A 144,179-nucleotide genomic window follows, 5' to 3' on the forward strand; every position below is an offset into this window, starting at 1 on the left:
ATGGGCTGGGTGAGGGGAATATGAAAATATTATTTCAATTTCATCTCATTTTATTTATTTATTTATGTACTTATTGATTTATTTTTGAGACAGAGTCTCCCTCTGTCCCTCAGGCTGGATTACAGTGTCCTGAGCTCAGCTCACTGCAGCCTCCGCATCCTGGGCCCAAGGCATTCTCCTGCCTCAGCCTCCAGAGTAGCTGGGACTAAATGAGTACGCCACCACGCCAGGCAAATTTTTGTCTTTTTTATAAAGTGTAGAGGAGGTTTCACCATTTGGGCCAGGGTGGTCTTCAACTGCCAACTTCAGATGATCTGCCCCAACTTGCCTTCCAAAGTGAAGGGACTATAGGCGTGAGCCACTGCGCCCAGACTATGATAGTTTCACACTGAGGCCTGAAGCTGCTCTGCCTTAGGATTTTTCCTGAGTTTTACGTTCTTGTCATGATGAGTTGCTAGTTCATATTTTCCGTTGGATCTTTTCGAAAGGGATTACTGATGAGATTATGGCTTTCTCACAAAGAATACCACTTTGGTGAAACTATACTGAAATCAGGAGTACCTTATGTTTCCGATACTTATCAAGCACAATATTTGAACACGGCGTGGTAGGTGAAAGTGTAGGAAGCAGAATTTGGCAAACCCCACTTTTTTTCAATTTCGACGGTTTCAGGTTTTTGGTTTCAGCCAAACTGAAGAATGTCCTAATGAGCTGTCAATTCACAGGCCATTACAGACAATTTTTGAAACTACATCACACTGTAATTTAAGGAGTACGATTCTAAAGAAATTTGAACAATCTGGTGGTATTGCTAACACCAAACAAGGTTGTTCAGCTCTTTCATCTTTAAAAACAAACAAACAAAAACATGATGTGGAATTCTCTCATTTTACCAAACAGCCGTACGCTCCCTTGAATATGTGACTATGAAACCCAAGTAATTGGAAGAAAAAAAATAAAGGAAACACCTCATCAGTCTCATTAATAGTTTTGTTGAGAATAGTTTATTTTTCAAAAACTGCTGGCTATGTCTTGATATTTTTAGACACGGCTAAAGTTGAAATTGCATGAATCCTCTCTCTAACATTCATGCTACTTAAGAATCTTTTACCAAGATTTGACTGCATTCATTTCATAAAAGCCCTGTCCTCTTCTCCCCTATATATCTATATTAGCACTCTGCCTTCTACCCTCTTCCATAGGAAACACAAATCCGTCAATTGATCACTTAAGCCTTTCCAGTATGGGTACAACATTTTCTGTAGTTGTACTCCTGAGATTTGTGCTTTATACTTCTAAAGACTAGACCCTAGATAATACATGCTTGGGAATAGTGGAGCTAGCTTGCTTAAACTTTATTTAGGCGTATGCTAATTACTTGTGGGGGGCAAAGGCAGGCAGTGAGGATGTTAAGCTTATCCCAAAATAGTCAATTTTGGAAAAGACACAAGTACAGGCCGCGAGCGGTGGCTCAGACCTGAATTCCCAGCACCTTGGGAGGTCTTCTCGCAGAAGGCCAGAGCGAGACCCCGGGGAAAAGATGCATCCCAGGCGTGATGGCCTGACGATGGCTTCCTGTGTCCCGCAACATGGGGAGTCTGCAGTGTGGCCGGTTTGGAAACTGGCAAGGAGAGCGAAGAGACAACATGCTGGTCTTCCACCCTTCCCTGGATGCCCGTGGGTGCGCGCAGAGCTCCGGAAGCAAACAGTCAACATGCTCAGCCTTTCGGGGGCCGGAGAGACGTGAGCAACATGCCCCCTTGCAGAGGGCACAGCAGCGTGGAATCCCAAATCACGCTTCAGTCATCCTGAGGGTGGCTCCTCTGTGGTCGGGGCTGTCGGCCTGGCGCTCCGTTGCGAGGCTCAGCCTGGGGATGTGCGGTCTGTGAACCACGCGGTTGAAAACCCGAAGGCAACACGGGTCCCGGTCTTTTGTCTCTGAGGAAGCCGCCCGTTCCTTGGGCCACGGAATCGGGGCCAATGGGTGCCCCGCCGGCCCGACGCGGCGGCCGTGGGCCCAGCCCTCAGCCCGCGCCGGGCGCTTACCCTTTTCCCGGAGCGCGGGGGTCCCGTTGCTCCCGGAGGCCAAAGACCGTTTATTCTCTCTGCCTTCCTCCCTCTGTCCCTGGCTCCCTCCCGCCCGCCCTCTGTCCCTGCGTCGCTCTGTCTATCCCTCCGTTCCTAACTGCCTCCCTCTCTCTCCCTCCCTCCCTCCCTCCCAACTTCCCTCCGCCCATCCTTCGGCCCCTCTGGGTCTCCCGTTCGTCTCTCCATCTCTGCCCGCCTTCCCTCCCGCCTGGAACGGTCGGCATCGCCGGCGTGCGCGGGGCCTGGGGTCTGCGTTCAGCCGCCAGGCGCTCCACGGTGGCAGCTGGGAGGCTGCAGGGACACGGGCGGGCGGGCGGGCGGCCGGGCGACGGTGGAGCGGAGGCGCAGAGGAGGCGAGCCGCCGCCGGAGGGATGGCGGGCCCGGACGCTGCGCGGGCCCGGTGTTTCGCGGGAAGGGGGTCTCCACCCAGCCCAGGGGAAGACTCATTTTCCGGGGGTAGGGATTGGGGGGTGGGGGTGGCGAGGGGTCGGTCAGGCCGTGGCGGAAAGGCATGAGAGCTCTGCCCGGGCTGCTCCCAGAGCCTAGGCGGCTGCCCGCGAACCCGCGCGTGCGCAGCAGACGGCCCACCTGCTGGTACCTGGGCCGGCGCTGGGATCCCCGGGATGCCCAGGAAAGAATGGCATCTCTCCGCTCTGTGGAGTGTCTCACCGGGCCTAGACCTGGAAGGCAGGAATCGCAGGCGGGTCGGCCCGGAGGGAAGACACGCCCATCCACGCCGACCCAGGTGTTCCCCGCGAAAGAGAGGCCACCGGCCACCGCCCTGCACCGACCCCGTCCCAGCCCCGCGTCCTTTTAAAGCTCCTCCAGCAGAGCCCGATATTCTTCCTCGCTGAGGGGTGGTTCCAGCGAGGCGGCCTCTTCCGTGGCCTCCAGCTCCCCAGGGGCCTCCGTTTCTAGGAAAGGCTGCGCCCGCTGCAGAAACTCCGGGCTCGCCAGGAGCTCATCCAGCAGGCGTAGGGGAGTGCAGACGAGCGCTCCGGCTCCTGGAGGAGCCGCGCCTGGGGGGGCGCCCGGATGGCTTGCACCTGCCACTGCCGCGCGGAGGCCTCCGGGGGCGCGGGCTGGGGAGGTGGGGCTTCCCCGGCTTGGGGTTCCCACGCAGCCCCGGCGACCTGGGGACCCTGGCCCCAGCCCCAACACGGACTCCCCTGGGACGCCAGGGGAGGGAAATGCAGGGGGTATTTCAGAATTCAGTCTTCCTCACAGAATCGCAAAGTTCACGTTTCACAACCATAAAGAAACTATTTACGCTAAAAATGAGACTTTTTATGAAGTTGCACTTAGAAAACTTCAATGTCTGAGAAAAAAATATCTCTAACGCACAGGGAAACTGGTGGTTTATCCAATACTCTGAAAATAAAATGGGCTGGGTGAGGGGAATATGAAAATATTATTTCCATTTCATCTCATTTTATTTATTTATGTACTTATTGATTTATTTTTGAGACAGAGTGTCCCTCTGTCCCTCAGGCTGGATTACAGTGTCCTGAGCTCAGCTCACTGCAGCCTCCGCATCCTGGGCTCAAGGCATTCTCCTGCCTCAGCCTCCAGAGTAGCTGGGACTAAATGAGCACGCCACCACGCCAGGCAAATTTTTGTCTTTTTTTTTTAAAGTGTAGTGGAGGTTTCACCATTTGGGCCAGGGTGGTCTTCAACTGCCGACTTCAGGTGATCGGCCCCAACTTGCCTTCCCAAAGTGAAGGGACTATAGGCATGAGCCACTGCGCCCAGACTATGGTAGTTTCACACTGAAGCCTGAAGCTGCTCTGCCTTAGGATTTTTCCTGAGTTTTACTTTCTTGTCATGATGAGTTGCTAGTTCATGTTTTCCCTTGTTTCTTTTCGAAAGGCATTACTGATGAGATTATGGCTTTCTCACAGAGAATACCACTTTGGTGAAACTATATTGAAATCAGGAGTACCTTATGTTTCCGATACTTATCAAGCACAATATTTGAACACGGCGTGGTAGGTGAAAGTGTAGGAAGCAGAATTTGGCAATCCCCATATTTTTTCAATTTCGACGGTTTCAGGTTTTTGGTTTCAGCCAAACTGAAGAATGTCCTTATGAGCTGTCAATTCACAGGCCGTTACAGACAATATTTGAAACTACATCACGGTGTAATTTAAGGAGTACGATTCTAAAGAAATTTGAACAATCTGGTGGTATTGCTAACACCAAACAAGGTTGTTCAGCTCTTTCATCTTTAAAAACAAACAAACAAAAACATGATGTGGAATTCTCTCATTTTACCAAACAGCCGTACGCTCCCTTGAATATGTGACTATGAAACCCAAGTAATTGGAAGAAGAAAAATAAAGGAAACACCTCATCAGTCTCATTAATAGTTTTGTTGAGAATAGTTTATTTTTGAAAAACTGCTGGCTATGTCTTGATATTTTTAGACACGGCTAAAGCTGAAATTGCATGAATCCTCTCTCTAACATTCATGCTACTAAAGAAACTTTTCCCAAGATTTGACTGCATTCATTTCATAAAAGCCCTGTCCTCTTCTCCCCTATATATCTATATTAGCACTCTGCTTTCTACCCTCTTCCATAGGAAACACAAATCCGTCAATTGATCACTTAAGCCTTTCCAGTTTGGGTACAACATTTTCTGTAGTTGTACTCCTGAGATTTGTCCTTTATACTTCTAAAGACTAGACCCTAGATAATACATGCTTGGGAATAGTGGAGCTAGCTTGCTTAAACTTTATTTAGGCGTATGCTAATTACTTGTGGGGGGCAAAGGCAGGCAGTGAGGATGTTAAGCTTATCCCAAAATAGTCAATTTTGGAAAAGACACAAGTACAGGCCGGGCGTGGTGGCTCAGACCTGTAATCCCGGCACCTTGGGAGGCCGAGGCGGCCGGTCACGAGGTCAGGAGATCGACACCATCCTGGCTAACACGGTGAAACCCCGTCTCTGCTAAACATACACAAATTAGCCGGGCGTGGTGGCAGGCGCTTGTAGTCTCAGCTACTCGGGAGGCTGAGGCAGGAGAAGAGCACGAACCCGGGAGGCGGAGCTGGCAGTGAGCCGAGATTGCGCCACTGCACTCCGGACTGGGCGGCAGAGTGGGATTCTGCCTCAAAAAAGAAAGAAAAAAAACATCTTCATATATATGAATGTGTGTGTGTGTGTGTGTGTCTGTGTGTGTGTGTGTACTCAGGTACACTCACTTTACTTCTGAGTTATCTCGTCACCACTTAGCCAGCACCAATCAGAGACCACATTTTTCTAGGCAGTCTCCAAATGTACATTACAAATAGTAACGTACTTTAAGGATAGTAATGAAGCTCCGGGAAAAATTGCTTGTCTCCACCTCAGCAGACCAACCTGCCTGGGCCAGCTTCTCTCTTCCTCTACTCTTCAGAAAGTGCTAGACCTGCAACATCTGACAGAATACAGCTTCCATGACTCCTCAGTGCCATGGAAATGGAACGAGCTGAGAGCAATCTAAAGACTGGGAGATATTAGGTCTCTTGGATCTTACTTCTTTTGGTTGCTCGAGCACTTTAATTCCCGAGAGAGCCCTCCCATCTCCATCAGTTCTTCCAGGAACCTGTACCCTCCTTGTGTCTCGAAGATACGCTGGTCTAACTTGTTACATGCCTTTACAAGAAAGTTGGTAAAAATAAAAGGAAAGCTGAACAACGTCACAATATGGAGGTATGAAACAGAATTTCCCCATACTTGGTAAAGTTTAGAAATTTGTGTAATACCCGAAGGCAGATTCCATGTACAATAAGTCCTAGTTTAAGAACAAGAGCTGAGGGTATGAGGAAATAAAACTATATTTTCCGGGAGTATCTCTGGCTTCAGGAAGAAAGAGCACATGTTACTCTCCATTCAATATTAGGGCTGAACTATGGGGTCTTTTCGATCCTTTTTGCTTACCCTCTGCGATTCAGGGGGCACATGGCAAAGGTAAACAGACTGAAACAGCACCGTGGATAGCTGTGAGCTGTGCTGGGAAGATTCACGGTGATTCCATAATAAATCTCAGGTCTTTCTTCTGTAACAAAAAATTCCTCTTTTCCATCATCAAGGTAAAGCCGAGTATGTACAAGTAGAGTATGCGATAACTTTGTCACTCGTGACGAACCTAGTCGGTCCGATACTTTAACAACTTCTCCAATGTCTCTGCACTCAGGTTGGATATTCTGAGTGGGTCATCGGTAGAATGAATGAAATCAAGAATACTCTAAAGCAATGTTTGGAAGTCAATTTCAGTGTCTCCGGAAGCACTGGGAAAATCACCATGTGTAACGAACGTGAAGTATCCACAGGCTCTCTCTGTGTCTTTGAAACTGCCCATGTGTTCATTAGAAACGGCGGCTTGAGGAAAGGTGGTTTTGGAATTGGTTTCCCTCTAGTCTTACGTGATGCATCTCTACTATATTGCATTATAATAAAGCAAAGGGTCACTTGCTGACATAAAGCACAGGAGGCAGGAATGGAAGAGTCAACTTAGAGAAAAAAAGTGCTTTTCGGTTTTATTTTCATTTCTGCAGTTTGGAAAACAGTTTAACAGTTTAACTGATTTTGTGGCGGCTCACAAAAATACATATGAGCGTTGAAAATGTACAGAAGAACAACAATTGGGAGACATTTCCGGAAGCTTCAGTTTCTGAAACCCAGACATGAGCCTACAAGCTAAGACACGGCTACACCAGGCTTCAGCGTGAAACCATACAACTCCTGGGAAGGGCTTCCCTCTCTGAACGCAGCTACCTGTCCACAGGATGCTCTAGGCCCAGGCACCTTTATTCTTCCAACTAGAGAGACATAGAAAGATGCCTCCATATCCCATGAAGATGCCCAAGCATTTGGCCAAGGCTCCTATGAAACAGTCTGCTGTCTTCATCCAGGTAAGGGCAACTTCACATTTTCAGACACTAAGGTCGTGGGCAAATCCAGGGTGGACTGAGAGGCGGAAGCTCCAGCAAACAGAGTCCTGTGGCTGGAAGATGAATGCAGTACTTATTCCTGCACCAACAGACCCTTGCCTCTGGCCTTGGGCCTAGAGCATGATTTTTTGGTAGTTGCTGTTGGGGAAGAGGCCCTTGGGCTTTAACCTGCGGACAGCCTCCCTTAAATGCTTGGGCTGCAGCGGGGGCGTTTCTCCCCACATCTCACACACGTCCAGGGCCTCTTCCACCACCTCTCCAACAAAGACCTTGGCGATTCCAGCCATGGCAATGGCGGCGTTCTCAGACACCGAACTGCCGGTGATAGACTTCATCAGACCTGCAATGCGTGCTTTTGGGAAAGCTGACCGGCGACACACTTCGTAGCGGGCCAGCTGCTCCTCAGACATGGCAGACAGCAGGGCTGTCATCCTCTGAGCCTCCTCTGCATCCACGGTGGGCTTCCTCTCCTTCTTTCCTTTGGTATGTCTTTTCCGTCTTTTGGCGGCAGCAGGAGCTGAGGCTGAGGCCTCCTTGTCCCCTTCTGTGAGGTCCGTGACATCCTCACTCCTGAGCTCACCTCCCTGATCCCTGGGTTCTTCCAAGTTCCCACCTAGGTCCTCAGGGATTCCATCCTTCTTGCTGCCCTTCAGACCTCGGGGCATGGCGAACATCTCAGCAGACACACCTGTTTGCCTGCCCGTCTCCACGGGTGAGATTCAAGTCTGCCCCGTGACAGCAGCTGTAGAGGCAGAAGTTCTGGCTGGGGTGGTTTGATTACGGATCTGCAGCGAGAACCTTTCGAAGATTTTAGCTGCCGTGTTTCTGCTGAGCCACTTTAGCCATAACTGGACACAGCTCCCTGCCTCCCCTTCCCACACACAAACACACACGCTGAATTTTCTCACTTCCACAATGTGAAGAAACTTGTGGATGGAGAGTATATTAGTTTTACATCAATGCAGAATAAATTCTCACAAATTTTGGACACTTAAAACAAACCCCAGCTCAGAGGTCAGAAGTTCTACCAGTCCAAGTGACTGCCACCTGCTCAGAGCCACACGAGGGACCTCCGGGATGGGTCTGGCTGTGTGGTCGCTGCCTTCACCTGAGAAGGGTCTGGCTTCGATCTGACTCGAGGTGGTGGCAGAATTCAATGCCTTCGGGTTGTGAGCCCCAGGCCCACTTGTCTGTTCTGCCTGCTGCCGTGAGGACGCTCTCGGCTCCTGCAAGTGTTGCCCAGGTCTGGGCTGTGAGGCTCCCTGGGTCTGCACGGCCAGTGCCGGGGAATCTCCCACAGGGCAATGTCATCTCAGGGAGCTCCAGTCCTCCCTTATAAAGAGCTCGGATGATTGAACTAGACCCAGCCCTTAGCAGCTATTGGCTCAGGATATCCCTAAGGAAATCAGGGATTTGGGCGGGCTCATCAATTCACGCTTCCGCCCACCCCCAAGGGAGGGGCAGACACAGGGCGAGTCTCCGAGGGGCGGGAAATGCAGGGGGTATTTCAGAATTCAGTCTTCCTCACAGAATCGCAAAGTTCACGTTTCACAACCATAAAGAAACTATTTACGCTAAAAATGAGACTTTTTAAGAAGTTGCACTTAGAAAACTTCAATGTCTGAGAAAAAAATATCCCTAACGCACAGGGAAACAGGTGGCTTATCCAATACTCTGGAAATAAAATGGGCTGGGTGAGGGGAATATGAAAATATTATTTCAATTTCATCTCATTTTATTTATTTATTTATGTACTTATTGATTTATTTTTGAGACAGAGTCTCCCTCTGTCCCTCAGGCTGGATTACAGTGTCCTGAGCTCAGCTCACTGCAGCCTCCGCATCCTGGGCCCAAGGCATTCTCCTGCCTCAGCCTCCAGAGTAGCTGGGACTAAATGAGTACGCCACCACGCCAGGCAAATTTTTGTCTTTTATATAAAGTGTAGAGGAGGTTTCACCATTTGGGCCAGGGTGGTCTTCAACTGCCAACTTCAGATGATCTGCCCCAACTTGCCTTCCAAAGTGAAGGGACTATAGGCGTGAGCCACTGCGCCCAGACTATGATAGTTTCACACTGAGGCCTGAAGCTGCTCTGCCTTAGGATTTTTCCTGAGTTTTACGTTCTTGTCATGATGAGTTGCTAGTTCATATTTTCCGTTGGATCTTTTCGAAAGGGATTACTGATGAGATTATGGCTTTCTCACAAAGAATACCACTTTGGTGAAACTATACTGAAATCAGGAGTACCTTATGTTTCCGATACTTATCAAGCACAATATTTGAACACGGCGTGGTAGGTGAAAGTGTAGGAAGCAGAATTTGGCAAACCCCATTTTTTTTCAATTTCGACGGTTTCAGGTTTTTGGTTTCAGCCAAACTGAAGAATGTCCTAATGAGCTGTCAATTCACAGGCCATTACAGACAATTTTTGAAACTACATCACACTGTAATTTAAGGAGTACGATTCTAAAGAAATTTGAACAATCTGGTGGTATTGCTAACACCAAACAAGGTTGTTCAGCTCTTTCATCTTTAAAAACAAACAAACAAAAACATGATGTGGAATTCTCTCATTTTACCAAACAGCCGTACGCTCCCTTGAATATGTGACTATGAAACCCAAGTAATTGGAAGAAAAAAAATAAAGGAAACACCTCATCAGTCTCATTAATAGTTTTGTTGAGAATAGTTTATTTTTCAAAAACTGCTGGCTATGTCTTGATATTTTTAGACACGGCTAAAGTTGAAATTGCATGAATCCTCTCTCTAACATTCATGCTACTTAAGAATCTTTTCCCAAGATTTGACTGCATTCATTTCATAAAAGCCCTGTCCTCTTCTCCCCTATATATCTATATTAGCACTCTGCCTTCTACCCTCTTCCATAGGAAACACAAATCCGTCAATTGATCACTTAAGCCTTTCCAGTTTGGGTACAACATTTTCTGTAGTTGTACTCCTGAGATTTGTCCTTTATACTTCTAAAGACTAGACCCTAGATAATACATGCTTGGGAATAGTGGAGCTAGCTTGCTTAAACTTTATTTAGGCGTATGCTAATTACTTGTGGGGGGCAAAGGCAGGCAGTGAGGATGTTAAGCTTATCCCAAAATAGTCAATTTTGGAAAAGACACAAGTACAGGCCGCGAGCGGTGGCTCAGACCTGAATTCCCAGCACCTTGGGAGGTCTTCTCGCAGAAGGCCAGAGCGAGACCCCGGGGAAAAGATTCATCCCAGGCGTGATGGCCTGACGATGGCTTCCTGTGTCCCGCAACATGGGGAGTCTGCAGTGTGGCCGGTTTGGAAACTGGCAAGGAGAGCGAAGAGACAACATGCTGGTCTTCCACCCTTCCCTGGATGCCCGTGGGTGCGCGCAGAGCTCCGGAAGCAAACAGTCAACATGCTCAGCCTTTCGGGGGCCGGAGAGACGTGAGCAACATGCCCCCTTGCAGAGGGCACAGCAGCGTGGAATCCCAAATCACGCTTCAGTCATCCTGAGGGTGGCTCCTCTGTGGTCGGGGCTGTCGGCCTGGCGCTCCGTTGCGAGGCTCAGCCTGGGGATGTGCGGTCTGTGAACCACGCGGTTGAAAACCCGAAGGCAACACGGGTCCCGGTCTTTTGTCTCTGAGGAAGCCGCCCGTTCCTTGGGCCACGGAATCGGGGCCAATGGGTGCCCCGCCGGCCCGACGCGGCGGCCGTGGGCCCAGCCCTCAGCCCGCGCCGGGCGCTTACCCTTTTCCCGGAGCGCGGGGGTCCCGTTGCTCCCGGAGGCCAAAGACCGTTTATTCTCTCTGCCTTCCTCCCTCTGTCCCTGGCTCCCTCCCGCCCGCCCTCTGTCCCTGCGTCGCTCTGTCTATCCCTCCGTTCCTAACTGCCTCCCTCTCTCTCCCTCCCTCCCTCCCTCCCAACTTCCCTCCGCCCATCCTTCGGCCCCTCTGGGTCTCCCGTTCGTCTCTCCATCTCTGCCCGCCTTCCCTCCCGCCTGGAACGGTCGGCATCGCCGGCGTGCGCGGGGCCTGGGGTCTGCGTTCAGCCGCCAGGCGCTCCACGGTGGCAGCTGGGAGGCTGCAGGGACACGGGCGGGCGGGCGGGCGGCCGGGCGACGGTGGAGCGGAGGCGCAGAGGAGGCGAGCCGCCGCCGGAGGGATGGCGGGCCCGGACGCTGCGCGGGCCCGGTGTTTCGCGGGAAGGGGGTCTCCACCCAGCCCAGGGGAAGACTCATTTTCCGGGGGTAGGGATTGGGGGGTGGGGGTGGCGAGGGGTCGGTCAGGCCGTGGCGGAAAGCCATGAGAGCTCTGCCCGGGCTGCTCCCAGAGCCTAGGCGGCTGCCCGCGAACCCGCGCGTGCGCAGCAGACGGCCCACCTGCTGGTACCTGGGCCGGCGCTGGGATCCCCGGGATGCCCAGGAAAGAATGGCATCTCTCCGCTCTGTGGAGTGTCTCACCGGGCCTAGACCTGGAAGGCAGGAATCGCAGGCGGGTCGGCCCGGAGGGAAGACACGCCCATCCACGCCGACCCAGGTGTTCCCCGCGAAAGAGAGGCCACCGGCCACCGCCCTGCACCGACCCCGTCCCAGCCCCGCGTCCTTTTAAAGCTCCTCCAGCAGAGCCCGATATTCTTCCTCGCTGAGGGGTGGTTCCAGCGAGGCGGCCTCTTCCGTGGCCTCCAGCTCCCCAGGGGCCTCCGTTTCTAGGAAAGGCTGCGCCCGCTGCAGAAACTCCGGGCTCGCCAGGAGCTCATCCAGCAGGCGTAGGGGAGTGCAGACGAGCGCTCCGGCTCCTGGAGGAGCCGCGCCTGGGGGGGCGCCCGGATGGCTTGCACCTGCCACTGCCGCGCGGAGGCCTCCGGGGGCGCGGGCTGGGGAGGTGGGGCTTCCCCGGCTTGGGGTTCCCACGCAGCCCCGGCGACCTGGGGACCCTGGCCCCAGCCCCAACACGGACTCCCCTGGGACGCCAGGGGAGGGAAATGCAGGGGGTATTTCAGAATTCAGTCTTCCTCACAGAATCGCAAAGTTCACGTTTCACAACCATAAAGAAACTATTTACGCTAAAAATGAGACTTTTTATGAAGTTGCACTTAGAAAACTTCAATGTCTGAGAAAAAAATATCTCTAACGCACAGGGAAACTGGTGGTTTATCCAATACTCTGAAAATAAAATGGGCTGGGTGAGGGGAATATGAAAATATTATTTCCATTTCATCTCATTTTATTTATTTATGTACTTATTGATTTATTTTTGAGACAGAGTGTCCCTCTGTCCCTCAGGCTGGATTACAGTGTCCTGAGCTCAGCTCACTGCAGCCTCCGCATCCTGGGCTCAAGGCATTCTCCTGCCTCAGCCTCCAGAGTAGCTGGGACTAAATGAGCACGCCACCACGCCAGGCAAATTTTTGTCTTTTTTTTTTAAAGTGTAGTGGAGGTTTCACCATTTGGGCCAGGGTGGTCTTCAACTGCCGACTTCAGGTGATCGGCCCCAACTTGCCTTCCCAAAGTGAAGGGACTATAGGCATGAGCCACTGCGCCCAGACTATGGTAGTTTCACACTGAAGCCTGAAGCTGCTCTGCCTTAGGATTTTTCCTGAGTTTTACTTTCTTGTCATGATGAGTTGCTAGTTCATGTTTTCCCTTGTTTCTTTTCGAAAGGCATTACTGATGAGATTATGGCTTTCTCACAGAGAATACCACTTTGGTGAAACTATATTGAAATCAGGAGTACCTTATGTTTCCGATACTTATCAAGCACAATATTTGAACACGGCGTGGTAGGTGAAAGTGTAGGAAGCAGAATTTGGCAATCCCCATATTTTTTCAATTTCGACGGTTTCAGGTTTTTGGTTTCAGCCAAACTGAAGAATGTCCTTATGAGCTGTCAATTCACAGGCCGTTACAGACAATATTTGAAACTACATCACGGTGTAATTTAAGGAGTACGATTCTAAAGAAATTTGAACAATCTGGTGGTATTGCTAACACCAAACAAGGTTGTTCAGCTCTTTCATCTTTAAAAACAAACAAACAAAAACATGATGTGGAATTCTCTCATTTTACCAAACAGCCGTACGCTCCCTTGAATATGTGACTATGAAACCCAAGTAATTGGAAGAAGAAAAATAAAGGAAACACCTCATCAGTCTCATTAATAGTTTTGTTGAGAATAGTTTATTTTTGAAAAACTGCTGGCTATGTCTTGATATTTTTAGACACGGCTAAAGCTGAAATTGCATGAATCCTCTCTCTAACATTCATGCTACTAAAGAAACTTTTCCCAAGATTTGACTGCATTCATTTCATAAAAGCCCTGTCCTCTTCTCCCCTATATATCTATATTAGCACTCTGCCTTCTACCCTCTTCCATAGGAAACACAAATCCGTCAATTGATCACTTAAGCCTTTCCAGTTTGGGTACAACATTTTCTGTAGTTGTACTCCTGAGATTTGTCCTTTATACTTCTAAAGACTAGACCCTAGATAATACATGCTTGGGAATAGTGGAGCTAGCTTGCTTAAACTTTATTTAGGCGTATGCTAATTACTTGTGGGGGGCAAAGGCAGGCAGTGAGGATGTTAAGCTTATCCCAAAATAGTCAATTTTGGAAAAGACACAAGTACAGGCCGGGCGTGGTGGCTCAGACCTGTAATCCCAGCACCTTGGGAGGCCGAGGCGGCCGGTCACGAGGTCAGGAGATCGACACCATCCTGGCTAACACGGTGAAACCCCGTCTCTGCTAAACATACACAAATTAGCCGGGCGTGGTGGCAGGCGCTTGTAGTCTCAGCTACTCGGGAGGCTGAGGCAGGAGAAGAGCACGAACCCGGGAGGCGGAGCTGGCAGTGAGCCGAGATTGCGCCACTGCACTCCGGCCTGGGCGGCAGAGTGGGATTCTGCCTCAAAAAAGAAAGAAAAAAAACATCTTCATATATATGAATGTGTGTGTGTGTGTGTGTGTGTGTGTGTGTGTGTACTCAGGTACACTCACTTTACTTCTGAGTTATCTCGTCACCACTTAACCAGCACCAATCAGAGACCACATTTTTCTAGGCAGTCTCCAAATGTACATTACAAATAGTAACGTACTTTAAGGATAGTAATGAAGCTCCGGGAAAAATTGCTTGTCTCCACCTCAGCAGACCAACCTGCCTGGGCCAGCTTCTCTCTTCCTCTACTCTTCAGAAAGTGCTAGACCTGCAACATCTGACAGAATACAGCTTCCATGACTCCTCAGTGCCATGGAAATGGAACGAGCTGAGAGCAATCTAAAGACTGGGAGATATTAGGTCTCTTGGATCTTACTTCTTTTGGTTGCTCGAGCACTTTAATTCCCGAGAGAGCCCTCCCATCTCCATCAGTTCTTCCAGGAACCTGTACCCTCCTTGTGTCTCGAAGATACGCTGGTCTAACTTGTTACATGCCTTTACAAGAAAGTTGGTAAAAATAAAAGGAAAGCTGAACAACGTCACAATATGGAGGTATGAAACAGAATTTCCCCATACTTGGTAAAGTTTAGAAATTTGTGTAATACCCGAAGGCAGATTCCATGTACAATAAGTCCTAGTTTAAGAACAAGAGCTGAGGGTATGAGGAAATAAAACTATATTTTCCGGGAGTATCTCTGGCTTCAGGAAGAAAGAGCACATGTTACTCTCCATTCAATATTAGGGCTGAACTATGGGGTCTTTTCGATCCTTTTTGCTTACCCTCTGCGATTCAGGGGGCACATGGCAAAGGTAAACAGACTGAAACAGCACCGTGGATAGCTGTGAGCTGTGCTGGGAAGATTCACGGTGATTCCATAATAAATCTCAGGTCTTTCTTCTGTAACAAAAAATTCCTCTTTTCCATCATCAAGGTAAAGCCGAGTATGTACAAGTAGAGTATGCGATAACTTTGTCACTCGTGACGAACCTAGTCGGTCCGATACTTTAACAACTTCTCCAATGTCTCTGCACTCAGGTTGGATATTCTGAGTGGGTCATCGGTAGAATGAATGAAATCAAGAATACTCTAAAGCAATGTTTGGAAGTCAATTTCAGTGTCTCCGGAAGCACTGGGAAAATCACCATGTGTAACGAACGTGAAGTATCCACAGGCTCTCTCTGTGTCTTTGAAACTGCCCATGTGTTCATTAGAAACGGCGGCTTGAGGAAAGGTGGTTTTGGAATTGGTTTCCCTCTAGTCTTACGTGATGCATCTCTACTATATTGCATTATAATAAAGCAAAGGGTCACTTGCTGACATAAAGCACAGGAGGCAGGAATGGAAGAGTCAACTTAGAGAAAAAAAGTGCTTTTCGGTTTTATTTTCATTTCTGCAGTTTGGAAAACAGTTTAACAGTTTAACTGATTTTGTGGCGGCTCACAAAAATACATATGAGCGTTGAAAATGTACAGAAGAACAACAATTGGGAGACATTTCCGGAAGCTTCAGTTTCTGAAACCCAGACATGAGCCTACAAGCTAAGACACGGCTACACCAGGCTTCAGCGTGAAACCATACAACTCCTGGGAAGGGCTTCCCTCTCTGAACGCAGCTACCTGTCCACAGGATGCTCTAGGCCCAGGCACCTTTATTCTTCCAACTAGAGAGACATAGAAAGATGCCTCCATATCCCATGAAGATGCCCAAGCATTTGGCCAAGGCTCCTATGAAACAGTCTGCTGTCTTCATCCAGGTAAGGGCAACTTCACATTTTCAGACACTAAGGTCGTGGGCAAATCCAGGGTGGACTGAGAGGCGGAAGCTCCAGCAAACACAGTCCTGTGGCTGGAAGATGAATGCAGTACTTATTCCTGCACCAACAGACCCTTGCCTCTGGCCTTGGGCCTAGAGCATGATTTTTTGGTAGTTGCTGTTGGGGAAGAGGCCCTTGGGCTTTAACCTGCGGACAGCCTCCCTTAAATGCTTGGGCTGCAGCGGGGGCGTTTCTCCCCACATCTCACACACGTCCAGGGCCTCTTCCACCACCTCTCCAACAAAGACCTTGGCGATTCCAGCCATGGCAATGGCGGCGTTCTCAGACACCGAACTGCCGGTGATAGACTTCATCAGACCTGCAATGCGTGCTTTTGGGAAAGCTGACCGGCGACACACTTCGTAGCGGGCCAGCTGCTCCTCAGACATGGCAGACAGCAGGGCTGTCATCCTCTGAGCCTCCTCTGCATCCACGGTGGGCTTCCTCTCCTTCTTTCCTTTGGTATGTCTTTTCCGTCTTTTGGCGGCAGGAGGAGCTGAGGCTGAGGCCTCCTTGTCCCCTTCTGTGAGGTCCGTGACATCCTCACTCCTGAGCTCACCTCCCTGATCCCTGGGTTCTTCCAAGTTCCCACCTAGGTCCTCAGGGATTCCATCCTTCTTGCTGCCCTTCAGACCTCGGGGCATGGCGAACATCTCAGCAGACACACCTGTTTGCCTGCCCGTCTCCACGGGTGAGATTCAAGTCTGCCCCGTGACAGCAGCTGTAGAGGCAGAAGTTCTGGCTGGGGTGGTTTGATTACGGATCTGCAGCGAGAACCTTTCGAAGATTTTAGCTGCCGTGTTTCTGCTGAGCCACTTTAGCCATAACTGGACACAGCTCCCTGCCTCCCCTTCCCACACACAAACACACACGCTGAATTTTCTCACTTCCACAATGTGAAGAAACTTGTGGATGGAGAGTATATTAGTTTTACATCAATGCAGAATAAATTCTCACAAATTTTGGACACTTAAAACAAACCCCAGCTCAGAGGTCAGAAGTTCTACCAGTCCAAGTGACTGCCACCTGCTCAGAGCCACACGAGGGACCTCCGGGATGGGTCTGGCTGTGTGGTCGCTGCCTTCACCTGAGAAGGGTCTGGCTTCGATCTGACTCGAGGTGGTGGCAGAATTCAATGCCTTCGGGTTGTGAGCCCCAGGCCCACTTGTCTGTTCTGCCTGCTGCCGTGAGGACGCTCTCGGCTCCTGCAAGTGTTGCCCAGGTCTGGGCTGTGAGGCTCCCTGGGTCTGCACGGCCAGTGCCGGGGAATCTCCCACAGGGCAATGTCATCTCAGGGAGCTCCAGTCCTCCCTTATAAAGAGCTCGGATGATTGAACTAGACCCAGCCCTTAGCAGCTATTGGCTCAGGATATCCCTAAGGAAATCAGGGATTTGGGCGGGCTCATCAATTCACGCTTCTGCCCACCCCCAAGGGAGGGGCAGACACAGGGCGAGTCTCCGAGGGGCGGGAAATGCAGGGGGTATTTCAGAATTCAGTCTTCCTCACAGAATCGCAAAGTTCACGTTTCACAACCATAAAGAAACTATTTACGCTAAAAATGAGACTTTTTAAGAAGTTGCACTTAGAAAACTTCAATGTCTGAGAAAAAAATATCCCTAACGCACAGGGAAACAGGTGGCTTATCCAATACTCTGGAAATAAAATGGGCTGGGTGAGGGGAATATGAAAATATTATTTCAATTTCATCTCATTTTATTTATTTATTTATGTACTTATTGATTTATTTTTGAGACAGAGTCTCCCTCTGTCCCTCAGGCTGGATTACAAGGTCCTGAGCTCAGCTCACTGCAGCCACCGCATCCTGGGCCCAAGGCATTCTCCTGCCTCAGCCTCCAGAGTAGCTGGGACTAAATGAGTACGCCACCACGCCAGGCAAATTTTTGTCTTTTTTATAAAGTGTAGAGGAGGTTTCACCATTTGGGCCAGGGTGGTCTTCAACTGCCAACTTCAGATGATCTGCCCCAACTTGCCTTCCAAAGTGAAGGGACTATAGGCGTGAGCCACTGCGCCCAGACTATGATAGTTTCACACTGAGGCCTGAAGCTGCTCTGCCTTAGGATTTTTCCTGAGTTTTACGTTCTTGTCATGATGAGTTGCTAGTTCATATTTTCCGTTGGATCTTTTCGAAAGGGATTACTGATGAGATTATGGCTTTCTCACAAAGAATACCACTTTGGTGAAACTATACTGAAATCAGGAGTACCTTATGTTTCCGATACTTATCAAGCACAATATTTGAACACGGCGTGGTAGGTGAAAGTGTAGGAAGCAGAATTTGGCAAACCCCATTTTTTTTCAATTTCGACGGTTTCAGGTTTTTGGTTTCAGCCAAACTGAAGAATGTCCTAATGAGCTGTCAATTCACAGGCCATTACAGACAATTTTTGAAACTACATCACACTGTAATTTAAGGAGTACGATTCTAAAGAAATTTGAACAATCTGGTGGTATTGCTAACACCAAACAAGGTTGTTCAGCTCTTTCATCTTTAAAAACAAACAAACAAAAACATGATGTGGAATTCTCTCATTTTACCAAACAGCCGTACGCTCCCTTGAATATGTGACTATGAAACCCAAGTAATTGGAAGAAAAAAAATAAAGGAAACACCTCATCAGTCTCATTAATAGTTTTGTTGAGAATAGTTTATTTTTCAAAAACTGCTGGCTATGTCTTGATATTTTTAGACACGGCTAAAGTTGAAATTGCATGAATCCTCTCTCTAACATTCATGCTACTTAAGAATCTTTTCCCAAGATTTGACTGCATTCATTTCATAAAAGCCCTGTCCTCTTCTCCCCTATATATCTATATTAGCACTCTGCCTTCTACCCTCTTCCATAGGAAACACAAATCCGTCAATTGATCACTTAAGCCTTTCCAGTTTGGGTACAACATTTTCTGTAGTTGTACTCCTGAGATTTGTCCTTTATACTTCTAAAGACTAGACCCTAGATAATACATGCTTGGGAATAGTGGAGCTAGCTTGCTTAAACTTTATTTAGGCGTATGCTAATTACTTGTGGGGGGCAAAGGCAGGCAGTGAGGATGTTAAGCTTATCCCAAAATAGTCAATTTTGGAAAAGACACAAGTACAGGCCGCGAGCGGTGGCTCAGACCTGAATTCCCAGCACCTTGGGAGGTCTTCTCGCAGAAGGCCAGAGCGAGACCCCGGGGAAAAGATGCATCCCAGGCGTGATGGCCTGACGATGGCTTCCTGTGTCCCGCAACATGGGGAGTCTGCAGTGTGGCCGGTTTGGAAACTGGCAAGGAGAGCGAAGAGACAACATGCTGGTCTTCTACCCTTCCCTGGATGCCCGTGGGTGCGCGCAGAGCTCCGGAAGCAAACAGTCAACATGCTCAGCCTTTCGGGGGCCGGAGAGACGTGAGCAACATGCCCCCTTGCAGAGGGCACAGCAGCGTGGAATCCCAAATCACGCTTCAGTCATCCTGAGGGTGGCTCCTCTGTGGTCGGGGCTGTCGGCCTGGCGCTCCGTTGCGAGGCTCAGCCTGGGGATGTGCGGTCTGTGAACCACGCGGTTGAAAACCCGAAGGCAACACGGGTCCCGGTCTTTTGTCTCTGAGGAAGCCGCCCGTTCCTTGGGCCACGGAATCGGGGCCAATGGGTGCCCCGCCGGCCCGACGCGGCGGCCGTGGGCCCAGCCCTCAGCCCGCGCCGGGCGCTTACCCTTTTCCCGGAGCGCGGGGGTCCCGTTGCTCCCGGAGGCCAAAGACCGTTTATTCTCTCTGCCTTCCTCCCTCTGTCCCTGGCTCCCTCCCGCCCGCCCTCTGTCCCTGCGTCGCTCTGTCTATCCCTCCGTTCCTAACTGCCTCCCTCTCTCTCCCTCCCTCCCTCCCTCCCAACTTCCCTCCGCCCATCCTTCGGCCCCTCTGGGTCTCCCGTTCGTCTCTCCATCTCTGCCCGCCTTCCCTCCCGCCTGGAACGGTCGGCATCGCCGGCGTGCGCGGGGCCTGGGGTCTGCGTTCAGCCGCCAGGCGCTCCACGGTGGCAGCTGGGAGGCTGCAGGGACACGGGCGGGCGGGCGGGTGGCCGGGCGACGGTGGAGCGGTGGCGCAGAGGAGGCGAGCCGCCGCCGGAGGGATGGCGGGCCCGGACGCTGCGCGGGCCCGGTGTTTCGCGGGAAGGGGGTCTCCACCCAGCCCAGGGGAAGACTCATTTTCCGGGGGTAGGGATTGGGGGGTGGGGGTGGCGAGGGGTCGGTCAGGCCGTGGCGGAAAGGCATGAGAGCTCTGCCCGGGCTGCTCCCAGAGCCTAGGCGGCTGCCCGCGAACCCGCGCGTGCGCAGCAGACGGCCCACCTGCTGGTACCTGGGCCGGCGCTGGGATCCCCGGGATGCCCAGGAAAGAATGGCATCTCTCCGCTCTGTGGAGTGTCTCACCGGGCCTAGACCTGGAAGGCAGGAATCGCAGGCGGGTCGGCCCGGAGGAAAGACACGCCCATCCACGCCGACCCAGGTGTTCCCCGCGAAAGAGAGGCCACCGGCCACCGCCCTGCACCGACCCCGTCCCAGCCCCGCGTCCTTTTAAAGCTCCTCCAGCAGAGCCCGATATTCTTCCTCGCTGAGGGGTGGTTCCAGCGAGGCGGCCTCTTCCGTGGCCTCCAGCTCCCCAGGGGCCTCCGTTTCTAGGAAAGGCTGCGCCCGCTGCAGAAACTCCGGGCTCGCCAGGAGCTCATCCAGCAGGCGTAGGGGAGTGCAGACGAGCGCTCCGGCTCCTGGAGGAGCCGCGCCTGGGGGGGCGCCCGGATGGCTTGCACCTGCCACTGCCGCGCGGAGGCCTCCGGGGGCGCGGGCTGGGGAGGTGGGGCTTCCCCGGCTTGGGGTTCCCACGCAGCCCCGGCGACCTGGGGACCCTGGCCCCAGCCCCAACACGGACTCCCCTGGGACGCCAGGGGAGGGAAATGCAGGGGGTATTTCAGAATTCAGTCTTCCTCACAGAATCGCAAAGTTCACGTTTCACAACCATAAAGAAACTATTTACGCTAAAAATGAGACTTTTTATGAAGTTGCACTTAGAAAACTTCAATGTCTGAGAAAAAAATATCTCTAACGCACAGGGAAACTGGTGGTTTATCCAATACTCTGAAAATAAAATGGGCTGGGTGAGGGGAATATGAAAATATTATTTCCATTTCATCTCATTTTATTTATTTATGTACTTATTGATTTATTTTTGAGACAGAGTGTCCCTCTGTCCCTCAGGCTGGATTACAGTGTCCTGAGCTCAGCTCACTGCAGCCTCCGCATCCTGGGCTCAAGGCATTCTCCTGCCTCAGCCTCCAGAGTAGCTGGGACTAAATGAGCACGCCACCACGCCAGGCAAATTTTTGTCTTTTTTTTTTAAAGTGTAGTGGAGGTTTCACCATTTGGGCCAGGGTGGTCTTCAACTGCCGACTTCAGGTGATCGGCCCCAACTTGCCTTCCCAAAGTGAAGGGACTATAGGCATGAGCCACTGCGCCCAGACTATGGTAGTTTCACACTGAAGCCTGAAGCTGCTCTGCCTTAGGATTTTTCCTGAGTTTTACTTTCTTGTCATGATGAGTTGCTAGTTCATGTTTTCCCTTGTTTCTTTTCGAAAGGCATTACTGATGAGATTATGGCTTTCTCACAGAGAATACCACTTTGGTGAAACTATATTGAAATCAGGAGTACCTTATGTTTCCGATACTTATCAAGCACAATATTTGAACACGGCGTGGTAGGTGAAAGTGTAGGAAGCAGAATTTGGCAATCCCCATATTTTTTCAATTTCGACGGTTTCAGGTTTTTGGTTTCAGCCAAACTGAAGAATGTCCTTATGAGCTGTCAATTCACAGGCCGTTACAGACAATATTTGAAACTACATCACGGTGTAATTTAAGGAGTACGATTCTAAAGAAATTTGAACAATCTGGTGGTATTGCTAACACCAAACAAGGTTGTTCAGCTCTTTCATCTTTAAAAACAAACAAACAAAAACATGATGTGGAATTCTCTCATTTTACCAAACAGCCGTACGCTCCCTTGAATATGTGACTATGAAACCCAAGTAATTGGAAGAAGAAAAATAAAGGAAACACCTCATCAGTCTCATTAATAGTTTTGTTGAGAATAGTTTATTTTTGAAAAACTGCTGGCTATGTCTTGATATTTTTAGACACGGCTAAAGCTGAAATTGCATGAATCCTCTCTCTAACATTCATGCTACTAAAGAAACTTTTCCCAAGATTTGACTGCATTCATTTCATAAAAGCCCTGTCCTCTTCTCCCCTATATATCTATATTAGCACTCTGCCTTCTACCCTCTTCCATAGGAAACACAAATCCGTCAATTGATCACTTAAGCCTTTCCAGTTTGGGTACAACATTTTCTGTAGTTGTACTCCTGAGATTTGTCCTTTATACTTCTAAAGACTAGACCCTAGATAATACATGCTTGGGAATAGTGGAGCTAGCTTGCTTAAACTTTATTTAGGCGTATGCTAATTACTTGTGGGGGGCAAAGGCAGGCAGTGAGGATGTTAAGCTTATCCCAAAATAGTCAATTTTGGAAAAGACACAAGTACAGGCCGGGCGTGGTGGCTCAGACCTGTAATCCCAGCACCTTGGGAGGCCGAGGCGGCCGGTCACGAGGTCAGGAGATCGACACCATCCTGGCTAACACGGTGAAACCCCGTCTCTGCTAAACATACACAAATTAGCCGGGCGTGGTGGCAGGCGCTTGTAGTCTCAGCTACTCGGGAGGCTGAGGCAGGAGAAGAGCACGAACCCGGGAGGCGGAGCTGGCAGTGAGCCGAGATTGCGCCACTGCACTCCGGCCTGGGCGGCAGAGTGGGATTCTGCCTCAAAAAAGAAAGAAAAAAAACATCTTCATATATATGAATGTGTGTGTGTGTGTGTGTGTGTGTGTGTGTGTGTACTCAGGTACACTCACTTTACTTCTGAGTTATCTCGTCACCACTTAACCAGCACCAATCAGAGACCACATTTTTCTAGGCAGTCTCCAAATGTACATTACAAATAGTAACGTACTTTAAGGATAGTAATGAAGCTCCGGGAAAAATTGCTTGTCTCCACCTCAGCAGACCAACCTGCCTGGGCCAGCTTCTCTCTTCCTCTACTCTTCAGAAAGTGCTAGACCTGCAACATCTGACAGAATACAGCTTCCATGACTCCTCAGTGCCATGGAAATGGAACGAGCTGAGAGCAATCTAAAGACTGGGAGATATTAGGTCTCTTGGATCTTACTTCTTTTGGTTGCTCGAGCACTTTAATTCCCGAGAGAGCCCTCCCATCTCCATCAGTTCTTCCAGGAACCTGTACCCTCCTTGTGTCTCGAAGATACGCTGGTCTAACTTGTTACATGCCTTTACAAGAAAGTTGGTAAAAATAAAAGGAAAGCTGAACAACGTCACAATATGGAGGTATGAAACAGAATTTCCCCATACTTGGTAAAGTTTAGAAATTTGTGTAATACCCGAAGGCAGATTCCATGTACAATAAGTCCTAGTTTAAGAACAAGAGCTGAGGGTATGAGGAAATAAAACTATATTTTCCGGGAGTATCTCTGGCTTCAGGAAGAAAGAGCACATGTTACTCTCCATTCAATATTAGGGCTGAACTATGGGGTCTTTTCGATCCTTTTTGCTTACCCTCTGCGATTCAGGGGGCACATGGCAAAGGTAAACAGACTGAAACAGCACCGTGGATAGCTGTGAGCTGTGCTGGGAAGATTCACGGTGATTCCATAATAAATCTCAGGTCTTTCTTCTGTAACAAAAAATTCCTCTTTTCCATCATCAAGGTAAAGCCGAGTATGTACAAGTAGAGTATGCGATAACTTTGTCACTCGTGACGAACCTAGTCGGTCCGATACTTTAACAACTTCTCCAATGTCTCTGCACTCAGGTTGGATATTCTGAGTGGGTCATCGGTAGAATGAATGAAATCAAGAATACTCTAAAGCAATGTTTGGAAGTCAATTTCAGTGTCTCCGGAAGCACTGGGAAAATCACCATGTGTAACGAACGTGAAGTATCCACAGGCTCTCTCTGTGTCTTTGAAACTGCCCATGTGTTCATTAGAAACGGCGGCTTGAGGAAAGGTGGTTTTGGAATTGGTTTCCCTCTAGTCTTACGTGATGCATCTCTACTATATTGCATTATAATAAAGCAAAGGGTCACTTGCTGACATAAAGCACAGGAGGCAGGAATGGAAGAGTCAACTTAGAGAAAAAAAGTGCTTTTCGGTTTTATTTTCATTTCTGCAGTTTGGAAAACAGTTTAACAGTTTAACTGATTTTGTGGCGGCTCACAAAAATACATATGAGCGTTGAAAATGTACAGAAGAACAACAATTGGGAGACATTTCCGGAAGCTTCAGTTTCTGAAACCCAGACATGAGCCTACAAGCTAAGACACGGCTACACCAGGCTTCAGCGTGAAACCATACAACTCCTGGGAAGGGCTTCCCTCTCTGAACGCAGCTACCTGTCCACAGGATGCTCTAGGCCCAGGCACCTTTATTCTTCCAACTAGAGAGACATAGAAAGATGCCTCCATATCCCATGAAGATGCCCAAGCATTTGGCCAAGGCTCCTATGAAACAGTCTGCTGTCTTCATCCAGGTAAGGGCAACTTCACATTTTCAGACACTAAGGTCGTGGGCAAATCCAGGGTGGACTGAGAGGCGGAAGCTCCAGCAAACACAGTCCTGTGGCTGGAAGATGAATGCAGTACTTATTCCTGCACCAACAGACCCTTGCCTCTGGCCTTGGGCCTAGAGCATGATTTTTTGGTAGTTGCTGTTGGGGAAGAGGCCCTTGGGCTTTAACCTGCGGACAGCCTCCCTTAAATGCTTGGGCTGCAGCGGGGGCGTTTCTCCCCACATCTCACACACGTCCAGGGCCTCTTCCACCACCTCTCCAACAAAGACCTTGGCGATTCCAGCCATGGCAATGGCGGCGTTCTCAGACACCGAACTGCCGGTGATAGACTTCATCAGACCTGCAATGCGTGCTTTTGGGAAAGCTGACCGGCGACACACTTCGTAGCGGGCCAGCTGCTCCTCAGACATGGCAGACAGCAGGGCTGTCATCCTCTGAGCCTCCTCTGCATCCACGGTGGGCTTCCTCTCCTTCTTTCCTTTGGTATGTCTTTTCCGTCTTTTGGCGGCAGGAGGAGCTGAGGCTGAGGCCTCCTTGTCCCCTTCTGTGAGGTCCGTGACATCCTCACTCCTGAGCTCACCTCCCTGATCCCTGGGTTCTTCCAAGTTCCCACCTAGGTCCTCAGGGATTCCATCCTTCTTGCTGCCCTTCAGACCTCGGGGCATGGCGAACATCTCAGCAGACACACCTGTTTGCCTGCCCGTCTCCACGGGTGAGATTCAAGTCTGCCCCGTGACAGCAGCTGTAGAGGCAGAAGTTCTGGCTGGGGTGGTTTGATTACGGATCTGCAGCGAGAACCTTTCGAAGATTTTAGCTGCCGTGTTTCTGCTGAGCCACTTTAGCCATAACTGGACACAGCTCCCTGCCTCCCCTTCCCACACACAAACACACACGCTGAATTTTCTCACTTCCACAATGTGAAGAAACTTGTGGATGGAGAGTATATTAGTTTTACATCAATGCAGAATAAATTCTCACAAATTTTGGACACTTAAAACAAACCCCAGCTCAGAGGTCAGAAGTTCTACCAGTCCAAGTGACTGCCACCTGCTCAGAGCCACACGAGGGACCTCCGGGATGGGTCTGGCTGTGTGGTCGCTGCCTTCACCTGAGAAGGGTCTGGCTTCGATCTGACTCGAGGTGGTGGCAGAATTCAATGCCTTCGGGTTGTGAGCCCCAGGCCCACTTGTCTGTTCTGCCTGCTGCCGTGAGGACGCTCTCGGCTCCTGCAAGTGTTGCCCAGGTCTGGGCTGTGAGGCTCCCTGGGTCTGCACGGCCAGTGCCGGGGAATCTCCCACAGGGCAATGTCATCTCAGGGAGCTCCAGTCCTCCCTTATAAAGAGCTCGGATGATTGAACTAGACCCAGCCCTTAGCAGCTATTGGCTCAGGATATCCCTAAGGAAATCAGGGATTTGGGCGGGCTCATCAATTCACGCTTCCGCCCACCCCCAAGGGAGGGGCAGACACAGGGCGAGTCTCCGAGGGGCGGGAAATGCAGGGGGTATTTCAGAATTCAGTCTTCCTCACAGAATCGCAAAGTTCACGTTTCACAACCATAAAGAAACTATTTACGCTAAAAATGAGACTTTTTAAGAAGTTGCACTTAGAAAACTTCAATGTCTGAGAAAAAAATATCCCTAACGCACAGGGAAACAGGTGGCTTATCCAATACTCTGGAAATAAAATGGGCTGGGTGAGGGGAATATGAAAATATTATTTCAATTTCATCTCATTTTATTTATTTATTTATGTACTTATTGATTTATTTTTGAGACAGAGTCTCCCTCTGTCCCTCAGGCTGGATTACAGTGTCCTGAGCTCAGCTCACTGCAGCCTCCGCATCCTGGGCCCAAGGCATTCTCCTGCCTCAGCCTCCAGAGTAGCTGGGACTAAATGAGTACGCCACCACGCCAGGCAAATTTTTGTCTTTTTTATAAAGTGTAGAGGAGGTTTCACCATTTGGGCCAGGGTGGTCTTCAACTGCCAACTTCAGATGATCTGCCCCAACTTGCCTTCCAAAGTGAAGGGACTATAGGCGTGAGCCACTGCGCCCAGACTATGATAGTTTCACACTGAGGCCTGAAGCTGCTCTGCCTTAGGATTTTTCCTGAGTTTTACGTTCTTGTCATGATGAGTTGCTAGTTCATATTTTCCGTTGGATCTTTTCGAAAGGGATTACTGATGAGATTATGGCTTTCTCACAAAGAATACCACTTTGGTGAAACTATACTGAAATCAGGAGTACCTTATGTTTCCGATACTTATCAAGCACAATATTTGAACACGGCGTGGTAGGTGAAAGTGTAGGAAGCAGAATTTGGCAAACCCCATTTTTTTTCAATTTCGACGGTTTCAGGTTTTTGGTTTCAGCCAAACTGAAGAATGTCCTAATGAGCTGTCAATTCACAGGCCATTACAGACAATTTTTGAAACTACATCACACTGTAATTTAAGGAGTACGATTCTAAAGAAATTTGAACAATCTGGTGGTATTGCTAACACCAAACAAGGTTGTTCAGCTCTTTCATCTTTAAAAACAAACAAACAAAAACATGATGTGGAATTCTCTCATTTTACCAAACAGCCGTACGCTCCCTTGAATATGTGACTATGAAACCCAAGTAATTGGAAGAAAAAAAATAAAGGAAACACCTCATCAGTCTCATTAATAGTTTTGTTGAGAATAGTTTATTTTTCAAAAACTGCTGGCTATGTCTTGATATTTTTAGACACGGCTAAAGTTGAAATTGCATGAATCCTCTCTCTAACATTCATGCTACTTAAGAATCTTTTCCCAAGATTTGACTGCATTCATTTCATAAAAGCCCTGTCCTCTTCTCCCCTATATATCTATATTAGCACTCTGCCTTCTACCCTCTTCCATAGGAAACACAAATCCGTCAATTGATCACTTAAGCCTTTCCAGTATGGGTACAACATTTTCTGTAGTTGTACTCCTGAGATTTGTGCTTTATACTTCTAAAGACTAGACCCTAGATAATACATGCTTGGGAATAGTGGAGCTAGCTTGCTTAAACTTTATTTAGGCGTATGCTAATTACTTGTGGGGGGCAAAGGCAGGCAGTGAGGATGTTAAGCTTATCCCAAAATAGTCAATTTTGGAAAAGACACAAGTACAGGCCGCGAGCGGTGGCTCAGACCTGAATTCCCAGCACCTTGGGAGGTCTTCTCGCAGAAGGCCAGAGCGAGACCCCGGGGAAAAGATGCATCCCAGGCGTGATGGCCTGACGATGGCTTCCTGTGTCCCGCAACATGGGGAGTCTGCAGTGTGGCCGGTTTGGAAACTGGCAAGGAGAGCGAAGAGACAACATGCTTGTCTTCCACCCTTCCCTGGATGCCCGTGGGTGCGCGCAGAGCTCCGGAAGCAAACAGTCAACATGCTCAGCCTTTCGGGGGCCGGAGAGACGTGAGCAACATGCCCCCTTGCAGAGGGCACAGCAGCGTGGAATCCCAAATCACGCTTCAGTCATCCTGAGGGTGGCTCCTCTGTGGTCGGGGCTGTCGGCCTGGCGCTCCGTTGCGAGGCTCAGCCTGGGGATGTGCGGTCTGTGAACCACGCGGTTGAAAACCCGAAGGCAACACGGGTCCCGGTCTTTTGTCTCTGAGGAAGCCGCCCGTTCCTTGGGCCACGGAATCGGGGCCAATGGGTGCCCCGCCGGCCCGACGCGGCGGCCGTGGGCCCAGCCCTCAGCCCGCGCCGGGCGCTTACCCTTTTCCCGGAGCGCGGGGGTCCCGTTGCTCCCGGAGGCCAAAGACCGTTTATTCTCTCTGCCTTCCTCCCTCTGTCCCTGGCTCCCTCCCGCCCGCCCTCTGTCCCTGCGTCGCTCTGTCTATCCCTCCGTTCCTAACTGCCTCCCTCTCTCTCCCTCCCTCCCTCCCTCCCAACTTCCCTCCGCCCATCCTTCGGCCCCTCTGGGTCTCCCGTTCGTCTCTCCATCTCTGCCCGCCTTCCCTCCCGCCTGGAACGGTCGGCATCGCCGGCGTGCGCGGGGCCTGGGGTCTGCGTTCAGCCGCCAGGCGCTCCACGGTGGCAGCTGGGAGGCTGCAGGGACACGGGCGGGCGGGCGGGCGGCCGGGCGACGGTGGAGCGGAGGCGCAGAGGAGGCGAGCCGCCGCCGGAGGGATGGCGGGCCCGGACGCTGCGCGGGCCCGGTGTTTCGCGGGAAGGGGGTCTCCACCCAGCCCAGGGGAAGACTCATTTTCCGGGGGTAGGGATTGGGGGGTGGGGGTGGCGAGGGGTCGGTCAGGCCGTGGCGGAAAGGCATGAGAGCTCTGCCCGGGCTGCTCCCAGAGCCTAGGCGGCTGCCCGCGAACCCGCGCGTGCGCAGCAGACGGCCCACCTGCTGGTACCTGGGCTGGCGCTGGGATCCCCGGGATGCCCAGGAAAGAATGGCATCTCTCCGCTCTGTGGAGTGTCTCACCGGGCCTAGACCTGGAAGGCAGGAATCGCAGGCGGGTCGGCCCGGAGGGAAGACACGCCCATCCACGCCGACCCAGGTGTTCCCCGCGAAAGAGAGGCCACCGGCCACCGCCCTGCACCGACCCCGTCCCAGCCCCGCGTCCTTTTAAAGCTCCTCCAGCAGAGCCCGATATTCTTCCTCGCTGAGGGGTGGTTCCAGCGAGGCGGCCTCTTCCGTGGCCTCCAGCTCCCCAGGGGCCTCCGTTTCTAGGAAAGGCTGCGCCCGCTGCAGAAACTCCGGGCTCGCCAGGAGCTCATCCAGCAGGCGTAGGGGAGTGCAGACGAGCGCTCCGGCTCCTGGAGGAGCCGCGCCTGGGGGGGCGCCCGGATGGCTTGCACCTGCCACTGCCGCGCGGAGGCCTCCGGGGGCGCGGGCTGGGGAGGTGGGGCTTCCCCGGCTTGGGGTTCCCACGCAGCCCCGGCGACCTGGGGACCCTGGCCCCAGCCCCAACACGGACTCCCCTGGGACGCCAGGGGAGGGAAATGCAGGGGGTATTTCAGAATTCAGTCTTCCTCACAGAATCGCAAAGTTCACGTTTCACAACCATAAAGAAACTATTTACGCTAAAAATGAGACTTTTTATGAAGTTGCACTTAGAAAACTTCAATGTCTGAGAAAAAAATATCTCTAACGCACAGGGAAACTGGTGGTTTATCCAATACTCTGAAAATAAAATGGGCTGGGTGAGGGGAATATGAAAATATTATTTCCATTTCATCTCATTTTATTTATTTATGTACTTATTGATTTATTTTTGAGACAGAGTGTCCCTCTGTCCCTCAGGCTGGATTACAGTGTCCTGAGCTCAGCTCACTGCAGCCTCCGCATCCTGGGCTCAAGGCATTCTCCTGCCTCAGCCTCCAGAGTAGCTGGGACTAAATGAGCACGCCACCACGCCAGGCAAATTTTTGTCTTTTTTTTTTAAAGTGTAGTGGAGGTTTCACCATTTGGGCCAGGGTGGTCTTCAACTGCCGACTTCAGGTGATCGGCCCCAACTTGCCTTCCCAAAGTGAAGGGACTATAGGCATGAGCCACTGCGCCCAGACTATGGTAGTTTCACACTGAAGCCTGAAGCTGCTCTGCCTTAGGATTTTTCCTGAGTTTTACTTTCTTGTCATGATGAGTTGCTAGTTCATGTTTTCCCTTGTTTCTTTTCGAAAGGCATTACTGATGAGATTATGGCTTTCTCACAGAGAATACCACTTTGGTGAAACTATATTGAAATCAGGAGTACCTTATGTTTCCGATACTTATCAAGCACAATATTTGAACACGGCGTGGTAGATGAAAGTGTAGGAAGCAGAATTTGGCAATCCCCATATTTTTTCAATTTCGACGGTTTCAGGTTTTTGGTTTCAGCCAAACTGAAGAATGTCCTTATGAGCTGTCAATTCACAGGCCGTTACAGACAATATTTGAAACTACATCACGGTGTAATTTAAGGAGTACGATTCTAAAGAAATTTGAACAATCTGGTGGTATTGCTAACACCAAACAAGGTTGTTCAGCTCTTTCATCTTTAAAAACAAACAAACAAAAACATGATGTGGAATTCTCTCATTTTACCAAACAGCCGTACGCTCCCTTGAATATGTGACTATGAAACCCAAGTAATTGGAAGAAGAAAAATAAAGGAAACACCTCATCAGTCTCATTAATAGTTTTGTTGAGAATAGTTTATTTTTGAAAAACTGCTGGCTATGTCTTGATATTTTTAGACACGGCTAAAGCTGAAATTGCATGAATCCTCTCTCTAACATTCATGCTACTAAAGAAACTTTTCCCAAGATTTGACTGCATTCATTTCATAAAAGCCCTGTCCTCTTCTCCCCTATATATCTATATTAGCACTCTGCCTTCTACCCTCTTCCATAGGAAACACAAATCCGTCAATTGATCACTTAAGCCTTTCCAGTTTGGGTACAACATTTTCTGTAGTTGTACTCCTGAGATTTGTCCTTTATACTTCTAAAGACTAGACCCTAGATAATACATGCTTGGGAATAGTGGAGCTAGCTTGCTTAAACTTTATTTAGGCGTATGCTAATTACTTGTGGGGGGCAAAGGCAGGCAGTGAGGATGTTAAGCTTATCCCAAAATAGTCAATTTTGGAAAAGACACAAGTACAGGCCGGGCGTGGTGGCTCAGACCTGTAATCCCAGCACCTTGGGAGGCCGAGGCGGCCGGTCACGAGGTCAGGAGATCGACACCATCCTGGCTAACACGGTGAAACCCCGTCTCTGCTAAACATACACAAATTAGCCGGGCGTGGTGGCAGGCGCTTGTAGTCTCAGCTACTCGGGAGGCTGAGGCAGGAGAAGAGCACGAACCCGGGAGGCGGAGCTGGCAGTGAGCCGAGATTGCGCCACTGCACTCCGGCCTGGGCGGCAGAGTGGGATTCTGCCTCAAAAAAGAAAGAAAAAAAACATCTTCATATATATGAATGTGTGTGTGTGTGTGTGTGTGTGTGTGTGTGTGTGTGTACTCAGGTACACTCACTTTACTTCTGAGTTATCTCGTCACCACTTAACCAGCACCAATCAGAGACCACATTTTTCTAGGCAGTCTCCAAATGTACATTACAAATAGTAACGTACTTTAAGGATAGTAATGAAGCTCCGGGAAAAATTGCTTGTCTCCACCTCAGCAGACCAACCTGCCTGGGCCAGCTTCTCTCTTCCTCTACTCTTCAGAAAGTGCTAGACCTGCAACATCTGACAGAATACAGCTTCCATGACTCCTCAGTGCCATGGAAATGGAACGAGCTGAGAGCAATCTAAAGACTGGGAGATATTAGGTCTCTTGGATCTTACTTCTTTTGGTTGCTCGAGCACTTTAATTCCCGAGAGAGCCCTCCCATCTCCATCAGTTCTTCCAGGAACCTGTACCCTCCTCGTGTCTCGAAGATACGCTGGTCTAACTTGTTACATGCCTTTACAAGAAAGTTGGTAAAAATAAAAGGAAAGCTGAACAACGTCACAATATGGAGGTATGAAACAGAATTTCCCCATACTTGGTAAAGTTTAGAAATTTGTGTAATACCCGAAGGCAGATTCCATGTACAATAAGTCCTAGTTTAAGAACAAGAGCTGAGGGTATGAGGAAATAAAACTATATTTTCCGGGAGTATCTCTGGCTTCAGGAAGAAAGAGCACATGTTACTCTCCATTCAATATTAGGGCTGAACTATGGGGTCTTTTCGATCCTTTTTGCTTACCCTCTGCGATTCAGGGGGCACATGGCAAAGGTAAACAGACTGAAACAGCACCGTGGATAGCTGTGAGCTGTGCTGGGAAGATTCACGGTGATTCCATAATAAATCTCAGGTCTTTCTTCTGTAACAAAAAATTCCTCTTTTCCATCATCAAGGTAAAGCCGAGTATGTACAAGTAGAGTATGCGATAACTTTGTCACTCGTGACGAACCTAGTCGGTGCGATACTTTAACAACTTCTCCAATGTCTCTGCACTCAGGTTGGATATTCTGAGTGGGTCATCGGTAGAATGAATGAAATCAAGAATACTCTAAAGCAATGTTTGGAAGTCAATTTCAGTGTCTCCGGAAGCACTGGGAAAATCACCATGTGTAACGAACGTGAAGTATCCACAGGCTCTCTCTGTGTCTTTGAAACTGCCCATGTGTTCATTAGAAACGGCGGCTTGAGGAAAGGTGGTTTTGGAATTGTTTTCCCTCTAGTCTTACGTGATGCATCTCTACTATATTGCATTATAATAAAGCAAAGGGTCACTTGCTGACATAAAGCACAGGAGGCAGGAATGGAAGAGTCAACTTAGAGAAAAAAAGTGCTTTTCGGTTTTATTTTCATTTCTGCAGTTTGGAAAACAGTTTAACAGTTTAACTGATTTTGTGGCGGCTCACAAAAATACATATGAGCGTTGAAAATGTACAGAAGAACAACAATTGGGAGACATTTCCGGAAGCTTCAGTTTCTGAAACCCAGACATGAGCCTACAAGCTAAGACACGGCTACACCAGGCTTCAGCGTGAAACCATACAACTCCTGGGAAGGGCTTCCCTCTCTGAACGCAGCTACCTGTCCACAGGATGCTCTAGGCCCAGGCACCTTTATTCTTCCAACTAGAGAGACATAGAAAGATGCCTCCATATCCCATGAAGATGCCCAAGCATTTGGCCAAGGCTCCTATGAAACAGTCTGCTGTCTTCATCCAGGTAAGGGCAACTTCACATTTTCAGACACTAAGGTCGTGGGCAAATCCAGGGTGGACTGAGAGGCGGAAGCTCCAGCAAACACAGTCCTGTGGCTGGAAGATGAATGCAGTACTTATTCCTGCACCAACAGACCCTTGCCTCTGGCCTTGGGCCTAGAGCATGATTTTTTGGTAGTTGCTGTTGGGGAAGAGGCCCTTGGGCTTTAACCTGCGGACAGCCTCCCTTAAATGCTTGGGCTGCAGCGGGGGCGTTTCTCCCCACATCTCACACACGTCCAGGGCCTCTTCCACCACCTCTCCAACAAAGACCTTGGCGATTCCAGCCATGGCAATGGCGGCGTTCTCAGACACCGAACTGCCGGTGATAGACTTCATCAGACCTGCAATGCGTGCTTTTGGGAAAGCTGACCGGCGACACACTTCGTAGCGGGCCAGCTGCTCCTCAGACATGGCAGACAGCAGGGCTGTCATCCTCTGAGCCTCCTCTGCATCCACGGTGGGCTTCCTCTCCTTCTTTCCTTTGGTATGTCTTTTCCGTCTTTTGGCGGCAGGAGGAGCTGAGGCTGAGGCCTCCTTGTCCCCTTCTGTGAGGTCCGTGACATCCTCACTCCTGAGCTCACCTCCCTGATCCCTGGGTTCTTCCAAGTTCCCACCTAGGTCCTCAGGGATTCCATCCTTCTTGCTGCCCTTCAGACCTCGGGGCATGGCGAACATCTCAGCAGACACACCTGTTTGCCTGCCCGTCTCCACGGGTGAGATTCAAGTCTGCCCCGTGACAGCAGCTGTAGAGGCAGAAGTTCTGGCTGGGGTGGTTTGATTACGGATCTGCAGCGAGAACCTTTCGAAGATTTTAGCTGCCGTGTTTCTGCTGAGCCACTTTAGCCATAACTGGACACAGCTCCCTGCCTCCCCTTCCCACACACAAACACACACGCTGAATTTTCTCACTTCCACAATGTGAAGAAACTTGTGGATGGAGAGTATATTAGTTTTACATCAATGCAGAATAAATTCTCACAAATTTTGGACACTTAAAACAAACCCCAGCTCAGAGGTCAGAAGTTCTACCAGTCCAAGTGACTGCCACCTGCTCAGAGCCACACGAGGGACCTCCGGGATGGGTCTGGCTGTGTGGTCGCTGCCTTCACCTGAGAAGGGTCTGGCTTCGATCTGACTCGAGGTGGTGGCAGAATTCAATGCCTTCGGGTTGTGAGCCCCAGGCCCACTTGTCTGTTCTGCCTGCTGCCGTGAGGACGCTCTCGGCTCCTGCAAGTGTTGCCCAGGTCTGGGCTGTGAGGCTCCCTGGGTCTGCACGGCCAGTGCCGGGGAATCTCCCACAGGGCAATGTCATCTCAGGGAGCTCCAGTCCTCCCTTATAAAGAGCTCGGATGATTGAACTAGACCCAGCCCTTAGCAGCTATTGGCTCAGGATATCCCTAAGGAAATCAGGGATTTGGGCGGGCTCATCAATTCACGCTTCCGCCCACCCCCAAGGGAGGGGCAGACACAGGGCGAGTCTCCGAGGGGCGGGAAATGCAGGGGGTATTTCAGAATTCAGTCTTCCTCACAGAATCGCAAAGTTCACGTTTCACAACCATAAAGAAACTATTTACGCTAAAAATGAGACTTTTTAAGAAGTTGCACTTAGAAAACTTCAATGTCTGAGAAAAAAATATCCCTAACGCACAGGGAAACAGGTGGCTTATCCAATACTCTGGAAATAAAATGGGCTGGGTGAGGGGAATATGAAAATATTATTTCAATTTCATCTCATTTTATTTATTTATTTATGTACTTATTGATTTATTTTTGAGACAGAGTCTCCCTCTGTCCCTCAGGCTGGATTACAGTGTCCTGAGCTCAGCTCACTGCAGCCTCCGCATCCTGGGCCCAAGGCATTCTCCTGCCTCAGCCTCCAGAGTAGCTGGGACTAAATGAGTACGCCACCACGCCAGGCAAATTTTTGTCTTTTTTATAAAGTGTAGAGGAGGTTTCACCATTTGGGCCAGGGTGGTCTTCAACTGCCAACTTCAGATGATCTGCCCCAACTTGCCTTCCAAAGTGAAGGGACTATAGGCGTGAGCCACTGCGCCCAGACTATGATAGTTTCACACTGAGGCCTGAAGCTGCTCTGCCTTAGGATTTTTCCTGAGTTTTACGTTCTTGTCATGATGAGTTGCTAGTTCATATTTTCCGTTGGATCTTTTCGAAAGGGATTACTGATGAGATTATGGCTTTCTCACAAAGAATACCACTTTGGTGAAACTATACTGAAATCAGGAGTACCTTATGTTTCCGATACTTATCAAGCACAATATTTGAACACGGCGTGGTAGGTGAAAGTGTAGGAAGCAGAATTTGGCAAACCCCACTTTTTTTCAATTTCGACGGTTTCAGGTTTTTGGTTTCAGCCAAACTGAAGAATGTCCTAATGAGCTGTCAATTCACAGGCCATTACAGACAATTTTTGAAACTACATCACACTGTAATTTAAGGAGTACGATTCTAAAGAAATTTGAACAATCTGGTGGTATTGCTAACACCAAACAAGGTTGTTCAGCTCTTTCATCTTTAAAAACAAACAAACAAAAACATGATGTGGAATTCTCTCATTTTACCAAACAGCCGTACGCTCCCTTGAATATGTGACTATGAAACCCAAGTAATTGGAAGAAAAAAAATAAAGGAAACACCTCATCAGTCTCATTAATAGTTTTGTTGAGAATAGTTTATTTTTCAAAAACTGCTGGCTATGTCTTGATATTTTTAGACACGGCTAAAGTTGAAATTGCATGAATCCTCTCTCTAACATTCATGCTACTTAAGAATCTTTTCCCAAGATTTGACTGCATTCATTTCATAAAAGCCCTGTCCTCTTCTCCCCTATATATCTATATTAGCACTCTGCCTTCTACCCTCTTCCATAGGAAACACAAATCCGTCAATTGATCACTTAAGCCTTTCCAGTTTGGGTACAACATTTTCTGTAGTTGTACTCCTGAGATTTGTGCTTTATACTTCTAAAGACTAGACCCTAGATAATACATGCTTGGGAATAGTGGAGCTAGCTTGCTTAAACTTTATTTAGGCGTATGCTAATTACTTGTGGGGGGCAAAGGCAGGCAGTGAGGATGTTAAGCTTATCCCAAAATAGTCAATTTTGGAAAAGACACAAGTACAGGCCGCGAGCGGTGGCTCAGACCTGAATTCCCAGCACCTTGGGAGGTCTTCTCGCAGAAGGCCAGAGCGAGACCCCGGGGAAAAGATGCATCCCAGGCGTGATGGCCTGACGATGGCTTCCTGTGTCCCGCAACATGGGGAGTCTGCAGTGTGGCCGGTTTGGAAACTGGCAAGGAGAGCGAAGAGACAACATGCTGGTCTTCCACCCTTCCCTGGATGCCCGTGGGTGCGCGCAGAGCTCCGGAAGCAAACAGTCAACATGCTCAGCCTTTCGGGTGCCGGAGAGACGTGAGCAACATGCCCCCTTGCAGAGGGCACAGCAGCGTGGAATCCCAAATCACGCTTCAGTCATCCTGAGGGTGGCTCCTCTGTGGTCGGGGCTGTCGGCCTGGCGCTCCGTTGCGAGGCTCAGCCTGGGGATGTGCGGTCTGTGAACCACGCGGTTGAAAACCCGAAGGCAACACGGGTCCCGGTCTTTTGTCTCTGAGGAAGCCGCCCGTTCCTTGGGCCACGGAATCGGGGCCAATGGGTGCCCCGCCGGCCCGACGCGGCGGCCGTGGGCCCAGCCCTCAGCCCGCGCCGGGCGCTTACCCTTTTCCCGGAGCGCGGGGGTCCCGTTGCTCCCGGAGGCCAAAGACCGTTTATTCTCTCTGCCTTCCTCCCTCTGTCCCTGGCTCCCTCCCGCCCGCCCTCTGTCCCTGCGTCGCTCTGTCTATCCCTCCGTTCCTAACTGCCTCCCTCTCTCTCCCTCCCTCCCTCCCTCCCAACTTCCCTCCGCCCATCCTTCGGCCCCTCTGGGTCTCCCGTTCGTCTCTCCATCTCTGCCCGCCTTCCCTCCCGCCTGGAACGGTCGGCATCGCCGGCGTGCGCGGGGCCTGGGGTCTGCGTTCAGCCGCCAGGCGCTCCACGGTGGCAGCTGGGAGGCTGCAGGGACACGGGCGGGCGGGCGGGCGGCCGGGCGACGGTGGAGCGGAGGCGCAGAGGAGGCGAGCCGCCGCCGGAGGGATGGCGGGCCCGGACGCTGCGCGGGCCCGGTGTTTCGCGGGAAGGGGGTCTCCACCCAGCCCAGGGGAAGACTCATTTTCCGGGGGTAGGGATTGGGGGGTGGGGGTGGCGAGGGGTCGGTCAGGCCGTGGCGGAAAGGCATGAGAGCTCTGCCCGGGCTGCTCCCAGAGCCTAGGCGGCTGCCCGCGAACCCGCGCGTGCGCAGCAGACGGCCCACCTGCTGGTACCTGGGCCGGCGCTGGGATCCCCGGGATGCCCAGGAAAGAATGGCATCTCTCCGCTCTGTGGAGTGTCTCACCGGGCCTAGACCTGGAAGGCAGGAATCGCAGGCGGGTCGGCCCGGAGGGAAGACACGCCCATCCACGCCGACCCAGGTGTTCCCCGCGAAAGAGAGGCCACCGGCCACCGCCCTGCACCGACCCCGTCCCAGCCCCGCGTCCTTTTAAAGCTCCTCCAGCAGAGCCCGATATTCTTCCTCGCTGAGGGGTGGTTCCAGCGAGGCGGCCTCTTCCGTGGCCTCCAGCTCCCCAGGGGCCTCCGTTTCTAGGAAAGGCTGCGCCCGCTGCAGAAACTCCGGGCTCGCCAGGAGCTCATCCAGCAGGCGTAGGGGAGTGCAGACGAGCGCTCCGGCTCCTGGAGGAGCCGCGCCTGGGGGGGCGCCCGGATGGCTTGCACCTGCCACTGCCGCGCGGAGGCCTCCGGGGGCGCGGGCTGGGGAGGTGGGGCTTCCCCGGCTTGGGGTTCCCACGCAGCCCCGGCGACCTGGGGACCCTGGCCCCAGCCCCAACACGGACTCCCCTGGGACGCGAGGGGAGGGAAATGCAGGGGGTATTTCAGAATTCAGTCTTCCTCACAGAATCGCAAAGTTCACGTTTCACAACCATAAAGAAACTATTTACGCTAAAAATGAGACTTTTTATGAAGTTGCACTTAGAAAACTTCAATGTCTGAGAAAAAAATATCTCTAACGCACAGGGAAACTGGTGGTTTATCCAATACTCTGAAAATAAAATGGGCTGGGTGAGGGGAATATGAAAATATTATTTCCATTTCATCTCATTTTATTTATTTATGTACTTATTGATTTATTTTTGAGACAGAGTGTCCCTCTGTCCCTCAGGCTGGATTACAGTGTCCTGAGCTCAGCTCACTGCAGCCTCCGCATCCTGGGCTCAAGGCATTCTCCTGCCTCAGCCTCCAGAGTAGCTGGGACTAAATGAGCACGCCACCACGCCAGGCAAATTTTTGTCTTTTTTTTTTAAAGTGTAGTGGAGGTTTCACCATTTGGGCCAGGGTGGTCTTCAACTGCCGACTTCAGGTGATCGGCCCCAACTTGCCTTCCCAAAGTGAAGGGACTATAGGCATGAGCCACTGCGCCCAGACTATGGTAGTTTCACACTGAAGCCTGAAGCTGCTCTGCCTTAGGATTTTTCCTGAGTTTTACTTTCTTGTCATGATGAGTTGCTAGTTCATGTTTTCCCTTGTTTCTTTTCGAAAGGCATTACTGATGAGATTATGGCTTTCTCACAGAGAATACCACTTTGGTGAAACTATATTGAAATCAGGAGTACCTTATGTTTCCGATACTTATCAAGCACAATATTTGAACACGGCGTGGTAGGTGAAAGTGTAGGAAGCAGAATTTGGCAATCCCCATATTTTTTCAATTTCGACGGTTTCAGGTTTTTGGTTTCAGCCAAACTGAAGAATGTCCTTATGAGCTGTCAATTCACAGGCCGTTACAGACAATATTTGAAACTACATCACGGTGTAATTTAAGGAGTACGATTCTAAAGAAATTTGAACAATCTGGTGGTATTGCTAACACCAAACAAGGTTGTTCAGCTCTTTCATCTTTAAAAACAAACAAACAAAAACATGATGTGGAATTCTCTCATTTTACCAAACAGCCGTACGCTCCCTTGAATATGTGACTATGAAACCCAAGTAATTGGAAGAAGAAAAATAAAGGAAACACCTCATCAGTCTCATTAATAGTTTTGTTGAGAATAGTTTATTTTTGAAAAACTGCTGGCTATGTCTTGATATTTTTAGACACGGCTAAAGCTGAAATTGCATGAATCCTCTCTCTAACATTCATGCTACTAAAGAAACTTTTCCCAAGATTTGACTGCATTCATTTCATAAAAGCCCTGTCCTCTTCTCCCCTATATATCTATATTAGCACTCTGCTTTCTACCCTCTTCCATAGGAAACACAAATCCGTCAATTGATCACTTAAGCCTTTCCAGTTTGGGTACAACATTTTCTGTAGTTGTACTCCTGAGATTTGTCCTTTATACTTCTAAAGACTAGACCCTAGATAATACATGCTTGGGAATAGTGGAGCTAGCTTGCTTAAACTTTATTTAGGCGTATGCTAATTACTTGTGGGGGGCAAAGGCAGGCAGTGAGGATGTTAAGCTTATCCCAAAATAGTCAATTTTGGAAAAGACACAAGTACAGGCCGGGCGTGGTGGCTCAGACCTGTAATCCCGGCACCTTGGGAGGCCGAGGCGGCCGGTCACGAGGTCAGGAGATCGACACCATCCTGGCTAACACGGTGAAACCCCGTCTCTGCTAAACATACACAAATTAGCCGGGCGTGGTGGCAGGCGCTTGTAGTCTCAGCTACTCGGGAGGCTGAGGCAGGAGAAGAGCACGAACCCGGGAGGCGGAGCTGGCAGTGAGCCGAGATTGCGCCACTGCACTCCGGCCTGGGCGGCAGAGTGGGATTCTGCCTCAAAAAAGAAAGAAAAAAAACATCTTCATATATATGAATGTGTGTGTGTGTGTGTGTGTCTGTGTGTGTGTGTGTACTCAGGTACACTCACTTTACTTCTGAGTTATCTCGTCACCACTTAGCCAGCACCAATCAGAGACCACATTTTTCTAGGCAGTCTCCAAATGTACATTACAAATAGTAACGTACTTTAAGGATAGTAATGAAGCTCCGGGAAAAATTGCTTGTCTCCACCTCAGCAGACCAACCTGCCTGGGCCAGCTTCTCTCTTCCTCTACTCTTCAGAAAGTGCTAGACCTGCAACATCTGACAGAATACAGCTTCCATGACTCCTCAGTGCCATGGAAATGGAACGAGCTGAGAGCAATCTAAAGACTGGGAGATATTAGGTCTCTTGGATCTTACTTCTTTTGGTTGCTCGAGCACTTTAATTCCCGAGAGAGCCCTCCCATCTCCATCAGTTCTTCCAGGAACCTGTACCCTCCTTGTGTCTCGAAGATACGCTGGTCTAACTTGTTACATGCCTTTACAAGAAAGTTGGTAAAAATAAAAGGAAAGCTGAACAACGTCACAATATGGAGGTATGAAACAGAATTTCCCCATACTTGGTAAAGTTTAGAAATTTGTGTAATACCCGAAGGCAGATTCCATGTACAATAAGTCCTAGTTTAAGAACAAGAGCTGAGGGTATGAGGAAATAAAACTATATTTTCCGGGAGTATCTCTGGCTTCAGGAAGAAAGAGCACATGTTACTCTCCATTCAATATTAGGGCTGAACTATGGGGTCTTTTCGATCCTTTTTGCTTACCCTCTGCGATTCAGGGGGCACATGGCAAAGGTAAACAGACTGAAACAGCACCGTGGATAGCTGTGAGCTGTGCTGGGAAGATTCACGGTGATTCCATAATAAATCTCAGGTCTTTCTTCTGTAACAAAAAATTCCTCTTTTCCATCATCAAGGTAAAGCCGAGTATGTACAAGTAGAGTATGCGATAACTTTGTCACTCGTGACGAACCTAGTCGGTCCGATACTTTAACAACTTCTCCAATGTCTCTGCACTCAGGTTGGATATTCTGAGTGGGTCATCGGTAGAATGAATGAAATCAAGAATACTCTAAAGCAATGTTTGGAAGTCAATTTCAGTGTCTCCGGAAGCACTGGGAAAATCACCATGTGTAACGAACGTGAAGTATCCACAGGCTCTCTCTGTGTCTTTGAAACTGCCCATGTGTTCATTAGAAACGGCGGCTTGAGGAAAGGTGGTTTTGGAATTGGTTTCCCTCTAGTCTTACGTGATGCATCTCTACTATATTGCATTATAATAAAGCAAAGGGTCACTTGCTGACATAAAGCACAGGAGGCAGGAATGGAAGAGTCAACTTAGAGAAAAAAAGTGCTTTTCGGTTTTATTTTCATTTCTGCAGTTTGGAAAACAGTTTAACAGTTTAACTGATTTTGTGGCGGCTCACAAAAATACATATGAGCGTTGAAAATGTACAGAAGAACAACAATTGGGAGACATTTCCGGAAGCTTCAGTTTCTGAAACCCAGACATGAGCCTACAAGCTAAGACACGGCTACACCAGGCTTCAGCGTGAAACCATACAACTCCTGGGAAGGGCTTCCCTCTCTGAACGCAGCTACCTGTCCACAGGATGCTCTAGGCCCAGGCACCTTTATTCTTCCAACTAGAGAGACATAGAAAGATGCCTCCATATCCCATGAAGATGCCCAAGCATTTGGCCAAGGCTCCTATGAAACAGTCTGCTGTCTTCATCCAGGTAAGGGCAACTTCACATTTTCAGACACTAAGGTCGTGGGCAAATCCAGGGTGGACTGAGAGGCGGAAGCTCCAGCAAACAGAGTCCTGTGGCTGGAAGATGAATGCAGTACTTATTCCTGCACCAACAGACCCTTGCCTCTGGCCTTGGGCCTAGAGCATGATTTTTTGGTAGTTGCTGTTGGGGAAGAGGCCCTTGGGCTTTAACCTGCGGACAGCCTCCCTTAAATGCTTGGGCTGCAGCGGGGGCGTTTCTCCCCACATCTCACACACGTCCAGGGCCTCTTCCACCACCTCTCCAACAAAGACCTTGGCGATTCCAGCCATGGCAATGGCGGCGTTCTCAGACACCGAACTGCCGGTGATAGACTTCATCAGACCTGCAATGCGTGCTTTTGGGAAAGCTGACCGGCGACACACTTCGTAGCGGGCCAGCTGCTCCTCAGACATGGCAGACAGCAGGGCTGTCATCCTCTGAGCCTCCTCTGCATCCACGGTGGGCTTCCTCTCCTTCTTTCCTTTGGTATGTCTTTTCCGTCTTTTGGCGGCAGGAGGAGCTGAGGCTGAGGCCTCCTTGTCCCCTTCTGTGAGGTCCGTGACATCCTCACTCCTGAGCTCACCTCCCTGATCCCTGGGTTCTTCCAAGTTCCCACCTAGGTCCTCAGGGATTCCATCCTTCTTGCTGCCCTTCAGACCTCGGGGCATGGCGAACATCTCAGCAGACACACCTGTTTGCCTGCCCGTCTCCACGGGTGAGATTCAAGTCTGCCCCGTGACAGCAGCTGTAGAGGCAGAAGTTCTGGCTGGGGTGGTTTGATTACGGATCTGCAGCGAGAACCTTTCGAAGATTTTAGCTGCCGTGTTTCTGCTGAGCCACTTTAGCCATAACTGGACACAGCTCCCTGCCTCCCCTTCCCACACACAAACACACACGCTGAATTTTCTCACTTCCACAATGTGAAGAAACTTGTGGATGGAGAGTATATTAGTTTTACATCAATGCAGAATAAATTCTCACAAATTTTGGACACTTAAAACAAACCCCAGCTCAGAGGTCAGAAGTTCTACCAGTCCAAGTGACTGCCACCTGCTCAGAGCCACACGAGGGACCTCCGGGATGGGTCTGGCTGTGTGGTCGCTGCCTTCACCTGAGAAGGGTCTGGCTTCGATCTGACTCGAGGTGGTGGCAGAATTCAATGCCTTCGGGTTGTGAGCCCCAGGCCCACTTGTCTGTTCTGCCTGCTGCCGTGAGGACGCTCTCGGCTCCTGCAAGTGTTGCCCAGGTCTGGGCTGTGAGGCTCCCTGGGTCTGCACGGCCAGTGCCGGGGAATCTCCCACAGGGCAATGTCATCTCAGGGAGCTCCAGTCCTCCCTTATAAAGAGCTCGGATGATTGAACTAGACCCAGCCCTTAGCAGCTATTGGCTCAGGATATCCCTAAGGAAATCAGGGATTTGGGCGGGCTCATCAATTCACGCTTCCGCCCACCCCCAAGGGAGGGGCAGACACAGGGCGAGTCTCCGAGGGGCGGGAAATGCAGGGGGTATTTCAGAATTCAGTCTTCCTCACAGAATCGCAAAGTTCACGTTTCACAACCATAAAGAAACTATTTACGCTAAAAATGAGACTTTTTAAGAAGTTGCACTTAGAAAACTTCAATGTCTGAGAAAAAAATATCCCTAACGCACAGGGAAACAGGTGGCTTATCCAATACTCTGGAAATAAAATGGGCTGGGTGAGGGGAATATGAAAATATTATTTCAATTTCATCTCATTTTATTTATTTATTTATGTACTTATTGATTTATTTTTGAGACAGAGTCTCCCTCTGTCCCTCAGGCTGGATTACAGTGTCCTGAGCTCAGCTCACTGCAGCCTCCGCATCCTGGGCCCAAGGCATTCTCCTGCCTCAGCCTCCAGAGTAGCTGGGACTAAATGAGTACGCCACCACGCCAGGCAAATTTTTGTCTTTTTTATAAAGTGTAGAGGAGGTTTCACCATTTGGGCCAGGGTGGTCTTCAACTGCCAACTTCAGATGATCTGCCCCAACTTGCCTTCCAAAGTGAAGGGACTATAGGCGTGAGCCACTGCGCCCAGACTATGATAGTTTCACACTGAGGCCTGAAGCTGCTCTGCCTTAGGATTTTTCCTGAGTTTTACGTTCTTGTCATGATGAGTTGCTAGTTCATATTTTCCGTTGGATCTTTTCGAAAGGGATTACTGATGAGATTATGGCTTTCTCACAAAGAATACCACTTTGGTGAAACTATACTGAAATCAGGAGTACCTTATGTTTCCGATACTTATCAAGCACAATATTTGAACACGGCGTGGTAGGTGAAAGTGTAGGAAGCAGAATTTGGCAAACCCCATTTTTTTTCAATTTCGACGGTTTCAGGTTTTTGGTTTCAGCCAAACTGAAGAATGTCCTAATGAGCTGTCAATTCACAGGCCATTACAGACAATTTTTGAAACTACATCACACTGTAATTTAAGGAGTACGATTCTAAAGAAATTTGAACAATCTGGTGGTATTGCTAACACCAAACAAGGTTGTTCAGCTCTTTCATCTTTAAAAACAAACAAACAAAAACATGATGTGGAATTCTCTCATTTTACCAAACAGCCGTACGCTCCCTTGAATATGTGACTATGAAACCCAAGTAATTGGAAGAAAAAAAATAAAGGAAACACCTCATCAGTCTCATTAATAGTTTTGTTGAGAATAGTTTATTTTTCAAAAACTGCTGGCTATGTCTTGATATTTTTAGACACGGCTAAAGTTGAAATTGCATGAATCCTCTCTCTAACATTCATGCTACTTAAGAATCTTTTCCCAAGATTTGACTGCATTCATTTCATAAAAGCCCTGTCCTCTTCTCCCCTATATATCTATATTAGCACTCTGCCTTCTACCCTCTTCCATAGGAAACACAAATCCGTCAATTGATCACTTAAGCCTTTCCAGTTTGGGTACAACATTTTCTGTAGTTGTACTCCTGAGATTTGTCCTTTATACTTCTAAAGACTAGACCCTAGATAATACATGCTTGGGAATAGTGGAGCTAGCTTGCTTAAACTTTATTTAGGCGTATGCTAATTACTTGTGGGGGGCAAAGGCAGGCAGTGAGGATGTTAAGCTTATCCCAAAATAGTCAATTTTGGAAAAGACACAAGTACAGGCCGCGAGCGGTGGCTCAGACCTGAATTCCCAGCACCTTGGGAGGTCTTCTCGCAGAAGGCCAGAGCGAGACCCCGGGGAAAAGATGCATCCCAGGCGTGATGGCCTGACGATGGCTTCCTGTGTCCCGCAACATGGGGAGTCTGCAGTGTGGCCGGTTTGGAAACTGGCAAGGAGAGCGAAGAGACAACATGCTGGTCTTCTACCCTTCCCTGGATGCCCGTGGGTGCGCGCAGAGCTCCGGAAGCAAACAGTCAACATGCTCAGCCTTTCGGGTGCCGGAGAGACGTGAGCAACATGCCCCCTTGCAGAGGGCACAGCAGCGTGGAATCCCAAATCACGCTTCAGTCATCCTGAGGGTGGCTCCTCTGTGGTCGGGGCTGTCGGCCTGGCGCTCCGTTGCGAGGCTCAGCCTGGGGATGTGCGGTCTGTGAACCACGCGGTTGAAAACCCGAAGGCAACACGGGTCCCGGTCTTTTGTCTCTGAGGAAGCCGCCCGTTCCTTGGGCCACGGAATCGGGGCCAATGGGTGCCCCGCCGGCCCGACGCGGCGGCCGTGGGCCCAGCCCTCAGCCCGCGCCGGGCGCTTACCCTTTTCCCGGAGCGCGGGGGTCCCGTTGCTCCCGGAGGCCAAAGACCGTTTATTCTCTCTGCCTTCCTCCCTCTGTCCCTGGCTCCCTCCCGCCCGCCCTCTGTCCCTGCGTCGCTCTGTCTATCCCTCCGTTCCTAACTGCCTCCCTCTCTCTCCCTCCCTCCCTCCCTCCCAACTTCCCTCCGCCCATCCTTCGGCCCCTCTGGGTCTCCCGTTCGTCTCTCCATCTCTGCCCGCCTTCCCTCCCGCCTGGAACGGTCGGCATCGCCGGCGTGCGCGGGGCCTGGGGTCTGCGTTCAGCCGCCAGGCGCTCCACGGTGGCAGCTGGGAGGCTGCAGGGACACGGGCGGGCGGGCGGGCGGCCGGGCGACGGTGGAGCGGTGGCGCAGAGGAGGCGAGCCGCCGCCGGAGGGATGGCGGGCCCGGACGCTGCGCGGGCCCGGTGTTTCGCGGGAAGGGGGTCTCCACCCAGCCCAGGGGAAGACTCATTTTCCGGGGGTAGGGATTGGGGGGTGGGGGTGGCGAGGGGTCGGTCAGGCCGTGGCGGAAAGGCATGAGAGCTCTGCCCGGGCTGCTCCCAGAGCCTAGGCGGCTGCCCGCGAACCCGCGCGTGCGCAGCAGACGGCCCACCTGCTGGTACCTGGGCCGGCGCTGGGATCCCCGGGATGCCCAGGAAAGAATGGCATCTCTCCGCTCTGTGGAGTGTCTCACCGGGCCTAGACCTGGAAGGCAGGAATCGCAGGCGGGTCGGCCCGGAGGGAAGACACGCCCATCCACGCCGACCCAGGTGTTCCCCGCGAAAGAGAGGCCACCGGCCACCGCCCTGCACCGACCCCGTCCCAGCCCCGCGTCCTTTTAAAGCTCCTCCAGCAGAGCCCGATATTCTTCCTCGCTGAGGGGTGGTTCCAGCGAGGCGGCCTCTTCCGTGGCCTCCAGCTCCCCAGGGGCCTCCGTTTCTAGGAAAGGCTGCGCCCGCTGCAGAAACTCCGGGCTCGCCAGGAGCTCATCCAGCAGGCGTAGGGGAGTGCAGACGAGCGCTCCGGCTCCTGGAGGAGCCGCGCCTGGGGGGGCGCCCGGATGGCTTGCACCTGCCACTGCCGCGCGGAGGCCTCCGGGGGCGCGGGCTGGGGAGGTGGGGCTTCCCCGGCTTGGGGTTCCCACGCAGCCCCGGCGACCTGGGGACCCTGGCCCCAGCCCCAACACGGACTCCCCTGGGACGCGAGGGGAGGGAAATGCAGGGGGTATTTCAGAATTCAGTCTTCCTCACAGAATCGCAAAGTTCACGTTTCACAACCATAAAGAAACTATTTACGCTAAAAATGAGACTTTTTATGAAGTTGCACTTAGAAAACTTCAATGTCTGAGAAAAAAATATCTCTAACGCACAGGGAAACTGGTGGTTTATCCAATACTCTGAAAATAAAATGGGCTGGGTGAGGGGAATATGAAAATATTATTTCCATTTCATCTCATTTTATTTATTTATGTACTTATTGATTTATTTTTGAGACAGAGTGTCCCTCTGTCCCTCAGGCTGGATTACAGTGTCCTGAGCTCAGCTCACTGCAGCCTCCGCATCCTGGGCTCAAGGCATTCTCCTGCCTCAGCCTCCAGAGTAGCTGGGACTAAATGAGCACGCCACCACGCCAGGCAAATTTTTGTCTTTTTTTTTTAAAGTGTAGTGGAGGTTTCACCATTTGGGCCAGGGTGGTCTTCAACTGCCGACTTCAGGTGATCGGCCCCAACTTGCCTTCCCAAAGTGAAGGGACTATAGGCATGAGCCACTGCGCCCAGACTATGGTAGTTTCACACTGAAGCCTGAAGCTGCTCTGCCTTAGGATTTTTCCTGAGTTTTACTTTCTTGTCATGATGAGTTGCTAGTTCATGTTTTCCCTTGTTTCTTTTCGAAAGGCATTACTGATGAGATTATGGCTTTCTCACAGAGAATACCACTTTGGTGAAACTATATTGAAATCAGGAGTACCTTATGTTTCCGATACTTATCAAGCACAATATTTGAACACGGCGTGGTAGGTGAAAGTGTAGGAAGCAGAATTTGGCAATCCCCATATTTTTTCAATTTCGACGGTTTCAGGTTTTTGGTTTCAGCCAAACTGAAGAATGTCCTTATGAGCTGTCAATTCACAGGCCGTTACAGACAATATTTGAAACTACATCACGGTGTAATTTAAGGAGTACGATTCTAAAGAAATTTGAACAATCTGGTGGTATTGCTAACACCAAACAAGGTTGTTCAGCTCTTTCATCTTTAAAAACAAACAAACAAAAACATGATGTGGAATTCTCTCATTTTACCAAACAGCCGTACGCTCCCTTGAATATGTGACTATGAAACCCAAGTAATTGGAAGAAGAAAAATAAAGGAAACACCTCATCAGTCTCATTAATAGTTTTGTTGAGAATAGTTTATTTTTGAAAAACTGCTGGCTATGTCTTGATATTTTTAGACACGGCTAAAGCTGAAATTGCATGAATCCTCTCTCTAACATTCATGCTACTAAAGAAACTTTTCCCAAGATTTGACTGCATTCATTTCATAAAAGCCCTGTCCTCTTCTCCCCTATATATCTATATTAGCACTCTGCTTTCTACCCTCTTCCATAGGAAACACAAATCCGTCAATTGATCACTTAAGCCTTTCCAGTTTGGGTACAACATTTTCTGTAGTTGTACTCCTGAGATTTGTCCTTTATACTTCTAAAGACTAGACCCTAGATAATACATGCTTGGGAATAGTGGAGCTAGCTTGCTTAAACTTTATTTAGGCGTATGCTAATTACTTGTGGGGGGCAAAGGCAGGCAGTGAGGATGTTAAGCTTATCCCAAAATAGTCAATTTTGGAAAAGACACAAGTACAGGCCGGGCGTGGTGGCTCAGACCTGTAATCCCGGCACCTTGGGAGGCCGAGGCGGCCGGTCACGAGGTCAGGAGATCGACACCATCCTGGCTAACACGGTGAAACCCCGTCTCTGCTAAACATACACAAATTAGCCGGGCGTGGTGGCAGGCGCTTGTAGTCTCAGCTACTCGGGAGGCTGAGGCAGGAGAAGAGCACGAACCCGGGAGGCGGAGCTGGCAGTGAGCCGAGATTGCGCCACTGCACTCCGGCCTGGGCGGCAGAGTGGGATTCTGCCTCAAAAAAGAAAGAAAAAAAACATCTTCATATATATGAATGTGTGTGTGTGTGTGTGTGTGTGTCTGTGTGTGTGTGTGTACTCAGGTACACTCACTTTACTTCTGAGTTATCTCGTCACCACTTAGCCAGCACCAATCAGAGACCACATTTTTCTAGGCAGTCTCCAAATGTACATTACAAATAGTAACGTACTTTAAGGATAGTAATGAAGCTCCGGGAAAAATTGCTTGTCTCCACCTCAGCAGACCAACCTGCCTGGGCCAGCTTCTCTCTTCCTCTACTCTTCAGAAAGTGCTAGACCTGCAACATCTGACAGAATACAGCTTCCATGACTCCTCAGTGCCATGGAAATGGAACGAGCTGAGAGCAATCTAAAGACTGGGAGATATTAGGTCTCTTGGATCTTACTTCTTTTGGTTGCTCGAGCACTTTAATTCCCGAGAGAGCCCTCCCATCTCCATCAGTTCTTCCAGGAACCTGTACCCTCCTTGTGTCTCGAAGATACGCTGGTCTAACTTGTTACATGCCTTTACAAGAAAGTTGGTAAAAATAAAAGGAAAGCTGAACAACGTCACAATATGGAGGTATGAAACAGAATTTCCCCATACTTGGTAAAGTTTAGAAATTTGTGTAATACCCGAAGGCAGATTCCATGTACAATAAGTCCTAGTTTAAGAACAAGAGCTGAGGGTATGAGGAAATAAAACTATATTTTCCGGGAGTATCTCTGGCTTCAGGAAGAAAGAGCACATGTTACTCTCCATTCAATATTAGGGCTGAACTATGGGGTCTTTTCGATCCTTTTTGCTTACCCTCTGCGATTCAGGGGGCACATGGCAAAGGTAAACAGACTGAAACAGCACCGTGGATAGCTGTGAGCTGTGCTGGGAAGATTCACGGTGATTCCATAATAAATCTCAGGTCTTTCTTCTGTAACAAAAAATTCCTCTTTTCCATCATCAAGGTAAAGCCGAGTATGTACAAGTAGAGTATGCGATAACTTTGTCACTCGTGACGAACCTAGTCGGTCCGATACTTTAACAACTTCTCCAATGTCTCTGCACTCAGGTTGGATATTCTGAGTGGGTCATCGGTAGAATGAATGAAATCAAGAATACTCTAAAGCAATGTTTGGAAGTCAATTTCAGTGTCTCCGGAAGCACTGGGAAAATCACCATGTGTAACGAACGTGAAGTATCCACAGGCTCTCTCTGTGTCTTTGAAACTGCCCATGTGTTCATTAGAAACGGCGGCTTGAGGAAAGGTGGTTTTGGAATTGGTTTCCCTCTAGTCTTACGTGATGCATCTCTACTATATTGCATTATAATAAAGCAAAGGGTCACTTGCTGACATAAAGCACAGGAGGCAGGAATGGAAGAGTCAACTTAGAGAAAAAAAGTGCTTTTCGGTTTTATTTTCATTTCTGCAGTTTGGAAAACAGTTTAACAGTTTAACTGATTTTGTGGCGGCTCACAAAAATACATATGAGCGTTGAAAATGTACAGAAGAACAACAATTGGGAGACATTTCCGGAAGCTTCAGTTTCTGAAACCCAGACATGAGCCTACAAGCTAAGACACGGCTACACCAGGCTTCAGCGTGAAACCATACAACTCCTGGGAAGGGCTTCCCTCTCTGAACGCAGCTACCTGTCCACAGGATGCTCTAGGCCCAGGCACCTTTATTCTTCCAACTAGAGAGACATAGAAAGATGCCTCCATATCCCATGAAGATGCCCAAGCATTTGGCCAAGGCTCCTATGAAACAGTCTGCTGTCTTCATCCAGGTAAGGGCAACTTCACATTTTCAGACACTAAGGTCGTGGGCAAATCCAGGGTGGACTGAGAGGCGGAAGCTCCAGCAAACACAGTCCTGTGGCTGGAAGATGAATGCAGTACTTATTCCTGCACCAACAGACCCTTGCCTCTGGCCTTGGGCCTAGAGCATGATTTTTTGGTAGTTGCTGTTGGGGAAGAGGCCCTTGGGCTTTAACCTGCGGACAGCCTCCCTTAAATGCTTGGGCTGCAGCGGGGGCGTTTCTCCCCACATCTCACACACGTCCAGGGCCTCTTCCACCACCTCTCCAACAAAGACCTTGGCGATTCCAGCCATGGCAATGGCGGCGTTCTCAGACACCGAACTGCCGGTGATAGACTTCATCAGACCTGCAATGCGTGCTTTTGGGAAAGCTGACCGGCGACACACTTCGTAGCGGGCCAGCTGCTCCTCAGACATGGCAGACAGCAGGGCTGTCATCCTCTGAGCCTCCTCTGCATCCACGGTGGGCTTCCTCTCCTTCTTTCCTTTGGTATGTCTTTTCCGTCTTTTGGCGGCAGGAGGAGCTGAGGCTGAGGCCTCCTTGTCCCCTTCTGTGAGGTCCGTGACATCCTCACTCCTGAGCTCACCTCCCTGATCCCTGGGTTCTTCCAAGTTCCCACCTAGGTCCTCAGGGATTCCATCCTTCTTGCTGCCCTTCAGACCTCGGGGCATGGCGAACATCTCAGCAGACACACCTGTTTGCCTGCCCGTCTCCACGGGTGAGATTCAAGTCTGCCCCGTGACAGCAGCTGTAGAGGCAGAAGTTCTGGCTGGGGTGGTTTGATTACGGATCTGCAGCGAGAACCTTTCGAAGATTTTAGCTGCCGTGTTTCTGCTGAGCCACTTTAGCCATAACTGGACACAGCTCCCTGCCTCCCCTTCCCACACACAAACACACACGCTGAATTTTCTCACTTCCACAATGTGAAGAAACTTGTGGATGGAGAGTATATTAGTTTTACATCAATGCAGAATAAATTCTCACAAATTTTGGACACTTAAAACAAACCCCAGCTCAGAGGTCAGAAGTTCTACCAGTCCAAGTGACTGCCACCTGCTCAGAGCCACACGAGGGACCTCCGGGATGGGTCTGGCTGTGTGGTCGCTGCCTTCACCTGAGAAGGGTCTGGCTTCGATCTGACTCGAGGTGGTGGCAGAATTCAATGCCTTCGGGTTGTGAGCCCCAGGCCCACTTGTCTGTTCTGCCTGCTGCCGTGAGGACGCTCTCGGCTCCTGCAAGTGTTGCCCAGGTCTGGGCTGTGAGGCTCCCTGGGTCTGCACGGCCAGTGCCGGGGAATCTCCCACAGGGCAATGTCATCTCAGGGAGCTCCAGTCCTCCCTTATAAAGAGCTCGGATGATTGAACTAGACCCAGCCCTTAGCAGCTATTGGCTCAGGATATCCCTAAGGAAATCAGGGATTTGGGCGGGCTCATCAATTCACGCTTCCGCCCACCCCCAAGGGAGGGGCAGACACAGGGCGAGTCTCCGAGGGGCGGGAAATGCAGGGGGTATTTCAGAATTCAGTCTTCCTCACAGAATCGCAAAGTTCACGTTTCACAACCATAAAGAAACTATTTACGCTAAAAATGAGACTTTTTAAGAAGTTGCACTTAGAAAACTTCAATGTCTGAGAAAAAAATATCCCTAACGCACAGGGAAACAGGTGGCTTATCCAATACTCTGGAAATAAAATGGGCTGGGTGAGGGGAATATGAAAATATTATTTCAATTTCATCTCATTTTATTTATTTATTTATGTACTTATTGATTTATTTTTGAGACAGAGTCTCCCTCTGTCCCTCAGGCTGGATTACAGTGTCCTGAGCTCAGCTCACTGCAGCCTCCGCATCCTGGGCCCAAGGCATTCTCCTGCCTCAGCCTCCAGAGTAGCTGGGACTAAATGAGTACGCCACCACGCCAGGCAAATTTTTGTCTTTTTTATAAAGTGTAGAGGAGGTTTCACCATTTGGGCCAGGGTGGTCTTCAACTGCCAACTTCAGATGATCTGCCCCAACTTGCCTTCCAAAGTGAAGGGACTATAGGCGTGAGCCACTGCGCCCAGACTATGATAGTTTCACACTGAGGCCTGAAGCTGCTCTGCCTTAGGATTTTTCCTGAGTTTTACGTTCTTGTCATGATGAGTTGCTAGTTCACATTTTCCGTTGGATCTTTTCGAAAGGGATTACTGATGAGATTATGGCTTTCTCACAAAGAATACCACTTTGGTGAAACTATACTGAAATCAGGAGTACCTTATGTTTCCGATACTTATCAAGCACAATATTTGAACACGGCGTGGTAGGTGAAAGTGTAGGAAGCAGAATTTGGCAAACCCCATTTTTTTTCAATTTCGACGGTTTCAGGTTTTTGGTTTCAGCCAAACTGAAGAATGTCCTAATGAGCTGTCAATTCACAGGCCATTACAGACAATTTTTGAAACTACATCACACTGTAATTTAAGGAGTACGATTCTAAAGAAATTTGAACAATCTGGTGGTATTGCTAACACCAAACAAGGTTGTTCAGCTCTTTCATCTTTAAAAACAAACAAACAAAAACATGATGTGGAATTCTCTCATTTTACCAAACAGCCGTACGCTCCCTTGAATATGTGACTATGAAACCCAAGTAATTGGAAGAAAAAAAATAAAGGAAACACCTCATCAGTCTCATTAATAGTTTTGTTGAGAATAGTTTATTTTTCAAAAACTGCTGGCTATGTCTTGATATTTTTAGACACGGCTAAAGTTGAAATTGCATGAATCCTCTCTCTAACATTCATGCTACTTAAGAATCTTTTCCCAAGATTTGACTGCATTCATTTCATAAAAGCCCTGTCCTCTTCTCCCCTATATATCTATATTAGCACTCTGCCTTCTACCCTCTTCCATAGGAAACACAAATCCGTCAATTGATCACTTAAGCCTTTCCAGTATGGGTACAACATTTTCTGTAGTTGTACTCCTGAGATTTGTGCTTTATACTTCTAAAGACTAGACCCTAGATAATACATGCTTGGGAATAGTGGAGCTAGCTTGCTTAAACTTTATTTAGGCGTATGCTAATTACTTGTGGGGGGCAAAGGCAGGCAGTGAGGATGTTAAGCTTATCCCAAAATAGTCAATTTTGGAAAAGACACAAGTACAGGCCGCGAGCGGTGGCTCAGACCTGAATTCCCAGCACCTTGGGAGGTCTTCTCGCAGAAGGCCAGAGCGAGACCCCGGGGAAAAGATGCATCCCAGGCGTGATGGCCTGACGATGGCTTCCTGTGTCCCGCAACATGGGGAGTCTGCAGTGTGGCCGGTTTGGAAACTGGCAAGGAGAGCGAAGAGACAACATGCTGGTCTTCCACCCTTCCCTGGATGCCCGTGGGTGCGCGCAGAGCTCCGGAAGCAAACAGTCAACATGCTCAGCCTTTCGGGGGCCGGAGAGACGTGAGCAACATGCCCCCTTGCAGAGGGCACAGCAGCGTGGAATCCCAAATCACGCTTCAGTCATCCTGAGGGTGGCTCCTCTGTGGTCGGGGCTGTCGGCCTGGCGCTCCGTTGCGAGGCTCAGCCTGGGGATGTGCGGTCTGTGAACCACGCGGTTGAAAACCCGAAGGCAACACGGGTCCCGGTCTTTTGTCTCTGAGGAAGCCGCCCGTTCCTTGGGCCACGGAATCGGGGCCAATGGGTGTCCCGCCGGCCCGACGCGGCGGCCGTGGGCCCAGCCCTCAGCCCGCGCCGGGCGCTTACCCTTTTCCCGGAGCGCGGGGGTCCCGTTGCTCCCGGAGGCCAAAGACCGTTTATTCTCTCTGCCTTCCTCCCTCTGTCCCTGGCTCCCTCCCGCCCGCCCTCTGTCCCTGCGTCGCTCTGTCTATCCCTCCGTTCCTAACTGCCTCCCTCTCTCTCCCTCCCTCCCTCCCTCCCTCCCAACTTCCCTCCGCCCATCCTTCGGCCCCTCTGGGTCTCCCGTTCGTCTCTCCATCTCTGCCCGCCTTCCCTCCCGCCTGGAACGGTCGGCATCGCCGGCGTGCGCGGGGCCTGGGGTCTGCGTTCAGCCGCCAGGCGCTCCACGGTGGCAGCTGGGAGGCTGCAGGGACACGGGCGGGCGGGCGGGCGGGCGGCCGGGCGACGGTGGAGCGGTGGCGCAGAGGAGGCGAGCCGCCGCCGGAGGGATGGCGGGCCCGGACGCTGCGCGGGCCCGGTGTTTCGCGGGAAGGGGGTCTCCACCCAGCCCAGGGGAAGACTCATTTTCCGGGGGTAGGGATTGGGGGGTGGGGGTGGCGAGGGGTCGGTCAGGCCGTGGCGGAAAGGCATGAGAGCTCTGCCCGGGCTGCTCCCAGAGCCTAGGCGGCTGCCCGCGAACCCGCGCGTGCGCAGCAGACGGCCCACCTGCTGGTACCTGGGCCGGCGCTGGGATCCCCGGGATGCCCAGGAAAGAATGGCATCTCTCCGCTCTGTGGAATGTCTCACCGGGCCTAGACCTGGAAGGCAGGAATCGCAGGCGGGTCGGCCCGGAGGGAAGACACGCCCATCCACGCCGACCCAGGTGTTCCCCGCGAAAGAGAGGCCACCGGCCACCGCCCTGCACCGACCCCGTCCCAGCCCCGCGTCCTTTTAAAGCTCCTCCAGCAGAGCCCGATATTCTTCCTCGCTGAGGGGTGGTTCCAGCGAGGCGGCCTCTTCCGTGGCCTCCAGCTCCCCAGGGGCCTCCGTTTCTAGGAAAGGCTGCGCCCGCTGCAGAAACTCCGGGCTCGCCAGGAGCTCATCCAGCAGGCGTAGGGGAGTGCAGACGAGCGCTCCGGCTCCTGGAGGAGCCGCGCCTGGGGGGGCGCCCGGATGGCTTGCACCTGCCACTGCCGCGCGGAGGCCTCCGGGGGCGCGGGCTGGGGAGGTGGGGCTTCCCCGGCTTGGGGTTCCCACGCAGCCCCGGCGACCTGGGGACCCTGGCCCCAGCCCCAACACGGACTCCCCTGGGACGCGAGGGGAGGGAAATGCAGGGGGTATTTCAGAATTCAGTCTTCCTCACAGAATCGCAAAGTTCACGTTTCACAACCATAAAGAAACTATTTACGCTAAAAATGAGACTTTTTATGAAGTTGCACTTAGAAAACTTCAATGTCTGAGAAAAAAATATCTCTAACGCACAGGGAAACTGGTGGTTTATCCAATACTCTGAAAATAAAATGGGCTGGGTGAGGGGAATATGAAAATATTATTTCAATTTCATCTCATTTTATTTATTTATGTACTTATTGATTTATTTTTGAGACAGAGTGTCCCTCTGTCCCTCAGGCTGGATTACAGTGTCCTGAGCTCAGCTCACTGCAGCCTCCGCATCCTGGGCTCAAGGCATTCTCCTGCCTCAGCCTCCAGAGTAGCTGGGACTAAATGAGCACGCCACCACGCCAGGCAAATTTTTGTCTTTTTTTTTTAAAGTGTAGTGGAGGTTTCACCATTTGGGCCAGGGTGGTCTTCAACTGCCGACTTCAGGTGATCGGCCCCAACTTGCCTTCCCAAAGTGAAGGGACTATAGGCATGAGCCACTGCGCCCAGACTATGGTAGTTTCACACTGAAGCCTGAAGCTGCTCTGCCTTAGGATTTTTCCTGAGTTTTACTTTCTTGTCATGATGAGTTGCTAGTTCATGTTTTCCCTTGTTTCTTTTCGAAAGGCATTACTGATGAGATTATGGCTTTCTCACAGAGAATACCACTTTGGTGAAACTATATTGAAATCAGGAGTACCTTATGCTTCCGATACTTATCAAGCACAATATTTGAACACGGCGTGGTAGGTGAAAGTGTAGGAAGCAGAATTTGGCAATCCCCATATTTTTTCAATTTCGACGGTTTCAGGTTTTTGGTTTCAGCCAAACTGAAGAATGTCCTTATGAGCTGTCAATTCACAGGCCGTTACAGACAATATTTGAAACTACATCACGGTGTAATTTAAGGAGTACGATTCTAAAGAAATTTGAACAATCTGGTGGTATTGCTAACACCAAACAAGGTTGTTCAGCTCTTTCATCTTTAAAAACAAACAAACAAAAACATGATGTGGAATTCTCTCATTTTACCAAACAGCCGTACGCTCCCTTGAATATGTGACTATGAAACCCAAGTAATTGGAAGAAGAAAAATAAAGGAAACACCTCATCAGTCTCATTAATAGTTTTGTTGAGAATAGTTTATTTTTGAAAAACTGCTGTCTATGTCTTGATATTTTTAGACACGGCTAAAGCTGAAATTGCATGAATCCTCTCTCTAACATTCATGCTACTAAAGAAACTTTTCCCAAGATTTGACTGCATTCATTTCATAAAAGCCCTGTCCTCTTCTCCCCTATATATCTATATTAGCACTCTGCCTTCTACCCTCTTCCATAGGAAACACAAATCCGTCAATTGATCACTTAAGCCTTTCCAGTTTGGGTACAACATTTTCTGTAGTTGTACTCCTGAGATTTGTCCTTTATACTTCTAAAGACTAGACCCTAGATAATACATGCTTGGGAATAGTGGAGCTAGCTTGCTTAAACTTTATTTAGGCGTATGCTAATTACTTGTGGGGGGCAAAGGCAGGCAGTGAGGATGTTAAGCTTATCCCAAAATAGTCAATTTTGGAAAAGACACAAGTACAGGCCGGGCGTGGTGGCTCAGACCTGTAATCCCGGCAACTTGGGAGGCCGAGGCGGCCGGTCACGAGGTCAGGAGATCGACACCATCCTGGCTAAAACGGTGAAACCCCGTCTCTGCTAAACATACACAAATTAGCCGGGCGTGGTGGCAGGCGCTTGTAGTCTCAGCTACTCGGGGGGCTGAGGCAGGAGAAGAGCACGAACCCGGGAGGCGGAGCTGGCAGTGAGCCGAGATTGCGCCACTGCACTCCGGCCTGGGCGGCAGAGTGGGATTCTGCCTCAAAAAAGAAAGAAAAAAAACATCTTCATATATATGAATGTGTGTGTGTGTGTGTGTGTGTGTGTGTGTGTGTGTATTCAGGTACACTCACTTTACTTCTGAGTTATCTCGTCACCACTTAACCAGCACCAATCAGAGACCACATTTTTCTAGGCAGTCTCCAAATGTACATTACAAATAGTAACGTACTTTAAGGATAGTAATGAAGCTCCGGGAAAAATTGCTTGTCTCCACCTCAGCAGACCAACCTGCCTGGGCCAGCTTCTCTCTTCCTCTACTCTTCAGAAAGTGCTAGACCTGCAACATCTGACAGAATACAGCTTCCATGACTCCTCAGTGCCATGGAAATGGAACGAGCTGAGAGCAATCTAAAGACTGGGAGATATTAGGTCTCTTGGATCTTACTTCTTTTGGTTGCTCGAGCACTTTAATTCCCGAGAGAGCCCTCCCATCTCCATCAGTTCTTCCAGGAACCTGTACCCTCCTTGTGTCTCGAAGATACGCTGGTCTAACTTGTTACATGCCTTTACAAGAAAGTTGGTAAAAATAAAAGGAAAGCTGAACAACGTCACAATATGGAGGTATGAAACAGAATTTCCCCATACTTGGTAAAGTTTAGAAATTTGTGTAATACCCGAAGGCAGATTCTATGTACAATAAGTCCTAGTTTAAGAACAAGAGCTGAGGGTATGAGGAAATAAAACTATATTTTCCGGGAGTATCTCTGGCTTCAGGAAGAAAGAGCACATGTTACTCTCCATTCAATATTAGGGCTGAACTATGGGGTCTTTTCGATCCTTTTTGCTTACCCTCTGCGATTCAGGGGGCACATGGCAAAGGTAAACAGACTGAAACAGCACCGTGGATAGCTGTGAGCTGTGCTGGGAAGATTCACGGTGATTCCATAATAAATCTCAGGTCTTTCTTCTGTAACAAAAAATTCCTCTTTTCCATCATCAAGGTAAAGCCGAGTATGTACAAGTAGAGTATGCGATAACTTTGTCACTCGTGACGAACCTAGTCGGTCCGATACTTTAACAACTTCTCCAATGTCTCTGCACTCAGGTTGGATATTCTGAGTGGGTCATCGGTAGAATGAATGAAATCAAGAATACTCTAAAGCAGTGTTTGGAAGTCAATTTCAGTGTCTCCGGAAGCACTGGGAAAATCACCATGTGTAACGAACGTGAAGTATCCACAGGCTCTCTCTGTGTCTTTGAAACTGCCCATGTGTTCATTAGAAACGGCGGCTTGAGGAAAGGTGGTTTTGGAATTGGTTTCCCTCTAGTCTTACGTGATGCATCTCTACTATATTGCATTATAATAAAGCAAAGGGTCACTTGCTGACATAAAGCACAGGAGGCAGGAATGGAAGAGTCAACTTAGAGAAAAAAAGTGCTTTTCGGTTTTATTTTCATTTCTGCAGTTTGGAAAACAGTTTAACAGTTTAACAGATTTTGTGGCGGCTCACAAAAATACATATGAGCGTTGAAAATGTACAGAAGAACAACAATTGGGAGACATTTCCGGAAGCTTCAGTTTCTGAAACCCAGACATGAGCCTACAAGCTAAGACACGGCTACACCAGGCTTCAGCGTGAAACCATACAACTCCTGGGAAGGGCTTCCCTCTCTGAACGCAGCTACCTGTCCACAGGATGCTCTAGGCCCAGGCACCTTTATTCTTCCAACTAGAGAGACATAGAAAGATGCCTCCATATCCCATGAAGATGCCCAAGCATTTGGCCAAGGCTCCTATGAAACAGTCTGCTGTCTTCATCCAGGTAAGGGCAACTTCACATTTTCAGACACTAAGGTCGTGGCTAAATCCAGGGTGGACTGAGAGGCGGAAGCTCCAGCAAACACAGTCCTGTGGCTGGAAGATGAATGCAGTACTTATTCCTGCACCAACAGACCCTTGCCTCTGGCCTTGGGCCTAGAGCATGATTTTTTGGTAGTTGCTGTTGGGGAAGAGGCCCTTGGGCTTTAACCTGCGGACAGCCTCCCTTAAATGCTTGGGCTGCAGCGGGGGCGTTTCTCCCCACATCTCACACACGTCCAGGGCCTCTTCCACCACCTCTCCAACAAAGACCTTGGCGATTCCAGCCATGGCAATGGCGGCGTTCTCAGACACCGAACTGCCGGTGATAGACTTCATCAGACCTGCAATGCGTGCTTTTGGGAAAGCTGACCGGCGACACACTTCGTAGCGGGCCAGCTGCTCCTCAGACATGGCAGACAGCAGGGCTGTCATCCTCTGAGCCTCCTCTGCATCCACGGTGGGCTTCCTCTCCTTCTTTCCTTTGGTATGTCTTTTCCGTCTTTTGGCGGCAGGAGGAGCTGAGGCTGAGGCCTCCTTGTCCCCTTCTGTGAGGTCCATGACATCCTCACTCCTGAGCTCACCTCCCTGATCCCTGGGTTCTTCCAAGTTCCCACCTAGGTCCTCAGGGATTCCATCCTTCTTGCTGCCCTTCAGACCTCGGGGCATGGCGAACATCTCAGCAGACACACCTGTTTGCCTGCCCGTCTCCACGGGTGAGATTCAAGTCTGCCCCGTGACAGCAGCTGTAGAGGCAGAAGTTCTGGCTGGGGTGGTTTGATTACGGATCTGCAGCGAGAACCTTTCGAAGATTTTAGCTGCCGTGTTTCTGCTGAGCCACTTTAGCCATAACTGGACACAGCTCCCTGCCTCCCCTTCCCACACACAAACACACACGCTGAATTTTCTCACTTCCACAATGTGAAGAAACTTGTGGATGGAGAGTATATTAGTTTTACATCAATGCAGAATAAATTCTCACAAATTTTGGACTCTTAAAACAAACCCCAGCTCAGAGGTCAGAAGTTCTACCAGTCCAAGTGACTGCCACCTGCTCAGAGCCACACGAGGGACCTCCGGGATGGGTCTGGCTGTGTGGTCGCTGCCTTCACCTGAGAAGGGTCTGGCTTCGATCTGACTCGAGGTGGTGGCAGAATTCAATGCCTTCGGGTTGTGAGCCCCAGGCCCACTTGTCTGTTCTGCCTGCTGCCGTGAGGACGCTCTCGGCTCCTGCAAGTGTTGCCCAGGTCTGGGCTGTGAGGCTCCCTGGGTCTGCACGGCCAGTGCCGGGGAATCTCCCACAGGGCAATGTCATCTCAGGGAGCTCCAGTCCTCCCTTATAAAGAGCTCGGATGATTGAACTAGACCCAGCCCTTAGCAGCTATTGGCTCAGGATATCCCTAAGGAAATCAGGGATTTGGGCGGGCTCATCAATTCACGCTTCCGCCCACCCCCAAGGGAGGGGCAGACACAGGGCGAGTCTCCGAGGGGCGGAAAATGCAGGGGGTATTTCAGAATTCAGTCTTCCTCACAGAATCGCAATGTTCACGTTTCACAACCATAAAGAAACTATTTACGCTAAAAATGAGACTTTTTAAGAAGTTGCACTTAGAAAACTTCAATGTCTGAGAAAAAAATATCCCTAACGCACAGGGAAACAGGTGGCTTATCCAATACTCTGGAAATAAAATGGGCTGGGTGAGGGGAATATGAAAATATTATTTCAATTTCATCTCATTTTATTTATTTATTTATGTACTTATTGATTTATTTTTGAGAAAGAGTCTCCCTCTGTCCCTCAGGCTGGATTACAGTGTCCTGAGCTCAGCTCACTGCAGCCTCCGCATCCTGGGCCCAAGGCATTCTCCTGCCTCAGCCTCCAGAGTAGCTGGGACTAAATGAGTACGCCACCACGCCAGGCAAATTTTTGTCTTTTTTATAAAGTGTAGAGGAGGTTTCACCATTTGGGCCAGGGTGGTCTTCAACTGCCAACTTCAGATGATCTGCCCCAACTTGCCTTCCAAAGTGAAGGGACTATAGGCGTGAGCCACTGAACCCAGACTATGATAGTTTCACACTGAGGCCTGAAGCTGCTCTGCCTTAGGATTTTTCCTGAGTTTTACGTTCTTGTCATGATGAGTTGCTAGTTCATATTTTCCGTTGGATCTTTTCGAAAGGGATTACTGATGAGATTATGGCTTTCTCACAAAGAATACCACTTTGGTGAAACTATACTGAAATCAGGAGTACCTTATGTTTCCGATACTTATCAAGCACAATATTTGAACACGGCGTGGTAGGTGAAAGTGTAGGAAGCAGAATTTGGCAAACCCCATTTTTTTTCAATTTCGACGGTTTCAGGATTTTGGTTTCAGCCAAACTGAAGAATGTCCTAATGAGCTGTCAATTCACAGGCCATTACAGACAATTTTTGAAACTACATCACACTGTAATTTAAGGAGTACGATTCTAAAGAAATTTGAACAATCTGGTGGTATTGCTAACACCAAACAAGGTTGTTCAGCTCTTTCATCTTTAAAAACAAACAAACAAAAACATGATGTGGAATTCTCTCATTTTACCAAACAGCCGTACGCTCCCTTGAATATGTGACTATGAAACCCAAGTAATTGGAAGAAGAAAAATAAAGGAAACACCTCATCAGTCTCATTAATAGTTTTGTGGAGAATAGTTTATTTTTCAAAAACTGCTGTCTATGTCTTGATATTTTTAGACACGGCTAAAGCTGAAATTGCATGAATCCTCTCTCTAACATTCATGCTACTAAAGAAACTTTTCCCAAGATTTGACTGCATTCATTTCATAAAAGCCCTGTCCTCTTCTCCCCTATGTATCTATATTAGCACTCTGCCTTCTACCCTCTTCCATAGGAAACACAAATCCGTCAATTGATCACTTAAGCCTTTCCAGTTTGGGTACAACATTTTCTGTAGTTGTACTCCTGAGATTTGTCCTTTATACTTCTAAAGACTAGACCCTAGATAATACATGCTTGGGAATAGTGGAGCTAGCTTGCTTAAACTTTATTTAGGCGTATGCTAATTACTTGTGGGGGGCAAAGGCAGGCAGTGAGGATGTTAAGCTTATCCCAAAATAGTCAATTTTGGAAAAGACACAAGTACAGGCCGGGCGTGGTGGCTCAGACCTGTAATCCCAGCACCTTGGGAGGCCGAGGCGGCCGGTCACGAGGTCAGGAGATCGACACCATCCTGGCTAACACGGTGAAACCCCGTCTCTGCTAAACATACACAAATTAGCCGGGCGTGGTGGCAGGCGCTTGTAGTCTCAGCTACTCGGGAGGCTGAGGCAGGAGAAGAGCACGAACCCGGGAGGCGGAGCTCTCAGTGAGCCGAGATTGCGCCACTGCACTCCGGCCTGGGCGGCAGAGTGGGATTCTGCCTCAAAAAAGAAAGAAAAAAAACATCTTCATATATATGAATGTGTGTGTGTGTGTGTGTGTGTGTCTGTGTGTGTGTGTGTACTCAGGTACACTCACTTTACTTCTGAGTTATCTCGTCACCACTTAACCAGCACCAATCAGAGACCACATTTTTCTAGGCAGTCTCCAAATGTACATTACAAATAGTAACGTACTTTAAGGATAGTAATGAAGCTCCGGGAAAAATTGCTTGTCTCCACCTCAGCAGACCAACCTGCCTGGGCCAGCTTCTCTCTTCCTCTACTCTTCAGAAAGTGCTAGACCTGCAACATCTGACAGAATACAGCTTCCATGACTCCTCAGTGCCATGGAAATGGAACGAGCTGAGAGCAATCTAAAGACTGGGAGATATTAGGTCTCTTGGATCTTACTTCTTTTGGTTGCTCGAGCACTTTAATTCCCGAGAGAGCCCTCCCATCTCCATCAGTTCTTCCAGGAACCTGTACCCTCCTTGTGTCTCGAAGATACGCTGGTCTAACTTGTTACATGCCTTTACAAGAAAGTTGGTAAAAATAAAAGGAAAGCTGAACAACGTCACAATATGGAGGTATGAAACAGAATTTCCCCATACTTGGTAAAGTTTAGAAATTTGTGTAATACCCGAAGGCAGATTCTATGTACAATAAGTCCTAGTTTAAGAACAAGAGCTGAGGGTATGAGGAAATAAAACTATATTTTCCGGGAGTATCTCTGGCTTCAGGAAGAAAGAGCACATGTTACTCTCCATTCAATATTAGGGCTGAACTATGGGGTCTTTTCGATCCTTTTTGCTTACCCTCTGCGATTCAGGGGGCACATGGCAAAGGTAAACAGACTGAAACAGCACCGTGGATAGCTGTGAGCTGTGCTGGGAAGATTCACGGTGATTCCATAATAAATCTCAGGTCTTTCTTCTGTAACAAAAAATTCCTCTTTTCCATCATCAAGGTAAAGCCGAGTATGTACAAGTAGAGTATGCGATAACTTTGTCACTCGTGACGAACCTAGTCGGTCCGATACTTTAACAACTTCTCCAATGTCTCTGCACTCAGGTTGGATATTCTGAGTGGGTCATCGGTAGAATGAATGAAATCAAGAATACTCTAAAGCAGTGTTTGGAAGTCAATTTCAGTGTCTCCGGAAGCACTGGGAAAATCACCATGTGTAACGAACGTGAAGTATCCACAGGCTCTCTCTGTGTCTTTGAAACTGCCCATGTGTTCATTAGAAACGGCGGCTTGAGGAAAGGTGGTTTTGGAATTGGTTTCCCTCTAGTCTTACGTGATGCATCTCTACTATATTGCATTATAATAAAGCAAAGGGTCACTTGCTGACATAAAGCACAGGAGGCAGGAATGGAAGAGTCAACTTAGAGAAAAAAAGTGCTTTTCGGTTTTATTTTCATTTCTGCAGTTTGGAAAACAGTTTAACAGTTTAACAGATTTTGTGGCGGCTCACAAAAATACATATGAGCATTGAAAATGTACAGAAGAACAACAATTGGGAGACATTTCCGGAAGCTTCAGTTTCTGAAACCCAGACATGAGCCTACAAGCTAAGACACGGCTACACCAGGCTTCAGCGTGAAACCATACAACTCCTGGGAAGGGCTTCCCTCTCTGAACGCAGCTACCTGTCCACAGGATGCTCTAGGCCCAGGCACCTTTATTCTTCCAACTAGAGAGACATAGAAAGATGCCTCCATATCCCATGAAGATGCCCAAGCATTTGGCCAAGGCTCCTATGAAACAGTCTGCTGTCTTCATCCAGGTAAGGGCAACTTCACATTTTCAGACACTAAGGTCGTGGCTAAATCCAGGGTGGACTGAGAGGCGGAAGCTCCAGCAAACACAGTCCTGTGGCTGGAAGATGAATGCAGTACTTATTCCTGCACCAACAGACCCTTGCCTCTGGCCTTGGGCCTAGAGCATGATTTTTTGGTAGTTGCTGTTGGGGAAGAGGCCCTTGGGCTTTAACCTGCGGACAGCCTCCCTTAAATGCTTGGGCTGCAGCGGGGGCGTTTCTCCCCACATCTCACACACGTCCAGGGCCTCTTCCACCACCTCTCCAACAAAGACCTTGGCGATTCCAGCCATGGCAATGGCGGCGTTCTCAGACACCGAACTGCCGGTGATAGACTTCATCAGACCTGCAATGCGTGCTTTTGGGAAAGCTGACCGGCGACACACTTCGTAGCGGGCCAGCTGCTCCTCAGACATGGCAGACAGCAGGGCTGTCATCCTCTGAGCCTCCTCTGCATCCACGGTGGGCTTCCTCTCCTTCTTTCCTTTGGTATGTCTTTTCCGTCTTTTGGCGGCAGGAGGAGCTGAGGCTGAGGCCTCCTTGTCCCCTTCTGTGAGGTCCATGACATCCTCACTCCTGAGCTCACCTCCCTGATCCCTGGGTTCTTCCAAGTTCCCACCTAGGTCCTCAGGGATTCCATCCTTCTTGCTGCCCTTCAGACCTCGGGGCATGGCGAACATCTCAGCAGACACACCTGTTTGCCTGCCCGTCTCCACGGGTGAGATTCAAGTCTGCCCCGTGACAGCAGCTGTAGAGGCAGAAGTTCTGGCTGGGGTGGTTTGATTACGGATCTGCAGCGAGAACCTTTCGAAGATTTTAGCTGCCGTGTTTCTGCTGAGCCACTTTAGCCATAACTGGACACAGCTCCCTGCCTCCCCTTCCCACACACAAACACACACGCTGAATTTTCTCACTTCCACAATGTGAAGAAACTTGTGGATGGAGAGTATATTAGTTTTACATCAATGCAGAATAAATTCTCACAAATTTTGGACTCTTAAAACAAACCCCAGCTCAGAGGTCAGAAGTTCTACCAGTCCAAGTGACTGCCACCTGCTCAGAGCCACACGAGGGACCTCCGGGATGGGTCTGGCTGTGTGGTCGCTGCCTTCACCTGAGAAGGGTCTGGCTTCGATCTGACTCGAGGTGGTGGCAGAATTCAATGCCTTCGGGTTGTGAGCCCCAGGCCCACTTGTCTGTTCTGCCTGCTGCCGTGAGGACGCTCTCGGCTCCTGCAAGTGTTGCCCAGGTCTGGGCTGTGAGGCTCCCTGGGTCTGCACGGCCAGTGCCGGGGAATCTCCCACAGGGCAATGTCATCTCAGGGAGCTCCAGTCCTCCCTTATAAAGAGCTCGGATGATTGAACTAGACCCAGCCCTTAGCAGCTATTGGCTCAGGATATCCCTAAGGAAATCAGGGATTTGGGCGGGCTCATCAATTCACGCTTCCGCCCACCCCCAAGGGAGGGGCAGACACAGGGCGAGTCTCCGAGGGGCGGAAAATGCAGGGGGTATTTCAGAATTCAGTCTTCCTCACAGAATCGCAAAGTTCACGTTTCACAACCATAAAGAAACTATTTACGCTAAAAATGAGACTTTTTAAGAAGTTGCACTTAGAAAACTTCAATGTCTGAGAAAAAAATATCCCTAACGCACAGGGAAACAGGTGGCTTATCCAATACTCTGGAAATAAAATGGGCTGGGTGAGGGGAATATGAAAATATTATTTCAATTTCATCTCATTTTATTTATTTATTTATGTACTTATTGATTTATTTTTGAGACAGAGTCTCCCTCTGTCCCTCAGGCTGGATTACAGTGTCCTGAGCTCAGCTCACTGCAGCCTCCGCATCCTGGGCCCAAGGCATTCTCCTGCCTCAGCCTCCAGAGTAGCTGGGACTAAATGAGTACGCCACCACGCCAGGCAAATTTTTGTCTTTTTTATAAAGTGTAGAGGAGGTTTCACCATTTGGGCCAGGGTGGTCTTCAACTGCCAACTTCAGATGATCTGCCCCAACTTGCCTTCCAAAGTGAAGGGACTATAGGCGTGAGCCACTGAACCCAGACTATGATAGTTTCACACTGAGGCCTGAAGCTGGTCTGCCTTAGGATTTTTCCTGAGTTTTACGTTCTTGTCATGATGAGTTGCTAGTTCATATTTTCCGTTGGATCTTTTCGAAAGGGATTACTGATGAGATTATGGCTTTCTCACAAAGAATACCACTTTGGTGAAACTATACTGAAATCAGGAGTACCTTATGTTTCCGATACTTATCAAGCACAATATTTGAACACGGCGTGGTAGGTGAAAGTGTGGGAAGCAGAATTTGGCAAACCCCATTTTTTTTCAATTTCGACGGTTTCAGGATTTTGGTTTCAGCCAAACTGAAGAATGTCCTAATGAGCTGTCAATTCACAGGCCATTACAGACAATTTTTGAAACTACATCACACTGTAATTTAAGGAGTACGATTCTAAAGAAATTTGAACAATCTGGTGGTATTGCTAACACCAAACAAGGTTGTTCAGCTCTTTCATCTTTAAAAACAAACAAACAAAAACATGATGTGGAATTCTCTCATTTTACCAAACAGCCGTACGCTCCCTTGAATATGTGACTATGAAACCCAAGTAATTGGAAGAAGAAAAATAAAGGAAACACCTCATCAGTCTCATTAATAGTTTTGTGGAGAATAGTTTATTTTTCAAAAACTGCTGTCTATGTCTTGATATTTTTAGACACGGCTAAAGCTGAAATTGCATGAATCCTCTCTCTAACATTCATGCTACTAAAGAAACTTTTCCCAAGATTTGACTGCATTCATTTCATAAAAGCCCTGTCCTCTTCTCCCCTATGTATCTATATTAGCACTCTGCCTTCTACCCTCTTCCATAGGAAACACAAATCCGTCAATTGATCACTTAAGCCTTTCCAGTTTGGGTACAACATTTTCTGTAGTTGTACTCCTGAGATTTGTCCTTTATACTTCTAAAGACTAGACCCTAGATAATACATGCTTGGGAATAGTGGAGCTAGCTTGCTTAAACTTTATTTAGGCGTATGCTAATTACTTGTGGGGGGCAAAGGCAGGCAGTGAGGATGTTAAGCTTATCCCAAAATAGTCAATTTTGGAAAAGACACAAGTACAGGCCGGGCGTGGTGGCTCAGACCTGTAATCCCAGCACCTTGGGAGGCCGAGGCGGCCGGTCACGAGGTCAGGAGATCGACACCATCCTGGCTAACACGGTGAAACCCCGTCTCTGCTAAACATACACAAATTAGCCGGGCGTGGTGGCAGGCGCTTGTAGTCTCAGCTACTCGGGAGGCTGAGGCAGGAGAAGAGCACGAACCCGGGAGGCGGAGCTGGCAGTGAGCCGAGATTGCGCCACTGCACTCCGGCCTGGGCGGCAGAGTGGGATTCTGCCTCAAAAAAGAAAGAAAAAAAACATCTTCATATATATGAATGTGTGTGTGTGTGTGTGTGTGTGTGTGTGTCTGTGTGTGTGTGTGTACTCAGGTACACTCACTTTACTTCTGAGTTATCTCGTCACCACTTAACCAGCACCAATCAGAGACCACATTTTTCTAGGCAGTCTCCAAATGTACATTACAAATAGTAACGTACTTTAAGGATAGTAATGAAGCTCCGGGAAAAATTGCTTGTCTCCACCTCAGCAGACCAACCTGCCTGGGCCAGCTTCTCTCTTCCTCTACTCTTCAGAAAGTGCTAGACCTGCAACATCTGACAGAATACAGCTTCCATGACTCCTCAGTGCCATGGAAATGGAACGAGCTGAGAGCAATCTAAAGACTGGGAGATATTAGGTCTCTTGGATCTTACTTCTTTTGGTTGCTCGAGCACTTTAATTCCCGAGAGAGCCCTCCCATCTCCATCAGTTCTTCCAGGAACCTGTACCCTCCTTGTGTCTCGAAGATACGCTGGTCTAACTTGTTACATGCCTTTACAAGAAAGTTGGTAAAAATAAAAGGAAAGCTGAACAACGTCACAATATGGAGGTATGAAACAGAATTTCCCCATACTTGGTAAAGTTTAGAAATTTGTGTAATACCCGAAGGCAGATTCTATGTACAATAAGTCCTAGTTTAAGAACAAGAGCTGAGGGTATGAGGAAATAAAACTATATTTTCCGGGAGTATCTCTGGCTTCAGGAAGAAAGAGCACATGTTACTCTCCATTCAATATTAGGGCTGAACTATGGGGTCTTTTCGATCCTTTTTGCTTACCCTCTGCGATTCAGGGGGCACATGGCAAAGGTAAACAGACTGAAACAGCACCGTGGATAGCTGTGAGCTGTGCTGGGAAGATTCACGGTGATTCCATAATAAATCTCAGGTCTTTCTTCTGTAACAAAAAATTCCTCTTTTCCATCATCAAGGTAAAGCCGAGTATGTACAAGTAGAGTATGCGATAACTTTGTCACTCGTGACGAACCTAGTCGGTCCGATACTTTAACAACTTCTCCAATGTCTCTGCACTCAGGTTGGATATTCTGAGTGGGTCATCGGTAGAATGAATGAAATCAAGAATACTCTAAAGCAGTGTTTGGAAGTCAATTTCAGTGTCTCCGGAAGCACTGGGAAAATCACCATGTGTAACGAACGTGAAGTATCCACAGGCTCTCTCTGTGTCTTTGAAACTGCCCATGTGTTCATTAGAAACGGCGGCTTGAGGAAAGGTGGTTTTGGAATTGGTTTCCCTCTAGTCTTACGTGATGCATCTCTACTATATTGCATTATAATAAAGCAAAGGGTCACTTGCTGACATAAAGCACAGGAGGCAGGAATGGAAGAGTCAACTTAGAGAAAAAAAGTGCTTTTCGGTTTTATTTTCATTTCTGCAGTTTGGAAAACAGTTTAACAGTTTAACAGATTTTGTGGCGGCTCACAAAAATACATATGAGCGTTGAAAATGTACAGAAGAACAACAATTGGGAGACATTTCCGGAAGCTTCAGTTTCTGAAACCCAGACATGAGCCTACAAGCTAAGACACGGCTACACCAGGCTTCAGCGTGAAACCATACAACTCCTGGGAAGGGCTTCCCTCTCTGAACGCAGCTACCTGTCCACAGGATGCTCTAGGCCCAGGCACCTTTATTCTTCCAACTAGAGAGACATAGAAAGATGCCTCCATATCCCATGAAGATGCCCAAGCATTTGGCCAAGGCTCCTATGAAACAGTCTGCTGTCTTCATCCAGGTAAGGGCAACTTCACATTTTCAGACACTAAGGTCGTGGCTAAATCCAGGGTGGACTGAGAGGCGGAAGCTCCAGCAAACACAGTCCTGTGGCTGGAAGATGAATGCAGTACTTATTCCTGCACCAACAGACCCTTGCCTCTGGCCTTGGGCCTAGAGCATGATTTTTTGGTAGTTGCTGTTGGGGAAGAGGCCCTTGGGCTTTAACCTGCGGACAGCCTCCCTTAAATGCTTGGGCTGCAGCGGGGGCGTTTCTCCCCACATCTCACACACGTCCAGGGCCTCTTCCACCACCTCTCCAACAAAGACCTTGGCGATTCCAGCCATGGCAATGGCGGCGTTCTCAGACACCGAACTGCCGGTGATAGACTTCATCAGACCTGCAATGCGTGCTTTTGGGAAAGCTGACCGGCGACACACTTCGTAGCGGGCCAGCTGCTCCTCAGACATGGCAGACAGCAGGGCTGTCATCCTCTGAGCCTCCTCTGCATCCACGGTGGGCTTCCTCTCCTTCTTTCCTTTGGTATGTCTTTTCCGTCTTTTGGCGGCAGGAGGAGCTGAGGCTGAGGCCTCCTTGTCCCCTTCTGTGAGGTCCATGACATCCTCACTCCTGAGCTCACCTCCCTGATCCCTGGGTTCTTCCAAGTTCCCACCTAGGTCCTCAGGGATTCCATCCTTCTTGCTGCCCTTCAGACCTCGGGGCATGGCGAACATCTCAGCAGACACACCTGTTTGCCTGCCCGTCTCCACGGGTGAGATTCAAGTCTGCCCCGTGACAGCAGCTGTAGAGGCAGAAGTTCTGGCTGGGGTGGTTTGATTACGGATCTGCAGCGAGAACCTTTCGAAGATTTTAGCTGCCGTGTTTCTGCTGAGCCACTTTAGCCATAACTGGACACAGCTCCCTGCCTCCCCTTCCCACACACAAACACACACGCTGAATTTTCTCACTTCCACAATGTGAAGAAACTTGTGGATGGAGAGTATATTAGTTTTACATCAATGCAGAATAAATTCTCACAAATTTTGGACTCTTAAAACAAACCCCAGCTCAGAGGTCAGAAGTTCTACCAGTCCAAGTGACTGCCACCTGCTCAGAGCCACACGAGGGACCTCCGGGATGGGTCTGGCTGTGTGGTCGCTGCCTTCACCTGAGAAGGGTCTGGCTTCGATCTGACTCGAGGTGGTGGCAGAATTCAATGCCTTCGGGTTGTGAGCCCCAGGCCCACTTGTCTGTTCTGCCTGCTGCCGTGAGGACGCTCTCGGCTCCTGCAAGTGTTGCCCAGGTCTGGGCTGTGAGGCTCCCTGGGTCTGCACGGCCAGTGCCGGGGAATCTCCCACAGGGCAATGTCATCTCAGGGAGCTCCAGTCCTCCCTTATAAAGAGCTCGGATGATTGAACTAGACCCAGCCCTTAGCAGCTATTGGCTCAGGATATCCCTAAGGAAATCAGGGATTTGGGCGGGCTCATCAATTCACGCTTCCGCCCACCCCCAAGGGAGGGGCAGACACAGGGCGAGTCTCCGAGGGGCGGAAAATGCAGGGGGTATTTCAGAATTCAGTCTTCCTCACAGAATCGCAAAGTTCACGTTTCACAACCATAAAGAAACTATTTACGCTAAAAATGAGACTTTTTAAGAAGTTGCACTTAGAAAACTTCAATGTCTGAGAAAAAAATATCCCTAACGCACAGGGAAACAGGTGGCTTATCCAATACTCTGGAAATAAAATGGGCTGGGTGAGGGGAATATGAAAATATTATTTCAATTTCATCTCATTTTATTTATTTATTTATGTACTTATTGATTTATTTTTGAGACAGAGTCTCCCTCTGTCCCTCAGGCTGGATTACAGTGTCCTGAGCTCAGCTCACTGCAGCCTCCGCATCCTGGGCCCAAGGCATTCTCCTGCCTCAGCCTCCAGAGTAGCTGGGACTAAATGAGTACGCCACCACGCCAGGCAAATTTTTGTCTTTTTTATAAAGTGTAGAGGAGGTTTCACCATTTGGGCCAGGGTGGTCTTCAACTGCCAACTTCAGATGATCTGCCCCAACTTGCCTTCCAAAGTGAAGGGACTATAGGCGTGAGCCACTGAACCCAGACTATGATAGTTTCACACTGAGGCCTGAAGCTGGTCTGCCTTAGGATTTTTCCTGAGTTTTACGTTCTTGTCATGATGAGTTGCTAGTTCATATTTTCCGTTGGATCTTTTCGAAAGGGATTACTGATGAGATTATGGCTTTCTCACAAAGAATACCACTTTGGTGAAACTATACTGAAATCAGGAGTACCTTATGTTTCCGATACTTATCAAGCACAATATTTGAACACGGCGTGGTAGGTGAAAGTGTAGGAAGCAGAATTTGGCAAACCCCATTTTTTTTCAATTTCGACGGTTTCAGGATTTTGGTTTCAGCCAAACTGAAGAATGTCCTAATGAGCTGTCAATTCACAGGCCATTACAGACAATTTTTGAAACTACATCACACTGTAATTTAAGGAGTACGATTCTAAAGAAATTTGAACAATCTGGTGGTATTGCTAACACCAAACAAGGTTGTTCAGCTCTTTCATCTTTAAAAACAAACAAACAAAAACATGATGTGGAATTCTCTCATTTTACCAAACAGCCGTACGCTCCCTTGAATATGTGACTATGAAACCCAAGTAATTGGAAGAAGAAAAATAAAGGAAACACCTCATCAGTCTCATTAATAGTTTTGTGGAGAATAGTTTATTTTTCAAAAACTGCTGTCTATGTCTTGATATTTTTAGACACGGCTAAAGCTGAAATTGCATGAATCCTCTCTCTAACATTCATGCTACTAAAGAAACTTTTCCCAAGATTTGACTGCATTCATTTCATAAAAGCCCTGTCCTCTTCTCCCCTATGTATCTATATTAGCACTCTGCCTTCTACCCTCTTCCATAGGAAACACAAATCCGTCAATTGATCACTTAAGCCTTTCCAGTTTGGGTACAACATTTTCTGTAGTTGTACTCCTGAGATTTGTCCTTTATACTTCTAAAGACTAGACCCTAGATAATACATGCTTGGGAATAGTGGAGCTAGCTTGCTTAAACTTTATTTAGGCGTATGCTAATTACTTGTGGGGGGCAAAGGCAGGCAGTGAGGATGTTAAGCTTATCCCAAAATAGTCAATTTTGGAAAAGACACAAGTACAGGCCGGGCGTGGTGGCTCAGACCTGTAATCCCAGCACCTTGGGAGGCCGAGGCGGCCGGTCACGAGGTCAGGAGATCGACACCATCCTGGCTAACACGGTGAAACCCCGTCTCTGCTAAACATACACAAATTAGCCGGGCGTGGTGGCAGGCGCTTGTAGTCTCAGCTACTCGGGAGGCTGAGGCAGGAGAAGAGCACGAACCCGGGAGGCGGAGCTGGCAGTGAGCCGAGATTGCGCCACTGCACTCCGGCCTGGGCGGCAGAGTGGGATTCTGCCTCAAAAAAGAAAGAAAAAAAACATCTTCATATATATGAATGTGTGTGTGTGTGTGTGTGTGTGTGTGTGTCTGTGTGTGTGTGTGTACTCAGGTACACTCACTTTACTTCTGAGTTATCTCGTCACCACTTAACCAGCACCAATCAGAGACCACATTTTTCTAGGCAGTCTCCAAATGTACATTACAAATAGTAACGTACTTTAAGGATAGTAATGAAGCTCCGGGAAAAATTGCTTGTCTCCACCTCAGCAGACCAACCTGCCTGGGCCAGCTTCTCTCTTCCTCTACTCTTCAGAAAGTGCTAGACCTGCAACATCTGACAGAATACAGCTTCCATGACTCCTCAGTGCCATGGAAATGGAACGAGCTGAGAGCAATCTAAAGACTGGGAGATATTAGGTCTCTTGGATCTTACTTCTTTTGGTTGCTCGAGCACTTTAATTCCCGAGAGAGCCCTCCCATCTCCATCAGTTCTTCCAGGAACCTGTACCCTCCTTGTGTCTCGAAGATACGCTGGTCTAACTTGTTACATGCCTTTACAAGAAAGTTGGTAAAAATAAAAGGAAAGCTGAACAACGTCACAATATGGAGGTATGAAACAGAATTTCCCCATACTTGGTAAAGTTTAGAAATTTGTGTAATACCCGAAGGCAGATTCTATGTACAATAAGTCCTAGTTTAAGAACAAGAGCTGAGGGTATGAGGAAATAAAACTATATTTTCCGGGAGTATCTCTGGCTTCAGGAAGAAAGAGCACATGTTACTCTCCATTCAATATTAGGGCTGAACTATGGGGTCTTTTCGATCCTTTTTGCTTACCCTCTGCGATTCAGGGGGCACATGGCAAAGGTAAACAGACTGAAACAGCACCGTGGATAGCTGTGAGCTGTGCTGGGAAGATTCACGGTGATTCCATAATAAATCTCAGGTCTTTCTTCTGTAACAAAAAATTCCTCTTTTCCATCATCAAGGTAAAGCCGAGTATGTACAAGTAGAGTATGCGATAACTTTGTCACTCGTGACGAACCTAGTCGGTCCGATACTTTAACAACTTCTCCAATGTCTCTGCACTCAGGTTGGATATTCTGAGTGGGTCATCGGTAGAATGAATGAAATCAAGAATACTCTAAAGCAGTGTTTGGAAGTCAATTTCAGTGTCTCCGGAAGCACTGGGAAAATCACCATGTGTAACGAACGTGAAGTATCCACAGGCTCTCTCTGTGTCTTTGAAACTGCCCATGTGTTCATTAGAAACGGCGGCTTGAGGAAAGGTGGTTTTGGAATTGGTTTCCCTCTAGTCTTACGTGATGCATCTCTACTATATTGCATTATAATAAAGCAAAGGGTCACTTGCTGACATAAAGCACAGGAGGCAGGAATGGAAGAGTCAACTTAGAGAAAAAAAGTGCTTTTCGGTTTTATTTTCATTTCTGCAGTTTGGAAAACAGTTTAACAGTTTAACAGATTTTGTGGCGGCTCACAAAAATACATATGAGCGTTGAAAATGTACAGAAGAACAACAATTGGGAGACATTTCCGGAAGCTTCAGTTTCTGAAACCCAGACATGAGCCTACAAGCTAAGACACGGCTACACCAGGCTTCAGCGTGAAACCATACAACTCCTGGGAAGGGCTTCCCTCTCTGAACGCAGCTACCTGTCCACAGGATGCTCTAGGCCCAGGCACCTTTATTCTTCCAACTAGAGAGACATAGAAAGATGCCTCCATATCCCATGAAGATGCCCAAGCATTTGGCCAAGGCTCCTATGAAACAGTCTGCTGTCTTCATCCAGGTAAGGGCAACTTCACATTTTCAGACACTAAGGTCGTGGCTAAATCCAGGGTGGACTGAGAGGCGGAAGCTCCAGCAAACACAGTCCTGTGGCTGGAAGATGAATGCAGTACTTATTCCTGCACCAACAGACCCTTGCCTCTGGCCTTGGGCCTAGAGCATGATTTTTTGGTAGTTGCTGTTGGGGAAGAGGCCCTTGGGCTTTAACCTGCGGACAGCCTCCCTTAAATGCTTGGGCTGCAGCGGGGGCGTTTCTCCCCACATCTCACACACGTCCAGGGCCTCTTCCACCACCTCTCCAACAAAGACCTTGGCGATTCCAGCCATGGCAATGGCGGCGTTCTCAGACACCGAACTGCCGGTGATAGACTTCATCAGACCTGCAATGCGTGCTTTTGGGAAAGCTGACCGGCGACACACTTCGTAGCGGGCCAGCTGCTCCTCAGACATGGCAGACAGCAGGGCTGTCATCCTCTGAGCCTCCTCTGCATCCACGGTGGGCTTCCTCTCCTTCTTTCCTTTGGTATGTCTTTTCCGTCTTTTGGCGGCAGGAGGAGCTGAGGCTGAGGCCTCCTTGTCCCCTTCTGTGAGGTCCATGACATCCTCACTCCTGAGCTCACCTCCCTGATCCCTGGGTTCTTCCAAGTTCCCACCTAGGTCCTCAGGGATTCCATCCTTCTTGCTGCCCTTCAGACCTCGGGGCATGGCGAACATCTCAGCAGACACACCTGTTTGCCTGCCCGTCTCCACGGGTGAGATTCAAGTCTGCCCCGTGACAGCAGCTGTAGAGGCAGAAGTTCTGGCTGGGGTGGTTTGATTACGGATCTGCAGCGAGAACCTTTCGAAGATTTTAGCTGCCGTGTTTCTGCTGAGCCACTTTAGCCATAACTGGACACAGCTCCCTGCCTCCCCTTCCCACACACAAACACACACGCTGAATTTTCTCACTTCCACAATGTGAAGAAACTTGTGGATGGAGAGTATATTAGTTTTACATCAATGCAGAATAAATTCTCACAAATTTTGGACTCTTAAAACAAACCCCAGCTCAGAGGTCAGAAGTTCTACCAGTCCAAGTGACTGCCACCTGCTCAGAGCCACACGAGGGACCTCCGGGATGGGTCTGGCTGTGTGGTCGCTGCCTTCACCTGAGAAGGGTCTGGCTTCGATCTGACTCGAGGTGGTGGCAGAATTCAATGCCTTCGGGTTGTGAGCCCCAGGCCCACTTGTCTGTTCTGCCTGCTGCCGTGAGGACGCTCTCGGCTCCTGCAAGTGTTGCCCAGGTCTGGGCTGTGAGGCTCCCTGGGTCTGCACGGCCAGTGCCGGGGAATCTCCCACAGGGCAATGTCATCTCAGGGAGCTCCAGTCCTCCCTTATAAAGAGCTCGGATGATTGAACTAGACCCAGCCCTTAGCAGCTATTGGCTCAGGATATCCCTAAGGAAATCAGGGATTTGGGCGGGCTCATCAATTCACGCTTCCGCCCACCCCCAAGGGAGGGGCAGACACAGGGCGAGTCTCCGAGGGGCGGAAAATGCAGGGGGTATTTCAGAATTCAGTCTTCCTCACAGAATCGCAAAGTTCACGTTTCACAACCATAAAGAAACTATTTACGCTAAAAATGAGACTTTTTAAGAAGTTGCACTTAGAAAACTTCAATGTCTGAGAAAAAAATATCCCTAACGCACAGGGAAACAGGTGGCTTATCCAATACTCTGGAAATAAAATGGGCTGGGTGAGGGGAATATGAAAATATTATTTCAATTTCATCTCATTTTATTTATTTATTTATGTACTTATTGATTTATTTTTGAGACAGAGTCTCCCTCTGTCCCTCAGGCTGGATTACAGTGTCCTGAGCTCAGCTCACTGCAGCCTCCGCATCCTGGGCCCAAGGCATTCTCCTGCCTCAGCCTCCAGAGTAGCTGGGACTAAATGAGTACGCCACCACGCCAGGCAAATTTTTGTCTTTTTTATAAAGTGTAGAGGAGGTTTCACCATTTGGGCCAGGGTGGTCTTCAACTGCCAACTTCAGATGATCTGCCCCAACTTGCCTTCCAAAGTGAAGGGACTATAGGCGTGAGCCACTGAACCCAGACTATGATAGTTTCACACTGAGGCCTGAAGCTGCTCTGCCTTAGGATTTTTCCTGAGTTTTACGTTCTTGTCATGATGAGTTGCTAGTTCATATTTTCCGTTGGATCTTTTCGAAAGGGATTACTGATGAGATTATGGCTTTCTCACAAAGAATACCACTTTGGTGAAACTATACTGAAATCAGGAGTACCTTATGTTTCCGATACTTATCAAGCACAATATTTGAACACGGCGTGGTAGGTGAAAGTGTAGGAAGCAGAATTTGGCAAACCCCATTTTTTTTCAATTTCGACGGTTTCAGGATTTTGGTTTCAGCCAAACTGAAGAATGTCCTAATGAGCTGTCAATTCACAGGCCATTACAGACAATTTTTGAAACTACATCACACTGTAATTTAAGGAGTACGATTCTAAAGAAATTTGAACAATCTGGTGGTATTGCTAACACCAAACAAGGTTGTTCAGCTCTTTCATCTTTAAAAACAAACAAACAAAAACATGATGTGGAATTCTCTCATTTTACCAAACAGCCGTACGCTCCCTTGAATATGTGACTATGAAACCCAAGTAATTGGAAGAAGAAAAATAAAGGAAACACCTCATCAGTCTCATTAATAGTTTTGTGGAGAATAGTTTATTTTTCAAAAACTGCTGTCTATGTCTTGATATTTTTAGACACGGCTAAAGCTGAAATTGCATGAATCCTCTCTCTAACATTCATGCTACTAAAGAAACTTTTCCCAAGATTTGACTGCATTCATTTCATAAAAGCCCTGTCCTCTTCTCCCCTATGTATCTATATTAGCACTCTGCCTTCTACCCTCTTCCATAGGAAACACAAATCCGTCAATTGATCACTTAAGCCTTTCCAGTTTGGGTACAACATTTTCTGTAGTTGTACTCCTGAGATTTGTCCTTTATACTTCTAAAGACTAGACCCTAGATAATACATGCTTGGGAATAGTGGAGCTAGCTTGCTTAAACTTTATTTAGGCGTATGCTAATTACTTGTGGGGGGCAAAGGCAGGCAGTGAGGATGTTAAGCTTATCCCAAAATAGTCAATTTTGGAAAAGACACAAGTACAGGCCGGGCGTGGTGGCTCAGACCTGTAATCCCAGCACCTTGGGAGGCCGAGGCGGCCGGTCACGAGGTCAGGAGATCGACACCATCCTGGCTAACACGGTGAAACCCCGTCTCTGCTAAACATACACAAATTAGCCGGGCGTGGTGGCAGGCGCTTGTAGTCTCAGCTACTCGGGAGGCTGAGGCAGGAGAAGAGCACGAACCCGGGAGGCGGAGCTCTCAGTGAGCCGAGATTGCGCCACTGCACTCCGGCCTGGGCGGCAGAGTGGGATTCTGCCTCAAAAAAGAAAGAAAAAAAACATCTTCATATATATGAATGTGTGTGTGTGTGTGTGTGTGTGTCTGTGTGTGTGTGTGTACTCAGGTACACTCACTTTACTTCTGAGTTATCTCGTCACCACTTAACCAGCACCAATCAGAGACCACATTTTTCTAGGCAGTCTCCAAATGTACATTACAAATAGTAACGTACTTTAAGGATAGTAATGAAGCTCCGGGAAAAATTGCTTGTCTCCACCTCAGCAGACCAACCTGCCTGGGCCAGCTTCTCTCTTCCTCTACTCTTCAGAAAGTGCTAGACCTGCAACATCTGACAGAATACAGCTTCCATGACTCCTCAGTGCCATGGAAATGGAACGAGCTGAGAGCAATCTAAAGACTGGGAGATATTAGGTCTCTTGGATCTTACTTCTTTTGGTTGCTCGAGCACTTTAATTCCCGAGAGAGCCCTCCCATCTCCATCAGTTCTTCCAGGAACCTGTACCCTCCTTGTGTCTCGAAGATACGCTGGTCTAACTTGTTACATGCCTTTACAAGAAAGTTGGTAAAAATAAAAGGAAAGCTGAACAACGTCACAATATGGAGGTATGAAACAGAATTTCCCCATACTTGGTAAAGTTTAGAAATTTGTGTAATACCCGAAGGCAGATTCTATGTACAATAAGTCCTAGTTTAAGAACAAGAGCTGAGGGTATGAGGAAATAAAACTATATTTTCCGGGAGTATCTCTGGCTTCAGGAAGAAAGAGCACATGTTACTCTCCATTCAATATTAGGGCTGAACTATGGGGTCTTTTCGATCCTTTTTGCTTACCCTCTGCGATTCAGGGGGCACATGGCAAAGGTAAACAGACTGAAACAGCACCGTGGATAGCTGTGAGCTGTGCTGGGAAGATTCACGGTGATTCCATAATAAATCTCAGGTCTTTCTTCTGTAACAAAAAATTCCTCTTTTCCATCATCAAGGTAAAGCCGAGTATGTACAAGTAGAGTATGCGATAACTTTGTCACTCGTGACGAACCTAGTCGGTCCGATACTTTAACAACTTCTCCAATGTCTCTGCACTCAGGTTGGATATTCTGAGTGGGTCATCGGTAGAATGAATGAAATCAAGAATACTCTAAAGCAGTGTTTGGAAGTCAATTTCAGTGTCTCCGGAAGCACTGGGAAAATCACCATGTGTAACGAACGTGAAGTATCCACAGGCTCTCTCTGTGTCTTTGAAACTGCCCATGTGTTCATTAGAAACGGCGGCTTGAGGAAAGGTGGTTTTGGAATTGGTTTCCCTCTAGTCTTACGTGATGCATCTCTACTATATTGCATTATAATAAAGCAAAGGGTCACTTGCTGACATAAAGCACAGGAGGCAGGAATGGAAGAGTCAACTTAGAGAAAAAAAGTGCTTTTCGGTTTTATTTTCATTTCTGCAGTTTGGAAAACAGTTTAACAGTTTAACAGATTTTGTGGCGGCTCACAAAAATACATATGAGCGTTGAAAATGTACAGAAGAACAACAATTGGGAGACATTTCCGGAAGCTTCAGTTTCTGAAACCCAGACATGAGCCTACAAGCTAAGACACGGCTACACCAGGCTTCAGCGTGAAACCATACAACTCCTGGGAAGGGCTTCCCTCTCTGAACGCAGCTACCTGTCCACAGGATGCTCTAGGCCCAGGCACCTTTATTCTTCCAACTAGAGAGACATAGAAAGATGCCTCCATATCCCATGAAGATGCCCAAGCATTTGGCCAAGGCTCCTATGAAACAGTCTGCTGTCTTCATCCAGGTAAGGGCAACTTCACATTTTCAGACACTAAGGTCGTGGGTAAATCCAGGGTGGACTGAGAGGCGGAAGCTCCAGCAAACACAGTCCTGTGGCTGGAAGATGAATGCAGTACTTATTCCTGCACCAACAGACCCTTGCCTCTGGCCTTGGGCCTAGAGCATGATTTTTTGGTAGTTGCTGTTGGGGAAGAGGCCCTTGGGCTTTAACCTGCGGACAGCCTCCCTTAAATGCTTGGGCTGCAGCGGGGGCGTTTCTCCCCACATCTCACACACGTCCAGGGCCTCTTCCACCACCTCTCCAACAAAGACCTTGGCGATTCCAGCCATGGCAATGGCGGCGTTCTCAGACACCGAACTGCCGGTGATAGACTTCATCAGACCTGCAATGCGTGCTTTTGGGAAAGCTGACCGGCGACACACTTCGTAGCGGGCCAGCTGCTCCTCAGACATGGCAGACAGCAGGGCTGTCATCCTCTGAGCCTCCTCTGCATCCACGGTGGGCTTCCTCTCCTTCTTTCCTTTGGTATGTCTTTTCCGTCTTTTGGCGGCAGGAGGAGCTGAGGCTGAGGCCTCCTTGTCCCCTTCTGTGAGGTCCATGACATCCTCACTCCTGAGCTCACCTCCCTGATCCCTGGGTTCTTCCAAGTTCCCACCTAGGTCCTCAGGGATTCCATCCTTCTTGCTGCCCTTCAGACCTCGGGGCATGGCGAACATCTCAGCAGACACACCTGTTTGCCTGCCCGTCTCCACGGGTGAGATTCAAGTCTGCCCCGTGACAGCAGCTGTAGAGGCAGAAGTTCTGGCTGGGGTGGTTTGATTACGGATCTGCAGCGAGAACCTTTCGAAGATTTTAGCTGCCGTGTTTCTGCTGAGCCACTTTAGCCATAACTGGACACAGCTCCCTGCCTCCCCTTCCCACACACAAACACACACGCTGAATTTTCTCACTTCCACAATGTGAAGAAACTTGTGGATGGAGAGTATATTAGTTTTACATCAATGCAGAATAAATTCTCACAAATTTTGGACTCTTAAAACAAACCCCAGCTCAGAGGTCAGAAGTTCTACCAGTCCAAGTGACTGCCACCTGCTCAGAGCCACACGAGGGACCTCCGGGATGGGTCTGGCTGTGTGGTCGCTGCCTTCACCTGAGAAGGGTCTGGCTTCGATCTGACTCGAGGTGGTGGCAGAATTCAATGCCTTCGGGTTGTGAGCCCCAGGCCCACTTGTCTGTTCTGCCTGCTGCCGTGAGGACGCTCTCGGCTCCTGCAAGTGTTGCCCAGGTCTGGGCTGTGAGGCTCCCTGGGTCTGCACGGCCAGTGCCGGGGAATCTCCCACAGGGCAATGTCATCTCAGGGAGCTCCAGTCCTCCCTTATAAAGAGCTCGGATGATTGAACTAGACCCAGCCCTTAGCAGCTATTGGCTCAGGATATCCCTAAGGAAATCAGGGATTTGGGCGGGCTCATCAATTCACGCTTCCGCCCACCCCCAAGGGAGGGGCAGACACAGGGCGAGTCTCCGAGGGGCGGAAAATGCAGGGGGTATTTCAGAATTCAGTCTTCCTCACAGAATCGCAAAGTTCACGTTTCACAACCATAAAGAAACTATTTACGCTAAAAATGAGACTTTTTAAGAAGTTGCACTTAGAAAACTTCAATGTCTGAGAAAAAAATATCCCTAACGCACAGGGAAACAGGTGGCTTATCCAATACTCTGGAAATAAAATGGGCTGGGTGAGGGGAATATGAAAATATTATTTCAATTTCATCTCATTTTATTTATTTATTTATGTACTTATTGATTTATTTTTGAGACAGAGTCTCCCTCTGTCCCTCAGGCTGGATTACAGTGTCCTGAGCTCAGCTCACTGCAGCCTCCGCATCCTGGGCCCAAGGCATTCTCCTGCCTCAGCCTCCAGAGTAGCTGGGACTAAATGAGTACGCCACCACGCCAGGCAAATTTTTGTCTTTTTTATAAAGTGTAGAGGAGGTTTCACCATTTGGGCCAGGGTGGTCTTCAACTGCCAACTTCAGATGATCTGCCCCAACTTGCCTTCCAAAGTGAAGGGACTATAGGCGTGAGCCACTGAACCCAGACTATGATAGTTTCACACTGAGGCCTGAAGCTGCTCTGCCTTAGGATTTTTCCTGAGTTTTACGTTCTTGTCATGATGAGTTGCTAGTTCATATTTTCCGTTGGATCTTTTCGAAAGGGATTACTGATGAGATTATGGCTTTCTCACAAAGAATACCACTTTGGTGAAACTATACTGAAATCAGGAGTACCTTATGTTTCCGATACTTATCAAGCACAATATTTGAACACGGCGTGGTAGGTGAAAGTGTAGGAAGCAGAATTTGGCAAACCCCATTTTTTTTCAATTTCGACGGTTTCAGGATTTTGGTTTCAGCCAAACTGAAGAATGTCCTAATGAGCTGTCAATTCACAGGCCATTACAGACAATTTTTGAAACTACATCACACTGTAATTTAAGGAGTACGATTCTAAAGAAATTTGAACAATCTGGTGGTATTGCTAACACCAAACAAGGTTGTTCAGCTCTTTCATCTTTAAAAACAAACAAACAAAAACATGATGTGGAATTCTCTCATTTTACCAAACAGCCGTACGCTCCCTTGAATATGTGACTATGAAACCCAAGTAATTGGAAGAAGAAAAATAAAGGAAACACCTCATCAGTCTCATTAATAGTTTTGTTGAGAATAGTTTATTTTTCAAAAACTGCTGTCTATGTCTTGATATTTTTAGACACGGCTAAAGCTGAAATTGCATGAATCCTCTCTCTAACATTCATGCTACTAAAGAAACTTTTCCCAAGATTTGACTGCATTCATTTCATAAAAGCCCTGTCCTCTTCTCCCCTATGTATCTATATTAGCACTCTGCCTTCTACCCTCTTCCATAGGAAACACAAATCCGTCAATTGATCACTTAAGCCTTTCCAGTTTGGGTACAACATTTTCTGTAGTTGTACTCCTGAGATTTGTCCTTTATACTTCTAAAGACTAGACCCTAGATAATACATGCTTGGGAATAGTGGAGCTAGCTTGCTTAAACTTTATTTAGGCGTATGCTAATTACTTGTGGGGGGCAAAGGCAGGCAGTGAGGATGTTAAGCTTATCCCAAAATAGTCAATTTTGGAAAAGACACAAGTACAGGCCGGGCGTGGTGGCTCAGACCTGTAATCCCAGCACCTTGGGAGGCCGAGGCGGCCGGTCACGAGGTCAGGAGATCGACACCATCCTGGCTAACACGGTGAAACCCCGTCTCTGCTAAACATACACAAATTAGCCGGGCGTGGTGGCAGGCGCTTGTAGTCTCAGCTACTCGGGAGGCTGAGGCAGGAGAAGAGCACGAACCCGGGAGGCGGAGCTGGCAGTGAGCCGAGATTGCGCCACTGCACTCCGGCCTGGGCGGCAGAGTGGGACTCTGCCTCAGAAAAGAAAGAAAAAAAACATCTTCATATATATGAATGTGTGTGTGTGTGTGTGTGTGTGTGTCTGTGTGTGTGTGTGTACTCAGGTACACTCACTTTACTTCTGAGTTATCTCGTCACCACTTAACCAGCACCAATCAGAGACCACATTTTTCTAGGCAGTCTCCAAATGTACATTACAAATAGTAACGTACTTTAAGGATAGTAATGAAGCTCCGGGAAAAATTGCTTGTCTCCACCTCAGCAGACCAACCTGCCTGGGCCAGCTTCTCTCTTCCTCTACTCTTCAGAAAGTGCTAGACCTGCAACATCTGACAGAATACAGCTTCCATGACTCCTCAGTGCCATGGAAATGGAACGAGCTGAGAGCAATCTAAAGACTGGGAGATATTAGGTCTCTTGGATCTTACTTCTTTTGGTTGCTCGAGCACTTTAATTCCCGAGAGAGCCCTCCCATCTCCATCAGTTCTTCCAGGAACCTGTACCCTCCTTGTGTCTCGAAGATACGCTGGTCTAACTTGTTACATGCCTTTACAAGAAAGTTGGTAAAAATAAAAGGAAAGCTGAACAACGTCACAATATGGAGGTATGAAACAGAATTTCCCCATACTTGGTAAAGTTTAGAAATTTGTGTAATACCCGAAGGCAGATTCTATGTACAATAAGTCCTAGTTTAAGAACAAGAGCTGAGGGTATGAGGAAATAAAACTATATTTTCCGGGAGTATCTCTGGCTTCAGGAAGAAAGAGCACATGTTACTCTCCATTCAATATTAGGGCTGAACTATGGGGTCTTTTCGATCCTTTTTGCTTACCCTCTGCGATTCAGGGGGCACATGGCAAAGGTAAACAGACTGAAACAGCACCGTGGATAGCTGTGAGCTGTGCTGGGAAGATTCACGGTGATTCCATAATAAATCTCAGGTCTTTCTTCTGTAACAAAAAATTCCTCTTTTCCATCATCAAGGTAAAGCCGAGTATGTACAAGTAGAGTATGCGATAACTTTGTCACTCGTGACGAACCTAGTCGGTCCGATACTTTAACAACTTCTCCAATGTCTCTGCACTCAGGTTGGATATTCTGAGTGGGTCATCGGTAGAATGAATGAAATCAAGAATACTCTAAAGCAGTGTTTGGAAGTCAATTTCAGTGTCTCCGGAAGCACTGGGAAAATCACCATGTGTAACGAACGTGAAGTATCCACAGGCTCTCTCTGTGTCTTTGAAACTGCCCATGTGTTCATTAGAAACGGCGGCTTGAGGAAAGGTGGTTTTGGAATTGGTTTCCCTCTAGTCTTACGTGATGCATCTCTACTATATTGCATTATAATAAAGCAAAGGGTCACTTGCTGACATAAAGCACAGGAGGCAGGAATGGAAGAGTCAACTTAGAGAAAAAAAGTGCTTTTCGGTTTTATTTTCATTTCTGCAGTTTGGAAAACAGTTTAACAGTTTAACAGATTTTGTGGCGGCTCACAAAAATACATATGAGCGTTGAAAATGTACAGAAGAACAACAATTGGGAGACATTTCCGGAAGCTTCAGTTTCTGAAACCCAGACATGAGCCTACAAGCTAAGACACGGCTACACCAGGCTTCAGCGTGAAACCATACAACTCCTGGGAAGGGCTTCCCTCTCTGAACGCAGCTACCTGTCCACAGGATGCTCTAGGCCCAGGCACCTTTATTCTTCCAACTAGAGAGACATAGAAAGATGCCTCCATATCCCATGAAGATGCCCAAGCATTTGGCCAAGGCTCCTATGAAACAGTCTGCTGTCTTCATCCAGGTAAGGGCAACTTCACATTTTCAGACACTAAGGTCGTGGGTAAATCCAGGGTGGACTGAGAGGCGGAAGCTCCAGCAAACACAGTCCTGTGGCTGGAAGATGAATGCAGTACTTATTCCTGCACCAACAGACCCTTGCCTCTGGCCTTGGGCCTAGAGCATGATTTTTTGGTAGTTGCTGTTGGGGAAGAGGCCCTTGGGCTTTAACCTGCGGACAGCCTCCCTTAAATGCTTGGGCTGCAGCGGGGGCGTTTCTCCCCACATCTCACACACGTCCAGGGCCTCTTCCACCACCTCTCCAACAAAGACCTTGGCGATTCCAGCCATGGCAATGGCGGCGTTCTCAGACACCGAACTGCCGGTGATAGACTTCATCAGACCTGCAATGCGTGCTTTTGGGAAAGCTGACCGGCGACACACTTCGTAGCGGGCCAGCTGCTCCTCAGACATGGCAGACAGCAGGGCTGTCATCCTCTGAGCCTCCTCTGCATCCACGGTGGGCTTCCTCTCCTTCTTTCCTTTGGTATGTCTTTTCCGTCTTTTGGCGGCAGGAGGAGCTGAGGCTGAGGCCTCCTTGTCCCCTTCTGTGAGGTCCATGACATCCTCACTCCTGAGCTCACCTCCCTGATCCCTGGGTTCTTCCAAGTTCCCACCTAGGTCCTCAGGGATTCCATCCTTCTTGCTGCCCTTCAGACCTCGGGGCATGGCGAACATCTCAGCAGACACACCTGTTTGCCTGCCCGTCTCCACGGGTGAGATTCAAGTCTGCCCCGTGACAGCAGCTGTAGAGGCAGAAGTTCTGGCTGGGGTGGTTTGATTACGGATCTGCAGCGAGAACCTTTCGAAGATTTTAGCTGCCGTGTTTCTGCTGAGCCACTTTAGCCATAACTGGACACAGCTCCCTGCCTCCCCTTCCCACACACAAACACACACGCTGAATTTTCTCACTTCCACAATGTGAAGAAACTTGTGGATGGAGAGTATATTAGTTTTACATCAATGCAGAATAAATTCTCACAAATTTTGGACTCTTAAAACAAACCCCAGCTCAGAGGTCAGAAGTTCTACCAGTCCAAGTGACTGCCACCTGCTCAGAGCCACACGAGGGACCTCCGGGATGGGTCTGGCTGTGTGGTCGCTGCCTTCACCTGAGAAGGGTCTGGCTTCGATCTGACTCGAGGTGGTGGCAGAATTCAATGCCTTCGGGTTGTGAGCCCCAGGCCCACTTGTCTGTTCTGCCTGCTGCCGTGAGGACGCTCTCGGCTCCTGCAAGTGTTGCCCAGGTCTGGGCTGTGAGGCTCCCTGGGTCTGCACGGCCAGTGCCGGGGAATCTCCCACAGGGCAATGTCATCTCAGGGAGCTCCAGTCCTCCCTTATAAAGAGCTCGGATGATTGAACTAGACCCAGCCCTTAGCAGCTATTGGCTCAGGATATCCCTAAGGAAATCAGGGATTTGGGCGGGCTCATCAATTCACGCTTCCGCCCACCCCCAAGGGAGGGGCAGACACAGGGCGAGTCTCCGAGGGGCGGAAAATGCAGGGGGTATTTCAGAATTCAGTCTTCCTCACAGAATCGCAAAGTTCACGTTTCACAACCATAAAGAAACTATTTACGCTAAAAATGAGACTTTTTAAGAAGTTGCACTTAGAAAACTTCAATGTCTGAGAAAAAAATATCCCTAACGCACAGGGAAACAGGTGGCTTATCCAATACTCTGGAAATAAAATGGGCTGGGTGAGGGGAATATGAAAATATTATTTCAATTTCATCTCATTTTATTTATTTATTTATGTACTTATTGATTTATTTTTGAGACAGAGTCTCCCTCTGTCCCTCAGGCTGGATTACAGTGTCCTGAGCTCAGCTCACTGCAGCCTCCGCATCCTGGGCCCAAGGCATTCTCCTGCCTCAGCCTCCAGAGTAGCTGGGACTAAATGAGTACGCCACCACGCCAGGCAAATTTTTGTCTTTTTTATAAAGTGTAGAGGAGGTTTCACCATTTGGGCCAGGGTGGTCTTCAACTGCCAACTTCAGATGATCTGCCCCAACTTGCCTTCCAAAGTGAAGGGACTATAGGCGTGAGCCACTGAACCCAGACTATGATAGTTTCACACTGAGGCCTGAAGCTGCTCTGCCTTAGGATTTTTCCTGAGTTTTACGTTCTTGTCATGATGAGTTGCTAGTTCATATTTTCCGTTGGATCTTTTCGAAAGGGATTACTGATGAGATTATGGCTTTCTCACAAAGAATACCACTTTGGTGAAACTATACTGAAATCAGGAGTACCTTATGTTTCCGATACTTATCAAGCACAATATTTGAACACGGCGTGGTAGGTGAAAGTGTAGGAAGCAGAATTTGGCAAACCCCATTTTTTTTCAATTTCGACGGTTTCAGGATTTTGGTTTCAGCCAAACTGAAGAATGTCCTAATGAGCTGTCAATTCACAGGCCATTACAGACAATTTTTGAAACTACATCACACTGTAATTTAAGGAGTACGATTCTAAAGAAATTTGAACAATCTGGTGGTATTGCTAACACCAAACAAGGTTGTTCAGCTCTTTCATCTTTAAAAACAAACAAACAAAAACATGATGTGGAATTCTCTCATTTTACCAAACAGCCGTACGCTCCCTTGAATATGTGACTATGAAACCCAAGTAATTGGAAGAAGAAAAATAAAGGAAACACCTCATCAGTCTCATTAATAGTTTTGTGGAGAATAGTTTATTTTTCAAAAACTGCTGTCTATGTCTTGATATTTTTAGACACGGCTAAAGCTGAAATTGCATGAATCCTCTCTCTAACATTCATGCTACTAAAGAAACTTTTCCCAAGATTTGACTGCATTCATTTCATAAAAGCCCTGTCCTCTTCTCCCCTATGTATCTATATTAGCACTCTGCCTTCTACCCTCTTCCATAGGAAACACAAATCCGTCAATTGATCACTTAAGCCTTTCCAGTTTGGGTACAACATTTTCTGTAGTTGTACTCCTGAGATTTGTCCTTTATACTTCTAAAGACTAGACCCTAGATAATACATGCTTGGGAATAGTGGAGCTAGCTTGCTTAAACTTTATTTAGGCGTATGCTAATTACTTGTGGGGGGCAAAGGCAGGCAGTGAGGATGTTAAGCTTATCCCAAAATAGTCAATTTTGGAAAAGACACAAGTACAGGCCGGGCGTGGTGGCTCAGACCTGTAATCCCAGCACCTTGGGAGGCCGAGGCGGCCGGTCACGAGGTCAGGAGATCGACACCATCCTGGCTAACACGGTGAAACCCCGTCTCTGCTAAACATACACAAATTAGCCGGGCGTGGTGGCAGGCGCTTGTAGTCTCAGCTACTCGGGAGGCTGAGGCAGGAGAAGAGCACGAACCCGGGAGGCGGAGCTGGCAGTGAGCCGAGATTGCGCCACTGCACTCCGGCCTGGGCGGCAGAGTGGGATTCTGCCTCAAAAAAGAAAGAAAAAAAACATCTTCATATATATGAATGTGTGTGTGTGTGTGTGTGTGTGTGTGTGTCTGTGTGTGTGTGTGTACTCAGGTACACTCACTTTACTTCTGAGTTATCTCGTCACCACTTAACCAGCACCAATCAGAGACCACATTTTTCTAGGCAGTCTCCAAATGTACATTACAAATAGTAACGTACTTTAAGGATAGTAATGAAGCTCCGGGAAAAATTGCTTGTCTCCACCTCAGCAGACCAACCTGCCTGGGCCAGCTTCTCTCTTCCTCTACTCTTCAGAAAGTGCTAGACCTGCAACATCTGACAGAATACAGCTTCCATGACTCCTCAGTGCCATGGAAATGGAACGAGCTGAGAGCAATCTAAAGACTGGGAGATATTAGGTCTCTTGGATCTTACTTCTTTTGGTTGCTCGAGCACTTTAATTCCCGAGAGAGCCCTCCCATCTCCATCAGTTCTTCCAGGAACCTGTACCCTCCTTGTGTCTCGAAGATACGCTGGTCTAACTTGTTACATGCCTTTACAAGAAAGTTGGTAAAAATAAAAGGAAAGCTGAACAACGTCACAATATGGAGGTATGAAACAGAATTTCCCCATACTTGGTAAAGTTTAGAAATTTGTGTAATACCCGAAGGCAGATTCTATGTACAATAAGTCCTAGTTTAAGAACAAGAGCTGAGGGTATGAGGAAATAAAACTATATTTTCCGGGAGTATCTCTGGCTTCAGGAAGAAAGAGCACATGTTACTCTCCATTCAATATTAGGGCTGAACTATGGGGTCTTTTCGATCCTTTTTGCTTACCCTCTGCGATTCAGGGGGCACATGGCAAAGGTAAACAGACTGAAACAGCACCGTGGATAGCTGTGAGCTGTGCTGGGAAGATTCACGGTGATTCCATAATAAATCTCAGGTCTTTCTTCTGTAACAAAAAATTCCTCTTTTCCATCATCAAGGTAAAGCCGAGTATGTACAAGTAGAGTATGCGATAACTTTGTCACTCGTGACGAACCTAGTCGGTCCGATACTTTAACAACTTCTCCAATGTCTCTGCACTCAGGTTGGATATTCTGAGTGGGTCATCGGTAGAATGAATGAAATCAAGAATACTCTAAAGCAGTGTTTGGAAGTAAATTTCAGTGTCTCCGGAAGCACTGGGAAAATCACCATGTGTAACGAACGTGAAGTATCCACAGGCTCTCTCTGTGTCTTTGAAACTGCCCATGTGTTCATTAGAAACGGCGGCTTGAGGAAAGGTGGTTTTGGAATTGGTTTCCCTCTAGTCTTACGTGATGCATCTCTACTATATTGCATTATAATAAAGCAAAGGGTCACTTGCTGACATAAAGCACAGGAGGCAGGAATGGAAGAGTCAACTTAGAGAAAAAAAGTGCTTTTCGGTTTTATTTTCATTTCTGCAGTTTGGAAAACAGTTTAACAGTTTAACAGATTTTGTGGCGGCTCACAAAAATACATATGAGCGTTGAAAATGTACAGAAGAACAACAATTGGGAGACATTTCCGGAAGCTTCAGTTTCTGAAACCCAGACATGAGCCTACAAGCTAAGACACGGCTACACCAGGCTTCAGCGTGAAACCATACAACTCCTGGGAAGGGCTTCCCTCTCTGAACGCAGCTACCTGTCCACAGGATGCTCTAGGCCCAGGCACCTTTATTCTTCCAACTAGAGAGACATAGAAAGATGCCTCCATATCCCATGAAGATGCCCAAGCATTTGGCCAAGGCTCCTATGAAACAGTCTGCTGTCTTCATCCAGGTAAGGGCAACTTCACATTTTCAGACACTAAGGTCGTGGCTAAATCCAGGGTGGACTGAGAGGCGGAAGCTCCAGCAAACACAGTCCTGTGGCTGGAAGATGAATGCAGTACTTATTCCTGCACCAACAGACCCTTGCCTCTGGCCTTGGGCCTAGAGCATGATTTTTTGGTAGTTGCTGTTGGGGAAGAGGCCCTTGGGCTTTAACCTGCGGACAGCCTCCCTTAAATGCTTGGGCTGCAGCGGGGGCGTTTCTCCCCACATCTCACACACGTCCAGGGCCTCTTCCACCACCTCTCCAACAAAGACCTTGGCGATTCCAGCCATGGCAATGGCGGCGTTCTCAGACACCGAACTGCCGGTGATAGACTTCATCAGACCTGCAATGCGTGCTTTTGGGAAAGCTGACCGGCGACACACTTCGTAGCGGGCCAGCTGCTCCTCAGACATGGCAGACAGCAGGGCTGTCATCCTCTGAGCCTCCTCTGCATCCACGGTGGGCTTCCTCTCCTTCTTTCCTTTGGTATGTCTTTTCCGTCTTTTGGCGGCAGGAGGAGCTGAGGCTGAGGCCTCCTTGTCCCCTTCTGTGAGGTCCATGACATCCTCACTCCTGAGCTCACCTCCCTGATCCCTGGGTTCTTCCAAGTTCCCACCTAGGTCCTCAGGGATTCCATCCTTCTTGCTGCCCTTCAGACCTCGGGGCATGGCGAACATCTCAGCAGACACACCTGTTTGCCTGCCCGTCTCCACGGGTGAGATTCAAGTCTGCCCCGTGACAGCAGCTGTAGAGGCAGAAGTTCTGGCTGGGGTGGTTTGATTACGGATCTGCAGCGAGAACCTTTCGAAGATTTTAGCTGCCGTGTTTCTGCTGAGCCACTTTAGCCATAACTGGACACAGCTCCCTGCCTCCCCTTCCCACACACAAACACACACGCTGAATTTTCTCACTTCCACAATGTGAAGAAACTTGTGGATGGAGAGTATATTAGTTTTACATCAATGCAGAATAAATTCTCACAAATTTTGGACTCTTAAAACAAACCCCAGCTCAGAGGTCAGAAGTTCTACCAGTCCAAGTGACTGCCACCTGCTCAGAGCCACACGAGGGACCTCCGGGATGGGTCTGGCTGTGTGGTCGCTGCCTTCACCTGAGAAGGGTCTGGCTTCGATCTGACTCGAGGTGGTGGCAGAATTCAATGCCTTCGGGTTGTGAGCCCCAGGCCCACTTGTCTGTTCTGCCTGCTGCCGTGAGGACGCTCTCGGCTCCTGCAAGTGTTGCCCAGGTCTGGGCTGTGAGGCTCCCTGGGTCTGCACGGCCAGTGCCGGGGAATCTCCCACAGGGCAATGTCATCTCAGGGAGCTCCAGTCCTCCCTTATAAAGAGCTCGGATGATTGAACTAGACCCAGCCCTTAGCAGCTATTGGCTCAGGATATCCCTAAGGAAATCAGGGATTTGGGCGGGCTCATCAATTCACGCTTCCGCCCACCCCCAAGGGAGGGGCAGACACAGGGCGAGTCTCCGAGGGGCGGAAAATGCAGGGGGTATTTCAGAATTCAGTCTTCCTCACAGAATCGCAAAGTTCACGTTTCACAACCATAAAGAAACTATTTACGCTAAAAATGAGACTTTTTAAGAAGTTGCACTTAGAAAACTTCAATGTCTGAGAAAAAAATATCCCTAACGCACAGGGAAACAGGTGGCTTATCCAATACTCTGGAAATAAAATGGGCTGGGTGAGGGGAATATGAAAATATTATTTCAATTTCATCTCATTTTATTTATTTATTTATGTACTTATTGATTTATTTTTGAGACAGAGTCTCCCTCTGTCCCTCAGGCTGGATTACAGTGTCCTGAGCTCAGCTCACTGCAGCCTCCGCATCCTGGGCCCAAGGCATTCTCCTGCCTCAGCCTCCAGAGTAGCTGGGACTAAATGAGTACGCCACCACGCCAGGCAAATTTTTGTCTTTTTTATAAAGTGTAGAGGAGGTTTCACCATTTGGGCCAGGGTGGTCTTCAACTGCCAACTTCAGATGATCTGCCCCAACTTGCCTTCCAAAGTGAAGGGACTATAGGCGTGAGCCACTGAACCCAGACTATGATAGTTTCACACTGAGGCCTGAAGCTGCTCTGCCTTAGGATTTTTCCTGAGTTTTACGTTCTTGTCATGATGAGTTGCTAGTTCATATTTTCCGTTGGATCTTTTCGAAAGGGATTACTGATGAGATTATGGCTTTCTCACAAAGAATACCACTTTGGTGAAACTATACTGAAATCAGGAGTACCTTATGTTTCCGATACTTATCAAGCACAATATTTGAACACGGCGTGGTAGGTGAAAGTGTAGGAAGCAGAATTTGGCAAACCCCATTTTTTTTCAATTTCGACGGTTTCAGGATTTTGGTTTCAGCCAAACTGAAGAATGTCCTAATGAGCTGTCAATTCACAGGCCATTACAGACAATTTTTGAAACTACATCACACTGTAATTTAAGGAGTACGATTCTAAAGAAATTTGAACAATCTGGTGGTATTGCTAACACCAAACAAGGTTGTTCAGCTCTTTCATCTTTAAAAACAAACAAACAAAAACATGATGTGGAATTCTCTCATTTTACCAAACAGCCGTACGCTCCCTTGAATATGTGACTATGAAACCCAAGTAATTGGAAGAAGAAAAATAAAGGAAACACCTCATCAGTCTCATTAATAGTTTTGTGGAGAATAGTTTATTTTTCAAAAACTGCTGTCTATGTCTTGATATTTTTAGACACGGCTAAAGCTGAAATTGCATGAATCCTCTCTCTAACATTCATGCTACTAAAGAAACTTTTCCCAAGATTTGACTGCATTCATTTCATAAAAGCCCTGTCCTCTTCTCCCCTATGTATCTATATTAGCACTCTGCCTTCTACCCTCTTCCATAGGAAACACAAATCCGTCAATTGATCACTTAAGCCTTTCCAGTTTGGGTACAACATTTTCTGTAGTTGTACTCCTGAGATTTGTCCTTTATACTTCTAAAGACTAGACCCTAGATAATACATGCTTGGGAATAGTGGAGCTAGCTTGCTTAAACTTTATTTAGGCGTATGCTAATTACTTGTGGGGGGCAAAGGCAGGCAGTGAGGATGTTAAGCTTATCCCAAAATAGTCAATTTTGGAAAAGACACAAGTACAGGCCGGGCGTGGTGGCTCAGACCTGTAATCCCAGCACCTTGGGAGGCCGAGGCGGCCGGTCACGAGGTCAGGAGATCGACACCATCCTGGCTAACACGGTGAAACCCCGTCTCTGCTAAACATACACAAATTAGCCGGGCGTGGTGGCAGGCGCTTGTAGTCTCAGCTACTCGGGAGGCTGAGGCAGGAGAAGAGCACGAACCCGGGAGGCGGAGCTGGCAGTGAGCCGAGATTGCGCCACTGCACTCCGGCCTGGGCGGCAGAGTGGGATTCTGCCTCAAAAAAGAAAGAAAAAAAACATCTTCATATATATGAATGTGTGTGTGTGTGTGTGTGTGTGTGTGTGTCTGTGTGTGTGTGTGTACTCAGGTACACTCACTTTACTTCTGAGTTATCTCGTCACCACTTAACCAGCACCAATCAGAGACCACATTTTTCTAGGCAGTCTCCAAATGTACATTACAAATAGTAACGTACTTTAAGGATAGTAATGAAGCTCCGGGAAAAATTGCTTGTCTCCACCTCAGCAGACCAACCTGCCTGGGCCAGCTTCTCTCTTCCTCTACTCTTCAGAAAGTGCTAGACCTGCAACATCTGACAGAATACAGCTTCCATGACTCCTCAGTGCCATGGAAATGGAACGAGCTGAGAGCAATCTAAAGACTGGGAGATATTAGGTCTCTTGGATCTTACTTCTTTTGGTTGCTCGAGCACTTTAATTCCCGAGAGAGCCCTCCCATCTCCATCAGTTCTTCCAGGAACCTGTACCCTCCTTGTGTCTCGAAGATACGCTGGTCTAACTTGTTACATGCCTTTACAAGAAAGTTGGTAAAAATAAAAGGAAAGCTGAACAACGTCACAATATGGAGGTATGAAACAGAATTTCCCCATACTTGGTAAAGTTTAGAAATTTGTGTAATACCCGAAGGCAGATTCTATGTACAATAAGTCCTAGTTTAAGAACAAGAGCTGAGGGTATGAGGAAATAAAACTATATTTTCCGGGAGTATCTCTGGCTTCAGGAAGAAAGAGCACATGTTACTCTCCATTCAATATTAGGGCTGAACTATGGGGTCTTTTCGATCCTTTTTGCTTACCCTCTGCGATTCAGGGGGCACATGGCAAAGGTAAACAGACTGAAACAGCACCGTGGATAGCTGTGAGCTGTGCTGGGAAGATTCACGGTGATTCCATAATAAATCTCAGGTCTTTCTTCTGTAACAAAAAATTCCTCTTTTCCATCATCAAGGTAAAGCCGAGTATGTACAAGTAGAGTATGCGATAACTTTGTCACTCGTGACGAACCTAGTCGGTCCGATACTTTAACAACTTCTCCAATGTCTCTGCACTCAGGTTGGATATTCTGAGTGGGTCATCGGTAGAATGAATGAAATCAAGAATACTCTAAAGCAGTGTTTGGAAGTCAATTTCAGTGTCTCCGGAAGCACTGGGAAAATCACCATGTGTAACGAACGTGAAGTATCCACAGGCTCTCTCTGTGTCTTTGAAACTGCCCATGTGTTCATTAGAAACGGCGGCTTGAGGAAAGGTGGTTTTGGAATTGGTTTCCCTCTAGTCTTACGTGATGCATCTCTACTATATTGCATTATAATAAAGCAAAGGGTCACTTGCTGACATAAAGCACAGGAGGCAGGAATGGAAGAGTCAACTTAGAGAAAAAAAGTGCTTTTCGGTTTTATTTTCATTTCTGCAGTTTGGAAAACAGTTTAACAGTTTAACAGATTTTGTGGCGGCTCACAAAAATACATATGAGCGTTGAAAATGTACAGAAGAACAACAATTGGGAGACATTTCCGGAAGCTTCAGTTTCTGAAACCCAGACATGAGCCTACAAGCTAAGACACGGCTACACCAGGCTTCAGCGTGAAACCATACAACTCCTGGGAAGGGCTTCCCTCTCTGAACGCAGCTACCTGTCCACAGGATGCTCTAGGCCCAGGCACCTTTATTCTTCCAACTAGAGAGACATAGAAAGATGCCTCCATATCCCATGAAGATGCCCAAGCATTTGGCCAAGGCTCCTATGAAACAGTCTGCTGTCTTCATCCAGGTAAGGGCAACTTCACATTTTCAGACACTAAGGTCGTGGGTAAATCCAGGGTGGACTGAGAGGCGGAAGCTCCAGCAAACACAGTCCTGTGGCTGGAAGATGAATGCAGTACTTATTCCTGCACCAACAGACCCTTGCCTCTGGCCTTGGGCCTAGAGCATGATTTTTTGGTAGTTGCTGTTGGGGAAGAGGCCCTTGGGCTTTAACCTGCGGACAGCCTCCCTTAAATGCTTGGGCTGCAGCGGGGGCGTTTCTCCCCACATCTCACACACGTCCAGGGCCTCTTCCACCACCTCTCCAACAAAGACCTTGGCGATTCCAGCCATGGCAATGGCGGCGTTCTCAGACACCGAACTGCCGGTGATAGACTTCATCAGACCTGCAATGCGTGCTTTTGGGAAAGCTGACCGGCGACACACTTCGTAGCGGGCCAGCTGCTCCTCAGACATGGCAGACAGCAGGGCTGTCATCCTCTGAGCCTCCTCTGCATCCACGGTGGGCTTCCTCTCCTTCTTTCCTTTGGTATGTCTTTTCCGTCTTTTGGCGGCAGGAGGAGCTGAGGCTGAGGCCTCCTTGTCCCCTTCTGTGAGGTCCATGACATCCTCACTCCTGAGCTCACCTCCCTGATCCCTGGGTTCTTCCAAGTTCCCACCTAGGTCCTCAGGGATTCCATCCTTCTTGCTGCCCTTCAGACCTCGGGGCATGGCGAACATCTCAGCAGACACACCTGTTTGCCTGCCCGTCTCCACGGGTGAGATTCAAGTCTGCCCCGTGACAGCAGCTGTAGAGGCAGAAGTTCTGGCTGGGGTGGTTTGATTACGGATCTGCAGCGAGAACCTTTCGAAGATTTTAGCTGCCGTGTTTCTGCTGAGCCACTTTAGCCATAACTGGACACAGCTCCCTGCCTCCCCTTCCCACACACAAACACACACGCTGAATTTTCTCACTTCCACAATGTGAAGAAACTTGTGGATGGAGAGTATATTAGTTTTACATCAATGCAGAATAAATTCTCACAAATTTTGGACTCTTAAAACAAACCCCAGCTCAGAGGTCAGAAGTTCTACCAGTCCAAGTGACTGCCACCTGCTCAGAGCCACACGAGGGACCTCCGGGATGGGTCTGGCTGTGTGGTCGCTGCCTTCACCTGAGAAGGGTCTGGCTTCGATCTGACTCGAGGTGGTGGCAGAATTCAATGCCTTCGGGTTGTGAGCCCCAGGCCCACTTGTCTGTTCTGCCTGCTGCCGTGAGGACGCTCTCGGCTCCTGCAAGTGTTGCCCAGGTCTGGGCTGTGAGGCTCCCTGGGTCTGCACGGCCAGTGCCGGGGAATCTCCCACAGGGCAATGTCATCTCAGGGAGCTCCAGTCCTCCCTTATAAAGAGCTCGGATGATTGAACTAGACCCAGCCCTTAGCAGCTATTGGCTCAGGATATCCCTAAGGAAATCAGGGATTTGGGCGGGCTCATCAATTCACGCTTCCGCCCACCCCCAAGGGAGGGGCAGACACAGGGCGAGTCTCCGAGGGGCGGAAAATGCAGGGGGTATTTCAGAATTCAGTCTTCCTCACAGAATCGCAAAGTTCACGTTTCACAACCATAAAGAAACTATTTACGCTAAAAATGAGACTTTTTAAGAAGTTGCACTTAGAAAACTTCAATGTCTGAGAAAAAAATATCCCTAACGCACAGGGAAACAGGTGGCTTATCCAATACTCTGGAAATAAAATGGGCTGGGTGAGGGGAATATGAAAATATTATTTCAATTTCATCTCATTTTATTTATTTATTTATGTACTTATTGATTTATTTTTGAGACAGAGTCTCCCTCTGTCCCTCAGGCTGGATTACAGTGTCCTGAGCTCAGCTCACTGCAGCCTCCGCATCCTGGGCCCAAGGCATTCTCCTGCCTCAGCCTCCAGAGTAGCTGGGACTAAATGAGTACGCCACCACGCCAGGCAAATTTTTGTCTTTTTTATAAAGTGTAGAGGAGGTTTCACCATTTGGGCCAGGGTGGTCTTCAACTGCCAACTTCAGATGATCTGCCCCAACTTGCCTTCCAAAGTGAAGGGACTATAGGCGTGAGCCACTGAACCCAGACTATGATAGTTTCACACTGAGGCCTGAAGCTGCTCTGCCTTAGGATTTTTCCTGAGTTTTACGTTCTTGTCATGATGAGTTGCTAGTTCATATTTTCCGTTGGATCTTTTCGAAAGGGATTACTGATGAGATTATGGCTTTCTCACAAAGAATACCACTTTGGTGAAACTATACTGAAATCAGGAGTACCTTATGTTTCCGATACTTATCAAGCACAATATTTGAACACGGCGTGGTAGGTGAAAGTGTAGGAAGCAGAATTTGGCAAACCCCATTTTTTTTCAATTTCGACGGTTTCAGGATTTTGGTTTCAGCCAAACTGAAGAATGTCCTAATGAGCTGTCAATTCACAGGCCATTACAGACAATTTTTGAAACTACATCACACTGTAATTTAAGGAGTACGATTCTAAAGAAATTTGAACAATCTGGTGGTATTGCTAACACCAAACAAGGTTGTTCAGCTCTTTCATCTTTAAAAACAAACAAACAAAAACATGATGTGGAATTCTCTCATTTTACCAAACAGCCGTACGCTCCCTTGAATATGTGACTATGAAACCCAAGTAATTGGAAGAAGAAAAATAAAGGAAACACCTCATCAGTCTCATTAATAGTTTTGTGGAGAATAGTTTATTTTTCAAAAACTGCTGTCTATGTCTTGATATTTTTAGACACGGCTAAAGCTGAAATTGCATGAATCCTCTCTCTAACATTCATGCTACTAAAGAAACTTTTCCCAAGATTTGACTGCATTCATTTCATAAAAGCCCTGTCCTCTTCTCCCCTATGTATCTATATTAGCACTCTGCCTTCTACCCTCTTCCATAGGAAACACAAATCCGTCAATTGATCACTTAAGCCTTTCCAGTTTGGGTACAACATTTTCTGTAGTTGTACTCCTGAGATTTGTCCTTTATACTTCTAAAGACTAGACCCTAGATAATACATGCTTGGGAATAGTGGAGCTAGCTTGCTTAAACTTTATTTAGGCGTATGCTAATTACTTGTGGGGGGCAAAGGCAGGCAGTGAGGATGTTAAGCTTATCCCAAAATAGTCAATTTTGGAAAAGACACAAGTACAGGCCGGGCGTGGTGGCTCAGACCTGTAATCCCAGCACCTTGGGAGGCCGAGGCGGCCGGTCACGAGGTCAGGAGATCGACACCATCCTGGCTAACACGGTGAAACCCCGTCTCTGCTAAACATACACAAATTAGCCGGGCGTGGTGGCAGGCGCTTGTAGTCTCAGCTACTCGGGAGGCTGAGGCAGGAGAAGAGCACGAACCCGGGAGGCGGAGCTCTCAGTGAGCCGAGATTGCGCCACTGCACTCCGGCCTGGGCGGCAGAGTGGGATTCTGCCTCAAAAAAGAAAGAAAAAAAACATCTTCATATATATGAATGTGTGTGTGTGTGTGTGTGTGTGTGTGTCTGTGTGTGTGTGTGTACTCAGGTACACTCACTTTACTTCTGAGTTATCTCGTCACCACTTAACCAGCACCAATCAGAGACCACATTTTTCTAGGCAGTCTCCAAATGAACATTACAAATAGTAACGTACTTTAAGGATAGTAATGAAGCTCCGGGAAAAATTGCTTGTCTCCACCTCAGCAGACCAACCTGCCTGGGCCAGCTTCTCTCTTCCTCTACTCTTCAGAAAGTGCTAGACCTGCAACATCTGACAGAATACAGCTTCCATGACTCCTCAGTGCCATGGAAATGGAACGAGCTGAGAGCAATCTAAAGACTGGGAGATATTAGGTCTCTTGGATCTTACTTCTTTTGGTTGCTCGAGCACTTTAATTCCCGAGAGAGCCCTCCCATCTCCATCAGTTCTTCCAGGAACCTGTACCCTCCTTGTGTCTCGAAGATACGCTGGTCTAACTTGTTACATGCCTTTACAAGAAAGTTGGTAAAAATAAAAGGAAAGCTGAACAACGTCACAATATGGAGGTATGAAACAGAATTTCCCCATACTTGGTAAAGTTTAGAAATTTGTGTAATACCCGAAGGCAGATTCTATGTACAATAAGTCCTAGTTTAAGAACAAGAGCTGAGGGTATGAGGAAATAAAACTATATTTTCCGGGAGTATCTCTGGCTTCAGGAAGAAAGAGCACATGTTACTCTCCATTCAATATTAGGGCTGAACTATGGGGTCTTTTCGATCCTTTTTGCTTACCCTCTGCGATTCAGGGGGCACATGGCAAAGGTAAACAGACTGAAACAGCACCGTGGATAGCTGTGAGCTGTGCTGGGAAGATTCACGGTGATTCCATAATAAATCTCAGGTCTTTCTTCTGTAACAAAAAATTCCTCTTTTCCATCATCAAGGTAAAGCCGAGTATGTACAAGTAGAGTATGCGATAACTTTGTCACTCGTGACGAACCTAGTCGGTCCGATACTTTAACAACTTCTCCAATGTCTCTGCACTCAGGTTGGATATTCTGAGTGGGTCATCGGTAGAATGAATGAAATCAAGAATACTCTAAAGCAGTGTTTGGAAGTCAATTTCAGTGTCTCCGGAAGCACTGGGAAAATCACCATGTGTAACGAACGTGAAGTATCCACAGGCTCTCTCTGTGTCTTTGAAACTGCCCATGTGTTCATTAGAAACGGCGGCTTGAGGAAAGGTGGTTTTGGAATTGGTTTCCCTCTAGTCTTACGTGATGCATCTCTACTATATTGCATTATAATAAAGCAAAGGGTCACTTGCTGACATAAAGCACAGGAGGCAGGAATGGAAGAGTCAACTTAGAGAAAAAAAGTGCTTTTCGGTTTTATTTTCATTTCTGCAGTTTGGAAAACAGTTTAACAGTTTAACAGATTTTGTGGCGGCTCACAAAAATACATATGAGCGTTGAAAATGTACAGAAGAACAACAATTGGGAGACATTTCCGGAAGCTTCAGTTTCTGAAACCCAGACATGAGCCTACAAGCTAAGACACGGCTACACCAGGCTTCAGCGTGAAACCATACAACTCCTGGGAAGGGCTTCCCTCTCTGAACGCAGCTACCTGTCCACAGGATGCTCTAGGCCCAGGCACCTTTATTCTTCCAACTAGAGAGACATAGAAAGATGCCTCCATATCCCATGAAGATGCCCAAGCATTTGGCCAAGGCTCCTATGAAACAGTCTGCTGTCTTCATCCAGGTAAGGGCAACTTCACATTTTCAGACACTAAGGTCGTGGCTAAATCCAGGGTGGACTGAGAGGCGGAAGCTCCAGCAAACACAGTCCTGTGGCTGGAAGATGAATGCAGTACTTATTCCTGCACCAACAGACCCTTGCCTCTGGCCTTGGGCCTAGAGCATGATTTTTTGGTAGTTGCTGTTGGGGAAGAGGCCCTTGGGCTTTAACCTGCGGACAGCCTCCCTTAAATGCTTGGGCTGCAGCGGGGGCGTTTCTCCCCACATCTCACACACGTCCAGGGCCTCTTCCACCACCTCTCCAACAAAGACCTTGGCGATTCCAGCCATGGCAATGGCGGCGTTCTCAGACACCGAACTGCCGGTGATAGACTTCATCAGACCTGCAATGCGTGCTTTTGGGAAAGCTGACCGGCGACACACTTCGTAGCGGGCCAGCTGCTCCTCAGACATGGCAGACAGCAGGGCTGTCATCCTCTGAGCCTCCTCTGCATCCACGGTGGGCTTCCTCTCCTTCTTTCCTTTGGTATGTCTTTTCCGTCTTTTGGCGGCAGGAGGAGCTGAGGCTGAGGCCTCCTTGTCCCCTTCTGTGAGGTCCATGACATCCTCACTCCTGAGCTCACCTCCCTGATCCCTGGGTTCTTCCAAGTTCCCACCTAGGTCCTCAGGGATTCCATCCTTCTTGCTGCCCTTCAGACCTCGGGGCATGGCGAACATCTCAGCAGACACACCTGTTTGCCTGCCCGTCTCCACGGGTGAGATTCAAGTCTGCCCCGTGACAGCAGCTGTAGAGGCAGAAGTTCTGGCTGGGGTGGTTTGATTACGGATCTGCAGCGAGAACCTTTCGAAGATTTTAGCTGCCGTGTTTCTGCTGAGCCACTTTAGCCATAACTGGACACAGCTCCCTGCCTCCCCTTCCCACACACAAACACACACGCTGAATTTTCTCACTTCCACAATGTGAAGAAACTTGTGGATGGAGAGTATATTAGTTTTACATCAATGCAGAATAAATTCTCACAAATTTTGGACTCTTAAAACAAACCCCAGCTCAGAGGTCAGAAGTTCCACCAGTCCAAGTGACTGCCACCTGCTCAGAGCCACACGAGGGACCTCCGGGATGGGTCTGGCTGTGTGGTCGCTGCCTTCACCTGAGAAGGGTCTGGCTTCGATCTGACTCGAGGTGGTGGCAGAATTCAATGCCTTCGGGTTGTGAGCCCCAGGCCCACTTGTCTGTTCTGCCTGCTGCCGTGAGGACGCTCTCGGCTCCTGCAAGTGTTGCCCAGGTCTGGGCTGTGAGGCTCCCTGGGTCTGCACGGCCAGTGCCGGGGAATCTCCCACAGGGCAATGTCATCTCAGGGAGCTCCAGTCCTCCCTTATAAAGAGCTCGGATGATTGAACTAGACCCAGCCCTTAGCAGCTATTGGCTCAGGATATCCCTAAGGAAATCAGGGATTTGGGCGGGCTCATCAATTCACGCTTCCGCCCACCCCCAAGGGAGGGGCAGACACAGGGCGAGTCTCCGAGGGGCGGAAAATGCAGGGGGTATTTCAGAATTCAGTCTTCCTCACAGAATCGCAAAGTTCACGTTTCACAACCATAAAGAAACTATTTACGCTAAAAATGAGACTTTTTAAGAAGTTGCACTTAGAAAACTTCAATGTCTGAGAAAAAAATATCCCTAACGCACAGGGAAACAGGTGGCTTATCCAATACTCTGGAAATAAAATGGGCTGGGTGAGGGGAATATGAAAATATTATTTCAATTTCATCTCATTTTATTTATTTATTTATGTACTTATTGATTTATTTTTGAGACAGAGTCTCCCTCTGTCCCTCAGGCTGGATTACAGTGTCCTGAGCTCAGCTCACTGCAGCCTCCGCATCCTGGGCCCAAGGCATTCTCCTGCCTCAGCCTCCAGAGTAGCTGGGACTAAATGAGTACGCCACCACGCCAGGCAAATTTTTGTCTTTTTTATAAAGTGTAGAGGAGGTTTCACCATTTGGGCCAGGGTGGTCTTCAACTGCCAACTTCAGATGATCTGCCCCAACTTGCCTTCCAAAGTGAAGGGACTATAGGCGTGAGCCACTGAACCCAGACTATGATAGTTTCACACTGAGGCCTGAAGCTGCTCTGCCTTAGGATTTTTCCTGAGTTTTACGTTCTTGTCATGATGAGTTGCTAGTTCATATTTTCCGTTGGATCTTTTCGAAAGGGATTACTGATGAGATTATGGCTTTCTCACAAAGAATACCACTTTGGTGAAACTATACTGAAATCAGGAGTACCTTATGTTTCCGATACTTATCAAGCACAATATTTGAACACGGCGTGGTAGGTGAAAGTGTAGGAAGCAGAATTTGGCAAACCCCATTTTTTTTCAATTTCGACGGTTTCAGGATTTTGGTTTCAGCCAAACTGAAGAATGTCCTAATGAGCTGTCAATTCACAGGCCATTACAGACAATTTTTGAAACTACATCACACTGTAATTTAAGGAGTACGATTCTAAAGAAATTTGAACAATCTGGTGGTATTGCTAACACCAAACAAGGTTGTTCAGCTCTTTCATCTTTAAAAACAAACAAACAAAAACATGATGTGGAATTCTCTCATTTTACCAAACAGCCGTACGCTCCCTTGAATATGTGACTATGAAACCCAAGTAATTGGAAGAAGAAAAATAAAGGAAACACCTCATCAGTCTCATTAATAGTTTTGTGGAGAATAGTTTATTTTTCAAAAACTGCTGTCTATGTCTTGATATTTTTAGACACGGCTAAAGCTGAAATTGCATGAATCCTCTCTCTAACATTCATGCTACTAAAGAAACTTTTCCCAAGATTTGACTGCATTCATTTCATAAAAGCCCTGTCCTCTTCTCCCCTATGTATCTATATTAGCACTCTGCCTTCTACCCTCTTCCATAGGAAACACAAATCCGTCAATTGATCACTTAAGCCTTTCCAGTTTGGGTACAACATTTTCTGTAGTTGTACTCCTGAGATTTGTCCTTTATACTTCTAAAGACTAGACCCTAGATAATACATGCTTGGGAATAGTGGAGCTAGCTTGCTTAAACTTTATTTAGGCGTATGCTAATTACTTGTGGGGGGCAAAGGCAGGCAGTGAGGATGTTAAGCTTATCCCAAAATAGTCAATTTTGGAAAAGACACAAGTACAGGCCGGGCGTGGTGGCTCAGACCTGTAATCCCAGCACCTTGGGAGGCCGAGGCGGCCGGTCACGAGGTCAGGAGATCGACACCATCCTGGCTAACACGGTGAAACCCCGTCTCTGCTAAACATACACAAATTAGCCGGGCGTGGTGGCAGGCGCTTGTAGTCTCAGCTACTCGGGAGGCTGAGGCAGGAGAAGAGCACGAACCCGGGAGGCGGAGCTGGCAGTGAGCCGAGATTGCGCCACTGCACTCCGGCCTGGGCGGCAGAGTGGGATTCTGCCTCAAAAAAGAAAGAAAAAAAACATCTTCATATATATGAATGTGTGTGTGTGTGTGTGTGTGTGTGTGTGTCTGTGTGTGTGTGTGTACTCAGGTACACTCACTTTACTTCTGAGTTATCTCGTCACCACTTAACCAGCACCAATCAGAGACCACATTTTTCTAGGCAGTCTCCAAATGTACATTACAAATAGTAACGTACTTTAAGGATAGTAATGAAGCTCCGGGAAAAATTGCTTGTCTCCACCTCAGCAGACCAACCTGCCTGGGCCAGCTTCTCTCTTCCTCTACTCTTCAGAAAGTGCTAGACCTGCAACATCTGACAGAATACAGCTTCCATGACTCCTCAGTGCCATGGAAATGGAACGAGCTGAGAGCAATCTAAAGACTGGGAGATATTAGGTCTCTTGGATCTTACTTCTTTTGGTTGCTCGAGCACTTTAATTCCCGAGAGAGCCCTCCCATCTCCATCAGTTCTTCCAGGAACCTGTACCCTCCTTGTGTCTCGAAGATACGCTGGTCTAACTTGTTACATGCCTTTACAAGAAAGTTGGTAAAAATAAAAGGAAAGCTGAACAACGTCACAATATGGAGGTATGAAACAGAATTTCCCCATACTTGGTAAAGTTTAGAAATTTGTGTAATACCCGAAGGCAGATTCTATGTACAATAAGTCCTAGTTTAAGAACAAGAGCTGAGGGTATGAGGAAATAAAACTATATTTTCCGGGAGTATCTCTGGCTTCAGGAAGAAAGAGCACATGTTACTCTCCATTCAATATTAGGGCTGAACTATGGGGTCTTTTCGATCCTTTTTGCTTACCCTCTGCGATTCAGGGGGCACATGGCAAAGGTAAACAGACTGAAACAGCACCGTGGATAGCTGTGAGCTGTGCTGGGAAGATTCACGGTGATTCCATAATAAATCTCAGGTCTTTCTTCTGTAACAAAAAATTCCTCTTTTCCATCATCAAGGTAAAGCCGAGTATGTACAAGTAGAGTATGCGATAACTTTGTCACTCGTGACGAACCTAGTCGGTCCGATACTTTAACAACTTCTCCAATGTCTCTGCACTCAGGTTGGATATTCTGAGTGGGTCATCGGTAGAATGAATGAAATCAAGAATACTCTAAAGCAGTGTTTGGAAGTCAATTTCAGTGTCTCCGGAAGCACTGGGAAAATCACCATGTGTAACGAACGTGAAGTATCCACAGGCTCTCTCTGTGTCTTTGAAACTGCCCATGTGTTCATTAGAAACGGCGGCTTGAGGAAAGGTGGTTTTGGAATTGGTTTCCCTCTAGTCTTACGTGATGCATCTCTACTATATTGCATTATAATAAAGCAAAGGGTCACTTGCTGACATAAAGCACAGGAGGCAGGAATGGAAGAGTCAACTTAGAGAAAAAAAGTGCTTTTCGGTTTTATTTTCATTTCTGCAGTTTGGAAAACAGTTTAACAGTTTAACAGATTTTGTGGCGGCTCACAAAAATACATATGAGCGTTGAAAATGTACAGAAGAACAACAATTGGGAGACATTTCCGGAAGCTTCAGTTTCTGAAACCCAGACATGAGCCTACAAGCTAAGACACGGCTACACCAGGCTTCAGCGTGAAACCATACAACTCCTGGGAAGGGCTTCCCTCTCTGAACGCAGCTACCTGTCCACAGGATGCTCTAGGCCCAGGCACCTTTATTCTTCCAACTAGAGAGACATAGAAAGATGCCTCCATATCCCATGAAGATGCCCAAGCATTTGGCCAAGGCTCCTATGAAACAGTCTGCTGTCTTCATCCAGGTAAGGGCAACTTCACATTTTCAGACACTAAGGTCGTGGCTAAATCCAGGGTGGACTGAGAGGCGGAAGCTCCAGCAAACACAGTCCTGTGGCTGGAAGATGAATGCAGTACTTATTCCTGCACCAACAGACCCTTGCCTCTGGCCTTGGGCCTAGAGCATGATTTTTTGGTAGTTGCTGTTGGGGAAGAGGCCCTTGGGCTTTAACCTGCGGACAGCCTCCCTTAAATGCTTGGGCTGCAGCGGGGGCGTTTCTCCCCACATCTCACACACGTCCAGGGCCTCTTCCACCACCTCTCCAACAAAGACCTTGGCGATTCCAGCCATGGCAATGGCGGCGTTCTCAGACACCGAACTGCCGGTGATAGACTTCATCAGACCTGCAATGCGTGCTTTTGGGAAAGCTGACCGGCGACACACTTCGTAGCGGGCCAGCTGCTCCTCAGACATGGCAGACAGCAGGGCTGTCATCCTCTGAGCCTCCTCTGCATCCACGGTGGGCTTCCTCTCCTTCTTTCCTTTGGTATGTCTTTTCCGTCTTTTGGCGGCAGGAGGAGCTGAGGCTGAGGCCTCCTTGTCCCCTTCTGTGAGGTCCATGACATCCTCACTCCTGAGCTCACCTCCCTGATCCCTGGGTTCTTCCAAGTTCCCACCTAGGTCCTCAGGGATTCCATCCTTCTTGCTGCCCTTCAGACCTCGGGGCATGGCGAACATCTCAGCAGACACACCTGTTTGCCTGCCCGTCTCCACGGGTGAGATTCAAGTCTGCCCCGTGACAGCAGCTGTAGAGGCAGAAGTTCTGGCTGGGGTGGTTTGATTACGGATCTGCAGCGAGAACCTTTCGAAGATTTTAGCTGCCGTGTTTCTGCTGAGCCACTTTAGCCATAACTGGACACAGCTCCCTGCCTCCCCTTCCCACACACAAGCACACACGCTGAATTTTCTCACTTCCACAATGTGAAGAAACTTGTGGATGGAGAGTATATTAGTTTTACATCAATGCAGAATAAATTCTCACAAATTTTGGACTCTTAAAACAAACCCCAGCTCAGAGGTCAGAAGTTCTACCAGTCCAAGTGACTGCCACCTGCTCAGAGCCACACGAGGGACCTCCGGGATGGGTCTGGCTGTGTGGTCGCTGCCTTCACCTGAGAAGGGTCTGGCTTCGATCTGACTCGAGGTGGTGGCAGAATTCAATGCCTTCGGGTTGTGAGCCCCAGGCCCACTTGTCTGTTCTGCCTGCTGCCGTGAGGACGCTCTCGGCTCCTGCAAGTGTTGCCCAGGTCTGGGCTGTGAGGCTCCCTGGGTCTGCACGGCCAGTGCCGGGGAATCTCCCACAGGGCAATGTCATCTCAGGGAGCTCCAGTCCTCCCTTATAAAGAGCTCGGATGATTGAACTAGACCCAGCCCTTAGCAGCTATTGGCTCAGGATATCCCTAAGGAAATCAGGGATTTGGGCGGGCTCATCAATTCACGCTTCCGCCCATCCCCAAGGGAGGGGCAGACACAGGGCGAGTCTCCGAGGGGCGGAAAATGCAGGGGGTATTTCAGAATTCAGTCTTCCTCACAGAATCGCAAAGTTCACGTTTCACAACCATAAAGAAACTATTTACGCTAAAAATGAGACTTTTTAAGAAGTTGCACTTAGAAAACTTCAATGTCTGAGAAAAAAATATCCCTAACGCACAGGGAAACAGGTGGCTTATCCAATACTCTGGAAATAAAATGGGCTGGGTGAGGGGAATATGAAAATATTATTTCAATTTCATCTCATTTTATTTATTTATTTATGTACTTATTGATTTATTTTTGAGACAGAGTCTCCCTCTGTCCCTCAGGCTGGATTACAGTGTCCTGAGCTCAGCTCACTGCAGCCTCCGCATCCTGGGCCCAAGGCATTCTCCTGCCTCAGCCTCCAGAGTAGCTGGGACTAAATGAGTACGCCACCACGCCAGGCAAATTTTTGTCTTTTTTATAAAGTGTAGAGGAGGTTTCACCATTTGGGCCAGGGTGGTCTTCAACTGCCAACTTCAGATGATCTGCCCCAACTTGCCTTCCAAAGTGAAGGGACTATAGGCGTGAGCCACTGAACCCAGACTATGATAGTTTCACACTGAGGCCTGAAGCTGCTCTGCCTTAGGATTTTTCCTGAGTTTTACGTTCTTGTCATGATGAGTTGCTAGTTCATATTTTCCGTTGGATCTTTTCGAAAGGGATTACTGATGAGATTATGGCTTTCTCACAAAGAATACCACTTTGGTGAAACTATACTGAAATCAGGAGTACCTTATGTTTCCGATACTTATCAAGCACAATATTTGAACACGGCGTGGTAGGTGAAAGTGTAGGAAGCAGAATTTGGCAAACCCCATTTTTTTTCAATTTCGACGGTTTCAGGATTTTGGTTTCAGCCAAACTGAAGAATGTCCTAATGAGCTGTCAATTCACAGGCCATTACAGACAATTTTTGAAACTACATCACACTGTAATTTAAGGAGTACGATTCTAAAGAAATTTGAACAATCTGGTGGTATTGCTAACACCAAACAAGGTTGTTCAGCTCTTTCATCTTTAAAAACAAACAAACAAAAACATGATGTGGAATTCTCTCATTTTACCAAACAGCCGTACGCTCCCTTGAATATGTGACTATGAAACCCAAGTAATTGGAAGAAGAAAAATAAAGGAAACACCTCATCAGTCTCATTAATAGTTTTGTGGAGAATAGTTTATTTTTCAAAAACTGCTGTCTATGTCTTGATATTTTTAGACACGGCTAAAGCTGAAATTGCATGAATCCTCTCTCTAACATTCATGCTACTAAAGAAACTTTTCCCAAGATTTGACTGCATTCATTTCATAAAAGCCCTGTCCTCTTCTCCCCTATGTATCTATATTAGCACTCTGCCTTCTACCCTCTTCCATAGGAAACACAAATCCGTCAATTGATCACTTAAGCCTTTCCAGTTTGGGTACAACATTTTCTGTAGTTGTACTCCTGAGATTTGTCCTTTATACTTCTAAAGACTAGACCCTAGATAATACATGCTTGGGAATAGTGGAGCTAGCTTGCTTAAACTTTATTTAGGCGTATGCTAATTACTTGTGGGGGGCAAAGGCAGGCAGTGAGGATGTTAAGCTTATCCCAAAATAGTCAATTTTGGAAAAGACACAAGTACAGGCCGGGCGTGGTGGCTCAGACCTGTAATCCCAGCACCTTGGGAGGCCGAGGCGGCCGGTCACGAGGTCAGGAGATCGACACCATCCTGGCTAACACGGTGAAACCCCGTCTCTGCTAAACATACACAAATTAGCCGGGCGTGGTGGCAGGCGCTTGTAGTCTCAGCTACTCGGGAGGCTGAGGCAGGAGAAGAGCACGAACCCGGGAGGCGGAGCTGGCAGTGAGCCGAGATTGCGCCACTGCACTCCGGCCTGGGCGGCAGAGTGGGATTCTGCCTCAAAAAAGAAAGAAAAAAAACATCTTCATATATATGAATGTGTGTGTGTGTGTGTGTGTGTGTGTGTGTCTGTGTGTGTGTGTGTACTCAGGTACACTCACTTTACTTCTGAGTTATCTCGTCACCACTTAACCAGCACCAATCAGAGACCACATTTTTCTAGGCAGTCTCCAAATGTACATTACAAATAGTAACGTACTTTAAGGATAGTAATGAAGCTCCGGGAAAAATTGCTTGTCTCCACCTCAGCAGACCAACCTGCCTGGGCCAGCTTCTCTCTTCCTCTACTCTTCAGAAAGTGCTAGACCTGCAACATCTGACAGAATACAGCTTCCATGACTCCTCAGTGCCATGGAAATGGAACGAGCTGAGAGCAATCTAAAGACTGGGAGATATTAGGTCTCTTGGATCTTACTTCTTTTGGTTGCTCGAGCACTTTAATTCCCGAGAGAGCCCTCCCATCTCCATCAGTTCTTCCAGGAACCTGTACCCTCCTTGTGTCTCGAAGATACGCTGGTCTAACTTGTTACATGCCTTTACAAGAAAGTTGGTAAAAATAAAAGGAAAGCTGAACAACGTCACAATATGGAGGTATGAAACAGAATTTCCCCATACTTGGTAAAGTTTAGAAATTTGTGTAATACCCGAAGGCAGATTCTATGTACAATAAGTCCTAGTTTAAGAACAAGAGCTGAGGGTATGAGGAAATAAAACTATATTTTCCGGGAGTATCTCTGGCTTCAGGAAGAAAGAGCACATGTTACTCTCCATTCAATATTAGGGCTGAACTATGGGGTCTTTTCGATCCTTTTTGCTTACCCTCTGCGATTCAGGGGGCACATGGCAAAGGTAAACAGACTGAAACAGCACCGTGGATAGCTGTGAGCTGTGCTGGGAAGATTCACGGTGATTCCATAATAAATCTCAGGTCTTTCTTCTGTAACAAAAAATTCCTCTTTTCCATCATCAAGGTAAAGCCGAGTATGTACAAGTAGAGTATGCGATAACTTTGTCACTCGTGACGAACCTAGTCGGTCCGATACTTTAACAACTTCTCCAATGTCTCTGCACTCAGGTTGGATATTCTGAGTGGGTCATCGGTAGAATGAATGAAATCAAGAATACTCTAAAGCAGTGTTTGGAAGTCAATTTCAGTGTCTCCGGAAGCACTGGGAAAATCACCATGTGTAACGAACGTGAAGTATCCACAGGCTCTCTCTGTGTCTTTGAAACTGCCCATGTGTTCATTAGAAACGGCGGCTTGAGGAAAGGTGGTTTTGGAATTGGTTTCCCTCTAGTCTTACGTGATGCATCTCTACTATATTGCATTATAATAAAGCAAAGGGTCACTTGCTGACATAAAGCACAGGAGGCAGGAATGGAAGAGTCAACTTAGAGAAAAAAAGTGCTTTTCGGTTTTATTTTCATTTCTGCAGTTTGGAAAACAGTTTAACAGTTTAACAGATTTTGTGGCGGCTCACAAAAATACATATGAGCGTTGAAAATGTACAGAAGAACAACAATTGGGAGACATTTCCGGAAGCTTCAGTTTCTGAAACCCAGACATGAGCCTACAAGCTAAGACACGGCTACACCAGGCTTCAGCGTGAAACCATACAACTCCTGGGAAGGGCTTCCCTCTCTGAACGCAGCTACCTGTCCACAGGATGCTCTAGGCCCAGGCACCTTTATTCTTCCAACTAGAGAGACATAGAAAGATGCCTCCATATCCCATGAAGATGCCCAAGCATTTGGCCAAGGCTCCTATGAAACAGTCTGCTGTCTTCATCCAGGTAAGGGCAACTTCACATTTTCAGACACTAAGGTCGTGGGTAAATCCAGGGTGGACTGAGAGGCGGAAGCTCCAGCAAACACAGTCCTGTGGCTGGAAGATGAATGCAGTACTTATTCCTGCACCAACAGACCCTTGCCTCTGGCCTTGGGCCTAGAGCATGATTTTTTGGTAGTTGCTGTTGGGGAAGAGGCCCTTGGGCTTTAACCTGCGGACAGCCTCCCTTAAATGCTTGGGCTGCAGCGGGGGTGTTTCTCCCCACATCTCACACACGTCCAGGGCCTCTTCCACCACCTCTCCAACAAAGACCTTGGCGATTCCAGCCATGGCAATGGCGGCGTTCTCAGACACCGAACTGCCGGTGATAGACTTCATCAGACCTGCAATGCGTGCTTTTGGGAAAGCTGACCGGCGACACACTTCGTAGCGGGCCAGCTGCTCCTCAGACATGGCAGACAGCAGGGCTGTCATCCTCTGAGCCTCCTCTGCATCCACGGTGGGCTTCCTCTCCTTCTTTCCTTTGGTATGTCTTTTCCGTCTTTTGGCGGCAGGAGGAGCTGAGGCTGAGGCCTCCTTGTCCCCTTCTGTGAGGTCCATGACATCCTCACTCCTGAGCTCACCTCCCTGATCCCTGGGTTCTTCCAAGTTCCCACCTAGGTCCTCAGGGATTCCATCCTTCTTGCTGCCCTTCAGACCTCGGGGCATGGCGAACATCTCAGCAGACACACCTGTTTGCCTGCCCGTCTCCACGGGTGAGATTCAAGTCTGCCCCGTGACAGCAGCTGTAGAGGCAGAAGTTCTGGCTGGGGTGGTTTGATTACGGATCTGCAGCGAGAACCTTTCGAAGATTTTAGCTGCCGTGTTTCTGCTGAGCCACTTTAGCCATAACTGGACACAGCTCCCTGCCTCCCCTTCCCACACACAAACACACACGCTGAATTTTCTCACTTCCACAATGTGAAGAAACTTGTGGATGGAGAGTATATTAGTTTTACATCAATGCAGAATAAATTCTCACAAATTTTGGACTCTTAAAACAAACCCCAGCTCAGAGGTCAGAAGTTCTACCAGTCCAAGTGACTGCCACCTGCTCAGAGCCACACGAGGGACCTCCGGGATGGGTCTGGCTGTGTGGTCGCTGCCTTCACCTGAGAAGGGTCTGGCTTCGATCTGACTCGAGGTGGTGGCAGAATTCAATGCCTTCGGGTTGTGAGCCCCAGGCCCACTTGTCTGTTCTGCCTGCTGCCGTGAGGACGCTCTCGGCTCCTGCAAGTGTTGCCCAGGTCTGGGCTGTGAGGCTCCCTGGGTCTGCACGGCCAGTGCCGGGGAATCTCCCACAGGGCAATGTCATCTCAGGGAGCTCCAGTCCTCCCTTATAAAGAGCTCGGATGATTGAACTAGACCCAGCCCTTAGCAGCTATTGGCTCAGGATATCCCTAAGGAAATCAGGGATTTGGGCGGGCTCATCAATTCACGCTTCCGCCCACCCCCAAGGGAGGGGCAGACACAGGGCGAGTCTCCGAGGGGCGGAAAATGCAGGGGGTATTTCAGAATTCAGTCTTCCTCACAGAATCGCAAAGTTCACGTTTCACAACCATAAAGAAACTATTTACGCTAAAAATGAGACTTTTTAAGAAGTTGCACTTAGAAAACTTCAATGTCTGAGAAAAAAATATCCCTAACGCACAGGGAAACAGGTGGCTTATCCAATACTCTGGAAATAAAATGGGCTGGGTGAGGGGAATATGAAAATATTATTTCAATTTCATCTCATTTTATTTATTTATTTATGTACTTATTGATTTATTTTTGAGACAGAGTCTCCCTCTGTCCCTCAGGCTGGATTACAGTGTCCTGAGCTCAGCTCACTGCAGCCTCCGCATCCTGGGCCCAAGGCATTCTCCTGCCTCAGCCTCCAGAGTAGCTGGGACTAAATGAGTACGCCACCACGCCAGGCAAATTTTTGTCTTTTTTATAAAGTGTAGAGGAGGTTTCACCATTTGGGCCAGGGTGGTCTTCAACTGCCAACTTCAGATGATCTGCCCCAACTTGCCTTCCAAAGTGAAGGGACTATAGGCGTGAGCCACTGAACCCAGACTATGATAGTTTCACACTGAGGCCTGAAGCTGCTCTGCCTTAGGATTTTTCCTGAGTTTTACGTTCTTGTCATGATGAGTTGCTAGTTCATATTTTCCGTTGGATCTTTTCGAAAGGGATTACTGATGAGATTATGGCTTTCTCACAAAGAATACCACTTTGGTGAAACTATACTGAAATCAGGAGTACCTTATGTTTCCGATACTTATCAAGCACAATATTTGAACACGGCGTGGTAGGTGAAAGTGTAGGAAGCAGAATTTGGCAAACCCCATTTTTTTTCAATTTCGACGGTTTCAGGATTTTGGTTTCAGCCAAACTGAAGAATGTCCTAATGAGCTGTCAATTCACAGGCCATTACAGACAATTTTTGAAACTACATCACACTGTAATTTAAGGAGTACGATTCTAAAGAAATTTGAACAATCTGGTGGTATTGCTAACACCAAACAAGGTTGTTCAGCTCTTTCATCTTTAAAAACAAACAAACAAAAACATGATGTGGAATTCTCTCATTTTACCAAACAGCCGTACGCTCCCTTGAATATGTGACTATGAAACCCAAGTAATTGGAAGAAGAAAAATAAAGGAAACACCTCATCAGTCTCATTAATAGTTTTGTGGAGAATAGTTTATTTTTCAAAAACTGCTGTCTATGTCTTGATATTTTTAGACACGGCTAAAGCTGAAATTGCATGAATCCTCTCTCTAACATTCATGCTACTAAAGAAACTTTTCCCAAGATTTGACTGCATTCATTTCATAAAAGCCCTGTCCTCTTCTCCCCTATGTATCTATATTAGCACTCTGCCTTCTACCCTCTTCCATAGGAAACACAAATCCGTCAATTGATCACTTAAGCCTTTCCAGTTTGGGTACAACATTTTCTGTAGTTGTACTCCTGAGATTTGTCCTTTATACTTCTAAAGACTAGACCCTAGATAATACATGCTTGGGAATAGTGGAGCTAGCTTGCTTAAACTTTATTTAGGCGTATGCTAATTACTTGTGGGGGGCAAAGGCAGGCAGTGAGGATGTTAAGCTTATCCCAAAATAGTCAATTTTGGAAAAGACACAAGTACAGGCCGGGCGTGGTGGCTCAGACCTGTAATCCCAGCACCTTGGGAGGCCGAGGCGGCCGGTCACGAGGTCAGGAGATCGACACCATCCTGGCTAACACGGTGAAACCCCGTCTCTGCTAAACATACACAAATTAGCCGGGCGTGGTGGCAGGCGCTTGTAGTCTCAGCTACTCGGGAGGCTGAGGCAGGAGAAGAGCACGAACCCGGGAGGCGGAGCTGGCAGTGAGCCGAGATTGCGCCACTGCACTCCGGCCTGGGCGGCAGAGTGGGATTCTGCCTCAAAAAAGAAAGAAAAAAAACATCTTCATATATATGAATGTGTGTGTGTGTGTGTGTGTGTGTGTGTGTCTGTGTGTGTGTGTGTACTCAGGTACACTCACTTTACTTCTGAGTTATCTCGTCACCACTTAACCAGCACCAATCAGAGACCACATTTTTCTAGGCAGTCTCCAAATGTACATTACAAATAGTAACGTACTTTAAGGATAGTAATGAAGCTCCGGGAAAAATTGCTTGTCTCCACCTCAGCAGACCAACCTGCCTGGGCCAGCTTCTCTCTTCCTCTACTCTTCAGAAAGTGCTAGACCTGCAACATCTGACAGAATACAGCTTCCATGACTCCTCAGTGCCATGGAAATGGAACGAGCTGAGAGCAATCTAAAGACTGGGAGATATTAGGTCTCTTGGATCTTACTTCTTTTGGTTGCTCGAGCACTTTAATTCCCGAGAGAGCCCTCCCATCTCCATCAGTTCTTCCAGGAACCTGTACCCTCCTTGTGTCTCGAAGATACGCTGGTCTAACTTGTTACATGCCTTTACAAGAAAGTTGGTAAAAATAAAAGGAAAGCTGAACAACGTCACAATATGGAGGTATGAAACAGAATTTCCCCATACTTGGTAAAGTTTAGAAATTTGTGTAATACCCGAAGGCAGATTCTATGTACAATAAGTCCTAGTTTAAGAACAAGAGCTGAGGGTATGAGGAAATAAAACTATATTTTCCGGGAGTATCTCTGGCTTCAGGAAGAAAGAGCACATGTTACTCTCCATTCAATATTAGGGCTGAACTATGGGGTCTTTTCGATCCTTTTTGCTTACCCTCTGCGATTCAGGGGGCACATGGCAAAGGTAAACAGACTGAAACAGCACCGTGGATAGCTGTGAGCTGTGCTGGGAAGATTCACGGTGATTCCATAATAAATCTCAGGTCTTTCTTCTGTAACAAAAAATTCCTCTTTTCCATCATCAAGGTAAAGCCGAGTATGTACAAGTAGAGTATGCGATAACTTTGTCACTCGTGACGAACCTAGTCGGTCCGATACTTTAACAACTTCTCCAATGTCTCTGCACTCAGGTTGGATATTCTGAGTGGGTCATCGGTAGAATGAATGAAATCAAGAATACTCTAAAGCAGTGTTTGGAAGTCAATTTCAGTGTCTCCGGAAGCACTGGGAAAATCACCATGTGTAACGAACGTGAAGTATCCACAGGCTCTCTCTGTGTCTTTGAAACTGCCCATGTGTTCATTAGAAACGGCGGCTTGAGGAAAGGTGGTTTTGGAATTGGTTTCCCTCTAGTCTTACGTGATGCATCTCTACTATATTGCATTATAATAAAGCAAAGGGTCACTTGCTGACATAAAGCACAGGAGGCAGGAATGGAAGAGTCAACTTAGAGAAAAAAAGTGCTTTTCGGTTTTATTTTCATTTCTGCAGTTTGGAAAACAGTTTAACAGTTTAACAGATTTTGTGGCGGCTCACAAAAATACATATGAGCGTTGAAAATGTACAGAAGAACAACAATTGGGAGACATTTCCGGAAGCTTCAGTTTCTGAAACCCAGACATGAGCCTACAAGCTAAGACACGGCTACACCAGGCTTCAGCGTGAAACCATACAACTCCTGGGAAGGGCTTCCCTCTCTGAACGCAGCTACCTGTCCACAGGATGCTCTAGGCCCAGGCACCTTTATTCTTCCAACTAGAGAGACATAGAAAGATGCCTCCATATCCCATGAAGATGCCCAAGCATTTGGCCAAGGCTCCTATGAAACAGTCTGCTGTCTTCATCCAGGTAAGGGCAACTTCACATTTTCAGACACTAAGGTCGTGGCTAAATCCAGGGTGGACTGAGAGGCGGAAGCTCCAGCAAACACAGTCCTGTGGCTGGAAGATGAATGCAGTACTTATTCCTGCACCAACAGACCCTTGCCTCTGGCCTTGGGCCTAGAGCATGATTTTTTGGTAGTTGCTGTTGGGGAAGAGGCCCTTGGGCTTTAACCTGCGGACAGCCTCCCTTAAATGCTTGGGCTGCAGCGGGGGCGTTTCTCCCCACATCTCACACACGTCCAGGGCCTCTTCCACCACCTCTCCAACAAAGACCTTGGCGATTCCAGCCATGGCAATGGCGGCGTTCTCAGACACCGAACTGCCGGTGATAGACTTCATCAGACCTGCAATGCGTGCTTTTGGGAAAGCTGACCGGCGACACACTTCGTAGCGGGCCAGCTGCTCCTCAGACATGGCAGACAGCAGGGCTGTCATCCTCTGAGCCTCCTCTGCATCCACGGTGGGCTTCCTCTCCTTCTTTCCTTTGGTATGTCTTTTCCGTCTTTTGGCGGCAGGAGGAGCTGAGGCTGAGGCCTCCTTGTCCCCTTCTGTGAGGTCCATGACATCCTCACTCCTGAGCTCACCTCCCTGATCCCTGGGTTCTTCCAAGTTCCCACCTAGGTCCTCAGGGATTCCATCCTTCTTGCTGCCCTTCAGACCTCGGGGCATGGCGAACATCTCAGCAGACACACCTGTTTGCCTGCCCGTCTCCACGGGTGAGATTCAAGTCTGCCCCGTGACAGCAGCTGTAGAGGCAGAAGTTCTGGCTGGGGTGGTTTGATTACGGATCTGCAGCGAGAACCTTTCGAAGATTTTAGCTGCCGTGTTTCTGCTGAGCCACTTTAGCCATAACTGGACACAGCTCCCTGCCTCCCCTTCCCACACACAAACACACACGCTGAATTTTCTCACTTCCACAATGTGAAGAAACTTGTGGATGGAGAGTATATTAGTTTTACATCAATGCAGAATAAATTCTCACAAATTTTGGACTCTTAAAACAAACCCCAGCTCAGAGGTCAGAAGTTCTACCAGTCCAAGTGACTGCCACCTGCTCAGAGCCACACGAGGGACCTCCGGGATGGGTCTGGCTGTGTGGTCGCTGCCTTCACCTGAGAAGGGTCTGGCTTCGATCTGACTCGAGGTGGTGGCAGAATTCAATGCCTTCGGGTTGTGAGCCCCAGGCCCACTTGTCTGTTCTGCCTGCTGCCGTGAGGACGCTCTCGGCTCCTGCAAGTGTTGCCCAGGTCTGGGCTGTGAGGCTCCCTGGGTCTGCACGGCCAGTGCCGGGGAATCTCCCACAGGGCAATGTCATCTCAGGGAGCTCCAGTCCTCCCTTATAAAGAGCTCGGATGATTGAACTAGACCCAGCCCTTAGCAGCTATTGGCTCAGGATATCCCTAAGGAAATCAGGGATTTGGGCGGGCTCATCAATTCACGCTTCCGCCCACCCCCAAGGGAGGGGCAGACACAGGGCGAGTCTCCGAGGGGCGGAAAATGCAGGGGGTATTTCAGAATTCAGTCTTCCTCACAGAATCGCAAAGTTCACGTTTCACAACCATAAAGAAACTATTTACGCTAAAAATGAGACTTTTTAAGAAGTTGCACTTAGAAAACTTCAATGTCTGAGAAAAAAATATCCCTAACGCACAGGGAAACAGGTGGCTTATCCAATACTCTGGAAATAAAATGGGCTGGGTGAGGGGAATATGAAAATATTATTTCAATTTCATCTCATTTTATTTATTTATTTATGTACTTATTGATTTATTTTTGAGACAGAGTCTCCCTCTGTCCCTCAGGCTGGATTACAGTGTCCTGAGCTCAGCTCACTGCAGCCTCCGCATCCTGGGCCCAAGGCATTCTCCTGCCTCAGCCTCCAGAGTAGCTGGGACTAAATGAGTACGCCACCACGCCAGGCAAATTTTTGTCTTTTTTATAAAGTGTAGAGGAGGTTTCACCATTTGGGCCAGGGTGGTCTTCAACTGCCAACTTCAGATGATCTGCCCCAACTTGCCTTCCAAAGTGAAGGGACTATAGGCGTGAGCCACTGAACCCAGACTATGATAGTTTCACACTGAGGCCTGAAGCTGCTCTGCCTTAGGATTTTTCCTGAGTTTTACGTTCTTGTCATGATGAGTTGCTAGTTCATATTTTCCGTTGGATCTTTTCGAAAGGGATTACTGATGAGATTATGGCTTTCTCACAAAGAATACCACTTTGGTGAAACTATACTGAAATCAGGAGTACCTTATGTTTCCGATACTTATCAAGCACAATATTTGAACACGGCGTGGTAGGTGAAAGTGTAGGAAGCAGAATTTGGCAAACCCCATTTTTTTTCAATTTCGACGGTTTCAGGATTTTGGTTTCAGCCAAACTGAAGAATGTCCTAATGAGCTGTCAATTCACAGGCCATTACAGACAATTTTTGAAACTACATCACACTGTAATTTAAGGAGTACGATTCTAAAGAAATTTGAACAATCTGGTGGTATTGCTAACACCAAACAAGGTTGTTCAGCTCTTTCATCTTTAAAAACAAACAAACAAAAACATGATGTGGAATTCTCTCATTTTACCAAACAGCCGTACGCTCCCTTGAATATGTGACTATGAAACCCAAGTAATTGGAAGAAGAAAAATAAAGGAAACACCTCATCAGTCTCATTAATAGTTTTGTGGAGAATAGTTTATTTTTGAAAAACTGCTGTCTATGTCTTGATATTTTTAGACACGGCTAAAGCTGAAATTGCATGAATCCTCTCTCTAACATTCATGCTACTAAAGAAACTTTTCCCAAGATTTGACTGCATTCATTTCATAAAAGCCCTGTCCTCTTCTCCCCTATGTATCTATATTAGCACTCTGCCTTCTACCCTCTTCCATAGGAAACACAAATCCGTCAATTGATCACTTAAGCCTTTCCAGTTTGGGTACAACATTTTCTGTAGTTGTACTCCTGAGATTTGTCCTTTATACTTCTAAAGACTAGACCCTAGATAATACATGCTTGGGAATAGTGGAGCTAGCTTGCTTAAACTTTATTTAGGCGTATGCTAATTACTTGTGGGGGGCAAAGGCAGGCAGTGAGGATGTTAAGCTTATCCCAAAATAGTCAATTTTGGAAAAGACACAAGTACAGGCCGGGCGTGGTGGCTCAGACCTGTAATCCCAGCACCTTGGGAGGCCGAGGCGGCCGGTCACGAGGTCAGGAGATCGACACCATCCTGGCTAACACGGTGAAACCCCGTCTCTGCTAAACATACACAAATTAGCCGGGCGTGGTGGCAGGCGCTTGTAGTCTCAGCTACTCGGGAGGCTGAGGCAGGAGAAGAGCACGAACCCGGGAGGCGGAGCTGGCAGTGAGCCGAGATTGCGCCACTGCACTCCGGCCTGGGCGGCAGAGTGGGATTCTGCCTCAAAAAAGAAAGAAAAAAAACATCTTCATATATATGAATGTGTGTGTGTGTGTGTGTGTGTGTGTGTGTCTGTGTGTGTGTGTGTACTCAGGTACACTCACTTTACTTCTGAGTTATCTCGTCACCACTTAACCAGCACCAATCAGAGACCACATTTTTCTAGGCAGTCTCCAAATGTACATTACAAATAGTAACGTACTTTAAGGATAGTAATGAAGCTCCGGGAAAAATTGCTTGTCTCCACCTCAGCAGACCAACCTGCCTGGGCCAGCTTCTCTCTTCCTCTACTCTTCAGAAAGTGCTAGACCTGCAACATCTGACAGAATACAGCTTCCATGACTCCTCAGTGCCATGGAAATGGAACGAGCTGAGAACAATCTAAAGACTGGGAGATATTAGGTCTCTTGGATCTTACTTCTTTTGGTTGCTCGAGCACTTTAATTCCCGAGAGAGCCCTCCCATCTCCATCAGTTCTTCCAGGAACCTGTACCCTCCTTGTGTCTCGAAGATACGCTGGTCTAACTTGTTACATGCCTTTACAAGAAAGTTGGTAAAAATAAAAGGAAAGCTGAACAACGTCACAATATGGAGGTATGAAACAGAATTTCCCCATACTTGGTAAAGTTTAGAAATTTGTGTAATACCCGAAGGCAGATTCTATGTACAATAAGTCCTAGTTTAAGAACAAGAGCTGAGGGTATGAGGAAATAAAACTATATTTTCCGGGAGTATCTCTGGCTTCAGGAAGAAAGAGCACATGTTACTCTCCATTCAATATTAGGGCTGAACTATGGGGTCTTTTCGATCCTTTTTGCTTACCCTCTGCGATTCAGGGGGCACATGGCAAAGGTAAACAGACTGAAACAGCACCGTGGATAGCTGTGAGCTGTGCTGGGAAGATTCACGGTGATTCCATAATAAATCTCAGGTCTTTCTTCTGTAACAAAAAATTCCTCTTTTCCATCATCAAGGTAAAGCCGAGTATGTACAAGTAGAGTATGCGATAACTTTGTCACTCGTGACGAACCTAGTCGGTCCGATACTTTAACAACTTCTCCAATGTCTCTGCACTCAGGTTGGATATTCTGAGTGTGTCATCGGTAGAATGAATGAAATCAAGAATACTCTAAAGCAGTGTTTGGAAGTCAATTTCAGTGTCTCCGGAAGCACTGGGAAAAATCACCATGTGTAACGAACGTGAAGTATCCACAGGCTCTCTCTGTGTCTTTGAAACTGCCCATGTGTTCATTAGAAACGGCGGCTTGAGGAAAGGTGGTTTTGGAATTGGTTTCCCTCTAGTCTTACGTGATGCATCTCTACTATATTGCATTATAATAAAGCAAAGGGTCACTTGCTGACATAAAGCACAGGAGGCAGGAATGGAAGAGTCAACTTAGAGAAAAAAAGTGCTTTTCGGTTTTATTTTCATTTCTGCAGTTTGGAAAACAGTTTAACAGTTTAACAGATTTTGTGGCGGCTCACAAAAATACATATGAGCGTTGAAAATGTACAGAAGAACAACAATTGGGAGACATTTCCGGAAGCTTCAGTTTCTGAAACCCAGACATGAGCCTACAAGCTAAGACACGGCTACACCAGGCTTCAGCGTGAAACCATACAACTCCTGGGAAGGGCTTCCCTCTCTGAACGCAGCTACCTGTCCACAGGATGCTCTAGGCCCAGGCACCTTTATTCTTCCAACTAGAGAGACATAGAAAGATGCCTCCATATCCCATGAAGATGCCCAAGCATTTGGCCAAGGCTCCTATGAAACAGTCTGCTGTCTTCATCCAGGTAAGGGCAACTTCACATTTTCAGACACTAAGGTCGTGGGTAAATCCAGGGTGGACTGAGAGGCGGAAGCTCCAGCAAACACAGTCCTGTGGCTGGAAGATGAATGCAGTACTTATTCCTGCACCAACAGACCCTTGCCTCTGGCCTTGGGCCTAGAGCATGATTTTTTGGTAGTTGCTGTTGGGGAAGAGGCCCTTGGGCTTTAACCTGCGGACAGCCTCCCTTAAATGCTTGGGCTGCAGCGGGGGCGTTTCTCCCCACATCTCACACACGTCCAGGGCCTCTTCCACCACCTCTCCAACAAAGACCTTGGCGATTCCAGCCATGGCAATGGCGGCGTTCTCAGACACCGAACTGCCGGTGATAGACTTCATCAGACCTGCAATGCGTGCTTTTGGGAAAGCTGACCGGCGACACACTTCGTAGCGGGCCAGCTGCTCCTCAGACATGGCAGACAGCAGGGCTGTCATCCTCTGAGCCTCCTCTGCATCCACGGTGGGCTTCCTCTCCTTCTTTCCTTTGGTATGTCTTTTCCGTCTTTTGGCGGCAGGAGGAGCTGAGGCTGAGGCCTCCTTGTCCCCTTCTGTGAGGTCCATGACATCCTCACTCCTGAGCTCACCTCCCTGATCCCTGGGTTCTTCCAAGTTCCCACCTAGGTCCTCAGGGATTCCATCCTTCTTGCTGCCCTTCAGACCTCGGGGCATGGCGAACATCTCAGCAGACACACCTGTTTGCCTGCCCGTCTCCACGGGTGAGATTCAAGTCTGCCCCGTGACAGCAGCTGTAGAGGCAGAAGTTCTGGCTGGGGTGGTTTGATTACGGATCTGCAGCGAGAACCTTTCGAAGATTTTAGCTGCCGTGTTTCTGCTGAGCCACTTTAGCCATAACTGGACACAGCTCCCTGCCTCCCCTTCCCACACACAAACACACACGCTGAATTTTCTCACTTCCACAATGTGAAGAAACTTGTGGATGGAGAGTATATTAGTTTTACATCAATGCAGAATAAATTCTCACAAATTTTGGACACTTAAAACAAACCCCAGCTCAGAGGTCAGAAGTTCTACCAGTCCAAGTGACTGCCACCTGCTCAGAGCCACACGAGGGACCTCCGGGATGGGTCTGGCTGTGTGGTCGCTGCCTTCACCTGAGAAGGGTCTGGCTTCGATCTGACTCGAGGTGGTGGCAGAATTCAATGCCTTCGGGTTGTGAGCCCCAGGCCCACTTGTCTGTTCTGCCTGCTGCCGTGAGGACGCTCTCGGCTCCTGCAAGTGTTGCCCAGGTCTGGGCTGTGAGGCTCCCTGGGTCTGCACGGCCAGTGCCGGGGAATCTCCCACAGGGCAATGTCATCTCAGGGAGCTCCAGTCCTCCCTTATAAAGAGCTCGGATGATTGAACTAGACCCAGCCCTTAGCAGCTATTGGCTCAGGATATCCCTAAGGAAATCAGGGATTTGGGCGGGCTCATCAATTCACGCTTCCGCCCACCCCCAAGGGAGGGGCAGACACAGGGCGAGTCTCCGAGGGGCGGAAAATGCAGGGGGTATTTCAGAATTCAGTCTTCCTCACAGAATCGCAAAGTTCACGTTTCACAACCATAAAGAAACTATTTACGCTAAAAATGAGACTTTTTAAGAAGTTGCACTTAGAAAACTTCAATGTCTGAGAAAAAAATATCCCTAACGCACAGGGAAACAGGTGGCTTATCCAATACTCTGGAAATAAAATGGGCTGGGTGAGGGGAATATGAAAATATTATTTCAATTTCATCTCATTTTATTTATTTATTTATGTACTTATTGATTTATTTTTGAGACAGAGTCTCCCTCTGTCCCTCAGGCTGGATTACAGTGTCCTGAGCTCAGCTCACTGCAGCCTCCGCATCCTGGGCCCAAGGCATTCTCCTGCCTCAGCCTCCAGAGTAGCTGGGACTAAATGAGTACGCCACCACGCCAGGCAAATTTTTGTCTTTTTTATAAAGTGTAGAGGAGGTTTCACCATTTGGGCCAGGGTGGTCTTCAACTGCCAACTTCAGATGATCTGCCCCAACTTGCCTTCCAAAGTGAAGGGACTATAGGCGTGAGCCACTGAACCCAGACTATGATAGTTTCACACTGAGGCCTGAAGCTGCTCTGCCTTAGGATTTTTCCTGAGTTTTACGTTCTTGTCATGATGAGTTGCTAGTTCATATTTTCCGTTGGATCTTTTCGAAAGGGATTACTGATGAGATTATGGCTTTCTCACAAAGAATACCACTTTGGTGAAACTATACTGAAATCAGGAGTACCTTATGTTTCCGATACTTATCAAGCACAATATTTGAACACGGCGTGGTAGGTGAAAGTGTAGGAAGCAGAATTTGGCAAACCCCATTTTTTTTCAATTTCGACGGTTTCAGGATTTTGGTTTCAGCCAAACTGAAGAATGTCCTAATGAGCTGTCAATTCACAGGCCATTACAGACAATTTTTGAAACTACATCACACTGTAATTTAAGGAGTACGATTCTAAAGAAATTTGAACAATCTGGTGGTATTGCTAACACCAAACAAGGTTGTTCAGCTCTTTCATCTTTAAAAACAAACAAACAAAAACATGATGTGGAATTCTCTCATTTTACCAAACAGCCGTACGCTCCCTTGAATATGTGACTATGAAACCCAAGTAATTGGAAGAAGAAAAATAAAGGAAACACCTCATCAGTCTCATTAATAGTTTTGTGGAGAATAGTTTATTTTTCAAAAACTGCTGTCTATGTCTTGATATTTTTAGACACGGCTAAAGCTGAAATTGCATGAATCCTCTCTCTAACATTCATGCTACTAAAGAAACTTTTCCCAAGATTTGACTGCATTCATTTCATAAAAGCCCTGTCCTCTTCTCCCCTATGTATCTATATTAGCACTCTGCCTTCTACCCTCTTCCATAGGAAACACAAATCCGTCAATTGATCACTTAAGCCTTTCCAGTTTGGGTACAACATTTTCTGTAGTTGTACTCCTGAGATTTGTCCTTTATACTTCTAAAGACTAGACCCTAGATAATACATGCTTGGGAATAGTGGAGCTAGCTTGCTTAAACTTTATTTAGGCGTATGCTAATTACTTGTGGGGGGCAAAGGCAGGCAGTGAGGATGTTAAGCTTATCCCAAAATAGTCAATTTTGGAAAAGACACAAGTACAGGCCGGGCGTGGTGGCTCAGACCTGTAATCCCAGCACCTTGGGAGGCCGAGGCGGCCGGTCACGAGGTCAGGAGATCGACACCATCCTGGCTAACACGGTGAAACCCCGTCTCTGCTAAACATACACAAATTAGCCGGGCGTGGTGGCAGGCGCTTGTAGTCTCAGCTACTCGGGAGGCTGAGGCAGGAGAAGAGCACGAACCCGGGAGGCGGAGCTGGCAGTGAGCCGAGATTGCGCCACTGCACTCCGGCCTGGGCGGCAGAGTGGGATTCTGCCTCAAAAAAGAAAGAAAAAAAACATCTTCATATATATGAATGTGTGTGTGTGTGTGTGTGTGTGTGTGTGTCTGTGTGTGTGTGTGTACTCAGGTACACTCACTTTACTTCTGAGTTATCTCGTCACCACTTAACCAGCACCAATCAGAGACCACATTTTTCTAGGCAGTCTCCAAATGTACATTACAAATAGTAACGTACTTTAAGGATAGTAATGAAGCTCCGGGAAAAATTGCTTGTCTCCACCTCAGCAGACCAACCTGCCTGGGCCAGCTTCTCTCTTCCTCTACTCTTCAGAAAGTGCTAGACCTGCAACATCTGACAGAATACAGCTTCCATGACTCCTCAGTGCCATGGAAATGGAACGAGCTGAGAGCAATCTAAAGACTGGGAGATATTAGGTCTCTTGGATCTTACTTCTTTTGGTTGCTCGAGCACTTTAATTCCCGAGAGAGCCCTCCCATCTCCATCAGTTCTTCCAGGAACCTGTACCCTCCTTGTGTCTCGAAGATACGCTGGTCTAACTTGTTACATGCCTTTACAAGAAAGTTGGTAAAAATAAAAGGAAAGCTGAACAACGTCACAATATGGAGGTATGAAACAGAATTTCCCCATACTTGGTAAAGTTTAGAAATTTGTGTAATACCCGAAGGCAGATTCTATGTACAATAAGTCCTAGTTTAAGAACAAGAGCTGAGGGTATGAGGAAATAAAACTATATTTTCCGGGAGTATCTCTGGCTTCAGGAAGAAAGAGCACATGTTACTCTCCATTCAATATTAGGGCTGAACTATGGGGTCTTTTCGATCCTTTTTGCTTACCCTCTGCGATTCAGGGGGCACATGGCAAAGGTAAACAGACTGAAACAGCACCGTGGATAGCTGTGAGCTGTGCTGGGAAGATTCACGGTGATTCCATAATAAATCTCAGGTCTTTCTTCTGTAACAAAAAATTCCTCTTTTCCATCATCAAGGTAAAGCCGAGTATGTACAAGTAGAGTATGCGATAACTTTGTCACTCGTGACGAACCTAGTCGGTCCGATACTTTAACAACTTCTCCAATGTCTCTGCACTCAGGTTGGATATTCTGAGTGGGTCATCGGTAGAATGAATGAAATCAAGAATACTCTAAAGCAGTGTTTGGAAGTCAATTTCAGTGTCTCCGGAAGCACTGGGAAAATCACCATGTGTAACGAACGTGAAGTATCCACAGGCTCTCTCTGTGTCTTTGAAACTGCCCATGTGTTCATTAGAAACGGCGGCTTGAGGAAAGGTGGTTTTGGAATTGGTTTCCCTCTAGTCTTACGTGATGCATCTCTACTATATTGCATTATAATAAAGCAAAGGGTCACTTGCTGACATAAAGCACAGGAGGCAGGAATGGAAGAGTCAACTTAGAGAAAAAAAGTGCTTTTCGGTTTTATTTTCATTTCTGCAGTTTGGAAAACAGTTTAACAGTTTAACAGATTTTGTGGCGGCTCACAAAAATACATATGAGCGTTGAAAATGTACAGAAGAACAACAATTGGGAGACATTTCCGGAAGCTTCAGTTTCTGAAACCCAGACATGAGCCTACAAGCTAAGACACGGCTACACCAGGCTTCAGCGTGAAACCATACAACTCCTGGGAAGGGCTTCCCTCTCTGAACGCAGCTACCTGTCCACAGGATGCTCTAGGCCCAGGCACCTTTATTCTTCCAACTAGAGAGACATAGAAAGATGCCTCCATATCCCATGAAGATGCCCAAGCATTTGGCCAAGGCTCCTATGAAACAGTCTGCTGTCTTCATCCAGGTAAGGGCAACTTCACATTTTCAGACACTAAGGTCGTGGCTAAATCCAGGGTGGACTGAGAGGCGGAAGCTCCAGCAAACACAGTCCTGTGGCTGGAAGATGAATGCAGTACTTATTCCTGCACCAACAGACCCTTGCCTCTGGCCTTGGGCCTAGAGCATGATTTTTTGGTAGTTGCTGTTGGGGAAGAGGCCCTTGGGCTTTAACCTGCGGACAGCCTCCCTTAAATGCTTGGGCTGCAGCGGGGGCGTTTCTCCCCACATCTCACACACGTCCAGGGCCTCTTCCACCACCTCTCCAACAAAGACCTTGGCGATTCCAGCCATGGCAATGGCGGCGTTCTCAGACACCGAACTGCCGGTGATAGACTTCATCAGACCTGCAATGCGTGCTTTTGGGAAAGCTGACCGGCGACACACTTCGTAGCGGGCCAGCTGCTCCTCAGACATGGCAGACAGCAGGGCTGTCATCCTCTCAGCCTCCTCTGCATCCACGGTGGGCTTCCTCTCCTTCTTTCCTTTGGTATGTCTTTTCCGTCTTTTGGCGGCAGGAGGAGCTGAGGCTGAGGCCTCCTTGTCCCCTTCTGTGAGGTCCATGACATCCTCACTCTTGAGCTCACCTCCCTGATCCCTGGGTTCTTCCAAGTTCCCACCTAGGTCCTCAGGGATTCCATCCTTCTTGCTGCCCTTCAGACCTCGGGGCATGGCGAACATCTCAGCAGACACACCTGTTTGCCTGCCCGTCTCCACGGGTGAGATTCAAGTCTGCCCCGTGACAGCAGCTGTAGAGGCAGAAGTTCTGGCTGGGGTGGTTTGATTACGGATCTGCAGCGAGAACCTTTCGAAGATTTTAGCTGCTGTGTTTCTGCTGAGCCACTTTAGCCATAACTGGACACAGCTCCCTGCCTCCCCTTCCCACACACAAACACACACGCTGAATTTTCTCACTTCCACAATGTGAAGAAACTTGTGGATGGAGAGTATATTAGTTTTACATCAATGCAGAATAAATTCTCACAAATTTTGGACTCTTAAAACAAACCCCAGCTCAGAGGTCAGAAGTTCTACCAGTCCAAGTGACTGCCACCTGCTCAGAGCCACACGAGGGACCTCCGGGATGGGTCTGGCTGTGTGGTCGCTGCCTTCACCTGAGAAGGGTCTGGCTTCGATCTGACTCGAGGTGGTGGCAGAATTCAATGCCTTCGGGTTGTGAGCCCCAGGCCCACTTGTCTGTTCTGCCTGCTGCCGTGAGGACGCTCTCGGCTCCTGCAAGTGTTGCCCAGGTCTGGGCTGTGAGGCTCCCTGGGTCTGCACGGCCAGTGCCGGGGAATCTCCCACAGGGCAATGTCATCTCAGGGAGCTCCAGTCCTCCCTTATAAAGAGCTCGGATGATTGAACTAGACCCAGCCCTTAGCAGCTATTGGCTCAGGATATCCCTAAGGAAATCAGGGATTTGGGCGGGCTCATCAATTCACGCTTCCGCCCACCCCCAAGGGAGGGGCAGACAGAGGGCGAGTCTCCGAGGGGCGGAAAATGCAGGGGGTATTTCAGAATTCAGTCTTCCTCACAGAATCGCAAAGTTCACGTTTCACAACCATAAAGAAACTATTTACGCTAAAAATGAGACTTTTTAAGAAGTTGCACTTAGAAAACTTCAATGTCTGAGAAAAAAATATCCCTAACGCACAGGGAAACAGGTGGCTTATCCAATACTCTGGAAATAAAATGGGCTGGGTGAGGGGAATATGAAAATATTATTTCAATTTCATCTCATTTTATTTATTTATTTATGTACTTATTGATTTATTTTTGAGACAGAGTCTCCCTCTGTCCCTCAGGCTGGATTACAGTGTCCTGAGCTCAGCTCACTGCAGCCTCCGCATCCTGGGCCCAAGGCATTCTCCTGCCTCAGCCTCCAGAGTAGCTGGGACTAAATGAGTACGCCACCACGCCAGGCAAATTTTTGTCTTTTTTATAAAGTGTAGAGGAGGTTTCACCATTTGGGCCAGGGTGGTCTTCAACTGCCAACTTCAGATGATCTGCCCCAACTTGCCTTCCAAAGTGAAGGGACTATAGGCGTGAGCCACTGAACCCAGACTATGATAGTTTCACACTGAGGCCTGAAGCTGGTCTGCCTTAGGATTTTTCCTGAGTTTTACGTTCTTGTCATGATGAGTTGCTAGTTCATATTTTCCGTTGGATCTTTTCGAAAGGGATTACTGATGAGATTATGGCTTTCTCACAAAGAATACCACTTTGGTGAAACTATACTGAAATCAGGAGTACCTTATGTTTCCGATACTTATCAAGCACAATATTTGAACACGGCGTGGTAGGTGAAAGTGTGGGAAGCAGAATTTGGCAAACCCCATTTTTTTTCAATTTCGACGGTTTCAGGATTTTGGTTTCAGCCAAACTGAAGAATGTCCTAATGAGCTGTCAATTCACAGGCCATTACAGACAATTTTTGAAACTACATCACACTGTAATTTAAGGAGTACGATTCTAAAGAAATTTGAACAATCTGGTGGTATTGCTAACACCAAACAAGGTTGTTCAGCTCTTTCATCTTTAAAAACAAACAAACAAAAACATGATGTGGAATTCTCTCATTTTACCAAACAGCCGTACGCTCACTTGAATATGTGACTATGAAACCCAAGTAATTGGAAGAAGAAAAATAAAGGAAACACCTCATCAGTCTCATTAATAGTTTTGTGGAGAATAGTTTATTTTTCAAAAACTGCTGTCTATGTCTTGATATTTTTAGACACGGCTAAAGCTGAAATTGCATGAATCCTCTCTCTAACATTCATGCTACTAAAGAAACTTTTCCCAAGATTTGACTGCATTCATTTCATAAAAGCCCTGTCCTCTTCTCCCCTATGTATCTATATTAGCACTCTGCCTTCTACCCTCTTCCATAGGAAACACAAATCCGTCAATTGATCACTTAAGCCTTTCCAGTTTGGGTACAACATTTTCTGTAGTTGTACTCCTGAGATTTGTCCTTTATACTTCTAAAGACTAGACCCTAGATAATACATGCTTGGGAATAGTGGAGCTAGCTTGCTTAAACTTTATTTAGGCGTATGCTAATTACTTGTGGGGGGCAAAGGCAGGCAGTGAGGATGTTAAGCTTATCCCAAAATAGTCAATTTTGGAAAAGACACAAGTACAGGCCGGGCGTGGTGGCTCAGACCTGTAATCCCAGCACCTTGGGAGGCCGAGGCGGCCGGTCACGAGGTCAGGAGATCGACACCATCCTGGCTAACACGGTGAAACCCCGTCTCTGCTAAACATACACAAATTAGCCGGGCGTGGTGGCAGGCGCTTGTAGTCTCAGCTACTCGGGAGGCTGAGGCAGGAGAAGAGCACGAACCCGGGAGGCGGAGCTGGCAGTGAGCCGAGATTGCGCCACTGCACTCCGGCCTGGGCGGCAGAGTGGGATTCTGCCTCAAAAAAGAAAGAAAAAAAAAATCTTCATATATATGAATGTGTGTGTGTGTGTGTGTGTGTGTGTCTGTGTGTGTGTGTGTACTCAGGTACACTCACTTTACTTCTGAGTTATCTCGTCACCACTTAACCAGCACCAATCAGAGACCACATTTTTCTAGGCAGTCTCCAAATGTACATTACAAATAGTAACGTACTTTAAGGATAGTAATGAAGCTCCGGGAAAAATTGCTTGTCTCCACCTCAGCAGACCAACCTGCCTGGGCCAGCTTCTCTCTTCCTCTACTCTTCAGAAAGTGCTAGACCTGCAACATCTGACAGAATACAGCTTCCATGACTCCTCAGTGCCATGGAAATGGAACGAGCTGAGAGCAATCTAAAGACTGGGAGATATTAGGTCTCTTGGATCTTACTTCTTTTGGTTGCTCGAGCACTTTAATTCCCGAGAGAGCCCTCCCATCTCCATCAGTTCTTCCAGGAACCTGTACCCTCCTTGTGTCTCTAAGATACGCTGGTCTAACTTGTTACATGCCTTTACAAGAAAGTTGGTAAAAATAAAAGGAAAGCTGAACAACGTCACAATATGGAGGTATGAAACAGAATTTCCCCATACTTGGTAAAGTTTAGAAATTTGTGTAATACCCGAAGGCAGATTCTATGTACAATAAGTCCTAGTTTAAGAACAAGAGCTGAGGGTATGAGGAAATAAAACTATATTTTCCGGGAGTATCTCTGGCTTCAGGAAGAAAGAGCACATGTTACTCTCCATTCAATATTAGGGCTGAACTATGGGGTCTTTTCGATCCTTTTTGCTTACCCTCTGCGATTCAGGGGGCACATGGCAAAGGTAAACAGACTGAAACAGCACCGTGGATAGCTGTGAGCTGTGCTGGGAAGATTCACGGTGATTCCATAATAAATCTCAGGTCTTTCTTCTGTAACAAAAAATTCCTCTTTTCCATCATCAAGGTAAAGCCGAGTATGTACAAGTAGAGTATGCGATAACTTTGTCACTCGTGACGAACCTAGTCGGTCCGATACTTTAACAACTTCTCCAATGTCTCTGCACTCAGGTTGGATATTCTGAGTGGGTCATCGGTAGAATGAATGAAATCAAGAATACTCTAAAGCAATGTTTGGAAGTCAATTTCAGTGTCTCCGGAAGCACTGGGAAAATCACCATGTGTAACGAACGTGAAGTATCCACAGGCTCTCTCTGTGTCTTTGAAACTGCCCATGTGTTCATTAGAAACGGCGGCTTGAGGAAAGGTGGTTTTGGAATTGGTTTCCCTCTAGTCTTACGTGATGCATCTCTACTATATTGCATTATAATAAAGCAAAGGGTCACTTGCTGACATAAAGCACAGGAGGCAGGAATGGAAGAGTCAACTTAGAGAAAAAAAGTGCTTTTCGGTTTTATTTTCATTTCTGCAGTTTGGAAAACAGTTTAACAGTTTAACAGATTTTGTGGCGGCTCACAAAAATACATATGAGCGTTGAAAATGTACAGAAGAACAACAATTGGGAGACATTTCCGGAAGCTTCAGTTTCTGAAACCCAGACATGAGCCTACAAGCTAAGACACGGCTACACCAGGCTTCAGCGTGAAACCATACAACTCCTGGGAAGGGCTTCCCTCTCTGAACGCAGCTACCTGTCCACAGGATGCTCTAGGCCCAGGCACCTTTATTCTTCCAACTAGAGAGACATAGAAAGATGCCTCCATATCCCATGAAGATGCCCAAGCATTTGGCCAAGGCTCCTATGAAACAGTCTGCTGTCTTCATCCAGGTAAGGGCAACTTCACATTTTCAGACACTAAGGTCGTGGGTAAATCCAGGGTGGACTGAGAGGCGGAAGCTCCAGCAAACACAGTCCTGTGGCTGGAAGATGAATGCAGTACTTATTCCTGCACCAACAGACCCTTGCCTCTGGCCTTGGGCCTAGAGCATGATTTTTTGGTAGTTGCTGTTGGGGAAGAGGCCCTTGGGCTTTAACCTGCGGACAGCCTCCCTTAAATGCTTGGGCTGCAGCGGGGGCGTTTCTCCCCACATCTCACACACGTCCAGGGCCTCTTCCACCACCTCTCCAACAAAGACCTTGGCGATTCCAGCCATGGCAATGGCGGCGTTCTCAGACACCGAACTGCCGGTGATAGACTTCATCAGACCTGCAATGCGTGCTTTTGGGAAAGCTGACCGGCGACACACTTCGTAGCGGGCCAGCTGCTCCTCAGACATGGCAGACAGCAGGGCTGTCATCCTCTGAGCCTCCTCTGCATCCACGGTGGGCTTCCTCTCCTTCTTTCCTTTGGTATGTCTTTTCCGTCTTTTGGCGGCAGGAGGAGCTGAGGCTGAGGCCTCCTTGTCCCCTTCTGTGAGGTCCATGACATCCTCACTCCTGAGCTCACCTCCCTGATCCCTGGGTTCTTCCAAGTTCCCACCTAGGTCCTCAGGGATTCCATCCTTCTTGCTGCCCTTCAGACCTCGGGGCATGGCGAACATCTCAGCAGACACACCTGTTTGCCTGCCCGTCTCCACGGGTGAGATTCAAGTCTGCCCCGTGACAGCAGCTGTAGAGGCAGAAGTTCTGGCTGGGGTGGTTTGATTACGGATCTGCAGCGAGAACCTTTCGAAGATTTTAGCTGCCGTGTTTCTGCTGAGCCACTTTAGCCATAACTGGACACAGCTCCCTGCCTCCCCTTCCCACACACAAACACACACGCTGAATTTTCTCACTTCCACAATGTGAAGAAACTTGTGGATGGAGAGTATATTAGTTTTACATCAATGCAGAATAAATTCTCACAAATTTTGGACTCTTAAAACAAACCCCAGCTCAGAGGTCAGAAGTTCTACCAGTCCAAGTGACTGCCACCTGCTCAGAGCCACACGAGGGACCTCCGGGATGGGTCTGGCTGTGTGGTCGCTGCCTTCACCTGAGAAGGGTCTGGCTTCGATCTGACTCGAGGTGGTGGCAGAATTCAATGCCTTCGGGTTGTGAGCCCCAGGCCCACTTGTCTGTTCTGCCTGCTGCCGTGAGGACGCTCTCGGCTCCTGCAAGTGTTGCCCAGGTCTGGGCTGTGAGGCTCCCTGGGTCTGCACGGCCAGTGCCGGGGAATCTCCCACAGGGCAATGTCATCTCAGGGAGCTCCAGTCCTCCCTTATAAAGAGCTCGGATGATTGAACTAGACCCAGCCCTTAGCAGCTATTGGCTCAGGATATCCCTAAGGAAATCAGGGATTTGGGCGGGCTCATCAATTCACGCTTCCGCCCACCCCCAAGGGAGGGGCAGACACAGGGCGAGTCTCCGAGGGGCGGAAAATGCAGGGGGTATTTCAGAATTCAGTCTTCCTCACAGAATCGCAAAGTTCACGTTTCACAACCATAAAGAAACTATTTACGCTAAAAATGAGACTTTTTAAGAAGTTGCACTTAGAAAACTTCAATGTCTGAGAAAAAAATATCCCTAACGCACAGGGAAACAGGTGGCTTATCCAATACTCTGGAAATAAAATGGGCTGGGTGAGGGGAATATGAAAATATTATTTCAATTTCATCTCATTTTATTTATTTATTTATGTACTTATTGATTTATTTTTGAGACAGAGTCTCCCTCTGTCCCTCAGGCTGGATTACAGTGTCCTGAGCTCAGCTCACTGCAGCCTCCGCATCCTGGGCCCAAGGCATTCTCCTGCCTCAGCCTCCAGAGTAGCTGGGACTAAATGAGTACGCCACCACGCCAGGCAAATTTTTGTCTTTTTTATAAAGTGTAGAGGAGGTTTCACCATTTGGGCCAGGGTGGTCTTCAACTGCCAACTTCAGATGATCTGCCCCAACTTGCCTTCCAAAGTGAAGGGACTATAGGCGTGAGCCACTGAACCCAGACTATGATAGTTTCACACTGAGGCCTGAAGCTGGTCTGCCTTAGGATTTTTCCTGAGTTTTACGTTCTTGTCATGATGAGTTGCTAGTTCATATTTTCCGTTGGATCTTTTCGAAAGGGATTACTGATGAGATTATGGCTTTCTCACAAAGAATACCACTTTGGTGAAACTATACTGAAATCAGGAGTACCTTATGTTTCCGATACTTATCAAGCACAATATTTGAACACGGCGTGGTAGGTGAAAGTGTAGGAAGCAGAATTTGGCAAACCCCATTTTTTTTCAATTTCGACGGTTTCAGGATTTTGGTTTCAGCCAAACTGAAGAATGTCCTAATGAGCTGTCAATTCACAGGCCATTACAGACAATTTTTGAAACTACATCACACTGTAATTTAAGGAGTACGATTCTAAAGAAATTTGAACAATCTGGTGGTATTGCTAACACCAAACAAGGTTGTTCAGCTCTTTCATCTTTAAAAACAAACAAACAAAAACATGATGTGGAATTCTCTCATTTTACCAAACAGCCGTACGCTCCCTTGAATATGTGACTATGAAACCCAAGTAATTGGAAGAAGAAAAATAAAGGAAACACCTCATCAGTCTCATTAATAGTTTTGTGGAGAATAGTTTATTTTTCAAAAACTGCTGTCTATGTCTTGATATTTTTAGACACGGCTAAAGCTGAAATTGCATGAATCCTCTCTCTAACATTCATGCTACTAAAGAAACTTTTCCCAAGATTTGACTGCATTCATTTCATAAAAGCCCTGTCCTCTTCTCCCCTATGTATCTATATTAGCACTCTGCCTTCTACCCTCTTCCATAGGAAACACAAATCCGTCAATTGATCACTTAAGCCTTTCCAGTTTGGGTACAACATTTTCTGTAGTTGTACTCCTGAGATTTGTCCTTTATACTTCTAAAGACTAGACCCTAGATAATACATGCTTGGGAATAGTGGAGCTAGCTTGCTTAAACTTTATTTAGGCGTATGCTAATTACTTGTGGGGGGCAAAGGCAGGCAGTGAGGATGTTAAGCTTATCCCAAAATAGTCAATTTTGGAAAAGACACAAGTACAGGCCGGGCGTGGTGGCTCAGACCTGTAATCCCAGCACCTTGGGAGGCCGAGGCGGCCGGTCACGAGGTCAGGAGATCGACACCATCCTGGCTAACACGGTGAAACCCCGTCTCTGCTAAACATACACAAATTAGCCGGGCGTGGTGGCAGGCGCTTGTAGTCTCAGCTACTCGGGAGGCTGAGGCAGGAGAAGAGCACGAACCCGGGAGGCGGAGCTGGCAGTGAGCCGAGATTGCGCCACTGCACTCCGGCCTGGGCGGCAGAGTGGGATTCTGCCTCAAAAAAGAAAGAAAAAAAACATCTTCATATATATGAATGTGTGTGTGTGTGTGTGTGTGTGTGTGTGTCTGTGTGTGTGTGTGTACTCAGGTACACTCACTTTACTTCTGAGTTATCTCGTCACCACTTAACCAGCACCAATCAGAGACCACATTTTTCTAGGCAGTCTCCAAATGTACATTACAAATAGTAACGTACTTTAAGGATAGTAATGAAGCTCCGGGAAAAATTGCTTGTCTCCACCTCAGCAGACCAACCTGCCTGGGCCAGCTTCTCTCTTCCTCTACTCTTCAGAAAGTGCTAGACCTGCAACATCTGACAGAATACAGCTTCCATGACTCCTCAGTGCCATGGAAATGGAACGAGCTGAGAGCAATCTAAAGACTGGGAGATATTAGGTCTCTTGGATCTTACTTCTTTTGGTTGCTCGAGCACTTTAATTCCCGAGAGAGCCCTCCCATCTCCATCAGTTCTTCCAGGAACCTGTACCCTCCTTGTGTCTCGAAGATACGCTGGTCTAACTTGTTACATGCCTTTACAAGAAAGTTGGTAAAAATAAAAGGAAAGCTGAACAACGTCACAATATGGAGGTATGAAACAGAATTTCCCCATACTTGGTAAAGTTTAGAAATTTGTGTAATACCCGAAGGCAGATTCTATGTACAATAAGTCCTAGTTTAAGAACAAGAGCTGAGGGTATGAGGAAATAAAACTATATTTTCCGGGAGTATCTCTGGCTTCAGGAAGAAAGAGCACATGTTACTCTCCATTCAATATTAGGGCTGAACTATGGGGTCTTTTCGATCCTTTTTGCTTACCCTCTGCGATTCAGGGGGCACATGGCAAAGGTAAACAGACTGAAACAGCACCGTGGATAGCTGTGAGCTGTGCTGGGAAGATTCACGGTGATTCCATAATAAATCTCAGGTCTTTCTTCTGTAACAAAAAATTCCTCTTTTCCATCATCAAGGTAAAGCCGAGTATGTACAAGTAGAGTATGCGATAACTTTGTCACTCGTGACGAACCTAGTCGGTCCGATACTTTAACAACTTCTCCAATGTCTCTGCACTCAGGTTGGATATTCTGAGTGGGTCATCGGTAGAATGAATGAAATCAAGAATACTCTAAAGCAGTGTTTGGAAGTCAATTTCAGTGTCTCCGGAAGCACTGGGAAAATCACCATGTGTAACGAACGTGAAGTATCCACAGGCTCTCTCTGTGTCTTTGAAACTGCCCATGTGTTCATTAGAAACGGCGGCTTGAGGAAAGGTGGTTTTGGAATTGGTTTCCCTCTAGTCTTACGTGATGCATCTCTACTATATTGCATTATAATAAAGCAAAGGGTCACTTGCTGACATAAAGCACAGGAGGCAGGAATGGAAGAGTCAACTTAGAGAAAAAAAGTGCTTTTCGGTTTTATTTTCATTTCTGCAGTTTGGAAAACAGTTTAACAGTTTAACAGATTTTGTGGCGGCTCACAAAAATACATATGAGCGTTGAAAATGTACAGAAGAACAACAATTGGGAGACATTTCCGGAAGCTTCAGTTTCTGAAACCCAGACATGAGCCTACAAGCTAAGACACGGCTACACCAGGCTTCAGCGTGAAACCATACAACTCCTGGGAAGGGCTTCCCTCTCTGAACGCAGCTACCTGTCCACAGGATGCTCTAGGCCCAGGCACCTTTATTCTTCCAACTAGAGAGACATAGAAAGATGCCTCCATATCCCATGAAGATGCCCAAGCATTTGGCCAAGGCTCCTATGAAACAGTCTGCTGTCTTCATCCAGGTAAGGGCAACTTCACATTTTCAGACACTAAGGTCGTGGCTAAATCCAGGGTGGACTGAGAGGCGGAAGCTCCAGCAAACACAGTCCTGTGGCTGGAAGATGAATGCAGTACTTATTCCTGCACCAACAGACCCTTGCCTCTGGCCTTGGGCCTAGAGCATGATTTTTTGGTAGTTGCTGTTGGGGAAGAGGCCCTTGGGCTTTAACCTGCGGACAGCCTCCCTTAAATGCTTGGGCTGCAGCGGGGGCGTTTCTCCCCACATCTCACACACGTCCAGGGCCTCTTCCACCACCTCTCCAACAAAGACCTTGGCGATTCCAGCCATGGCAATGGCGGCGTTCTCAGACACCGAACTGCCGGTGATAGACTTCATCAGACCTGCAATGCGTGCTTTTGGGAAAGCTGACCGGCGACACACTTCGTAGCGGGCCAGCTGCTCCTCAGACATGGCAGACAGCAGGGCTGTCATCCTCTGAGCCTCCTCTGCATCCACGGTGGGCTTCCTCTCCTTCTTTCCTTTGGTATGTCTTTTCCGTCTTTTGGCGGCAGGAGGAGCTGAGGCTGAGGCCTCCTTGTCCCCTTCTGTGAGGTCCATGACATCCTCACTCCTGAGCTCACCTCCCTGATCCCTGGGTTCTTCCAAGTTCCCACCTAGGTCCTCAGGGATTCCATCCTTCTTGCTGCCCTTCAGACCTCGGGGCATGGCGAACATCTCAGCAGACACACCTGTTTGCCTGCCCGTCTCCACGGGTGAGATTCAAGTCTGCCCCGTGACAGCAGCTGTAGAGGCAGAAGTTCTGGCTGGGGTGGTTTGATTACGGATCTGCAGCGAGAACCTTTCGAAGATTTTAGCTGCCGTGTTTCTGCTGAGCCACTTTAGCCATAACTGGACACAGCTCCCTGCCTCCCCTTCCCACACACAAACACACACGCTGAATTTTCTCACTTCCACAATGTGAAGAAACTTGTGGATGGAGAGTATATTAGTTTTACATCAATGCAGAATAAATTCTCACAAATTTTGGACTCTTAAAACAAACCCCAGCTCAGAGGTCAGAAGTTCTACCAGTCCAAGTGACTGCCACCTGCTCAGAGCCACACGAGGGACCTCTGGGATGGGTCTGGCTGTGTGGTCGCTGCCTTCACCTGAGAAGGGTCTGGCTTCGATCTGACTCGAGGTGGTGGCAGAATTCAATGCCTTCGGGTTGTGAGCCCCAGGCCCACTTGTCTGTTCTGCCTGCTGCCGTGAGGACGCTCTCGGCTCCTGCAAGTGTTGCCCAGGTCTGGGCTGTGAGGCTCCCTGGGTCTGCACGGCCAGTGCCGGGGAATCTCCCACAGGGCAATGTCATCTCAGGGAGCTCCAGTCCTCCCTTATAAAGAGCTCGGATGATTGAACTAGACCCAGCCCTTAGCAGCTATTGGCTCAGGATATCCCTAAGGAAATCAGGGATTTGGGCGGGCTCATCAATTCACGCTTCCGCCCACCCCCAAGGGAGGGGCAGACACAGGGCGAGTCTCCGAGGGGCGGAAAATGCAGGGGGTATTTCAGAATTCAGTCTTCCTCACAGAATCGCAAAGTTCACGTTTCACAACCATAAAGAAACTATTTACGCTAAAAATGAGACTTTTTAAGAAGTTGCACTTAGAAAACTTCAATGTCTGAGAAAAAAATATCCCTAACGCACAGGGAAACAGGTGGCTTATCCAATACTCTGGAAATAAAATGGGCTGGGTGAGGGGAATATGAAAATATTATTTCAATTTCATCTCATTTTATTTATTTATTTATGTACTTATTGATTTATTTTTGAGACAGAGTCTCCCTCTGTCCCTCAGGCTGGATTACAGTGTCCTGAGCTCAGCTCACTGCAGCCTCCGCATCCTGGGCCCAAGGCATTCTCCTGCCTCAGCCTCCAGAGTAGCTGGGACTAAATGAGTACGCCACCACGCCAGGCAAATTTTTGTCTTTTTTATAAAGTGTAGAGGAGGTTTCACCATTTGGGCCAGGGTGGTCTTCAACTGCCAACTTCAGATGATCTGCCCCAACTTGCCTTCCAAAGTGAAGGGACTATAGGCGTGAGCCACTGAACCCAGACTATGATAGTTTCACACTGAGGCCTGAAGCTGCTCTGCCTTAGGATTTTTCCTGAGTTTTACGTTCTTGTCATGATGAGTTGCTAGTTCATATTTTCCGTTGGATCTTTTCGAAAGGGATTACTGATGAGATTATGGCTTTCTCACAAAGAATACCACTTTGGTGAAACTATACTGAAATCAGGAGTACCTTATGTTTCCGATACTTATCAAGCACAATATTTGAACACGGCGTGGTAGGTGAAAGTGTAGGAAGCAGAATTTGGCAAACCCCATTTTTTTTCAATTTCGACGGTTTCAGGATTTTGGTTTCAGCCAAACTGAAGAATGTCCTAATGAGCTGTCAATTCACAGGCCATTACAGACAATTTTTGAAACTACATCACACTGTAATTTAAGGAGTACGATTCTAAAGAAATTTGAACAATCTGGTGGTATTGCTAACACCAAACAAGGTTGTTCAGCTCTTTCATCTTTAAAAACAAACAAACAAAAACATGATGTGGAATTCTCTCATTTTACCAAACAGCCGTACGCTCCCTTGAATATGTGACTATGAAACCCAAGTAATTGGAAGAAGAAAAATAAAGGAAACACCTCATCAGTCTCATTAATAGTTTTGTGGAGAATAGTTTATTTTTCAAAAACTGCTGTCTATGTCTTGATATTTTTAGACACGGCTAAAGCTGAAATTGCATGAATCCTCTCTCTAACATTCATGCTACTAAAGAAACTTTTCCCAAGATTTGACTGCATTCATTTCATAAAAGCCCTGTCCTCTTCTCCCCTATGTATCTATATTAGCACTCTGCCTTCTACCCTCTTCCATAGGAAACACAAATCCGTCAATTGATCACTTAAGCCTTTCCAGTTTGGGTACAACATTTTCTGTAGTTGTACTCCTGAGATTTGTCCTTTATACTTCTAAAGACTAGACCCTAGATAATACATGCTTGGGAATAGTGGAGCTAGCTTGCTTAAACTTTATTTAGGCGTATGCTAATTACTTGTGGGGGGCAAAGGCAGGCAGTGAGGATGTTAAGCTTATCCCAAAATAGTCAATTTTGGAAAAGACACAAGTACAGGCCGGGCGTGGTGGCTCAGACCTGTAATCCCAGCACCTTGGGAGGCCGAGGCGGCCGGTCACGAGGTCAGGAGATCGACACCATCCTGGCTAACACGGTGAAACCCCGTCTCTGCTAAACATACACAAATTAGCCGGGCGTGGTGGCAGGCGCTTGTAGTCTCAGCTACTCGGGAGGCTGAGGCAGGAGAAGAGCACGAACCCGGGAGGCGGAGCTGGCAGTGAGCCGAGATTGCGCCACTGCACTCCGGCCTGGGCGGCAGAGTGGGATTCTGCCTCAAAAAAGAAAGAAAAAAAACATCTTCATATATATGAATGTGTGTGTGTGTGTGTGTGTGTGTGTGTGTCTGTGTGTGTGTGTGTACTCAGGTACACTCACTTTACTTCTGAGTTATCTCGTCACCACTTAACCAGCACCAATCAGAGACCACATTTTTCTAGGCAGTCTCCAAATGTACATTACAAATAGTAACGTACTTTAAGGATAGTAATGAAGCTCCGGGAAAAATTGCTTGTCTCCACCTCAGCAGACCAACCTGCCTGGGCCAGCTTCTCTCTTCCTCTACTCTTCAGAAAGTGCTAGACCTGCAACATCTGACAGAATACAGCTTCCATGACTCCTCAGTGCCATGGAAATGGAACGAGCTGAGAGCAATCTAAAGACTGGGAGATATTAGGTCTCTTGGATCTTACTTCTTTTGGTTGCTCGAGCACTTTAATTCCCGAGAGAGCCCTCCCATCTCCATCAGTTCTTCCAGGAACCTGTACCCTCCTTGTGTCTCGAAGATACGCTGGTCTAACTTGTTACATGCCTTTACAAGAAAGTTGGTAAAAATAAAAGGAAAGCTGAACAACGTCACAATATGGAGGTATGAAACAGAATTTCCCCATACTTGGTAAAGTTTAGAAATTTGTGTAATACCCGAAGGCAGATTCTATGTACAATAAGTCCTAGTTTAAGAACAAGAGCTGAGGGTATGAGGAAATAAAACTATATTTTCCGGGAGTATCTCTGGCTTCAGGAAGAAAGAGCACATGTTACTCTCCATTCAATATTAGGGCTGAACTATGGGGTCTTTTCGATCCTTTTTGCTTACCCTCTGCGATTCAGGGGGCACATGGCAAAGGTAAACAGACTGAAACAGCACCGTGGATAGCTGTGAGCTGTGCTGGGAAGATTCACGGTGATTCCATAATAAATCTCAGGTCTTTCTTCTGTAACAAAAAATTCCTCTTTTCCATCATCAAGGTAAAGCCGAGTATGTACAAGTAGAGTATGCGATAACTTTGTCACTCGTGACGAACCTAGTCGGTCCGATACTTTAACAACTTCTCCAATGTCTCTGCACTCAGGTTGGATATTCTGAGTGGGTCATCGGTAGAATGAATGAAATCAAGAATACTCTAAAGCAGTGTTTGGAAGTCAATTTCAGTGTCTCCGGAAGCACTGGGAAAATCACCATGTGTAACGAACGTGAAGTATCCACAGGCTCTCTCTGTGTCTTTGAAACTGCCCATGTGTTCATTAGAAACGGCGGCTTGAGGAAAGGTGGTTTTGGAATTGGTTTCCCTCTAGTCTTACGTGATGCATCTCTACTATATTGCATTATAATAAAGCAAAGGGTCACTTGCTGACATAAAGCACAGGAGGCAGGAATGGAAGAGTCAACTTAGAGAAAAAAAGTGCTTTTCGGTTTTATTTTCATTTCTGCAGTTTGGAAAACAGTTTAACAGTTTAACAGATTTTGTGGCGGCTCACAAAAATACATATGAGCGTTGAAAATGTACAGAAGAACAACAATTGGGAGACATTTCCGGAAGCTTCAGTTTCTGAAACCCAGACATGAGCCTACAAGCTAAGACACGGCTACACCAGGCTTCAGCGTGAAACCATACAACTCCTGGGAAGGGCTTCCCTCTCTGAACGCAGCTACCTGTCCACAGGATGCTCTAGGCCCAGGCACCTTTATTCTTCCAACTAGAGAGACATAGAAAGATGCCTCCATATCCCATGAAGATGCCCAAGCATTTGGCCAAGGCTCCTATGAAACAGTCTGCTGTCTTCATCCAGGTAAGGGCAACTTCACATTTTCAGACACTAAGGTCGTGGGTAAATCCAGGGTGGACTGAGAGGCGGAAGCTCCAGCAAACACAGTCCTGTGGCTGGAAGATGAATGCAGTACTTATTCCTGCACCAACAGACCCTTGCCTCTGGCCTTGGGCCTAGAGCATGATTTTTTGGTAGTTGCTGTTGGGGAAGAGGCCCTTGGGCTTTAACCTGCGGACAGCCTCCCTTAAATGCTTGGGCTGCAGCGGGGGCGTTTCTCCCCACATCTCACACACGTCCAGGGCCTCTTCCACCACCTCTCCAACAAAGACCTTGGCGATTCCAGCCATGGCAATGGCGGCGTTCTCAGACACCGAACTGCCGGTGATAGACTTCATCAGACCTGCAATGCGTGCTTTTGGGAAAGCTGACCGGCGACACACTTCGTAGCGGGCCAGCTGCTCCTCAGACATGGCAGACAGCAGGGCTGTCATCCTCTGAGCCTCCTCTGCATCCACGGTGGGCTTCCTCTCCTTCTTTCCTTTGGTATGTCTTTTCCGTCTTTTGGCGGCAGGAGGAGCTGAGGCTGAGGCCTCCTTGTCCCCTTCTGTGAGGTCCATGACATCCTCACTCCTGAGCTCACCTCCCTGATCCCTGGGTTCTTCCAAGTTCCCACCTAGGTCCTCAGGGATTCCATCCTTCTTGCTGCCCTTCAGACCTCGGGGCATGGCGAACATCTCAGCAGACACACCTGTTTGCCTGCCCGTCTCCACGGGTGAGATTCAAGTCTGCCCCGTGACAGCAGCTGTAGAGGCAGAAGTTCTGGCTGGGGTGGTTTGATTACGGATCTGCAGCGAGAACCTTTCGAAGATTTTAGCTGCCGTGTTTCTGCTGAGCCACTTTAGCCATAACTGGACACAGCTCCCTGCCTCCCCTTCCCACACACAAACACACACGCTGAATTTTCT

The sequence above is a fragment of the Pongo abelii genome, chromosome 13 (genome assembly GCF_028885655.2).
Source record: "Pongo abelii isolate AG06213 chromosome 13, NHGRI_mPonAbe1-v2.0_pri, whole genome shotgun sequence".
NCBI lineage: Eukaryota > Metazoa > Chordata > Mammalia > Primates > Hominidae > Pongo > Pongo abelii.